This window comes from Notolepis coatsorum (assembly GCF_963971535.1).
Source record: "Notolepis coatsorum genome assembly, chromosome: 9".
NCBI lineage: Eukaryota > Metazoa > Chordata > Actinopteri > Aulopiformes > Paralepididae > Notolepis > Notolepis coatsorum.
In genome coordinates this window covers 19,702,612-19,846,790 of record NC_140173.1, presented here as the reverse complement: position 1 = coordinate 19,846,790, position 144,179 = coordinate 19,702,612, and positions in this window count along the sequence as shown.

Genomic DNA, 144,179 nt, shown 5'->3' with positions numbered 1-144,179 from the left:
GAGTAGGGCTACTAGTAGAAACAAGCAAGAAGAGGACGTGTTTACAAGAATGAGGTTGGGACATACAGGGTTGAACAGTACGTTAGTAAAGTTAAAAAAGCAGATTAATGGACAATGTGAGTGCAGTGTTAGTCAAGAAACGGTAGAACATGTTGTAGAACAGTGTACATTATATCAAAGGCAAAGAACAGTTCTTATTAGGAATTTGAAGAGGGAAAAGATATCACTTAAAATAGTTGACATATTGCAAAGAAATTCTGGAGAAGTTTGTATGGAGAGTTTATTTTATTTTTTGAGAACAGGTTTATTTTATAGGATTTAGAACATCCAGATCCACACTCCTTATCAGTAGATGGCGGTAATGCTCATCGAAAGTGATTGCCAACCGCCAATAAAATAGAAAAGAAGAAGAAAGAAGAAGAATGGACTCAGTGTGGGCTTCACCGAGCTCTCGAACAGTCTCTTGTGTCTTCAGAAGACTGCAACGGTTACGTCTGGAGATATGACCTTCCTCTGTCCTCAGTGCATGACCGTGGAGCTACTTCTTGAAGAACAGTGCCTTTTGTCTTCCGTCCATCAGGATCTTGAATCCTAACTGTATCTTCGCTTTGAGTAGCTTGGCAGTGTGGTACGCAGCTTTCCATTCATCAGCAGCTCAGCAGGTGACCGTCCGCAAGCGAGAGGTGATGCTCTGTAGCTGAGAAGAGCAAGGTAGGGATCTGAGTCACTGTCAGCAGCTTTCTTCAGATCCTCTTCGTGCAGCAGCACCACTGGCTGTGCGTTTGCTTTCAGCTGGATTTTATATGTGAATGGCATTTGATTTGATTTGATTTTATTAGGGATCCCCATTAGCTGGTGCGATAGCAACCAGCTAGTCTTCCTGGGGTCCACACACAAAAAAACACAAAAACAATCACTGTTGCGGCAGTAGGCTGTCATAGACAGATAGTGCCGAGGGGCTGAGCGATGGAGTTCAAACAATTGACGCGCGACATGAAATAACTCCGTTCCACGTCCAGGAAATACTTTTAAGGCATTTATTCTTTCGCTTCATCATGAGACAAACAAAATACGATTTGCACTTTGCGGTATTGCGTTATTGCGGTCAAAAGATAATATGCTCTCCTAACTCTCACCCCCTCTCTCCGTGAGCTGTCAACCTCTGTGAACTGTCAACGTGAAAAGGTGAATGAAATTCCATAAGATGCTCCCATTAGCGCCACACCCCCGTGAGCACGCCCACCACCTAAAGTGACAGTACAACTAATAATACAACAAAACTAGAATACTGAATCATAATAAAGAAACCTCCATTACGGCGCCTACATACCGGCCCCTAATTATTCAAATATAATAATTACACAATTGTAAAATATGTAGGTGCCTACAAGAAAAAACATTAAATTATTCAAACAATAGTTCTTTTTCGTTACCGGCCCCTAATTACTCAAACAATAGCTTCTTTGGTTACCAGCCCCTAATTATTCACATGTAATAACTACACAATTGTAAATTATGTAGGAGCATACAAGAAAAACATTAAATATAAGGCAAAATTTTCGATTTTTTTTAATAATTTTCTCGCAAATGTCCTTTTCTTCTTTCTTAATCGTATCCTAGGGCCAGAGGTTACTAGCACATAGCCTTAAGGAGGGATCTTTATGATCGCTAGGTCAGTCAAGTCAGAAAAAACAAAAAAACTGTAATCCAAAGTGGCAAAGTCAGTTTATGAGTGTATATCTCCATGTACCAGTCTATGGGTGCACGTCTCCATGTATCAGTCTATGGGTGTATATCTATGCATCAGTCTATGGGTGTATGTCTATGTGTCAGTCTATGGGTGTGTATCTATGTGTCAGTCTATGGGGTTCAATGAATATGAACATCTGATGTCCTCATGGCTCTTCCGCTTCCTGTAGAAGGCAAACCTTGGTGATAGGCCTGTCCAGATAGCTGGTCTTCGTCTTTATCTGTACTTGACGGACAAGTCCTCTTCTATCTGGGATAGCTTTCACAATCCTTCCTGTAAGCCATGAGTTGCGAGGTGCAGAGTCATCAATTATGAGCACAATATCGCCAACAATGAAGTTGCGCTCGACACTTGACCACTTCTGACGTTCCTGCAGTAGAGGTAGGTATTCCTTGACCCATCTTTTCCAGAATAAGTTAGAAATATACTGCACTTGTTTCCATCTGCGACAAGCATATATATCCTCCTTCTGAAACTGTCCTGGTGGCAAAGATGGCATGGTTTTAAGCAGCAGAAGGTGGTTAGGAGTAAGGGCTTCCAAATCGTTTGGGTCAGTAGATGCTTTAGTGATGGGACGGCTGTTGATGATAGCTTCTGTTTCGCAAAGGACTGTGTGAAGACCTTCTTCATCAAGGTTTTGCACCTTCAGGCAAGAGTTCAGGACCTTCCTCACAGACCTTATCAGTCTCTCCCATACTCCTCCATGATGTGATCCAGTAGGGGGATTGAAAACCCACTTGATGCCTTTCTGAAGGAGAGTGTTGTTAATTTGAGCAAGATTCCAATGTTCCATTGCCTCCTTCAACTGACGCTCAGCTCCAACAAAGTTGGTTCCGTTGTCTGAGCGTAATTCCAGGACTTGTCCACGTCTTGCTATGAAGCGTCGAAGAGCATTGATAAAGGAGTCTGTATCCAATGATGATGCCACTTCAATGTGGATGGCTCTTATGGATAAACATGTGAAGAGAACTCCATACTTCTTCACTACACTCCTTCCTCGCTTAACTTCGAAGGGTCCAAAATAATCAACTCCTACACGAGTGAATGGAGGTTCATCTGGAGAAACTCTGTCCAGCGGTAAGTCTGCCATCTGCTGGCGCCCTGGAGCTGCATGCAGTCGCCGACAAGCAACACACTTGGACAGGACTTTCCTTATAGCTGCACTAGCACCAGGGATCCAATATCTTTGGCGCAGGTTAGATAACATGTGGTTACGACCACCATGTCCCACTTCTTGATGTATGTGCCGAAGAATGAGATCCGAAATATGAAGATCTTTTGCCAATATGGCAGGATGCTTAGACTCTTCAGGCATACATGATCTACTAAGTCGTCCTCCAACTCTCAGAACACTGTCTTCAAGAAATGGATTGAGCTTGTAGATGTGGCTTGTCCTTCTCACAGTGTCTCCTCTTCGTAAGCTGTTGAACTCATCTGGAAACCTCTTCCTTTGACAGAAGCGGATAATCTCCATCTCTGCTCCCCTGAGTTCCTCAATTGAGAGAGATTCACTGACGGCATGAGTCTTGATACTCTGCATTTCTTTCTTCATCTCTCTTTCCTGTTGGACTTTATCCAAGCCAGACTGGGCAAGAGTCTCGTTTAAATGCTTCCTCTTCCTACTAAGACACAGTAGCAGGCTCTTAAACTTAAGGAGCCAACCAACAATCTTCTTCAGATGAATCCAAGAGGAGAAGTGATTAATCAAGCGGGTTACTGAATCAATCTCCTCTTCGGCCTGCACGGCATTCACCATCAAACTTATCTTGACCTCAGGGTCATCTGAGGAGATACTTCCAGAGTCATCTGGGCTTACAGGCCAGTCCTCTTCAGGCCCAATGAGAAACGGAGGCCCAGACAACCAGGTGTCATCTTTCAGAAACGACTCCACTTTGAGTCCCCTGGAGGCTGAATCTGCGGGATTGCTTGAGGTGTTCACATAGTTCCATTGAGACGGTTTTGATACACTGAGTATCTCTGAAACCCTGTTGGCTACGAAAGTTCGAAACCTGGAGGTCTCATTCCTGATGTACTTCAGTACAGAAGTACTATCTGTCCAAAAGATTGAGTCCTGAAGTGGCATTTGCAGTTCCTTCCTCCACATCTTGTCCATACGACCTGCAACCGTGGCTGCAGTCAGCTCCATGCGAGGGATAGTGATCGTTTTCAGTGGGGCCACTCTGGCTTTCCCCATTATGAAAGCACAGTGTGTTTGTCTGTGGCCGTTATGCAGTAACAGGTAAGTCACTGTTCCATAGCCATTTTCGCTTGCATCTGCAAAGTGGTGTAACTGAGCAGAGGTCACTTCCCCGAAATCCAGCGGTTTCAGGCATCTGTCAACTTTAAAATCCTCAAGCAGATGGAGATCCTTCAGCCAACATGTCCACTCCTGTGCGGCTGAAGCTGGTATAGCATCATCCCAGCCAAGTTCTTTCCTGCACAACTCCTGAAGGATCTTTTTGGCGGATAAGACCACGGGTGCCAAGATTCCTAAGGGGTCATAAATTGAACTGACTGTGGAGAGGATCCCTCTTCTGGTTAAGGGTCTGTCTTTGATCATGATCTTGAACTTAAAGGTGTCAGACTGAACGCACCACTGCACGCCAAGTGCTCTCTCCATGGGGAGTGTGTCTGTGTCCAAGTCCAGATCTTTCACTTCCTTCCCTCCATCTTGGGTGGGTATAGCAGCCAACACTGTCCGTCTGTTGCTGATCCATTTTGTGAGCTGAAAGCCCCCTTTAGCACAAAGGGCACGAAGGTTTTGATAGAGTGCTACTGCCTCCTCATCAGAAGCCACTGATACAAGGCAATCATCAACATAGAAGTTGTGCAGAACAGTGTCAATTACTTCAGGGCTGAATTGCTCCCGTTGATCTTCTGCACACTTCCTGAGGGCGAAGTTTGCACAGCTTGGCGAGGATGTAGCTCCGAATAAATGTGCGACCATTCTGTGCTCTACAAGGTTCCGATTGTGGTCTCCATTCGGCCACCAGAGGAACCTCAATAGATCTGCATCCTCAGCTGGTACTTTGACCTGGTGAAACATGGCCTCAATGTCTGCCATGAGTACAACAGGCTCCTTTCTGAATCGGGTCATGACTCCAATCAGTGTGCTGGTAAGATCTGGTCCCTGTAGGAGCTGTGCATTGAACGTTGTTCCCTGGAATGTTGCTCCACAGTCGAATACGACCCTGATCCTTTTCTTTTTTGGGTGGTATACACCATGGTGTGGTATATACCATACCTTGAAGTCGCTGCGTTCCAGATCCTCAGCCGGCACCTCCTCTGCGTAGCCCTTGGAAATTATGTCATTCATGAAGGCAGTGTAATCGGCATGAAATAAAGCATCTTTATCAAACCTCCTTTTGAGGCTTAGGGTACGCTGTTCTGCCACTTTCCTGTTGTTTGGCATCTTTACATCCTTTTCCCTCAAAGGTAAGCCAATACTGTAATGGCCGTTCATCAATTTAGCAGACTTTGTAACACACTCCATAAAGTGACAGTCTTCTCTTGACAACCCTGTCTGCTCATCCTGACTGCATTCGGGGAAGTCAACCGTTAGCTGCCGCCTCCATAGTTCATCAAGGCTCGCAACTGAGATCCTGTTGACTGTGATATCTGGCTGTCCACAAGTTGTTTCATTATTTCCACTTCCTCTGAGGGGTCCGTTCACAGTCCAACCTAACACAGTCTTGACTGCGTATGGACCCTTGTCCACACTCCGAACAACTTGCCATGGCTCCAATGCCTTGGGAACGTTGGTTCCTATCAACAGGTCTATCCCAGAGTCAATCTCAGGAATGTAAACATGTTCCAAGTGAGGCCATCTCTGAAGGTCTTTCTGTCTTGGAATGTTGCCTCTGTGGACTGGCATGCTTTCCTGTGTGTAAATGTCAGGCAGCTCACAAAACAAGTCACTGTCTAGTGCAGCCACTTCCAGATCAGAAACAACGTGGCTTCTAACCACTTTCTCCTGGCCCATAGTCCGAAGGAGAATGCTTGTTCTTCTTCCGGTGACGTTCAGCTTGTTCATCAGCCGCTCAGTGCAGAAAGATGCTGAGCTACCGGGATCCAGGAAGGCATAGGTAATCATTGTAACATGTCCCTTTTTAGATTTGACCTGTACTGGTACTATAGAGAGTGTACAGTCCTGCTCACCGGCCCCTGTAAGACCACTGGATTGTACAGAGATCGGAGCACTGCCCATTGCTGTCTCCGATTCTCTTTTGGCTGGCCTTTGATCTGTTCCTTTCTCTCTTTGGTAGATATGAAGTATGCTAGGGTGTCTGAGATTGCATATTTTGCAATAGAGGCGTTGCCTACATTCTTTACTTATGTGCCCAATGCACAAACAGCCAAAACACAAATTATGATCCCTCAAGAAGTCAATCTTCTCGCTATGCGCCTTCCTTTCCAATAGAAAGCACATATCCAATGTGTGTCCACCTCCACAGAACCAACAAGACCTTGTACCAGATGAACTTCTCTCCATCTTTGTTCCAGGTTCCTCTTTCCTTTCAATTGTTGCAATGGTGGTAGCATAGCTACTTTCCTTTGCCCTTGTATATGGTTGATTGCTGGACTTCCTCACATCCTTAGGTGCTGCTGCTGATGGTGTGTCCTGTATATTGCCAAACACTGGATCACTTGCAATTTTCACCTGTCGTTCAACGAAGTCAACAATGTCAGGAAATCTAGCTCTATAGCCACGCTTTTCCTGCAGGTCACAGGCCACAGTTCTCCATATGTCTCTGTGCTTGTAAGGTAATTTTCTAATGATGGCTAGCATGTTGGCAGACATGTCCAACTCGTACATCATTTCCACTTCTTCCATGGCGTTGCAGCATCCTCTCAAAAAGAGACTGTATGCTTGCAGAGCTCTGACATCTTCTGATTTTATTGGTGGCCATGAAAGAGCCTTTCCCATGTAGGCGGAAGCAATTCTATGTCCATTCCCAAAGTGCTGATGTAGCAAAGCCTTAGCTTTCACATACCCTCGGTCATGAGCCATATGCTGACAGCTTCTGACAAGCTCACGAGGCTGCCCCCTAGTGAACTGTTCAAGGAAGTACAGGCAGTCCATATGGTTGTCAGTCTTCTGTTCAATGCTGTGCTCGAATGACTTTATGAAGGTGTGAAAATGTAAAGGGTCACCATCGTAAATTTGAATGTCTCTTTTAGGCAAGAATGAAAGAGACTGTTGTTGGACTAGCAAAGCTGTTATTTCATTCTGTTTCTCTAAAACGGTGATTATGTTGCTGCTGCTGATTGCTTGTTGTGGTGCAGGGTGAACGCTTTGGTGCTGAATCCGTGGCTGTGCTTGAGGGCACTGTAACGTCCTTTGTCCCTTGACCCCTGTGTGTCTTGACAATTCGGGTTGTGGTTGTAGATCCTGATCTGTGGTTGTAGCGGTTTGTGCTTCAGTACCGAGTGTCTGAACATTCCTTTGTCCTCTTCGGAAATAAGAGCTCATGCCATCAGATACAACAGATATATTAGTTGAAATACGAGATCCTCCAGAGCCTCTTAGCACATTGACTTTAGCCGCTGCTGAAGCTATTTCCATGTCAAGTTCAAGTTGCTCCTTCTTCTTTCTTAGTTCCTCCTTTTTCTTCCTTAGCTGTTCCTCTTGCTCTTCTTCCTCTTTCCTTCTTTGCTCCTTTTGCTTCCTTAGCTGCTCCTCTTGTTCTTCTTCCTCCGTTCTTAATTGTACCCTTTTCTTCCTTAGCAGCTCCTCTTCTTCTTCTTCCTCTTGCTCTATTGCATGCTTATCTTTTAATAGCCTTTGTTTTGCAATTAGAGCGGCCATGTCAGATTCAGCTTTGCGTGCAGAAGACGTGGTTGAGATGTTAGACCTAGGCCCAACAGAGCTTCGATAGGCTGAACCTCTGCTTCCAGAATTTGACACACTGTCACTTGGTTTGATTTCACCATCATCATCTTTAATTACATCACAGTGTTCATCAGGTATTTCAACAGGAGTTACTTGCTGTGTTACAGGTATGGGGAAATCATGTACACAAACATTGGCACTTGTACTGTATTTTTGTTTCCCAGTTTCAGAAAGCCACTGCATTACATCATCCATGAATCCCCTTTTGCATTTTAATATTGTTTCAAACCATTCGTTTTGTTTTTCATGTTCCTCTTCAGAAATTAAAGAGATTACGGATTTGTGTAACAGAGTGGTATCTTCAACCATTTGGTTCAAATTGTCCAATTCAGACTGCACCTGTGAAGCATTGTCATTATCGTCCATAAGCTGCTTTAATACCTTCATAAGACCTTTCATTTTGCGAACATTTGCGTGACGTTCACAGTGTCTCCAATTTATAGGCCATGCCTTTGGCAGTGAGTTTAATTTCTCTTTTCTTCCCATCCGTTTTTGATGAGCCATTAGTATCAACAGTTGATCCTCCCGATGCCATTTTTCAATGTGCTCAGGTGCAATTATTCAATAATCCACAGTCCTCTTTAATGAACAATCAATCCATCAATCAATTAGCTGCCGCTTAGGCCGCGCAACGTCCATGAGCGCAAGACGACGCAGCCAGTCAACAAACCGATCCCCAATGGACAAGCAAAGTAACTAATTCACACTGTGTTCTTTAACACGAAAGGCTTCACAGTTGAATAAAACAATTTACTTAGCTTCTTATTGCTGGTCTGCGTGTCAGGCCTTCAGAAGTGATGGCGCGCTCCTCCAATGCAGACAGCGATGATCCAAGCGTCTCAGTGATGCCCTCAAGATCAGCGCCCCGAGGCAACTCGAGGAATCCGTAATGTCAATATTGTTGATTTCCTTCTTATCAACGCTTTTGTTTGCTTGCTTAATATCTTTTGACTATGTTGCGGCAGTAGGCTGTCATAGACAGATAGTGCCGAGGGGCTGAGCGATGGAGTTCAAACAATTGACGCGCGACATGAAATAACTCCGTTCCACGTCCAGGAAATACTTTTAAGGCATTTATTCTTTCGCTTCATCATGAGACAAACAAAATACGATTTGCACTTTGCGGTATTGCGTTATTGTGTTCAAAAGATAATATGCTCTCCTAACTCTCACCCCCTCTCTCCGTGAGCTGTCAACCTCTGTGAACTGTCAACGTGAAAAGGTGAATGAAATTCCATAAGACGCTCCCATTAGCGCCACACCCCCGTGAGCACGCCCACCACCTAAAGTGACAGTACAACTAATAATACAACAAAACTAGAATACTGAATCATAATAAAGAAACCTCCATTACGGCGCCTACAATCACCATTGCAAAAAAACTAAATTATTAAAAGTCAGTACACACAATGCATAATGAACCTACTGTAACAATTAATATAGCTAAAATTACATTAGTGTAAAACAAAAACAAAAAACCACTTTACAGTGTTAAAAACAATTTAAGATTCTTTTTAAAAGTGAATCTACTGTAAATGCAGCAGAGGTTCTGAGGCAGGCCATTCCACAGAGTTAATGCTCTAAAAATAAAAGATCTCCCCAGAGCGCTGGTTCTAGGACCTGGCAATTCAAGCTGCCCACTACTACACACATTAGACCTTAGTGAGCAGCCCAGTACCAACCGTGCTGCCCTGTTCTGGACCACCTGGAGCTTCCTGAGGTCACCACTGGCAGCAGATGACCACATCGCAGAGCAATAGTCAAGATGACATAAAACTAAACTTTGCACTATCTGACATAAAAGGGGACGGGCAACAAAAGAAGCACATTTCCTGGAAATACCAATTGCTCTTCCCATTTTTAAAACAATATAATTAATATGCTGAGACCAAGACAGAGTGCAATCCAGCATCACTCCAAGGAGTTTAGTACTTTCAACTTGTTGAACTGCTGAATTACACAAGTTTAAATGAAGCTTTGGATTTGTATATAACCTGTGCCTTGTTCCCAGCACAATACATTTAGTCTTGGAGATATTAAGGACAAGTCTATTACATACACATACTACCCAGTCATGCACAACTTTAAGTTCTCTACTCAAAACTTCATTAAGTACATTGCATGATGGTGCCGCGTAATACAATGTTGAATCATCTACATAAAGAACTGTTGTAGCACATTTGGTAGCCCAAGATAGGTCATTCGTAAATACAGAGAAGAGCAAAGGTCCTAGGCAACTTCCTTGCGGCACGCCACACTCTAGACCTCTGCTACTGGACAGGCTGCCATTTAGATACACCTTCTGTGATCTAGAGGACAAATAACTTAGTATCCACTTTAAAGCAGAAGAGTTAAAACCATAACATTTAAGTTTATCAACCAGTAGAGAATGGTCCAGCACATCAAATGCAGCACTAAAATCTAACAGCACAGCTCCCACCAACATAGAGTTATCTATAGCTTTAAGCCAGTCATCAGTCATCTGTATCAAGGCAGTAGAAGTAGAGTGACCAGCTCTATAGGCATGTTGAGAATCTGTTGCAAGCTTGTTTGAAACAAAATACTCTTGAATTTGTGAATGCACCAACTTTTCCATGATTTTGCTCAAGACAGGTAAAATACTTATAGGTCTAGAATTTCCCTCATTAAAAGCAGATTTGGTATCCTTAGGTAAAGGAAAAACCTTAGCCTCCTTCCACATCTTTGGAAATAGACCCACATCCAAACATCTATTCATAATATGACATATAGGAGATGCTATAATACCAGCAGTCATTCTCAGCACTTTACTATCCAGGTTATCTAGGCCTGCTAACTTACTATCAGGAAGAGAGCGGAGTAACCGCTCCACCTCACTGACTTCAGCCTGATGAAATTCAAATTCACACATTTTGTCTTTCATTATAATATACTTAATACAGTCATTTGTTTTCAGGTTGTTTGACATATTCATAGCATGCCTTAGTTTAGATACTTTACCCACATAATATTAATTAAAATGATTTGCAATCTCACCTGGTTTCGTGAGAACAAATCCATTTGATTCCACTAAGGGTGTGCACACAGTTGTCTTTCGACGCATCATTTCATTAAAAACATTCCATATTTGTTTGCTATCATTTCTCGCATCATATAACCTTTGTTTAAAATAGTCCCTTTTTTTTTACCTTGTTTAGTTTTGTCACCTGATTGCGTAAAGCACAGTATTTATGCCTGTCATCAATTGAACCAGAACTAACTGAGGCTTTTTTGGCCATGTCTCTCTCTTTCATTAGGGTCCTGAGACTGCTGTCAAACCATGGGGCAGATCTATTTTTGACCGTGAATTTTTTTAAAGGAGCATACTTGTTTACAACACTCATATATCTTGACATAAATAAATCCAGGGCAGCTTCAGGGTCATCTTCACTACACACCATGTTCCAATCTATACTGGATATTTCATCAATAAATGAATCTTCATTAAATCTTTTGGTGTAATGGCAATACACCAAAACCCTTGAGGACATCAGGTCTGTACTGTCAACAGAGTCACTTGGTGTACTCACACACAGGTCTGTACTATTGAGTCAACAGAGTCACTTGGTGTACTCACAGGTCTGTGTTGATGTGATACACTTTCTTCATCACTCACATTCATATTACATATTACTGGTGACAGATATGATACTAACCATTGTGTCCTGTATGATAGGGTGGGTTGGCCTTCTCTTACAGAAAGGCGCAACAAACACTGTTTTTTTTTTTTTTTTTTTTTAAGCCCTTATTGGTAAACAACCTGTTTATATCTCTTCACTGTTAGAGTGGAATATTGGAACCTATTCAACTCGATCGAATGACTGGATGGTTCTTAGGGTCCCTCAAGTTTGTTCTGGTCTAGGGAAGTCAGCTTTTTCCTCTGATGCCTCTAATTCATGGAATGTCCTTCAACTCTCTGAAATGAGAGGTTCTCCCTTCCCTTGGTATATTTAAACTTATATATTTTTTTCCATTGTAACTGTTTTAGCTGATCTTTTAAAATTATTTTAAAAGTTTTTTATTTTTACTCTGGTGTTTAATTTTCTGTGACTATTGTTTGTATTATGTACTGTTTACATTTTGTACAATTGTCGTTTCTGTAAATGAGGGAAACCTCAGAAGCTTACTGTTAAAGTTAGAGGTTATATATGATTGCAAGTAACTGAGTAACTGTCTAACTATGTATAACTGTTTCCACTGGAGGGCGCTATAGGCGGAGCTGTTAATGCTGCCGCCAGGTAGAGGGTATATAAGGAGATGCCGACTCCCCCTCTGTCTCTTCCACCTTCGCTCTCAAAAGAGAAGGATGTCTCATGTACTGCTGTGGACCAATGTGAAATAAACCATGCCGTTTAATGGCTAAAGATAGAAACCATGCCTCATGAACATATTGTTGTCGCCTCATAGCTGACTCTGTCAACAGGTTATGGGCCCAGATCACGCAGGGGCGAAATAATAAAGGGTAGCAAGTTTAGCTGAAGTATAGGCTAGGTTAGCACCGGGAGCACCGCATGGCTAGACGCTAGGCCAGGGCTATTCAACTGGCGGCCCGCGGGCCAGATCCGGCCCGCGGGATGATTCTGACCGGCCCGCCAAAGATTACATAAAAAAAAAAAAAAAAAAAAAAATTATTTTTTAATATTTTTTTTTCCTTTTTTTTTTTCCCTTTTTTCTTTTCATGTCAACGTTAACACGCACAATTGAGCCAAAAGTCACTCAATTAATGACAGATTTCATTGATAAATTGAGGGAAAACTTTGCAAGTCGATTTGATGAATTTGACATGTCCAGAGAATTGATGCATTTTGTGAGCAACCCATTTGCCAATGTAGCTGCTATTTCCACAAAAGGACAAGAGTTCCTTGCATCACTTCACATTGATGAAGGTCTCCTGCAACTTGAAATAATTGACATGCAAGCATCATCTGCTCTGAAGCAGGCACTTGAGAATGAATCCACCACAAAATTTTGGATAAAGTGTATTCATGTCAAGACATTCCCCAAAATAAAAACGCTGGCAATATCTGTGCTAACAATGTTTGGCTCAACATACACCTGTGAATCCAGTTTCTCTCACATGAATGCCATTAAAACAAGCAACCGTGCCTCCTTGACAAATGAGCATTTGCCTCACTGTTTGCGGGTAGCCCTCACTTCCTATGAACCCTCTTTCTCTGCCATTGCCCAGTCAAAGAAGTGCAATCGCTCTCATTAGATGTGTGTATGTAGGCTAGGCCTGTCTGCCCCCACCCCCCTGCTGTTTGAGAGTTAAGAGTGGACAATAAGTGCTAATAAGATGCTGTGATTTGCTGTTGTTGCACAGACATGAAGCACTTTTTCATAAGCTCAGCTGCACTATAAATGTGTTTTTTTGTTCAAGTGTTGATGTTAGAATGTTCAGATGCACATCATGCACTTGTTTGTTTTTTATTTTATTTTTATATTGAAATGTTGAAGAGGAGATGTTGCAGTTGTTGCACAGTCATAAATGAAGCACTTTTTGCAGGAGATGTTGCAGATGTGGCACATAAATGAAGCACTTTTTTTGAAAAGTATACTACTTTTGCAATGTAGTTAAATAAAAGTTGTGAAAATGTGGTTGCGTGTTGTGTCAAGTGTACATATATTCATAGCACGGGGAGGCGCCGTGGCAGTCCGGCCCCTGGCCCCTTGGGTTTCTGACAATGTGGCCCCCTGAACAATTTAGTTGAATAGCCCTGCGCTAGGCCAACAAGAGCTAAAGCTACGCCTACCATCAACAAGAGGATGGCGACAAAAGGAAAGAGCAAATGGCCCTCGTTCAACGGAAGAGCCGAGGACTATGAGCTCTGGGAAGAGCGCATGTTATGCTGCATGCACGGTGCGGGACTGAAGATGATGATCTTGACGGCCCCCACGGGACCACTAACGGCGGAAGCGCAAGCCCTGGACAACAAGCATAATGCAGATACATACTGTGAGTTAGCACCACTGCTCGACGACACCAGCTTGGGGCTGATATTCCGCGACACGAAGGACAAAGGCCGAGAAAGCCTGGAAGTGTTGAGAGAACATTATATCGGACAAGGAAGACCCAGAGTCGTATCCCTCTACATCACACTAACAGCACTGAAGAAGGGGCACACCGAGACTGTGACCGAATACATCAGAGCTGAGCAGATCTTTACGGCGCTGAAGAGTGCAGGAGAAGCACCAAGCGATGGACTAATGATGGCGATGGTGATGAGAGGACTACCGGAGCTGTACAAACCGTTCACACTACTGGTAACACACGGTTCAGCGGACATGACGCTGGGAGAGTTCAAGGCCAAAATTTCAAGGCCTCAGAAGATACCCACCCAGCCGCCGCGGAGGCAGGAGAGAGGGTGCTGAAGGCTGGGTATCTTCTGAGGCCTCAAAATTTTGCAAAGACCAGGCCCACGACAGAGCTGGCGTGTTGGCGATGCAGAGAAAAAGGCCATCGGAAAGATAACTGCACAAAGACTGTTTGGTGTAGCTTCTGCAAATCCACGGGGCACACAGACAAAGTGTGCAGGAAGAAACACGACCAGAGCGCGCGGTACGTGCATGGACAAGATGGCGGCAGTGGACAAGATGGCGACGACGGTGGACATGAGACGAATCGAGACGACGCCCGGAGAGTAGCGGGACAAGAGGACTTCATCTTCGGGGCGCAGACAGCGTACGTCACCCGGCCAACGCAGATGCAGCAGGCCCAAAGGAAGGGACTGATCGTGGACACAGGTGCGTCGTCCAACGTCATCAATGACAGGAGTCGATTCAAGAACTTTGACAACACCTTCGACCCGCAGAGACACAGCATGGAGCTGGCAGACGGGAAGCGCACCTACGGGTTGGCGCAAGAGAGAGGAGACGCACAGGTATGCCTCATAGACAGTGAGGGGCGGCGGTGTACAGTGACGTTAAAGAACGCTCTCTACGTACCCTCGTTCCCACAAGAACTATTCTCTGTAATCTGCTACTGCGAACGGTGCCAAAGTGTTCTTCAATGAAGGTAATCATTTTCTTGTAGAGCCTGACGGTACGCGACTTAACATAAAGGTGTAAAAGAGAATGTATTATCTACAAACAGAGTGTAATAACAACGACAAGTGTAATAATAATGATATGTGTAATGTGACTGTCAGTCACGATATTCAGACATGGCATGAGATTATGGGTCATTGTAATTACGAGGATTTACTGAAACTGCAAGAAGTGACAGAAGGCATGCACATTGAAGGTGAAAAGCGTAGACCTGACAAAGAATGTGTAGTGTGCATAAAGGGGAAGTTCACTCAATCGAGAAACAGAAATCCCACAGAAAAAGTAAAGGTACCACTTGCGCTAGTTAACACGGATCTAGCCGGTCCAGTAAGCAACGAGTCCATAGGAGGCTTTAGATATGTACAGTCTTTTACAGATGTGTGTACAGGGGCAGTGTTTGTTTACTTTCTCAAAGCAAAGAGTGACACACTCCATGCCACGGAGAAATTCCTGGCAGACGTAGCCCCTTATGGTAACATAAGATGCTTGAGGTCCGACAACGGAACAGAGTTCACAAATAGAGAGTTCCAATCACTGTTGAGAAGGAACAAGATAAGACACAAGACGTCATGTCCATACTCCCCACACCAGAACGGAGTGGCAGAGAGGGAATGGCGCACTCTTTTCGAAATGGCTAGGTGTAAGCTAGTAGATAGTAACTTACCTAAGAGTCTATGGCATTATGCGGTGCAAGAAGCCGCTTACACCAGAAACAGGTGCTTTAATAAGCACACGGGCACCACCCTGTATACAGCACTGACAGTAAGTATAATCTAGCTAGAATGCACCAATTTGGATCAGTGTGTTATGCTTACCAGCAGGACAGAGGAAAGCTCGAGTCCAGATGTGAAAAAGGATTCTTTGTAGGGCACGACAAAGGAAGCCCCGCTTTCCTAGTCTATTATCCCGGTAAAGGGAAAGTGCAAAAACACAGACTTGTCAAATTTGTCACAAAGACAACATGTGAGAAAGAGAGAGAGACAGAGGAGCCAGAGCTGGACTCCAGAGTAGGGTGTGAAGAAACAGAGACACCTCAGCCTAGTGTACTTAGCATGGTCGTGCAGACAGACAGTCAGCAACCCCCAGAGGACGATGACCTACATGCCTTTTTTTTCCGCCTTAGAATCACCAGAAAGGCTTTCGAAATAGTGAAATGCCATGTTGGCCTCAACGCAGACATTTGATCGTAGAAATCCGTTTGTTTTCCACCAAGATGGCGGCTGTAGTTTCCCAGCAGGACTTTACTTCAGACAAAATGAACTCCTTGAGACTGATGGCCATGGTGCGGTATGCCAACCAGTTATTGACAAAAGTTCACCATTAGACACCGTAAGAGCTGAAAGTGGAAACAGACATACAGTCATTTGTTTATCCAGACCACGTTTCCATAGAAAGGTGTAGCACTGGCTAGCATCTTAGCTAGTTCAGCTCAATACATAAAATATGAAGATTGCAAATATAACACAAATAACACAATCCATAAATAAACACATACCTCTTCGCCTTCCAGCTAGGTGCTAAACAAGGTAAAAAGGGGGTTTCCTTCACAAACAGTTATATAAATGAGATATCCGTTATTTACGTTAGTACTCTCTCTCTCGTCAACCATTTCTCTGAACCTGCAAAGTTAACCGGATCTGTTAAATAAAGTTTTCATTCATTCATTCATTCATTCAAGATTCAAGATTCAATCGTTTTATTTCAAACCACAGTGTTAGTTTGGCTACATTTACCATTGTCCGGCAAAACAACATTTGAAAATAAATGAAATGGGAAAAGAGGAACCACCCCCCCCCCAAAAGTTAAAAAATAAAACAGCCAGAAACTATACACCGTTTGAAAAGGAGATGGAAGAAGCAAAGCTTATATGTTTCCATCCCCCATCAATAACTATATTATATATAATATTATATATACTTCAGCAAGTATATGACACGTTTACCAATACATATAATACAATACAATTTGCAAATACTTCAACTACACACAACACAATCACACATGCACACACACACACACACACGCTAGACTATACTCTCATGTCACCCTTCAAATCATTCTCATACAATACGTTGGTCTTCCTCCCTGGTATATTTTGTGAACACCATCATTTTGAACTTCCTCTTTAATATATTTATGGATTGACTGGATTTGATCTCCTCCTCCAGATTATTCCACAAGGTAACTCCACACAGAGAAATACACATAGCCTTCCTGGTTAGTCTTGAAGATTGCTGTTCCAGTTTGAGTTTCCCTCTAAGGTTATATCTTTGGAGTCCAGCTCTCTCACAGAACAATTTCTGTATCTTGTCAGGAAGGCTGTGGTGAATGACTCTGTACATGAACTGGGTAGTTTTGTAATCCACCAGGTCCTTTAATTTCAGAACTGAAAGTTTTAAAAACAAAGAATTTGTATGTGCTTTGTAGCTCTCATTTGTTACAATCCTAATTGCTCTTTTTTGGAGCATTACCAAAGGAAGTAGGTTGGTTTCATAGGTATTTCCCCACACCTCAACACAATAATTCAAATATGGAAGGACCAAAGCATTATATAAGATAACAGAAGATTGTTGGTTCAGCCAATACCTTGACCTCCACATAATACCCACACTCTTTGAAATGTTTGTTCTTACATGGCTTATGTGAGGCTTCCAACAAATTTTCTCATTTATGATCACTCCTAAAAAAGTGGTTTGCTGTACTCTTTCAATAACGGTATCATCTATCGTAACTTGGATCGGTGTGTCATAATTACGATTTCCAAAAATCATTAGTTTTGTTTTGTTCAAGTTTAGAGACAATCTGTTTTTGTCAAACCACTTTTTTAATTTGACCAATTCAGTCATGGTTTCATTCAGAATCTGTTGTAAACTCTCACCAGAGCAAATCATATTTGTATCATCTGCAAATAGCACAAATTTCATTGTTTCAGATACTTTACAGATATCATTAATGTACAAAAGAAACAAAACTGGACCCAGAATTGAACCTTGTGGTAAGCCACACCTAATATTCCTGTTTGTTGAGATGGCACTGCCCATTTGAACAAATTGATTCCTGTTACTCAAGTAACTTTTAATCCATTCCAATGCTATACCCCTAATGCCATATCTTTCCATCTTTTTAATTAAAATACTATGGTCAATCGTATCGAAAGCTTTTTGAAGGTCAATAAAAATTCCCAGTACATGGTGTTTTTTGTCAATTGAAGTTGTTATTCCCTCTATTAGCTCAATGAGGGCCATGGTGGTGGATCTATTCCTCCTGAAGCCATATTGGCTGTCAATCAGCAATTTGTGTTTCTCAATGAACTCTTCAAGTCTTTTTACATAAATCTTCACCAGAATCTTAGAAAATTGGGAAAGCAGAGAAACCGGCCTATAATTTGTAAACTGGTGTTTGTCCCCCGTTTTAAATATCGGTAATACTTTTGCAGTTTTCATCATACGAGGAAATATTCGCGATTGTAACGACAAATTACAGATATGTGTGAATGGTTCTACAAATCCTTCCGCTACGTTCTTAATCACAGTCATGTCAATGTCATTCCAATCCGTTGATGTTTTATTTTTACAGTTCCTGAGTATGGCCATGATTGCATTTCCATCTGTTGGAGTAAGAAACATGGAGCTTTGATTTCTATGGATTGAGTCTTCTACACCCACACTTAAGGTCGCTTTCACATATAGTTTTGGTGGACTCGGTGCGGTTCTGGTGGTGAAGTTGCAACATTGTTGCATTCTTCATTTGGTTCGCCTGCGTTCACATAGCAATTGTCAGGCGCACCGAACTTTCTGAACAATGTCACACGGTCGAAAAGGGCGCTCGTCTATTGGACACAATGGAGAGTGAAGATCCCTCCCTTTCAGGAAGTGAAATGCGCGTCAACACAAACTGCGTGAAGCGTAGTAGCAGAGACGTGGCATTGATCCATCGTTCGATTATAATTCCCATTACCGCCATCCTCTCGCTAAACAACTTGTACACCTCGTTGTTTTTGTGAGTGCCCACATTCCCCACAAGGAGCTGTTTTATTTGGTCTTCTGCCCCCCAAGTCTGTCCACAAGACATGTTTACACAGTGTGCTTGTTTTGCAGTGAATGCGCGCCAGCTGTGTTTTTTCCCCTTCTACCCCAAGATGCACAGTAGATAGATAGATAGATAGATAGATAGATAGATAGATAGATAGATAGATAGATAGATAGATAGATAGATAGATAGATGCAGTGTGCTTGTTTTGCAGTGAATGCGCGCCGCGGTAATAATAGATGGTTTATCAGGTGACTTCCTACGTTTGGTCCGATGAAGCGAACCGAGACCTACGTTTTCAGGCGGACCAGAGTTCGCGTGTTTGGTCCGCGGACCGAGTTCGACGCGAATTCTGGTCCGATAGTCTGGACCAAACAGCCCCTGTGTGAAAGCGACCTAGTGTCGGACCGCTCTCTGTGATTTTTTTAGCTAGACTAGGTCCAACCCCTACAAAGAACTTGTTAAAGCCATCGGCCACTTCCTCCATATTACTACTTTTCCTGCCGTCTGCAATGAAGTAATTTGGATACAGTCCACCTTTTGGCCCTTTTCTTATTATGTCATTAAGCACTTTCGAAATACCCTTGCTATCATGTTTATTCCTTTCTAGTAAGTTGGCATAAAAAACCTTTTTACAATTCCTCATAATATTGGTTAGTTTGTTTTTATATAGTTTATATTTCAATTCAGACTCATCCGTCCTATTTGTAATAAATTGCTTATACAAAAGGTTTTTCTTTTTACTGGCGTTCATCAGTCCCTTGGTTAACCAGGGTTTTGTACAGTAATTTTTCCTGTTACATTTGACTAATGGGCAATGCTTATTGTACAGATTCATGAATATATCCAGAAAGGACTCATAAGCAGCATCAGTGTCCTGTTCTAGGTACAGTTTCCCAATGCTGGGCCATTAACTCATTCTTAAGGGCATTCATTGAGTTATCAGTCTTAACCCGTATATATTTGGGTGCGGTGTCTGTTCTATTCTTTTTGTAATTAACTTCATACACCGTAAACACAGGTAAATGGTCCGAAATGTCATTGATTAATAATCCACTAATGGTGTTACCAAAACTGTTACAAAATATATTATCTATTAGAGTAGCACTATGGGAAGTTATTCTACTGGGTCTGATAATGTTTGGAAGCAAACTCATACTCAACATTGAATCAATAAATGCTTCTGTTGTTTTATGATGCTTGGCCTTTAATAAATCAATGTTGATGTCACCACATAAAAATAAGTCCTTTTGACCGTGACTTGAAAATAATGTCTCCATCCACTCCGTAAATTCTCCAGCGTTCGTCCCTGGCTCCCTGTAAATACAACTCACAATAATGTTTTTTCTTTTTTCCATTTAGATTTCAACTGTTACACATTCAAATAGATCATCCACGGCCCTTGACATATCGTTAACCTTTTTACAGCACAGATTACTATCAATGTACAATACCACCCCTCCTCTGTCTTTGCTGTTTCTATTTACCCAAAACATTTCATAACCATCCACATTAAAATTTAAGTAATTGTCAGGCTTCAGCCAAGTCTCAGAAATAGCTATGATACTGAATGGTTTATCAAATTCCTTTAGATAACTTTGTATGGAATCAAAGTTTCTGGGAAGGCTTCTACTATTAAAATGGATCAGTGATATGTTGTTTGCCACATTGATCTTACTATTGAATTTACTGGCGGTGTAATATTGGCATTCGTTATTTTTTTCATTGACCTGTGTATGGGATTTATAGTCGGTGTACTCAAAACTGTCAAATTTAGCTTCAAGGCAATCAGAATCAAAATCAATAATGATGGGAGTATCGTTCTCTATGTCATCCCCTTGCGAGGACGGGCAATCACTGTCATCTGCACTGGCCATGATGTAAAACTGAACCAATGCACATGGGGAAAGTAATCAGGGAGTGTCTCTGACTACCGTGACCGAGAGTATAGCCTACACACTTCACACACACATACAAAACAAAAAGGAAAATAAAAGATAAAACTGCTTGGTTACTAAATGAACCAGCCATGGCTTAGGTGGTCTAAATCTTACCACCACTTCTGCTCAGTCTGAATCGATAAAAGTCAAGGAAATATAGCTAAACGAATGACGCAATATAATGCTCAAATTAGGTTTAATTAAATTAAATCAATTTAAATTAAATCGCCCCTTTATAGGCTGGGCTCATACAGCTTTGAGAGTTCGGGACAAGGACTGTCATGTACAGCTTTGGCAATAAATCAAAGACTGACAAACGATGTCTCCACATTGAAGGGAAACTTTAGTAAACACTCACTCAGGAGGACGAGTACACTTCAGTTCTCTGGAATGTTTAACTTGTCGAATTCAGGGAAGAGTTCGCTGATGTTGGCAGCAAGACGGCCTCTGCCTCCTCGTGAGAGTTGAACCTCCTCCATCTGCCATCCATCTTCACTTCAAGTGTACTGCCACGCAGGGCGTACTCGAACCCCCTTTCCCGCAGTTTCTTCTTTACGGTGATGAAACTTCGGCGTTTGTCATGCATTGCCTTGCTGTAGTCGGGAAAAATATAGACGCGATTTCCCATGTAAAGCAAGTCCTTCTTCTCTCTAGCTAGCAAGACTCATGATCCTGGCTCTATCCTGGTACCTGTAGAATTTAATGAGGATGTGCCGATGTCTGGGGTTGGTGTCTCTTGCGGCGAGTCTGGTCCCTCTGGCTGTCGGATCCAGCGCCGCGTCTGTTCCTTGCGGCCCTGTCGTCGTCATCTTTGGACTCCAGCCGACCAATTCGGTGTGCCGTTGCAATGGCCAGGGGCTCCGGAAAGTTATTAGCAAGTCTCAGCTCCAGAACTATCATCAGTCTCAGTTCCAGAACTGTCATCATCACTGTCATCAGTCTCAGTTAGAGAACAGTCTGAAGAGAGAGGCTGGCTATCTCTAGTTGGTTCTAAATCACCAGCTGGATCTAAGTTACTGGTTAGTTCCGCTACTCCACAGTCCTCTCCTTCAGGTTCTGTTTTCATGTGTTCAGTTGAGGTGCTGGGTAAAGAGTATGCTTCTCTGTTTTTCTCCCTTTGGGTTTGAAGAGACTGGAAGGGCAGAGCGTTCTCTTGACCATCTTCACATTTCACTGGGTGAACTGTGATCTTGGAGCGATCAGCTTCTTCCAGCCCTTGATCTAGTTCATCTTTAATCTGCTCTCGGTCCTGGTTTTGGCTGAGTTGTGAGGACAGAGTGTTCTCACCTTCATTTTCACATTTCATAGGTTGTAAGGTCATCTTGGAGGCATCAGCCTCCTCTAGATCTTGACACAGTTCCTCCTGTTCCTCTTTGATCTGGAGGAGCTCTGTGTCCTGGGGTTGGATGAGCTGTGAGGACTGAGGTTTCTCTTCATCATGTTCACTCTTCACAGAGACAGGTTTCTCTCCTGTATGAGTTCTAGTGTGTACCTTCATATTTCCTTTATCACTGAACCCTTTCCCACAAACTGAACAGCTAAATGGCTTCTCTCCTGTGTGAATTCTCATGTGTGTCTTCTGCCTCTCTTTATGCCTAAACAATTTCCCACAAACTGAACAGCTAAATGGTTTCTCTCCAGTGTGAGTTCTCATATGTGTCTTCAGATCTCCCTTCATACTGAACCCTTTCCCACAAACTGAACAAACAAATGGTTTCTCTCCAGTATGAGTTATAGTGTGTGTCTTCAGAACTCCCTTCCTACTGAATCCTTTTCCACAAACTGAACAAACAAATGGTTTCTCTCCAGTATGAATTATCATGTGTTTCTTTATATTTCCTTTATCACTGAACCCTTTCCCACAAACTGAACAGCTAAATGGTTTCTCTCCAGTATGAATTCTCATGTGTGTCTTCAGATGTGATTGGTCATTGAACCCTTTCCCACAAACTATACAACTAAATGGTTTCTCTTCTGTATGAATTCTCATGTGTTTCTTCAGATCTCCCTTCCTACTGAACCCTTTCCCACAAACTGAACAACTAAATGATTTCTCTCCAGTATGAATTATCATGTGTTTCTTCAGATCTACCTTCCTACTGAATCCTTTTCCACAAACTGAACAACCAAATAGTTTCACTCTGATATGATTTTTTATGTGTATCTTCAGATCTCTCTTCTTGCTGAACCCAGGCCCGTTAGACATCGTTTGTATTTTCTGTGTCTTCTTTTGTTTGACTGCCATCAAACCTGGACCTCCACTCTCCTTCCATTCATCGCTATCATCAGTCTCAGCTCCAGAACTGGCATCATCACTGTCATCAGTCTCAGTTCCAGAACTGGCATCATCACAGTCATCAGTCTCAGCTCCAGAACTGTCATCATCACCGTCATCAGTCTCAGTTCCAGAACTGTCATCATCACTGTCATCAGTCTCAGTTAGAGAACAGTCTGAAGAGAGAGGCTGGCTATCTCTAGTTGGTTCTAAATCACCCGCTGGATCTAAGTTACTGGTTAGTTCCGCTACTCCACAGTCCTCTCCTTCAGGTTCTGTTTTCATGTGTTCAGTTGAGGTGCTGGGTAAAGAGTATGCTTCTCTGTTTTTCTCCCTTTGGGTGTGAAGAGGCTGGAAGGGCAGAGCGTTCTCTTGACCATCTTCAGATTTCACTGGGTGAACTGTGATCTTGGAGAGATCATCTTCTTCCAGCCCTTGATCTAGTTCATCTTTAATCTGCTCTGGGTCCCGGTTTTGGCTGAGTTGTGAGGACAGAGTGTTCTCACCTTCATTTTCACATTTCATAGGTTGTAAGGTCATCTTGGAGCCATCAGCCTCCTCTAGATCTTGACACAGTTCCTCCTGTTCCTCTTTGATCTGGAGGAGCTCTGTGTCCTGGGGTTGGATGAGCTGTGAGGACTGAGGTTTCTCTTCATCATGTTCACTCTTCACAGAGACAGGTTTCTCTGCTGTATGAGTTCTAGTGTGTACCTTCATATTTCCTTTATCACTGAACCCTTTCCCACAAACTGAACAGCTAAATGGCTTCTCTCCTGTGTGAATTCTCATGTGTGTCTTCTGCCTCTCTTTATGCCTAAACAATTGCCCACAAACTGAACAGCTAAATGGTTTCTCTCCAGTGTGAGTTCTCATGTGTGTCTTCAGAACTCCCTTCCTACTGAATCCTTTTCCACAAACTGAACAAACAAATGGTTTCTCTCCAGTATGAATTATCATGTGTTTCTTTATATTTCCTTTATCACTGAACCCTTTCCCACAAACTGAACAGCTAAATGGTTTCTCTCCAGTATGAATTCTCATGTGTGTCTTCAGATGTGATTGGTCATTGAACCCTTTCCCACAAACTATACAACTAAATGGTTTCTCTTCTGTATGAATTGTCATGTGTTTCTTCAGATATCCCTTCCTACTGAACCCTTTCCCACAAACTGAACAACTAAATGATTTCTCTCCAGTATGAATTATCATGTGTTTCTTCAGATCTACCTTCCTACTGAATCCTTTTCCACAAACTGAACAACCAAATAGTTTCACTCTGATATGATTTTTTATGTGTATCTTCAGATCTCTCTTCTTGCTGAACCCAGGCCTGTTAGACAACGTTTGTATTTTCTGTGTCTTCTTTTGTTTGACTGCCATCAAACCTGGACCTCCACTCTCCTTCCATTCATCACCATCATCAGTCTCAGCTCCAGAACTGGCATCATCACCGTCATCAGTCTCAGCTCCAGAACTGTCATCATCACTGTCATCAGTCTCAGCTCCAGAACTGTCATCATCACAGTCATCAGTCTCAGCTCCAGAACTGTCATCATCACCGTCATCAGTCTCAGTTAGAGAACAGTCTGAAGAGAGAGGCTGGCTATCTCTAGTTGGTTCTAAATCACCCGCTGGATCTAAGTTACTGGTTAGTTCCGCTACTCCACAGTCCTCTCCTTCAGGTTCTGTTTTCATGTGTTCAGTTGAGGTGCTGGGTAAAGAGTATGCTTCTCTGTTTTTCTCCCTTTGGGTTTGAAGAGGCTGGAAGGGCAGAGCGTTCTCTTGACCATCTTCACATTTCACTGGGTGAACTGTGATCTTGGAGAAATCAGCTTCTTCCAGCCCTTGATCGAGTTCATCTTTAATCTGCTCTGGGTCCCGGTTTTGGCTGAGTTGTGAGGACAGAGTGTTCTCACCTTCATTTTCACATTTCATAGGTTGTAAGGTCATCTTGGAGCCATCAGCCTCCTCTAGATCTTGACACAGTTCCTCCTGTTCCTCTTTAATCTGGAGGGGCTCTGTGTCCTGGGTTTGGCTGAGCTGTGAGGACTGAGGTTTCTCTTCATCATGTTCACTCTTCACAGAGACAGGAAGCTCCTCTCCCTCCTGACTGATCCAGAGTTCCTCCTGTTCCTCTTTAATCTGTAGGCGCTCTGGCTCCTCCTGGACCAGACTGGGGCTCCTCTCCTGCTGCTCAGGGGGAACCTCCTCTTCACAGATAAACAGCTGTAAGGCCATGGAGTCTAGAAAGAAGGGCATAAAATAATTTAAATGTAATTTGGTGTAACCATTGCTTTTGAAAGTAACAAAGGGACAGGTCACTATTTCACACTACACTCTTAACAGGAAAGTAACAACACGCTGAACCAATATATAGGGATGCACAGATCCTATACACAATACCGCTATCAGGCTGATACTAGCTACATGTGATCAGTATCGACTACAGGTGGTCTGATCCATTACCACATTGTCATAAAGCATCCTCCTCCACTAATATCCCAGCAGCAGTGCATGGTGGAGAAGAAGGACAATGTTCCTGCTGATTCTGCTTGATGAGATGTTGGACAAAGATTTGGAGTTTTTATTATATAAGGCAATAAAATAACAAGTGTACATGTACACCTCCAATACTGTACATGTACACACAACTACATGTACACCTCCATTATTGTACATGTACACACAACTACATGTACACCTCCAATACGGTACATGTACACACAACTACATGTACACCTCCATTATTCTACATGTACACACAACTACATGTACACCTCCAATACTGTACATGTACACACAACTACATGTACACCTCCAATACTGTACATGTACAAACAACTACATGTACACCTCCAATACTGTACATGTACACACAACTACATGTACACCTCCAATACTGTACATGTACACACAACTACATGTACACCTCCAATACGGTACATGTACACACAACTACATGTACACCTCCAATACTGTACATGTACAAACAACTACATGTACACCTCCAATACTGTACATGTACAGACAACTACATGTACACCTCAGCGTTTCCGTTAGCCGGTAATTACCGGTATTTGACCGACAAAATCTGTTGAAGTCCGACATATTTAATCTCTCCGGTCATAGTGTCCGGTGAAAATAGTTCCCTCTGGGCACAGTTTGATTATTTGAATTGTATTTGGATGGGCTGGAGTTGGGTGGCCTATGCGATGAACGAAACAATCATTGCGTTTGTTGTCGTTGCTTCGCTCAGCGAGAGCTTGCTGCTGGATTTGCGGAAGGCATGCAGCTGCAGACCCACAGAACCCACCAGCTTTGCTGGCACAGTGCGGTCCCCAGACCTGGAAAGCTGCTCTGCGGGTCTGCAGCTGGATGCTTCTTGCAAACTAACTGCGGCCGGCTCGCGCTGATAACAGCTTTCATTGTTGGACCGGCTGCTTGGTGGAGCAACGATGAAACGAATGTAATGAATCGTTCGTCGCATGTGCTATTTAATTTTGGCCTGTTTTGGTACGGTTCGGGTGGTCAAGTTGTGCTTGGAGGGAGTTGTTTTCACCGGACATTATGACCAGCACCAAGTCGTTGGGAGGTGGAGATATACATTCTGCAAAATGTCTCAGTTTGATTGATATAATTAATACAAATGTCCAATATAACGGAATTCGTTAGCTCATAAAAATGTGATTATAACAGACTGCTGTTTAGTGTCGGACCGACTGCCCACATACGCGGTCTATTTTATTTCAAGTCAGCAGCAGCACGGAGTATCGAGGGACTTATTTTATTTGGAATATATTAATGACTGTATACGCAAAAGTAGCCTATAGTTTTAAGTAATAATATTATAAATCTACATGCCTTGAGGATGACATTCTTTATTCAATTGTTTTAAAGCTCAATAAACTATGACCGGAATTAATCTCATTTGTCCGGTAGATTGAAATCTTGCAGGTCACGGAGACCGGCAACAATTTTTTCTAACGGAAACCCTGGTACACCTCCAATACGGTACATGTACACACAACTACATGATGCAGGGAACAAACTTAACTTTTTGACTTACCAGCCATTTGGCTGGTAGATTTGAAAAACTATCAGCCGGGCAGATTTTTTACTAGCCAAAAATCCAATTAGTATTTATATTGTAACGTTTGGCCACTTTAAATCATTGAACAGAGAGAGAGGTAGATAGAGAGATAGAGAGAGAAGGCAAGCCTGAAAACCTACCTGTTCAAAAAGGCCTTTGACTGTTAGCTTTTTAATTTTATTGCGCTTTTGTTTTTAAATTGTCTGTTTATACTATGTTTTTAATTAACTATGTTCTATTTTTATCTTATTTTTATTCTGTATTTTATTTTATTTGTTTTACTAATAACTATTTTATTTCAAATTTTTTAACGGTTTTAACCATGTACTAGTGTAGCACTTTGGGATCCCAGTGAACAAAAAGTGCATTACAAATCCAATCTATTATTATTATTATTATGTGTGGCTGCCGCCCTGGCGGACATCTGTGCTCTACTGAGTGCACCTTTCTAGTCTAGAGAGAGAGCGCCGATTCCCCGTAGCTGAGCAGGGTTGCATTTTGTCAACACAAGTTGGAACCCTGGAGGAAGCGATATAAGGAAACGAATTGCTCCGCTAATCGCTCATGTTGACCCCGCCCCCAAGTCGCTCTCCGCTCGCTCACCGCTCACCTTGAATCGAGCGCTCCCCGCTCCCCGCGCCACATCGCTCGGCAGATTTTAATTTATTTTTAGCATGGTGTAAATTAGCTCAAACTACAACAGTCTACACCCCCTGGGCCCCTTAACAATTGTTTGTATTGAGCCGCATTGTAATTGTACCCATTCTGCAATGTTAAATAACGTTGTTTATCCATTCACTAGCTCTATTAAGCGATGATAGCTAGCCTAGCCACAATGCTATGGTCGCTGCCATTAACACTTTGGTTGCCTAAGGTTAAATTAATGATATACCATAGATTGCCAGCGCTATTTGTCTATGGAGAAAGTCCCCTTCTTTGCAGGGCTATAACTTTTTAAATTCTATTGCTACATTGCCATTATTAGGGCCCATTCAAAGTCCTATATGTATTGTTCATTGTGTAGCAACGTTAAACTTTTTCATTCACATATTCATAGTAAAGTATGGTCTAATGTATAAGTATGTTTTCATCTCTTTCTGCAACTTTCTCCAGAACGTGATATATAGCCCCAAATGCATTATATTGATGATGAAATACAGTTTGATGGCAATCAGCGCGATATAAAAAATTCCAACTAGACGTACTTCTAGAAGTTACTACACGTCATCTGATGTTGACCGGATGGGCGAGGGGGCGTTTATAATTCCGTGGGCAGCGTTATACCAATCATCTAATGTGGGTCAAATGTTGATAATATCAGTTATTATCGAAGACGGTAACGTTACACGCTGAAACTCACCCCAGTCTCCGCGCGCCGTTGGGCGATCATCGTCGAGTAGAAATGTTATCATTATGGGATATATTATTACCCGGTCCATCTCCAGCTTGTATAATGGTATATACGTCCAAATCATGTTGTTTATCGAGTTATTGGCAATCGATCGCTATGTAGTGTGACGAGCTAGAGTCACCGGACATGTACCGTACAGTGGCCGGAAGCAATACGGACGTCTAGCAAAACCTCTACTGCGCTTCCTGTTAAGCGCTTGCGCCGATCGGCCACCAGATGGCGCTCCTGAACCGCCAGAGAGCTCAGTGGGTCCTGCTGGTGGATCTCAGGCCAGCGGAGGGACATTATGAATCCGATCGCAGATTTTTGAAATATTGATATAAGGACGACTTACAGCGTCCCCCGGCAACTTTAGCATGGCCAGCAAAGACGTCTAAAGACGGCTCCCGGCAGTCAAAGTGTTAACGTTAGCATGTAAGCTAACGACAACAACAATGGCGTCAAAACTTTTTCTAACAGGATGTGAGTGACAAAGCCTGAACAGGATATCACAGGTTCACCCTTCTCATTGGTTGAAAATGGCCTTCATGTTTGTACATCGCCATCTGTTGCTTCGGCATTGTACTACATGTATATTACATCAGTGTTAAACCACTGTGAGCGGCCTGGAGGGAGTGGATTGGAGCGGAGGAGAAGCGGTAGATGCAGTGTATTTTGTTAGCCGCCAGGTGGCGGGCAGACCTTAAATTCTAATCGCCAAAGAATAAATCTACAAGTCAATGGCGCAAAATGGTACTATTTTGTACCCTGACTACATGTACACCTCCATTATTCTACATGTACACACAACTACATGTACAGCTCCATTATTGTACATGTACACACAACTACATGTACCAGGGCTCCAGACTAACTTTTTTCACCACCGTTCCAGAACCGTCCCGAAATACAATTTTAACCGTCCCAAAGTGAATGTAACCGTCCCAAAAATCAAATGTCGTTTCTTTACTTTGGTTTTGTCGTCTATAGTTGTTATTGCCATAAGAAACACCATTCAGAGAAGGGGAGAATACATTTATTTAGTCAAAAGGCTCCCAGGTGGAAAGATTTCACAAGAATAATTATGATTAAAAATAAATATATTATATATATATATATATATATATATATATATATATATATATATATATATATAATATATATATATATAAAGATGTTTAACAAGGTGCTAGTATAGGGATATTTGGTCACCGTGCTGTTATAGTCAACCAATTGGAGCCATGTTGATTATTCCTTCCATAGGAAAATATATTTAAATGTATTTGTATTTTATTTCGTTTTAGTTTTTTTTGTTATTACAAATGTGTGTGTTTATGGTTGAAAATGTTAAGAGATAAATAAAGATCAAATCAAATCTAACTGAATAAGTGATCACTCTTCTAACAAGAAAGAAAAACGTAGTTTAGCTTTAAACTATATAATGTCATTGCGTCCAGAGATTCCACCTTTGATAACTAAAGTAATGACACTTGACTAGTAATGAAACATGTCCCTTAGATCGCGCTGTCCTCCTGGTTGATATTGATAACTGCTGCTAAATTCCAGCGGGCCCTCCTCACTGAATATGGATTCATTGTGTAGCTGAAGCGAAGTTTGCCTATAGCCTGTCGTCTATTTCTCCACGTTCGTTTCGATAAATGTAACGTTATGCCAATTAACTCGCAATGGTAGTAACATTACGTGTTAGTATAGAATCGAATGGAAATCCTTTAATAATCCAGAGGGAAATTCGGCACTACAGAGCAGACTATGTATCGCTCACATTGAACAACAATAAACATTTAGGTCAATAGGACTAAAATAGGAATAACAATATAATAATATTAAAAATAAGAATAAAATAGTGTGAACTATGGATTAATCAGTGGCAGTCTGATACGTTAGTCAGTAACGTTAGCTAGCAATAAGCAGCTATAACTAGAACGCGTCGATAACTGTATACAGTTCCAATAGACTAACATTACACTTCTGTGATTTAAATGTGTCTTTACCTTAGACTCAGGGGTTGTATTGCTGGATGCAGTTCCCTGTTGGTCATTTTGGGTCTGTGTTTATCCTCTTCAAATAGCGCAGCATGTTTGCGGTGATCTCTTCACTGAGAGGATGCCACAGTATAGCGCGTTTTATTTTTTTTATAACATTCTGATCTTTTCGCGGTTCTTGTACAGTGGTCTCGTGCCATGCGACTGTCAATTACCAGCTGTCATTCACTGTGTCAACCAGGGTTAAATACCAGTGGAGAATCTCGGAGGGAGGGGGGATTAGGGGATTATTATTTGTATATATGTATGTTTTTAAGCTCGGCTCTCAACGGGACCTCAATAGTTGGATGTATATCTATTGTAGCTTCGCTCTCCAGAAGCATTACCAACAACTACACAACAAGGCTAGTTTGAATATAATGATCTTGAACATTGGGGGAATAAATAATCAACACAAATGCAAAAGCGTGCTCACATTGATGAAAAAAGGACAGATTGACGTGGCTCTGCTAAGCGAAACACACATTTTAGGGAAAGACATAGATACGTTAGCGGACAACACATATCATAACATTAGTCACTCTTCCTTTGGAACGAGAACTCGTGGAGTTGCCATAGTCGTTAGACGGAAGTTGAATATTGAATTGAAGGGAGTATGATCTGATTCAGATGGTCGGATAACTATAGCTAAGATTGTACACAAGAACAGGAAAATAGCGTTGGTAGCGGTATACGCCCGAAATTTGTACGAAGTCAGTTTCTTCACTACACTTACCAGAGTAATGTTAGACCTTCCCGAATACTCATTTATAATTGGTGCAGACTTTAATGCCATTTGGAATCCAAGGATGGATAAATCTTACCCCTCCTTTTCCAACGAACAAAAAAAATCATCTAATGCACTAAAGGATTGGTCGAAGATTACAGGTGTAAATGACCTATGGCGATCACTCAACCCCACGACCCGGAAGTACTCTTGTCGATCTGCGAGACATAACACATTATCCAGAATAGATTACGTTTTTGCATCCCCGAGACTATTTGATAACTATGATGTGGAAATGATACCCAATGCATTATCAGATCACCGTTATCTAATCCTAAAAGGAACATTTGGTATACTATCATCCCGAGCCCCAAGATGGCGATTTAACTAGATGCTGCTTAATAACAAGGAATTTATTACACAAATCAAAGAAGCTCTCACGGTATTCCTATGGATGAATGCGAATTCGGTGCAGGACCCCAGAATATTATGGATGTCGGTAAAGGGAATGATCAAGGATTTCACTGATAGCTTTTCCTCCAAAATACGCAAGAATCGATGCTCAAAACTGGCTGAACTGGAAACACTTTATTCAACGTTATTTAATTCTTTACAATACAACAACTCGGTTCGACTGGAAAATCAAGTCAATATACTAAAAAAAGAGATTAACGCCATATACAGACAACAATCTGAAATACAAATACGTAGCACAAGACAACAGCAGTACTCTCAAGGTGACACGTTCAGCCGAACGCACAATTGGAGGGGGGCTCCCCACCCTCCAGAACATTTACTACAAGCGTTGCAAGGGCAAGGCTAAGAGAATCATTAAAGACTCCAGTCACCCGAACAACTGCCTCTTTGAACTGCTGCGGTCAGGCAAGCGATACAGGAGTCTCAAGGCGAGCACAGAAAGACTCAGAAGAAGCTTCTATCCCCAGGCCATCAGGCTGCTAAACGAACAATGAATGAACACTACACAACAACAACCACCAAACGCACATAGCACACACATCCACACGCACACACTCACTTTAAACAAACACACTGTAGCACCCACTCCACACACTTATAGCACACACCCACTTTAAACAAACACACTGTAGCACCCACTCCCCACACTTTATATTTATGGATGAAGGATTGCACTACAACTCGTACACCTTACTGTAAATTGTACCTAAAATTGTACCTCATCCCATTTCTGCTTTGCACTAGATAGTACTGTACATTAGTACACTGCATAGTATTGTGTATTGTATATTATATGGTAACTCAGAACATTGTACATATGTCTATACCGAACACTGTGACCTCATTTTCTTCTTCTAAATTCATGCTATATTATGTTATTATGTTATTTGATACTATCTTGTCTAGCACAGTCTCTGGAGCGTAACAGTAAGAAGCATTTTGTATGAAAGTATTCTGTACTTCTGTATGACTGACAACTATTAAAGAACTTGAACTTGAACTTGAAGGTTCCAAACCAAGTCACCTATTAGCTATGCGATTAAGAGTTAACGCAAAATTTGCAGATATAACTACCATTAATGCACAACAAGGACTTGTTACAGACCACAAAGAAATAAACGCGACATTCAAAGAATTCTACTCCAACTTGTATAAATCAGAAACGACCTTTGATCAAAACAAAATGGACACATATCTTAATCAAATTAACCTCCCTAAACTTTCAGAGGATGACGCTAAACAGTTAGAAACACCGATCACACTAGATCATAGGTGTCAAACTCACGGCCCGCGGGCCAAATCCGGCCCGCCACGTCATTTCATGTGGCCCCCCCCAAGAGCTCAGGTAAAAAAAAAATTTTTTTTTACATTAATATTGGGTTAAAAAATAGCAGTGTTAAAATAATTGTGGGTTAATGCGTTAATAAAGCTTTAACTTTGACAGCCTTAGTTATTACACATTCTTACACATACATGTATGTTGAACATCTGAGGTAACAAAGGAAAAAAGCCAAAAGCACTTACTCCTCAGACATTCTTTGACAATTTTACAGCCCAAAATACAAAAAAGATCCAGGCGGAATAGGTAACAAAGGGTTGAAGAAATATTGTCAGATGCAAACTGGCTGTGTGACATAACCGAGCATCTCGCTCAATTGAATAAGAAGCTGTAGGGACGCAAACAAGTCCCACCCAAAACTTGACCAATATAGTTGTGAACTGAGACAACCCTTATTTTGTTATTTTTTAGTACAGTTACAGTTGTGTGTTCATGCAGACACATAATCAAATTTGCTGATGACACAGTAGTGGTGGGCCTGATCTCTGCCAACGACGAAAGGGCCTACCTGGAAGAGGTAGAGAACCTGTCACAGTGGTGTCAGGAGAACTGCCTCTCCCTGAACGTCAGCAAAACAAAAGAGATGATTGTGGACTTCAGGAGGTCGGGGGTCAAGGACTACAGCCCCCTCAGCATCGACGGGGCACCGGTTGAGAGAGTGAACAGTTTCAAGTACCTCGGAGCCCACATATCCGAGGACTTGACATGGACCACACACATTGACAGTGTTGTGAAGAAGGCACGACAACGCCTCTACTTCCTCAGGCGCCTAAGGAAGTTCCAAGTCAGTCAGAAGATCCTTAGGAACTTCTACTCATGTACAATAGAGAGCATCCTGACCGGCAACATCACCTCCTGGTTTGGGAATAGCACTGCACAAGACCGTAGCAGACTACAAAGAGTGACACGTTCAGCCGAACGCACAATTGGAGGGGGGCTTCCCACCCTCCAGAACATTTACATCAAGCGGTGCAAGGGGAAGGCTAAGAGAATTATTAAGGACTCGAGCCACCCGAACAACTGCCTCTTTGAACTGCTGCGGTCAGGCAAGCGATACCGGAGTCTTAAGGCGAGCACAGAAAGACTCAGAAGAAGCTTCTATCCCCAGGCCATCAGGCTGCTAAACGAACAATAATCGCTAAACGAACAATAATCACTATGCAACAACCATCAAATGCACACAGCACACACACCCACACGCACACACTCACTCAAACAAACAACACACTGCAGCACCCACTCTCCACACTTTAGATCACACAAACACACTTACACTTTATATTTATTGATAAAGGATTTGCACTACAACTCGTACACCTACTGTGAATTGTACCTAAATTGCACCTCGTCCCATTTCTCCATTTCTGCCTTGCACTATATAGTATTGTATATTAGTACACTGCACAGTATTGTATATTGTATGGTAACTACGTCTATTCTGCATCGAACATTGTACATATGTCTAAACTGAACACTGTGACCTCTTTTTTTACTTCTAATTTTACTATGTTTTTATTTCATACTTATCTTGTCTTGCACAGTCTCTGGAGCGCAACAGTAAGAAGCATTTTGTACAAAAGTATTCTGTACTTCTGTATGACAACTATTAAGAAAAAGAAAAAAAAAAAAAATAGCAATTTCATTACGAATTGAAAATGGGGGACCCTGATGTAAACAAGTCGAAAGTCTTTCTCTGGTCTGCATCCCCTTAACAATTGTGTGTATTGAGCTGTACTGTACTGTACCCATTCTGCAATCTGTTAATTAAAGTTAATTAAACTATCTTCCATTAGTTGGATGTATGGCCTCTGCAAGGTTGTGTGCAGCCATTTGTTTTTGTAACATCTGCTACATCTGTCCCACGTGTTCTTTGCAGCTCACAGTTGTTAGTTCTGCCCCTCTTGACTGTGACAAAAAGGTTTTGAACAAACTTAATGTCATAGCTTGTATTTGATGATATTCTTCTTTGTTATTTACTTGAATGGTTTGATCATTGATTGGTGGAGTAATATGGGGTTCTGATAAACTAAAATTATTTGTTAAAATAACATAAGCTAACATATATTTTTACATTTATGCAAATGAATATGCAATATGTATAACTTGAATAAGTAATAAATACAGAAACACCATGTTTAACAATATGTAAATGTGTAGCTACATTTATTTTACATTACATTAACAATTAATACGGTCTTTGGCCCTTTGAGGGCAACCATAATGCTGATGTGGCCCTCTGTGAAAATGAGTTTGACACCCCTGCACTAGATGAACTCAAGGAGGCTATATCTGAAATGCAAAGTGGTAGGGCTCCTGGAAGAGACGGTATCCCACCAGAAATGTACCTCTCGTGTTGGGACATAATTGGACCCTTATTACTAAATATGATTTTATACTCAGTCAAGGAGGGGAACTTCCATAAGAACGACAATATTGCACTCATAACAGTACTCCTTAAAAAAGACAAAGACCCCACCGAGTGCGGTAGTTATAGACCCTTAAGCCTCCTCGGAACCGATATCAAACTGTACTCTAAGGTATTAGCCATCAGACTACAAAAGCATATGACGTCTTTAATTCATCCGGACCAAACTGACTTCATAAGAGGCCGCTTGATCACTGATAACATAAGACGATTACTTCACGTACTGGATGCTAACAAGGACGACACCACACCTAAGGCGATGCTGTCCCTGGATGCAATGAAAGCTTTTGACAGGTTGGAATGGTCGTATCTATGGGCAGTATTAGAAAGGATGGGGTTAGGAAAAGGATTCATTGATATGATTAAAGTATTATACAAAGACCCATCGGCCATGATTACAACAGGTATAATCACCTCCGAAATCTTTCCGGTATCACGCTCTTCCAGACAGGGTTGCCCTCTTAGTCCCGGACTATTCGATCTATCATTAGAGCCTTTAGCACAATATATAAGACAATCCCAATCCATAGAACCAATCGTAATCAAGGGCACACAACATAAAATTAGTTTATATGCGGACGACGTAATATTGCTCATGCAAAACCCCAACACCGCATTGCCTCATATTCTCAAGTTGATTGAGGACTTTGGAGATTTATCGGGATTTAAGATAAATTGGCCGAAGTCGGCCTTCCTTCCACTGAACGCCTCGGCAAAAAAAAATATAACCCTCCCAGAAGAGATACCGATGGTAAAACACTTTAGATGTCTGGGAGTTGAAATATTCCCTACCATAAGCCAAACGGTGAAGCACAATTACATAAAAATCCAAAACAAAATCAAATACGACCTTGATAGGTGGTCAAAACTTAAAAACTCAGTACAGGCAAGGGTATCAATAGTTAAGATGGACGTCCTACCTAGAATCAACTTCTTCAGCTCAATGCTACCGTTACCCCCTCCAGAGGGTTACTGGAAAGAATTACACTCCTCCACTATACAAATTTATTTGGAATAACAAACCACCACGTATAAAAAGATCCACCGCACAGAGAAACAAAGCAGACGGTGGTATGGCATTTCCAGATTTTTCCCACTATTTTAAGGCGTACACTTTAAGACCACTGATAACATGGTTTGATCCCCAAGCATCAGTATCCTGGAGAAATTTAGAAGAAAATATAGTAGCTCCACATAGGCTGAAGGACATAGTATACACCAAATTATCAATTAAGCAATGCGAACGGAAATTTGGCCCCATAATTACTCATGCGATCCGGATATGGCGTGAAACACACAAAAAATATTCTATCCCACAAAAATGGCATAATCATACTCCCTTATTCAATAACAATGCACTCTTGATTGGAAAACAACCTATAAAATTCCCTAGATGGGAAAAGCAAGGCATACACTCATTAGGAGATGTTTTCAACAAACAGGGCTTTTGTAGTTATGATGAAATACGCAATTTTTTTTATCTCAATCTTAATGTCCACATATTATTTTTACGCACAGTTATTGCAATGTTTGAAGGCTCACGGTGCTCCATTAAGGATACCAATTGTACACCACAGATACCACAAATTCTTCTATGAAAGAGAGACATCGAGAGGTTTTGTTTCAGATTTGTATCATCAATTACTAACATCCTCATATGAAACCCTCCATCTAGACTCAGTCTGGAGGAGGGATATACCAGACCTGGAGAAAGATTTTGACTGGCAAGAAGCCTGGGCAAATGTTCGACTTGCATCAAGGAACCCGGACCATCAACAAATCAATCTTAACTATATTCACAGGACATACTTAACTCCTATAAGACTGAACAGAATGGGTCTCAAACAGGACCCCAAATGCACCTTATGTACAAATGGGGACGAGGGGACATTTATGCACATGTACTGGGACTGCCCACCAGTTAAGATATTCTGGAAAGAGGTGACCCAGCAATTATCAAATCTCTTGACTCTGAATATACCTGTACACCCCTCTGTATTACTGCTGAATGATGTTTTTGAGTGTGCAGTACATCCACAGCTAAAGAGATTGGTTTTATCGGGTATCACAGTGGCTAAAAAGCTGATAGCATCACGATGGTTCTGTCACATAGTAATGTCTAAAGACAATATATAATATAAGCTGGAGCGGGCTGTATGTGAAAACCAGCCCCTCCAGTAGTGCCTTAAGCAAGGTCCCGAGCAGGTAATAAAGTGAACACAAGACGTTGATCCAAATAGTCAATTATATTTATTATGCAGGGTAGGGCTTGAAACCTCCACTGATATTTAGTTAGGCAACAAAGGGAAAAAACAACCCACAAACATGTAACAATTAGGGAAAAAGGTAATTGGAGAACAGACAAAGTGAGGTATAGGAGAATACTAAATAAGCGCCCACAGACACTCACCAACCAGCCAGAGGTTGGTACTGGGAAACCCCCAGCAAAGGTACCAAAGGTACAATTCCACACTCAGTGGAATTAGGCCTAAAGCCAACAAGAGAATACTTACTCCAATGGAGGAGTGGCGCAGAGGCCAACAATATCTACATACATATACTAGTACTTTAGTCCACACGAAGCAGTAGATAAGCACAGTATCAATTCCACAGTGGTCAATCAATGGCAACCTCCCAATACTCTGATCAGTGGCAACTGACAGAGCGAGGCGCCCCGATGTGTGTCATCTCCACTCTATTAACCACCCATCTCCACTGCCTGTTCGAAGGTGCACCAATCAGATGCACCAATCCAATCAGGGAGATGAGTGGCATCTGTGAATAGAAACAGGCAATTAGGAGATGACACAACACCACACATACCAAACAACACAAATAATATATTACCCTGATGTTACATGGTGTTAAAATATATGGCAATAATGATAATGAACAACCCACGTACGTGACAGGTTCCAACCGGAAAAAATTTGCCGAAAGGTCTGGATTATTACATATCTCGATGCAGGGTTCGAAATTAACGGGGGCTTGGGGCATAATGCCCTTGAAAATGGACAAAATGCCCTCGAAAATCAGTTAAGGGGGGCACTTAATGCCCCCGACAGTTTACTAATTATATATATTTATCCGGTAATGGAGCGTCTGTGTATCGTACGGTTCAGATGACGCGCAAATAAAAAAATTCATTTGGCGGAGCCTAGGCCTGCCGCGATAAGCAATAAATCGATTAATTGCTGCGATAATTAAAATGAATGCAATGATTTTGACGGGCGCGATTAATTGCTATTTGCGCGTTTGTTTTAATGAGGCGGAACCAGTGCCCATTGTCAGTCACTGTCCGTGTTGGGAGGCGGGCCGCTGACGTTACTAGAGTACAGCACGGGAGCTCCGTGGGGCAACGCCACATAGACATTTCTCAATAGTGTTGCTCCTTTTAACCAAGTAGCATTATTTGTAGTGTAACGTTAGCTATTTTTAGACCCAAGTAGTTACTCGCTACTGCCCGGAGAAACTGGACTGCTAAATAAAGATGAAAGATAGAGCTTTGATTCTCATTCCATGCTAACAACATTAGCTAAATAGCTAACAAACGAAATACAACGTATAGCATAGCTACAAGTACAACACAGAATAACGTTAATACAATTACATGCATCATTGTTTACAATGAACGGGTGGGGCTAGTCAAAGGACTGGACACGGGGACAAGTTAAACATGAATTAATTTATTATAACACTCCGGTAGTTTCGAGTCGTGCTGCAGTGCTTACGCACCACAGCTATTCTATTATATACTGCTTTGACGCTTCCTCCTCATCGTTGATTGCCTGTAGTAGCTGCATCTAACGTTAGTAGCTAACGTTAAAACTAACCTAAAGTTAGTTGTTCACCAACAATTTGTTTTATCATTAGCTCAAAAACAGGAGCGCTCGGCAGTAGAATGTGACCGGAGCTGAAGGTGCCACACGCTAAAATGTCCGTGGGGACCCGGCGCCAACCCATAGATAGTTCCAACTCACCGAATTACGTAATCCACCACAGTTGCACTCAATATTTAAATAATGTTAGTCTAAATAAATGTAGACAGAAACATAATAATTTCAAGCAGAAAACGAATCTTTCCATTAAGAACTGACAATCAGGGAATTTAAACATGGTTGACATTGTTTTTGTGTGTTTATATTAATTAAAGAAAGGAAAGTCTAGTGCTGGCTGAGCATATTGTTTGTTTGCACTAAGTTAATACTTTGACAAATGTAGCCTATATTTTTCAGTCAGTTCGGTCTTTGTGTGCCAAACATTATTTAAGGCTGTAAACACTGTAAACCTTTTATTTTATTTTTAATAAATGAGAAGCATGTTATTAAAGGAGCTCCCGTCTTATACGGAGCTACTGAGAAATCTTGATCCCCAGTTAGACTGGCTGACGCGCCGTTATATTCCTGGTCTCATACCAAACAGTCCTTGTCCCAATGACACAATGCAGGCAGCTTTCTTGGAAAATGATATTTATTTGCTTCACCGTGCAAACAGAATATCCTTGTTTTTTGTTCCTTAAACTGATTAAATGATAATGAATATGATACCTAATTGGATACAAACATTTCGACCTGAGACCTGCGTCGTACGTGCGGTCAAAAACCATTGCCTTTTCCGGGTCAAAACTCCTCCTCCTACAGGTGTACCTGACGCTTATATAAAAGAAGCGCCACCCCCTGGTCACATAAATCCATTGCACATTAAGTCCATTTTGGCCGTTACACACCGGCCCCTAATTGTTAAGGCATGCAGACATAACAATTCAAAAAATAAATAAACAAAACAAATAAGAGCCAAAACATGTTATGGATTAAGTGCATCTACACTTCATGAACCAAACACAGTTGTCACTGGCCTTACAATGGTGCCACCTTTAGTCTGCAATTTTACAGAACGCACCAGACCTTGTTCGTCTGGAAAGAACCCTGCCAAGTGGCCAGGACCCACGAGGAGCTGAAGAATCCATGATGACTACAATATCTCCAGCTGCCAAACTCCTTTTCCTCTTGTCCCAGAGAAAGCACAGAAAATCACTGTCTTCCTCAGCGACCTTCACCTGGTGGAACATGGCTTGAATGTCACCCATGAATGCCACCGGTTCCTCTCTGAAGCGAGTTAGCACTCCTGGCTCCTCCTCCTTTCCTGGTTCCTCGACTTCCTGTTCCTCCTCCTTTCCTGTTTCCTCTTCCTTTATCCACCCCTGTGTTGGTAAAAGGTGGTAGGTCAGGAAGGATTCTGTCTGCTGGAAGATCCGCCATCTTTTGCTCCACTGCACTGTCACTGTAGTGTTTGCAAAAGCTGCATTCAGCGATGATCTTCTCAGCTGCATGGGCGTTGGTGATCCAACATTTCTTCCTCACTTTGGACATTGTGTGAGTCCTTCCACCATGTCTCCGATTCTGGTGTACATGCTTGAGAATGAGCATTGAAACATGCTGGTCCTTGGAGAGAATGAGTGGAGGTTTAGCTTCCTCTGGTGTTGATCCTCTGCTCAATGTTCCTACAACTCTCAAGAGTCCATCTTCAAACGCTGTATCCAGCCTAGTCACTCCCACATTGTTGGGCAGACAGACCTCCTTGTTAAAAGGTAATTTCAAGCAGTACCTCTCCTGCTGAAGCACTGCTGAACTTTCAAATTTTTCCAGGTGGCTTAGGTCTTCTCTGGACACTTCCTTCTCTTTCACAGCTACTTCTTTGAAGTTGTGTTTGTCCTGATCGGCCAGCATTTCTTCCTGTCTGCACACAGAGATCCTGTTCACTGTAGCAGAGGGAAACTCTGACTCCACAACACCACTGTTTCCATTCAGTGGACCATTAACGACCCATCCCAGCACTGTCCTTATAGCATACGGGCCATTCCTGTGACTGTTGATGACCTCCCAAGGTTCCAATATCTTGGGAGTGTTGGTTCCAATCAACAGGTCGACATTTGCTTTTAGGCGTGGGATGTGTACGTTGGACAAATATGACCATTTAGACAGTTCTTCAGGTGTCACCATGTTCTCAGCCGTGACTGGCATTTTCTTCTGTGTGAGAACTTCCGGAAGAACATAAAAGTCATCGCTGTCCAAACCAGCTACCTCCAACCCAGTCAAGGAGTAAGCTGGAACACCCGTCTCTTGCCCCATGGTGCTCAGTAGGAAGGTGGTTCCTCTGCCTGTGATATTCAGCCTCTGCATTAGGCGTTCAGAGCAGAATGTGGCTGAGCTACCAGGGTCTAAGAAGGCGTATGTTTGTACTATGTTTCCGTTTGCTGCTTTCACATTCACAGGGAGAATGGCTAATACACACCGGTCCTTACCGGCCCCTGTATGTCCACATGTTTGCAGTGAAGTTGGTTGCTGTAACTGTTCTGGAGAAAATGGTTGCCTTTTGATGTGAAGCAGGGTGGGGTGAGTTTGACCACAGACTTTGCATACCAAGCGCCTTTCGCAATCTCTGCTCATGTGACCAACACATAAGCATGGAAAGCAAACTCCCTTTTCCCTCAGAAAGTACATTTTCTCCTTGTGCCTCTTCTCCTGCAGTTGTTTGCACTCCTCCAACGAGTGACTGCGAGCACAGCAAAGGCATCCAGCTCTCCTAGCATTCACTGTACCTGGTGTTGGTGATGTCAGCTCCTTGGCTCTCTCAGATATTACTGTGGTGGCGACAATGTTTCTTTTCACTCTGTTGGGATACGATTCAAACCTGGTGAGAGATGTTGTGCCAACCACACCAGAATTTGGATCCTGTATGTCACCAAACAGAGGGTCAGAAAGAAGGCTAACATGTCGCTCCACAAACCTGATCATATCACCGAAGTGAGCTCTTTCCTGTGTATTTTCCATTATGCCATGAGCCGTACTCCTCCATTGCTCCCTCATCTTTAATGGCAATTTTGATATAATGGCCCTCATGTTGACAGGCATGTCCAACTCCTGCATGTACTGAAGCTCCTCCATTGCATTGCAGCAGCCACGCAAGAATAAGGAGTAGGCTTGAAGTGCCTTGACATCCTCAGATTTTATTGTTTGCCATGCCAAGGCCTTTTGCATGTAGGCACTTCCTATTTTGTACTGGTTTCCAAAGTGTTCTTTAAGAAGACCCTTTGCCACTGCGTAACCACGCTCAGGAGCCATATGCTGGCAGCTACGCACCAATTCCTGTGGCTGTCCTCTTGTGAACTGCTCCAGATAATACAAAGCATCAGCGTCTGTTGCCTTTTCCTCCACTCCTTGTTCAAATGCTTTGATGAATGTTCTGTATTGGAGAGGGTCACCTTCAAATGTTGGGATATTTCGTGGTGGCAGAGACCTGGAATGCTGTTGCTGCACCAGAGCAGCAGTTATCTCATTTTGCCTCTCCATGATGGTAAGCATGTTTGCAGGTTGGTTTGAATTGATTTGCACATTGTCAGTTGTTCCCATTCTGCTTTCCTGTTCCTTGTGGTTGTGATTATATTGGCGGTTAGCAGCAGTGCTATGCCATTGACCACGTTCCTTTGGTCTCACATCCACAGGCTTGTTTGGTGGTATTGACAATTGTGTCAATTTACTTCGTTGTGTTAATGTCCCAGGTTGGTATTCCCTTGCAACAGGATTTAGCTTGTGGTGTTCCCTTTCAAAATAGGAATTCATTGCATTTGAAGGTGCACGAGATGAACGCTTACTTTCAGAGGAGTGCAACACGGCCAACCTTGCAGTGCTTGCAGCCAATTCAGTGTCCACCTCTAGTTGTTCCTTTTTTCTTTTCAACTTTAGTTCCTGCTCCTTCAACTGATGCTCCTGCTCCTTCAACTTTAGTTCCTGCTCCTTCAACTGTTGCTCCTGCTCCTCCAAAGCATGTTTTTCTTTTAGAGAATCAGCACGAGCGAGAAGTGCAGCTCTATCGGCTTCAGCTAAGATCCTGGCAGATGACCTGCTACTTGTTTTTGAATATTTGCTCACAATGTTTGACACACTGTCATTTGGAGCAATACCATCATCCATTAAATGCAAATCACCTTCAGTTGTTTTACCATCATATACATTCGTTATACCTTCAATATTTGAAACCCACAGTTTTGCATTTGAAATACACTCATTGATTGACAACATTTTTGCTTTAAACCAGGTGTCTTGTTCTTCTTTTTCATCATGTAACGTATAACCCAACAGAAGATTGTCATGTATGCATTTCGCCTCATAACACACCTGATTCAAATCTGTAAGAGCATTCTCTACTTTTTCCTTCTCATTATTTAACATGAAACCAAGAATTGAATCTTTTATCTTGGCTGCCATGTTAAATTTACGTTTTCTGCTGGCATCTAATTTGCCACAATGTTCTGCAACAGCCTTGGCAGTCATTTTAACGACACGTTTCCCAGTGACGTCACCGCTAACAGCGGAGCGCGCTGTGGTCTCCATGGAAACGTTTGATGCCGTTTTGCGCGTCGCCATGTTATTAGATTGTCTGAATTAAAACGAGACGGCTGGTGACGAGTCGCGCAACATAGTCACTACAAAAAAGGTCTGTGTAGTCAAGTGTTATTCCTCTTCAGCAACCATGGATTTACGCTCAACCCCAAGTTATGTGTGCACACAATTTTACATGGCCATGTATTTATATAGCGCTATTCACATACCTCCTTGCGTTGGGTACCATGATGTCGCCTCACGGATCAGTACTCGCGGTCCAGTACTGATCCTCAGCCAAACTTCGGGTCAGCACCGGTGTCTTCCTCCTCCACGAACGGCTGCAGGCGGATCCGCGATGCAGCAACAACAGTAGAATCCTCTTCCTCCACACAACAACAGCAGCAGCTCCTCGCCTTCCTCCGGTGGAGATTCTCCGACGTCCCCTAACGCATCGAATCTTCCCCAGTCTCCAAGCAAGAGTCCAACTGGTGCGCGGTTTTTGACTAATATTAAAGGAGCTCCCGTCTTATACGGAGCTACTGAGAAATCTTGATCCCCAGTTAGACTGGCTGACGCGCCGTTATATTCCTGGTCTCATACCAAACAGTCCTTGTCCCAATGACACAATGCAGGCAGCTTTCTTGGAAAATGATATTTATTTGCTTCACCGTGCAAACAGAATATCCTTGTTTTTTGTCCCTTAAACTGATTAAATGATAATGAATATGATACCTAATTGGATACAAACATTTCGACCTGAGACCTGCGTCGTACGTGCGGTCAAAAACCATTGCCTTTTCCGGGTCAAAACTCCTCCTCCTACAGGTGTACCTGACGCTTATATAAAAGAAGCGCCACCCCCTGGTCACATAAATCCATTGCACATTAAGTCCATTTTGGCCGTTACACATGTTTAGATTTGAGTGTTACATTTTTTTTTAATACAAATTTACGTATATAGAACTGAAAACCGTGACCCGAAAATCGTGATACGAACCAAACCGTCCATTTTGTGAACCGTCCCACCCCTACCGTTTATCATAAAAATTCAGTGCCCCCGAAATACAAAAAAAAGCCCCCGAAAATCAATTAAGGGGGGCAAAAAAAGCCCTTGAAAAAAAATGTTAATTTCTAACCCTGTCTCGATGTGATTTATCAAGAAATATCTACAGCAAGAATTTTGGGTCTCAATGAATCCAAAATGACAATGTGGTTAGAAGTGGTGGAGAAAATAAAAGCTATCATATAATGGTAGTGTCTGGTTAGGAGCGAGGGATAATGGATGGATTATCCAATGGGGGGTCCGGGAGGGGGGGGGTACGAGCTAGAGCATATGTGTGTAGGGTATTAGATAGCAGGTATTGGGGGTATATCCTGTATAAGACATTTAACTATATGGTGATTTCATTGGATGTGCACTGTTAATAATGCTTGTATATCTTATCGTGTGTTGTCATGTTTGTTTATATGTTTGTTTAAAAAATAATACATTTGGGGTGTGACGCTGCTGCAACGCGACTGGCTGATGAGGTGGGTAGGAGCTTGATGCTGGATTAGCGTATGGCTGCATTGGGAGGCGGAGATAATCATTGGATTTGGCAAATCACGCTACGTTTAGACTTCAGTGAACTCTGTCAATTTAGTCAGCATGAGACATTCACCATTTGACAGCAATATATGCGCGCACTGACAGTCGGCCAATTGACATTTCCTGTGAAAAAAAAAAATCCTCTCCGTCCCGTTTGCGTCCCAGCAAAGATTTCTGTTAGTCCCAAATCAATATTTGATCGTCCCCGGGATGACGGGACATCGTTAGTCTCGAGCCCTGACATGTACACCTCCAATACTGTACATGTAGCTAAGAAAAGGCAAGGGAGGATTTTGAGGTAAGGAGACTACTCCTAATCCACCTCTTAGTACTCATGTGGATTCTGCTTTGTTGGTCAAATCAAGAGAATTGAGGACCCAAGTCTCTGAACATAAGAGCAACACAGCCTATATTTTTCAGTCAGTTTGGTCTTAGTGTGCCAAACATTATTTAAGGAAAACCGCTGTAAACCTTATTTTTACCAAATGTTTAAATCAGCAATGCCTCCCCTCTTGCTGTACCAAAATCTCTCCTAGCTCTAACTGGTCACTGTCAAAATGTTGTGTGATGTCAAACTGCCTCATTCTTTCAGTTTTTGCATGACTACGTCCTTGAGAATAACTGAAAAGTTGGATTATTTTTAGGCTATATATCTTATGCTGGTGTATGGTATTTTTGAAGTGTTCAAACATGTTTCAATAAAAAAACAACGTATACCGAACCAAATCGAAAACCGTGACCCCAAAACCGTGATACGAACTGAACCGTGGATTTTGTGAACCGTTCCACCCCTAATTTATTCCTGACTGTATTTGGTCAGGGACAGTCTACCGGCTACTGTAACGTTAGCTATGATGGCTAGTGTTAATCAGTTAGGCAATCTACGTAGAATTGTCACATTAAGGCGGCTGGGTGGCGCAGCGGACATTGCGCTCGTCACCAACGCATGAGACACCGGTATCGACTCCGGCTGTCAGCGTTGCCTCCGGCTTGGGCCGGCCGTCATACTAACTCAATTGGCAGAGTTAGCGGGAGGGAAGTCGATGGGGTGGTAATCTGGACGTTGTGGACAGCGACTCCTACAGGTCGGACAGGGCACCTGCACAGCAAAAGACAGGAGAGGGCGGGGGCAGTGTGAGCCTCCTACACGTTACTCCTCGCCAATGAGAGTCCGCGCTGGCAGGTGAAAAGAGAGCAGCTGGCTGTCTCCATATCGAGAAGCATGTGATAGACCTCAGGGCTCCCTAGAACGACCAGTAGGGGGCACATGTGCGCAACGACCAGGTAGGGGAGGGGGGAATTGGCATAATGACTAAATTGGGATGGGAGGAAAAACAGAAAAATCAGGAGGAGAAAAAGAAGATTTAAAAAAAAAGAATTGTAACATTATACACCGGCATTAATGTTCCACAAGTCTTATAAGAAATGTGCTCTAGAACCCAAGCCTAACAATAGCAATGGCTTTAACTTTAGCCTAGGCAACCAACCAACACAACAACCAAAACAACCAACCAACAAAGAGCACCTGGCTACGGGAGACTGAAATTCAAAACTGGCCCCTGTAAATGTCCTAACCCAACCCCCTCCAATGTACAGTTACCCCCCCCCCACCCCACCTACCCAACCTACCCCCCCCTACCCCCACCTACCCAACCTCCTCCAATGTACAGTTTCTTCGTCAAATGTATATACCGGTACTATTTTTTTGTATCGCAAACTGTACTGTGTAAATCTGGTATGTCATAAATGTCTAGATAGCAGTATGTCTATCTGTATGTCATATATGTTAAGATGAATTGAAAATGGGGGACCCCGATGTAAAGTTTGTAAACAAGACGAAAGTCTTTCTCTGGTCTGCATCCCCTTAACAATTGTGTGTATTGAGCTGTACTGTATTGTACCCATTCTGCAATCTGTTAATACAATTTTCAATCAATCACATTACAATAAGGTTTCTGTTTATTGTAATGCTGTATTCACTGTTACATGTGTAAAATAAAGTTTTTCATTGCAAATTTGTGTCCAGTAAAATGTATATTCATTGATCTCACTTATTATACAAACAATATAGGCTACTGTAGGCCTATTATTATTCATGCATTAGACCCAATTAATCATCTGTCTGCCTCTGGTTAGCTAACAGATCAATGCTGTTAAGAGCTATTGTGGAATAATTTGATGAGATTATTCAGAGGCAGACTGACAACAGTCTTTGATTAAGGATAGACTAGAGTTTACTGACAGAATGACATGTTGCAACATGGAGAGACCTAGCTTACAGCAATGGCCGAATAGCCCAGATCTAGAATGGTGAGCTACAGGAGTAGACTAAACTAAGTGGAACATTGACATACATAATATGAATTATAGATGTGAGATGTACACAGAGATAATTACGTAGATATGATTGTGAATGACGTAGAGATATGAGTGAAGGCTGTATGTGTGTGTGTGTGTATATGTATGTGTCAGAAAAGGAGATCATAGATATGAGATGATTGTATTTTGTGCATATGTGTACAAGTTGCAAGGGGAGTGGGGTAGTGTGTAGGGCTGCAACGATTAGTCGACGACGTCGATTATAAAAAATCGGCGACGAGGAATTGTTGCGTCGATTAGTCGTTTACATTTTTTTATTATTATTATTATTATATATATATATATTTTTTTTTGCACTACCTATCTTTGTGAAAGTGGCTTCTCAGCTCTGGTCCAGCTGAAGACTTCTTAGCTTAACATAACAGACCGACAGTAAGTTTGGGGGAACTAATGGGATAACTGGGGATGTTGTTTGGTCCTGACAAGAGTCTCAAAGTCTGGGGTGATGGTAGAAAAAGCAACTCTGAGGTCATGCTCAATGTCAAATCTGTTCCTCTGCTCTGTCTTCAGCTGGACCAGAGCTGAGAAGCCACTTTCACAAAGATAGGTAGTGCAAAAAAAAAAAAATATATATATATATATATATATATATATATATATATTTTTTTTTAATATAATTTTTTTTCGATTAGTCGAAAAAATTTGACAGATTAGTCGACTACCAAAATAGTCATTAGTTGCAGCCCTAGTAGTGTGTGTAGATGGGTCAATGACGTGACGCCTATTTTTTCTGTCCCACTGAATTTCTTACCTTAAAAAAAACATAAAAATTCATAAAAAGATTACATGTATCTCTAATACCTTCCCCATATACAGACCCACTCTAACTCCTCCAAACATTTGAGTTATTGGTAATTTTTCTGCTATCTGAAGTGTCAAATGTCCATGTGGGGCGACCGTCCAGCATTGACTTCTATTTGGACAACCGGCTTAAAATCACTTTAAATCTATTTAAATATTTCCCTTTCCCTATTTGGCATAATTTCAAACATGTTTTGCATTCATTGACAAAATTATTAAGCATTTGCACATATACTTCCATCATAATATACAAACGAATGTTGTCCGCATATGTTAATTTTATGAAATATCATCTGGGGCGACCATCAAGAAAACACAATTGTGGGACTTTTATTTTGAAACCACCTCAAATACAGGATGTTGCATCAGCCAGTCACATGTGAGGGCAGAGAAACAACTAGCAGGTTAGTAAGTCTCTTTCATATTGGCAAATAAATCTCTTTTTTAACTGCTGTAATGTAGTTGCCACTTTTGGATGTCTTGTGGGACGCCCGCCCCAAAACTGTGAATAATATGTTTGATCTGAAAATCTATATTTTGATGATGAATTTGATAGTGACATGTGGTAACAGCTAGCTAGTTTGGTTTCTGTAGCTAATGGTTAGCCTGTAATATTTGACTGACCTTAAAAACATCATCTGGGCGACCGAGTATCATGTGGGGTGACCACTGCTGAGTGTTTTAGATGATAGATATATGTCCTGTATTTGTAGTTTCTGTATATTTATATTTTATTCATGATTTATATACATAAAGTTCTTTGTTTTAGCATAACTCTTTGTATACTTTAACATATATTTTTCAACATTTCTGTAATTTTTCATTCCTATTTAGGAATTAATGTTTCTTTTTTAGTATTGTACAATCTTACGAGATTTTTTTTTAAACGGTATAGCATGACATTCCATTTAGGTAATTGTACATGTATTAGTCATGTTTAACTAGTTTAACCTATTTTCTAGATGGCACAAACAAGCAAACAGAAGACTGCTCACTACAGACAGCGGGTCAATGCAGACCCTACAGCAAGAGCCGACTATCTTGCCAGGAAAAGAGAAGGTAAAAAAAAACTATAGGTAGGTAACATGCAGTATATTTTTCTCTGGTGTATTTCAAACTGTCATGTTAGTAGGATTAGGAATGACCTTTTCTGTAATATCTTGAACTTAAATTTGTATGTAATTTAGCCCACCAGAATCAGTATCACAGTATACACCATTGTTTCAGCTACCAGAGAAGAAAACAACAGGGCAAGATTCCATATGTGAAGTCAGATGAGCTATCGGAGAGGGAGAAGGCTGCATCCAGAGGTTACAGGGAGAAGGAAAAAGATGGAAAAGGCGATGCTGGACCTGACACCACCATCCATGGAGAACACTCCACCAGTTCTGGCTGGTGTCGAAGTAGAGAAGAGCAGCAGGGCAAGCTGTGGTGGATCCCCTACCTCTAAATGAGGATTTGAATCACTAACATTTACTTTGATTCTACAGTAGGTTTAACATCCCTTGAAACCATAGGTTATATATCCAGCTCATGATCAACAGTGACATATTTCAACAATAAATGTTCAGTGGATTGCACTGTGCAACATCTCCATTATAATCTGATCAAAGTTTGTTTCGTATTTGATATATCTTTGGGGAATGTTGACTGTAGGAGCCAAAGCTATATTGTATTGTATGAATGTTTATGTTTATTTTTATAACCTTACATTGACACGGCATTAGGAATATTGATTGGATTTAGATAAAGTCATTGAACCGTCTTATTTTGTCATAATAGAACATTCTAGAACATTTGTGATGTCACAGTATGATGGCATGACTGAACGTTCTAGAACATTTGTGATGTCACAGTATGATGTCATGATCAAACGTTCTGGAACATTTGTGATGTCACAGTATGATGCCATGACTGCACGTTCTAGAACATTTCTGATGTCACAGTATGATGTCATGATCGAACGTTCTGGAACATTCGTGATGTCACCGTATGATGTCATAACCGAACATTAATAATTTAACTAAATGTAAAAAATATCAGTGTTTTGTTTTTTGGTGTGCTTCTTATTCTAGGTGTTCAGGTTGCCTGATTTGTTAAAACATGCACATGTACCTCAATTTGAAATGCCTGCAGTTTACCATGAGATAATATAAAAGGAACTAGGGATGGCACCAATCCGATACTCAGTATCGGTATTGGTCCGATACTGGCCAAATTCACAGGATTGGATATCGGAAAAAGTATTTTCCGATCCGATACAGGCCGTAAAGCATGCCATCACGTGAACAGTAGTAGCGTGACAACAACGTTAGCATTAGCTAAACGTAAGTCAACTTGTTAGCAGCGCGCCGCGATCATGTCAGCTGTGTGGAGTTATTTTAAGCTCAAAGAAGAGAAAGGCAAAACAGCCTGTGGTGTTATGCTAATGTGTGTGCATTAATACGACAGAGTACAGGCCACCGTACTGGGGTCACAGACAGGTACACAGGGCAGAGTAGACTAAGAGCGGATAATAACGGACCTGTGTGGTGGAGCTAACAGAATGAAGACACGCACAAACAAATACAGAGGACTCGCATGTATACTTGCAGGGCTGTACGCTAAGCTTTTTCACTAGGGGCACATTTTTTAATAACAATTTTACCATTATTAAAAAAATATGTTCCTCCTGCCTCATTACTGTGGTCCTTTTATTTAACATTTAAGTGTGTTTGTTTTCAGGTTTGTATCTTTTATAATGAACCAACTGAGAAAGTGTGTAAATCACTAATAGAACACACACACACCATTGCATTAATCAGGAGGACAAGAAACTCTGCATACATTTGTTTCACAATGAAAAGTGCTTTAGAAATCAAATTAATTATTATTGTAAATAACCCCATGAAAGGTTTATTATTTGTATGGGTAATTACCTGCTTCATATTTGTGATGTTACTGGTTTCAGTGTGTGCCTAAAGTGATCAATGTGTTGGGCCGTTTATAGAGATCTATGCCAATTAATGTTTATGTATATCCGGGACTTTTTTAATAAGAATTGAGAGGTATTTGTATATGTGACCTTTATTTTGAAAACCGTGTTGCGACGCAACCTTATTTACATTTGCGCTTTTGACAGTGAAATGTTCAGTCCAACTTAGCTCGAAGGAAAGACTAATCAAAAAGGTTTAATTGACCCGTATGAGGCTCTTACGGTAGGACTTTGATTGTTTATAGAAGTGGAATGTAATACTGTTTACTGTCTATGCTAAACGAGAAATAAACAGTGATTTTACCAGCAGTAAAGTTGCAAGCCACTTTCATTTCATATACAGGGAACCGTGACAATTATTAGTATTATCTTATTTGCATATTGTCTCATTATTAGATAGATAGATAGGTTGATATTTTATAAATTTAAGTAGACAGTATTTCACATCCTAATAGTGGGCTACTACTACTCACCTAATGCATGGCTGAGCCTGAACCTGAACGTTAGAAGTGTCCGTGTCCCCGTCAATCAATCATCACATCATCACGTCAATCATCATCATCTTATCATCTCTCCACATCGGACGTGGTTGTCATAAGATGGACTGATATCCACTCCGTTGTTCTTGCAGAGCAAAATTTGCGTCTTAAATGTATTGAAAGGAGGTGCTTCTTTGGCGATGCAATAGCCCATATTGAAAGGAAGAGAGGCCACATTCAGTTTCGTTTTGCTAGGAATTATGGGATTTGGTGTTGGATGTATAGACTACACAGATAGGGACATGGTCTTTAATCGCACGATAGACTACAAGTACCAAGTATATGATGATGATGGCGCCGCTCCGACCGGCTGCCTCTCTGTTCGCTCCGTCGAGACTGTGTTTACTTTTGTTAATATTTATAGTTTAGAGTTTTGTGCGTACCAACTGTTGGTGCATTTAATGTATATGACCGTCAGTCACTCATAGACATTGGATTACGGGAAACTTACCAACTGGATTACTCGCTGGATCAGCTTTCCGAACCACATCAATGGCCTGAAGAAATTCTCCGGAGATTAGGACCAGACCCTTTGTTCCCAGAGCCCAGGAAAAGACGACGAGGAAAGAGGGCTGGGATCCGAAACAGGCTGAGATCCAGACGCCACCGCACACCACTGCCCAGTATATTGCTAGCCAATGTACAATCAATAGACAATAAACTGGATGACATCCGAGCAAGGATTCAATATCAAAGAGACGTTAGGGACTGCAATGTCCTTTGCTTCACCGAAACATGGCTCACACCGGAGGTTCCAGATCACGCAATTCAACCAGCGGATCACTTCTTTATCCATCGCAAAGATAGGTCATCAGAGTCCGGTAAACAACGTGGAGGAGGTATTGCCTTCATGTTTAACAAAAATTGGAGTGATCCAACGAACGTGAAGGAATTATCCAACCACTGCTCCCCAGAACTGGAATATATAACCATCAAGTGTCGTCCTTTCTTCCTCCCGAGGGAGTTAACGGCGATCGTCCTGATCGGAGTGTATATTCCACCGCAAGCCAGCAACAAGGTTGCGCTCTCCAGACTACACGACGAGGTAAATAGAATACAAGTGGCTAACGTTAACGCCGCCATTTTAGTACTGGGAGATTTCAATAGCGCCAATCTGAGAAAGGTATTGCCCGACTTCTATCAGCATGTGACTTGCAACACCAGAGGCGGTAACATCCTAGATCACTGTTACACGCAATTTAAAGGTGGCTACAAGGCTCATTCTGATAGTGGCTTTGGTAAATCAGATCACGCGTCAATTTTCCTTTCACCAAAGTACAAACAGAGAATTAAAAGTACTCCCGTAGTCTCGCGAGAGGTGCAGAAATGGGATCTGACGTCAGAAGAGACGATCCGGTCAGTGTTTCACCACACAGACTGGATTGTGTTCCGCGACACAGATAACATTAATGCCTACACGGAGACAGTGCTGGACTATGTTTGTACTAGGGTGAAAGAAACAATCCCCACTACCAAAATGAAAGTTTACCCAAATCAAAAACCCTGGGTAGACAAATCCGTCCGTGAAGCTCTGAGAGAGCGCACCAAAGCATACAATGACGGCCTAGTGGCAGGCAACATGAATGACCACAAGGTGGCGCGACACAACGTAAGGAGGACAGTGTCAGAGGCCAAACGGCGCTACAGGGATAAAATTGAACTCCAGTTTGAACAAGCTGACTCTAGAGCTATGTGGCAGGGGCTCAAAACGATGACAGACTACAAAGGCGCCTCCCTCAAACTGAACAGTGACATCTCCTTAGCAAACGACCTCAATACCTTCTATGCGAGGTTTGATGCTGGTAATAACAACACCAGCTCACAAGCCTCGGCAATGGGGGGGGGGGGGGGTCGGCTGCTGATGGAGGCGCAGTGTTCAGGGTAACAGAGCATGAGGTGAGGCGGACCTTTAAAAAAGTGAATATCAGGAAGGCAGCAGGTCCGGACGGCATCCCCGGCCGCGTCCTAAAAGTCTGTGCCGACCAACTGGCCCCAGTATTCACTGACATATTTAACCTGTCCTTAGAACAGGCTGTCATCCCCACCTGCCTGAAGAAGTCCACTATTATCCCTGTACCCAAAAAATCCAAGCCTGCTTGCCTCAACGACTACCGCCCTGTAGCTCTCACCTCCATAGCCATGAAGTGCTTTGAGAAGCTAGTAAAGGGCTACATCTGCTCCTCCCTCCCCATCAACATGGACCCCCTGCAATTTGCATACCGCCCCAACAGGTCCACGGAGGACGCCATATCCCATGTGCTGCACACAGCAGCATCACACCTGGACAAGAGGCAGGGGAACTATGTGAGAATGCTATTCATCGACTACAGCTCGGCATTCAATACCATAGTCCCCTCCATACTCATAGCCAAGCTCAGGGACCTGGGCTTGGGCTATGACCTCTGCCAGTGGGTCTTGGACTTCCTGACTGGCAGACCCCAGGTGGTGAGAGCAGGCAACTGCACCTCCTCATCCATCACCCTCAACATAGGGGCCCCCCAGGGCTGTGTTCTGAGTCCCCTCCTCTACTCCCTGTACACACACGACTGTGTGGCTCAGCGGAGTAGCAATACAATCGTCAAATTTGCTGACGACACAGTGGTGGTGGGCCTGATCTCTGCCAACGACGAGAGGGCCTACCTGGAAGAGGTCAAGGTCCTGGCGGGATGGTGCCAGGAAAACAGCCTCTCCCTGAACGTCAGCAAAACAAAGGAGATGATTGTGGACTTCAGGAGGTCGGGGGTCAAGGACTACAGCCCCCTCAGCATCGACGGGGCACCGGTTGAGAGAGTCAACAGCTTCAAGTACCTCGGAGCCTACATATCCGAGGACTTGACATGGACCACACACATTAACAGTGTGGTGAAGAAGGCACGACAACGCCTCTACTTCCTCAGGCGCCTAAGGAAGTTCCAAGTCAGCCAGAAGATCCTTAAGAACTTCTACTCATGTACAATAGAGAGCATCTTGACCGGCAACATCACCTCCTGGTTTGGGAATAGCACTGCAAAAGACCGAAGCAGACTACAAAGAGTGACACGTGCAGCCGAACGCACAATTGGAGGGGGGCTCCCCACCCTCCAGAACATTTACTACAAGCGTTGCAAGGGCAAGGCTAAGAGAATCATTAAAGACTCCAGTCACCCGAACAACTGCCTCTTTGAACTGCTGCGGTCAGGCAAGCGATACCGGAGTCTCAAGGCGAGCACAGAAAGACTCAGAAGTAGCTTCTATCCCCAGGCCATCAGGCTGCTAAACGAACAATGAATGAACACTACACAACAACAACCACCAAACGCACATAGCACACACATCCACACGCACACACTCACTTTAAACAAACACACTGTAGCACCCACTCCACACACTTTATAGCACACACCCACTTTAAACAAACACACTGTAGCACCCACTCCCCACACTTTATATTTATGGATGAAGGATTGCACTACAACTCGTACACCTTACTGTAAATTGTACCTAAAATTGTACCTCATCCCATTTCTGCTTTGCACTAGATAGTACTGTACATTAGTACACTGCATAGTATTGTGTATTGTATATTATATGGTAACTCAGAACATTGTACATATGTCTATACCGAACACTGTGACCTCATTTTCTTCTTCTAAATTCATGCTATATTATGTTATTATGTTATTTGATACTATCTTGTCTAGCACAGTCTCTGGAGCGTAACAGTAAGAAGCATTTTGTATGAAAGTATTCTGTACTTCTGTATGACAACTATTAAAGAACTTGAACTTGAGAACTTGAACTATAGCGTGACCCAGATTCACTCTACACGCAAATCTTTTTTTTCACTCAGGCTATCGGTGATCGCAGTAAGTTCATTCATTGCCGACAGATTCTTTCATAGCACCACGACATTGTGTCGCACTGTACAGCCTTGGTTGTAGGCTAATGTTTTTTTTTTTTAAATGTATCCAATTTGTATGGATTAATTTAGGAGTGAAATGCGAATCAAGGGTTGAAATCACAACTCGCAACGTTGCTCCCAAATAATATTTCCAACTCGCAACGGCCAAATTAAGGGGCAATTTGCGACCCAATTTGATCTCAATTCCTTCTATGCGAGGTTTGAGGCTGTGAATAACAACACCAGCCTACAAACCACGGCAATGGGGGGGGGGGGGGTCTGCTGATGGAGACTCAGTGTTCAGGGTAACAGAGCATGAGGTGAGACGGATCTTTAAAAAAGTGAATATCAGGAAGGCAGCAGGACCGGACGGCATCCCCGGCCGCGTCCTAAAAGTCTGTGCCGACCAACTGGCCCCGGTATTCACTGACATCTTCAACCTGTCCTTGGAACAGGCTGTCATCCCCACCTGTCTGAAGAAGTCCACCATCATCCCTGTACCCAAAAAATCTACGCCCGCTTGCCTCAACGACTACCGCCCTGTAGCCCTCACCTCCATAGCCATGAAGTGCTTTGAGAAGCTAGTGAAGGGCTACATCTGTTCCTCCCTCCCCATCAACCTGGACCCTCTGCAATTTGCATATCGCCCCAACAGGTCCACGGAGGACGCCATAGCCCATGTGCTGCACACAGCAGCATCACACCTGGACAAGAGGCAGGGGAACTATGTGAGAATGCTGTTCATCGACTACAGCTCAGCATTCAATATCATAGTCCCCTCCAAACTCATAGCCAAGCTCAGGGACCTGGGCTTGAACTATGACCTCTGCCAGTGGGTCTTGGACTTCCTGACGGGCAGACCCCAGGTGGTAAGAGCCGGCAACTGCACCTCCTCATCCATCACGCTCAACATAGGGGCCCCCCAGGGCTGTGTTCTGAGCCCCCTCCTCTACTCCCTGTACACACGACTGCGTAGCACAGCGGAACAACAACACCATCATCAAATTTGCTGATGACACAGTAGTGGTGGGCCTGATCTCTGCCAACGACGAAAGGGCCTACCTGGAAGAGGTAGAGAACCTGTCACAGTGGTGTCAGGAGAACTGCCTCTCCCTGAACGTCAGCAAAACAAAAGAGATGATTGTGGACTTCAGGATAGGGCTGGGCGATATGGCCTAAATATGATATCACGATATTTTCTGACCTTTCGGCGATACACGATACACATCACGATGTTTTTCTTTTTTACCCCAAACGATTCATTATGAGGCTTACCAAGACAGTATTTGAGTTTGCAAGCTAACATTAAAGACAAAATAAAATACCCATGCATTTAGCATTTTTATATTATATATTTGATTTAGATTATTGGATTATTAGATTATAATATATTGCATATATTTAGCAATGAGATATTATATGATTTAGATATGAAATATGATGAATTGAAAATGGGGGACCCTGATGTAAACAAGACAAAAGTCTTTCTCTGGTCTGCATCCCCTTAACAATTGTATGTATTGAGCTGTACTGTACCCATTCTGCAATATGTTAATAAAGTTTTAAATCAATCAATAGCATTTTAGCATTTTTATGAAACTACTGTATATTTGTATGTCTCTAAATGTTTTGATGAATTGAAAATGGAGGACCCTTATGTAAAAAAGCCAAAAGTCTTTTTCTGGTCTTCATCCTCCTGTACTGTATTGTACCCATTCTGCAATATGTTAATAAAGTTTTCATTCATTCATTCTGACGGACAACAGAATAATTTTGATTGACAGTCGAGTCTGCCAATTACGTCACACCGCTTGCACCCGCCCTGCTGTTCTTAGCACCAATCGGCAAGCTCTATTAGTTTTTTACTTCCTGAATGTCCGGTGTGCTGACATCAACAAAGCTACTTACATTAGCTCCCCGCGACCGACTAGTAGGAGACCAGTGCACCACAGGATGACTAAATGAGCATTAATGATTTTACCTCAACGAATGTTATAATAAAAGCCTTTCCATACATCTGTCTGATTGAAAACTTTATTAACAGACCGCGGAATGGGCATATCTCAACACGGGCTGAGATATGAACGAGTAACGTGTGGACCAGATTGACGCGACACAATCCTATTGGGCAAAACATCACGATATCCACGATACGTTGAAAAAGTGTATTGTTAATGAACTGTACCCGATATTTATATAATATCGTCATATCGCCCAGCCCTACTTCAGGAGGTCGGGGGTCAAGGACTACAGCCCCCTCAGCATCGACGGGGCACCGGTTGAGAGAGTGAACAGTTTCAAGTACCTCGGAGCCCACATATCCGAGGACTTGACATGGACCACACACATTGACAGTGTTGTGAAGAAGGCACGACAACGCCTCTACTTCCTCAGGCGCCTAAGGAAGTTCCAAGTCAGTCAGAAGATCCTTAGGAACTTCTACTCATGTACAATAGAGAGCATCCTGACCGGCAACATCACCTCCTGGTTTGGGAATAGCACTGCACAAGACCGTAGCAGACTACAAAGAGTGACACGTTCAGCCGAACGCACAATTGGAGGGGGGCTTCCCACCCTCCAGAACATTTACAACAAGCGGTGCAAGGGGAAGGCTAAGAGAATTATTAAGGACTCGAGCCACCCGAACAACTGCCTCTTTGAACTGCTGCGGTCAGGCAAGCGATACCGGAGTCTTAAGGCGAGCACAGAAAGACTCAGAAGAAGCTTCTATCCCCAGGCCATCAGGCTGCTAAACGAACAATAATCACTATGCAACAACCATCAAATGCACACAGCACACACACCCACACGCACACACTCACTCAAACAAACAACACACTGCAGCACCCACTCTCCACACTTTAGATCACACAAACACACTTACACTTTATATTTATTGATAAAGGATTTGCACTACAACTCGTACACCTACTGTGAACTGTACCTAAATTGCACCTCGTCCCATTTCTCCATTTCTGCCTTGCACTATATAGTATTGTATATTAGTACACTGCACAGTATTGTATATTGTATGGTAACTACGTCTATTCTGCATCGAACATTGTACATATGTCTAAACTGAACACTGTGACCTCATTTTTTTTACTTCTAATTTTACTATGTTATTTTATTTCATACTTATCTTGTCTTGCACAGTCTCTGGAGCGCAACAGTAAGAAGCATTTTGTATAAAAGTATTCTGTACTTCTGTATGACAACTATTAAAGAAACTTGAAACTTGAAACGAGATCGTCGCAGTGTACAGCCCTGACTTGTGGAATAACACGACACAGCCAAGTGTAATATCTGCGACGCAAGTATTTCTAGGGGTGGCAGAAACACTGGAAACTTCAACACCACAACACTTGCAGATTAATCATGGAAAGGGAGTATGCCGAGTTCATATGTGCAACGAATGCCAAGAGGAAAAGTTTTGTCGCAGCAGCTAACATAGCTGGAAACCATTCAGAAGCGAGAGAAACTCCCTGCAGACAGTAACAAAGCAAAGCTGAAGAAAACCGGGAAAATAACCACATTTATTGTGCTGGACGACCAGCCCCTTTCCGTTGTTGAAAATGTAGGTTTCCGACGCTTAGCCTCACTTCATGTTGCCAAACCGTCATTATCTCTGATACGGCTATCTCAAATAAGTACAATGTTGTTTCTTTTTCAAATGTAGCCAAGAGTAAAGACCCTAACCCTATCAAAACAGCAGTCAAAGTGTATATTTTCAGCACTAGACGCGAGGACAGGAAGCAGTCATGAAATCGCTGTAGTCTTATTAACGTATTAACTAAATAATTTGAACAAAATAAAAAGCAGCAGCACTATTGCATAACTGAGTCATGTGTGATATGTATTTCTTCCTTTAGGGGAGTTTTTGATGTTTTATAGATGGCTAGGTTAAACACAGGTTTTTGTTTTTTAAGGGAGTATCGGATGGGTATCGGTATTGGCAGATACTCAAGGCTGTGATATCAGTATCGGACATGAATAAGTGGTATAGTGCCATCCCTAAAAGGAACTGATACAACTGTGTTGTAGTTGTTTAGCGTTGATTTCATCCATGCAACTATGTTGGTGGTTGTTTATTGACTCTATAGAACTGTGTTGTGGTTTAATTTTTATTCCATACATACAACTCTGTTTACCTTTTATTATTGACTTAAATTGTTAATCCCTGTCCAATGTGACTACCATCACAAAGGTGATGCTACTTAACCCACCTTCTCGGTCTCATACATTGACAAAACCAATGATGATATGAGGACATGAAAATAGACATTTGTGAAATGTTCAAGTTCCTGAAGCATGTAATGTGTATTGCACTTAAACTTTTTGAATGTTTAATGTTTTTAACATTTGTGATATTTGAATGTTCCTGACGAAGCTTGTAACCTACCGTGCCAAATGATTGACGGAGCTAGAGCCCCGGGAATCGGTGTTGTATTTGTACAACACTGTGTACTTCGGCGCACACCTCACATATCGGCATGTAACTCGAGAACCGCTGAACGGATTGTGTCACCTGAAATGGCTATCGACAGGCAACAAATAGGGCTTTAATTCGATATATATATTGTATTAAAATATATGCACACCCGAGCCGGTAGAGGTTGCCAAAGTGCAGGTGGGAAAATCTTCCTCAAGAGGGCCCACATGTGGGCCCTCGCATGTTAACATGTTTTACTTTTGTGATATTTGAATGAATTGAAGAATATTTTTGTTGACCACTTGAAAAGATTGTAATAAAAACATTGTTCAGTTTTCTTTTGTCTGAACTGCATTGTGTAACATTTTAAATAGACTTTTAACTACTCTCATCATTTGGGGCGACCATTTGTCATGCGGGGTAACCAATGATTGTCAATAACTGTACTAAATTCAAAATAGAATATCCATCAGTTTTGGCTCAAATATTAATCACTGGTATACTATGCTTAAGTGGATACTATCTGTACACATTTTAAATCAGTTTTATGGGTTTTAGAGCATATATGGGTATTGTAACTGCATTACGAGGGAGACACTGCCATTATAGAATAAACTTGTAAAATCATGGTTTACAAAGAATTAAAGGGCACACAAGCCTGTCTTTCTTAAGATGTATATTTAATTACTGATACCTGTTAAAATATTAGTAATGTTAAGGAAATATATTAATTTTGAGATAAATTACGGTCGCCCCAAATGACTTATTAAGGCCATGTCCTATTAATTCAACTTTAAAAAACACTAAAATCTCTTAATTTGGGTTTTTTGCATAAATGCATGTATACACTACATTCCAAATGTTGAAAAATGGCCAAATATATCCTTATTTTTTGTATTTTAAAATTGGCCTATTGAAAAGTCTTATCCGTCAATGACCCAGATATGTCAGGGAGTGAAGGCTATGTGTATGCAATTGTGAGTGTGTGTGTGTGTGTGTGTGTGTGTGTGTGTGTGTGTGTGTGTGTGTGTGTGTGTGTGTGTGTGTGTGTGTGTGTGTGTGTGTGTGTGTGTGTGTGTGTGTGTGTGTGTGTATGTTAGAAAGAGAGTAGTTGAGCCTTGTCTGATCTAATCTCCTCCATACTCATGTGTATAAAGTGATGCCAGCCTCCTCAGTCTCTCTGATAATGTTAGTACAGTAACTAGGCTGCACTAGTCTCTCTGATCATGTTAGTACAGTAAGGCTGCACAGACTCTTTGATCATGTTAGTACAGTAACTAGGCTGCACTAGTCTCTCTGATCATGTTAGTACAGTAACTAGGCTGCACTAGTCTCTCTGATCATGTTAGTACAGTAACTAGGCTGCACTAGTCTCTCTGATCATGTTAGTACAGTCAGTAACTAGGCTGCACAGCCGACAAACATAGTTGCTGCCTAAACAATATCCCGGTAAGATGGCGGACGGTTATCCCATGATTTATGGCATAATGTTGCATCTAATGTTTTATATATGGCAGCACCGCTGGTCTAACAGTTGGGTACATTATTTAAGTTTAGGCAATTGTGAAATACCGTAATCACAAACAGGAACAGACTATGGTTTTGATAGTCTATCAGTGAGCTGGATACAATCCTACCTGGAGGGGAGAGAACAGATGGTGGAGGTAAACGGTACCCTATCCCCCCCCCCCCCCTCCCAGTGAGCTGTGGTGTTCCACAAGGAAGCATACTAGGACCGCTACTGTTCCTAATTTATGCAAATGACACGTCGTCAGCTTGTGACTGCAACTTGTTCCTGTTTGCGGACGACTCAGCCCTGCTGGTCTCTGACAAGAACAAGTTACAGGTTGAAAAAACCCTCAGCTCGGAACTAGGCAAAATCTGCATATGGCTCGCCGACAACAAACTATCATTACACATGGGCAAAACAGAGTCCATTCTCTTCGGTTCAAATAACAAACTCAGCAAGACCGACGGCTTCTCAGTTACAGTGGGTGACAATATTGTCACAAGGAAAGATGAAATTACCTACCTGGGTTCCATCCTAGAGGCTAATCTTTCCTGTGACAAAATGGCATCCAATGTAATAAAAAAAAGTCAACCAATGAACTCGATTCTTGTACCGGATCTCCTCTCTGGTAAAAAAGAATACCCTGAAGACTCTGGCAGGAGCACTCATTCAAGGGTACTACGACTATGCTTGCACCTCATGATACCAAAGCACCTCAAAGGCACTAAAAACCAAATTACAAACATCTCAAAACAAACTAGTCAGACTACTACTTGACCTTACCCCTAGAACCCACCTCACCCCTGCCCACTTTGACAACCTAGGATGGCTTAGAGTAGACGACAGAGTACAGCAACTTGCAATGGGCCTGGTCTACAAGATACACTACACAACCAAGGTACCCATGTACATGTCAAAATACTTCCCAAAGGTCAGTGAATACCACGATCACAACACCAGAGGGAGCTCCACAAATCATGTTAAACCCAGATTCGGCTCAAACAAGGGACTAAACACGTTTAGCAATTATGCCACATCAATGTGGAACGCCCTACCCAAAGCTGTAAAGGAATGTGAATCACTACCCACTTTCAAAAACACTCTCAAAGAACACCTACGGGAGACTGCAATTAGAAACTGGCCACTACAAATGTCCTAACCCAGTTGTACAGTAAATGACCATGTATGGCTCTGTCAGTATTCCAATGTACAGTGTACAGTGTCCCCCACCCCCCACCCACCCAACCCCACCTACTCAACCTCCTCCAATGTACAGTTTCTACGTCAAATGTATAATGTATAAATGTATACTCTTTTTCTGGACACTTTTTGTATCACAAGCAGTACTGTATTTGCAAATCTGGTATGTCATAAATGTATAGATGATGTAGCAGTACTGTCTATCTGTATGTCGTGTGTGTCATATTATGTCCTGATGAATTGAAAATGGGGGACCCTGATGTAAACAAGACGAAAGTCTTTCTCTGGTCTGCATCCCCTTAACAATTGTATGTATTGAGCTGTACTGTACTGTACCCATTCTGCAATCTGTTAATAAACTTTTCAATCAATCAATCAACATACCTATTGATCAAAGAATAATGTCCAAAGGACCTTCTGATTAAACAAACCTGCTTTGTGTTTCTTCATCTCACTTTCACAACACTCTGAAGTTTACGGCCAGTCTCGACTCCTCCTCAGTTCAAATCTGTCTCCAGCAGCTGCAGTTAGTCCGTTCTTTACACGATCACTGCATCTAGATCTGTTCAGAGAGTTAACGTTAGATATTAGCAGCATTAGCTCGTTATAGCCACAGACAACGAGGTGAAGCATCGAGGGTGGCGCCCCTGGTGGCTAGGACGAGATACTGCATGGCATTTCCGTATTTCCTGGTGACGTCAGGGAGGGCCGGACCAATCAGCTACGTACGCGTCACGCGGCACCTCACGCCGTGCATATAATGTTGAGCAGCTTTAGTTGACACAGACAGATCCCTTCTAATAAAAACGAAAAGAGTTTCAATTAGTCTTGACCTTCTTAAATCCATAATGTACCTGTTTATCAAATTTTAGGTTCTTGTCTAATATGATTCCTAGGTACTTGACCTCATTCACTTTGGCAATTATTTCATTTTAAATTTGCACCTCAAACAAATCATGTACATAGGCCTTTTGCGTATGGAGTTACACAGAGAGATGCTCTGTAACACCTGGGTCAGGTGCTCAGCTGCCATGCTAGCTGGTTTAGAAACACATAGATGATGGTATCGTCATTGTGTGTCTCTCTTTTGTAATTAGTGTTGTTTTGTCTGATTGATTGATTGATTGAAAACTTTATTAACAGATTGCAGAATGGGTACAATACAGTACAGCTCAATACACACAATTGTTAAGGGGATGCAGACCAGAGAAAGACTTTCGTCTTGTTTACATCAGGGTCCCCCATTTTCAATTCATCAGGACATATATGACATACATGACATACAGATAGTCAGTACTGCTACATCTATACATTTATGACATACCAGATTTGCAAATACAGTACTGTTTGTGATACAGAAGGAGTCAGGAAAAGGGAGTATATACATTTGACGTAGAAACTGTACATTGGAGGAGGTTGGGTGGGGGGGGGTTGGGTACACTGGGATATTGACAACCATACTGGGTAATCTACATTGGAGGTGGTTGGGGGGGGCACACTGTATAAACAAGCAAAACTGTACATTGAGGGGGGGGGGGGGGGGGGAGACACTGTACAAACAAACAAAATTGTACATTGGACTATTGACAAAACCATACTAGGTAAATGACTGTACATTGGAGGGGGTTGGGTTAGGATATTTACAGGGGCCAGTGTTGAATTGCAGTCTCCCGTAGGTGTCCCTTGAGAGAGGTTTTGAAAGTGGGTAGTGATCCACATTCCTTTACAGCTTTGGGTAGGGCGTTCCACATTGATGTGGCATAATTGCAAAACGTGTTTAGTCCCTTATTTGAGCCGAATCTGGGTTTAACATGATTTGTGGAGCTCCCTCTGGTGTTGTGATCGTGGTATTCACTGACCTTTGGGAAGTATTTTGACATGGGTACCTTGGTCGCGTAGTGTATCTTGTAGACCAGGCCCATTGCAAGTTGCTGTACTCTGTCGTCTACTCTAAGCCATCCTAGGTTGTCAAAGTGGGCAGGGGTGAGGTGGGTTCTAGGAGTAAGGTCAAGCAGTAGTCTGACCAGTTTGTTTTGAGATGTTTGTAATTTTGTTTTTAGCGCCTTTGAGGTGCTTTGGTACCATGAGGTGCAAGCATAGTCGTAGTACCCCTGAATGAGTGCTCCTGCCAGAGTCTTCAGGGTATTCTTGTTTACCAGAGAGGAGATCCGGTACAAGAATCGAGTTCGTTGGTTGACTTTTTTTATTACATTGGATGCCATTTTGTCACAGGAGAGATTAGCCTCTAGGATGGAACCCAGGTAGGTAATTTCATCTTTCCTTGTGACAATATTGTCACCCACTGTAACTGAGAAGCCGTCGGTCTTGCTGAGTTTGTTATTTGAACCGAAGAGAATGGACTCTGTTTTGCCCATGTGTAATGATAGTTTGTTATCAGCGAGCCATATGCAGATTCTGCCTAGTTCCGAGCTGAGGGTTTTTTCAACCTGTAACTTGTTCTTGTCAGAGACCAGCAGGGCTGAGTCGTCCGCAAACAGGAACAAGTTGCAGTCACAAGCTGACAACATGTCATTTGCATAAATTAGGAACAGTAGCGGTCCTAGTATGCTTCCTTGTGGAACACCACAGCTCACTGTGAGGGGGGGGGATAGGGTACCGTTTACCTCCACCATCTGTTCCCTCCCCTCAAGGTAGGATTGCATCCAGCTCACTGATAGACTATCAAAACCAATTGCTTTTAGCTTGTCAATCAGAATGGAGTGATTGACCGTGTCAAAGGCCTTTTGTAGGTCCAGCATGACCATGCCGCAGTATTTGCCTGCGTCCACCTCTTGTTTGATGTGGTCATTCAAATAGATGTAGCAGTCTGGAAAATATGGTATATTATTCAGAACTGCTGACTGTGTTTATATCCCTTTTTATACACAAAGACATTCTAACTAGTGTCATTGATTCACACGAACAATGACACAAACGCCCCGTCCAAAGAACATGTGAATACGGATCATAAATGACAGTATTGATTCATATTTTACAGTGCGTCCCCCTTGTGACTGGCAGGCGGGACCAGCAGGGGGCAGTAGCAGGCAGAGAGTGGCGGAGAGAGCTGAGAGATGATAAAGGGAGGAGCCGAGCGGAAGTCGTTCTCTTCTCGGCAGTGAACTTGACCACGAGAAGTCACGTCTAACGGGGGAGCTCTAGACAGCCCCGTTGCTGACGTTTATGCCGGAGTGCCCCGTGGAACAGTGACGGGTGATAGGAAGTACTGGCTAGTGGATACGATATCCTAGCAGTACCAGTGTTATGATATTATGAACATTAAGTGCAGAGTCAGGCACTAAGAGTCGAGTTATACCTAGTTACAGTGAGCGGTATAGGTAGCGTGCGGCTAAGGATCACAGTAGCATTGCTCGTGTTATACCTAGTTACAGTGACGGTATAGTCTGCGTGCCAGAGACGTACGGGACATCCAAGCAGTCTGCCCGGGCGTCAACAGCTGTCTGCACCGGAGAGCAGCAGCACACCTGCTCCAGGCTGCCTGCAGGACACGGGGAGTTCTTTACCACCAGCAGAGTTCGCCCAGCACCAGCTCAGCCAGCACTGCCTCTCTGCTATAGCTCCGCCTGCTAGCACCTGCGGCGCGAGTGTTCGACGCCATCTTGCCACCAGGACGGTGGTGGAGCGGCGCGGCCGCCATTTTGGTAGAGTAAACATTAGGGCTTCGGCGCCCAGGATCCTATCGTACATTACACAGTGTGTCGCAGCCTACGGGCGAAGCTGGTGTTTGCTAACCACAGTGCATAGGGGTACCCCATAAACATTACATGCCGGCATTAGCATAGGGCTTTTGTTTTGGTAATTGTGGGCCCACACTTTTGGTTTTATTTCCTTTTCTTTGAGCGTGATACAATGTGTGTGTAATATTACTTTCCCATCTATTTAACCCTTCCCCTCTTGGGGGTAAACGTAACGCTGCCATATAAGTAAAGCCTAGGAAGAGGTATTATTATTGGTACTAGCCCAGACGTGGGTAAGGAGTTAAGTATATTGAAGTCTACAATATCTGGGTCTATTAACTTTGGGTCTGCAATACCTGAGTCTATACTGTGTGGGTGTACAATATAAGTGTGTGCAAGGTATTGAATTACAACTTGAGTAATAGTAGAACTACCTTCCGTGGACCCATTGCTATTAAATATTTGTAGTCTTTAAATAACAGTAAAGGATGTAGATGGGAGTCTTGTGTGTGTGTCTTTCATTATTTCTAACCCTAACCCTAACCCTTTGCTACGGGTAATATATGTAATCGTAACCCCTTGCTATTCTACCTTTTCCATTTCCATTGTAAGGGTTCTGGTCGTCTCACATAAGGGAGGGTACTGCTTGCGGGGGGAACCCAGTTATTTCTCTACCATCCGGTCAGTAGGTGTGGGAGGGAAAAAGGGGCAACTGTGGAGGGTGAGGGTGTGTTGGGGAGTACTGCGGACTACTCCAGAGAGAGGGAGGAAGACCAGAGTACCGGACCAGGTTTGTAAACCCTGGGCCTCATTCACCCCCACTATCAGCCTCCAGTTGACGCTCCGGACCCCAAAGACGGAGGTGCAGCTGGCCAGGGTGCTACTGTGTCTCGCTACCTATTGACCGCACCCCACAGTTCCCACGAAGCAGGGATAATCCACCCTGCTACATTTGGAGTCACGAACAGGATCAACATCCTACTCCACTCCCTTGTAAGTGACGACCCAGAGACCTGAAATGTCGGACGACGACCCCCTGAAGCTGGGGGCCAAAGCCGGGCCGTCCCAGGTGAAGCAAGGAGGGGACTCGCCGCCCCCGCTCAAAGTGGAAGGGAGGGAAGCCGAGACGGTGCTGACCTTGACCGCCGAAGTGGAGTTCCTAAAGGGTCAACTCCAAGGCCAGGCGGAAGCCCTAGACCACCAACACGAACAACTGGAGCAGGCCAGGCACCGAGAGTCGCTTGCCTTGGCCCAAGCCATGATCCAACAGCTTCCTCCAGCGCCCCTCCCGGTGGTGTACGTCCAACGAGAGCGGAAGTGCAGCGAATTTGGAGGGGGGAAAGAGAGAGGAGAGCCGCTGGTGGACGACTGGATCCGAGACATGAAGGTGCATTTTCGGAGCAGCAGAGTGCCCGGTGACGAACAGGCAGAGTTCGTACAGCAGCATCTAAAGGGCGCGGCTAAACGGACAGTGCGCTTCGTGCTAGAAGGGACCGCCCCGGAGCCGGACGCCGTGTTCCGGGTGCTGCAGGAGACGTACGGAGACAAGACCTCGGTCAGTGAACGCCTGAGAGAGTTCCTCGACCGCCGACAAGGAGATGGCGAGACCGTGAGGGAGTTTGCGTATGATCTACAGGAACAGATGCGTCGCATACAGGGCCGGGAACCCCAACGAGTCGCGGATCCTGCCGCCCGGCTGCAGGAGCAGTTTGTGGTAGGCCTGAAGGATGGGATGCTGCGACGGGAGATGAAGAAGTCCATAAAAGAGAACGGAGAGCAGACGTTTCTCGGATTGATGATGGCGGCGATAGACTGGTCGGAGGAGGAGATGGTCCTGCCCCCCAATAGGGGTGGCGCCCAGGCCCTGGTCCACGCCGCAGCCGCAGAAGGACGAGAGGCCCCGATGAGCGGAGACGCAATACAGGGAGCTTTTAAGCGGCTCTTCGCAGGGCAAGAGCGGCTGGACGCACGTCAGGAGCAACTCTTCCAGGCCGTCCAACAGACGCGGGACGCGACCCAGAGAGGCGGCCCCGGACGGCGACGCAGAGACGACGCGCCCGCCGCTAAGCGGGAACTGCCCCGCCGGGACGAAGAGGGCAGGTTGATTTGCTATGCCTGCAATCAGCCGGGCCACATCAGCAGGGAGTGCCCCCGCCACGCCAGCGAGCCCCACCCAGCCCCTGCCCCCACCCCCGAAGTTCCGGGCTCGTCAGGGGACCGACCCGGATCCCGAAGGACAGTCAACGGCGTCGTAACCGGAGTCGCCGACTCGGCCGCAGGGGGCACTAAGACGCAAGACATGGGGGAATGTCTCACCTTAGACGTCCAGATTGACGGGGTCGAGACCTGCTGCCTCTTCGACACCGGCGCCGAAGTCACCACCATGACCGAAAGCCACTTCCGCAGACACTTCCCGCGGTCGCGGTTGACCCCCTCCAACTGGATCACTCTCTTCGCCGCCAACGGGTTGGAGATCCCAGTGGTGGGGTGTCTCTACGCCGAAGTGAAGTGCCTGGATATGACATTTCCGGGGAAATGCATATTCATACTAAAAGACGATCCAGGCCGAGTGGCCACAGGAGACGCTATCCCGGGACTTCTGGGCATGAACGTGCTCGGCGGGGTAGATGGCCTGTTCAAGGGGATCAAGGGGATGCGGCCGGCGAGCCGAAGACGTGTCGACGCGGGGAGCGTCGCCATCCGCCGTGTGGTCGCCGCCATGGCCCAGGAAGCCCGAGAGTGTATCGCCCCGGGAAGGATGGGGTACGTCAAAGTGGCCGGCAGGGAACCAGTGGTCATTCCCCCGCACAGCGAAGTGGTCGTCCCAGGCCGTTGTGAGACGACAGCGGGGATGCGGCGTCCCGTGATGATAGAGCACACGCCGAGGGCCAACCTGCCTCCCGGACTATTGGTGGCGAACGTGGTGGCATACGCCCGACAGGGGAGAGTGCCTGTGCGGGTGTTGAACCCGACCAACGTCGAGATGGTGCTCCGACCCCGGGCCAGGTTGGCAGAGATCCACTGCCCCCGTCAGGTACGGCCTAAGGAGAGAGTGACCGTGGAGGAAGTGGAAGGAGGCGTCCGAGTGACGGCGATTCAGACTCGGGACCGCCCGCCAGAGGCGGAGCCGGACGGGAAGACCCGCGGGCTCGCCGTGGACGTACAGGCGAACCTGCAGGATCTCACACCGGCCCAAGTGAGCCGGCTGAATCAAGTATTGGAGAAACACAAGGCGGTGTTCTCCGTGGACGACGGGGACTATGGCTACACAACCACGGTCACACACTACGTTCCCACTGGTGACGCACACCCGGTCAAGCAACGGCACCGCCGAATACCGCCCCACGTGTTCCAAGAAGTAAAGAGACACGTGCAAGATCTGGTGGACCTGGGTGTCCTGGTAGAGAGCTGCAGTCCGTGGGCGTCACCAGCCGTGATCGTCATAAAGAAAGACGGCTCCGTGCGGTTCTGCTGCGATTACCGCCGCCTAAATAACGTGACACACCGGGATGCCTACCCCCTACCTCGTATCGAGGAGTCCCTAGACGCCTTGGGGCAGGCCAAGATCTTCTCCTCGCTCGATCTCACCGCCGGCTACTTCCAGGTGGCGGTGAAAGAGGAAGACCAAGAGAAGACGGCTGTCACGACGCCCTTCGGCCTCTACCAGTGGACTCGTATGCCCTTCGGACTGTGTAACGCACCCGCGACGTTCCAGCGGTTGATGACCGCCGTGCTGGGGGACCTGGCCTTCGACGTCCTACTCGTCTACCTAGACGACGTCTTGGTGTTCGCCAGCGACTTCGAGAGCCACTGTCAGAAGCTGGACCTGGTGTTTGGACGGCTTCGGGAGCATGGACTCAAACTCAAGCCCCGGAAGTGCTTCCTTCTGAAGACCGAAGTCAAGTTCCTGGGACACGTCGTCTCCGTGGCCGGCATACAGGTCGACACCGACAAAGTGAAGGCGTTGGAGGACTGGCCGGCGCCACGCTCAGCGAAGGAAGTGAGGCAGGTGATCGGGTTCCTGTCCTATTATCGGCGGTTCGTGCCCCACTTCGCCCAAGTGGCCCAGCCACTGCACGCCCTGATGGGGAAAGAAAAAAAGGGGTTCGCCAAGGGCCGGCCCGAGGCCTTCAAGTGGACGCCGCAGTGTCAGACGGCCTTCGATCATCTGCGGCAGTGCCTCTTGACACCCCCGGTGCTGGCCTACCCCGACCTCCAGCTCCCCTTCATAGTGACCACCGACGGGAGTTACTTGGGACTGGGAGCGGTACTCAGTCAGGAACAGGAGGGCGTGGAGCGAGTCATCGCCTTTGCGAGCCGAGGCCTGCGTGGGTCCGAAAGGAATGACCAAAATTATAGTGCGTTCAAGCTGGAACTCCTCGCCCTGAAGTGGGCGGTCACCGAGAAGTTCAGAGACCTCCTGATGTACGCCCAGTTCACCGTGATCACCGACCACAACCCGTTGAGACACCTCGGCACGGCCAACCTGGGAGCAGTGGAGCAGCGGTGGAACGCTCAGCTCGCGGAGTATGACTTCGTGGTGCACTACAAACCTGGTCGACTCAACCAGAACGCAGACGCTCTGTCTCGCATGCCGATGCGATCAGAACCTGAAGTGGAAGACACTGAGAAAGACTTCCTAATGATAGCCGCGGCTGGCACCCACACCCGTCAGGGTCTCCAGGAACGGGCCGTTCCATTGTCCGTCCCCGCCCCAGTCGCCCGCGAGGGCTACGTCATGGTCCCAGCGGAGGAAGTGCGGGCCCTGCTGTGCCCTGGGAGACCGACAGAGGCGCGGGAGGTCTCGAGTGTCGGCGCACGACGGATAGCGGCACAGAAGGGGAACAGCGGATATGACTGGGCGGAAATGCGACAGCTCCAGGCGGACGATCCCGAGTTGGGTCCGGTGTGGCGGGCGGTGGCACAGGGGGTCCCCCCCACTAAAGTACAGCTGAAGGAAGGAGACCCGAAACTCCGCAAGTTATACGGGCAGTGGGAACGATTCCGTCTGCATCAGCAAGTGCTGTTTCGGCGCGTAAGCGATCCCCGGGATGGAGAGGAGGTTCTCCAGCTGGTGGTGCCCACAGCCCTGCGAAGGAGGATCTACGAGACCCAGCACGAAGACGCGGGACACTACGGGGGACAAGGGACGGTGGTCCTGATGAGGCGAGGTTACTACTGGATCGGAATGGCAGAAGAGGTGAAGCAATGGGTGAAGCAATGCAAGCGATGTGCATTAGCCCGCGACGTGTTCCCTAAAGCCCAGGCACAGATGACCTGCACTAACGTGACGGCACCCATGGAGGTCCTGGCCATGGACTTCACCGTGTTGGAGAGGTCGGTGGGTGGCTATGAGAACGTACTGGTGCTGACCGATATGTTCACCAGATTCACTATTGCCGTACCGACCAAAGACCAGACTGCGAAGACCACCGCCGCTGCCATCATCAAGTACTGGTTCGTGTACTACGGTTGCCCTGCCCGACTCCATGCCGATCAAGGGCGAAATTTCGAGTCGAGCGTCATCAAGGAGCTCTGCCGACTGTATGGGATTTCAAAGAGCCGCACCACGCCCTACCATCCCCAGGGGAATGGGCAGTGCGAGAGATTCAATCGGACAATGCACGACATGCTGCGTAGTCTGCCCGCAGAGAAGAAGCGGGACTGGAAGGAGCACCTACCCGAGTTGGTACTTACATACAATTGCCACGAACACTCCTCCACTGGATACTCTCCCTTCTACCTGCTCTTCGGGAGGGACGCTAGGATGCCCCGAGATGTCCTAGGGGGCAGAGACGTCATTGAGGAGGGGGCGGCAGACCTAGATGAGTGGGTGCAGAGTCACCACGAGCGACTAAAGGCCGCCGCGGAGGCCGCTGAGGCCACGGCGAAGCAGGCATCCCATCGACGCAAGAGAATTTACGACAGGAAGAGCAGAGGTGCACTCCTGCGGGCCGGAGACCGGGTCCTGATACGCGACCACCGAATCCGGGGCCGTAATAAGATACAAGACAAGTGGGAGCCCACGTCATATGTGGTGGTTAAGCAGAGCCACGAAGGGACGCCCGTGTTCACGGTCAGGCCCGAAGCAGGGGGTCCAGAAAGGACCGTGCATCGAGACCAGCTCAAGACCTGTCCCTTCCCGGCTTCTGACCCGGAAGTGCGGGGGAGGGCCCCTCGACAGATCCCGGTGGCACCGCGGAGCTCGTCCGAATCAGACATCGGAGGTGCTTTCGGGCACCGGCGGGAACCGCATCCTAGGGCGTGTAACCACCCCGGTCCCCTGCGGGACGCCCCTGAGGAGGCCGTAAGCGCCGAGTCAGAGGTGGAGTCGACCCCTTCAGGAGAGGAGGGGGAAGGCGGCGGAGACGGAGTCGAAGAGGAGGCCGCGGGCGGTCCATTGATGGCCCCGGAGGGTGAGGCCGTGGTCCAGGACCCGCCGACAGACACTGAGGAATCCGACACGGAATCGGAGGCGGGGGAGGTGGAACCCCCCAGAGTGGAGGCCGCTCGGCCCCAGAGGAGCACCAGAGGTCGGCTACCCGCTCGGTATCGCCAGGACTACGTGCTCAAGAGCGTGTTCGCGGAACAGTGTGTCCAACTCCTGAGGGAGTGTGTAAAACTGTTGGCATAATGTGTAATTGTCAACCGATGTGTGAAACTGTTGGTCTCAGGACCGTTTTCATGCATGCGTTTGTTTTTGTTGTTTTGTTGTTAACTTGCAGAGGACTTAGCAAGTTCAAAGTGGGGGGAAATGTAGCAGTCTGGAAAATATGGTATATTATTCAGAACTGCTGACTGTGTTTATATCCCTTTTTATACACAAAGACATTCTAACTAGTGTCATTGATTCACACGAACAATGACACAAACGCCCCGTCCAAAGAACATGTGAATACGGATCATAAATGACAGTATTGATTCATATTTTACAGTGCGTCCCCCTTGTGACTGGCAGGCGGGACCAGCAGGGGGCAGTAGCAGGCAGAGAGTGGCGGAGAGAGCTGAGAGATGATAAAGGGAGGAGCCGAGCGGAAGTCGTTCTCTTCTCGGCAGTGAACTTGACCACGAGAAGTCACGTCTAACGGGGGAGCTCTAGACAGCCCCGTTGCTGACGTTTATGCCGGAGTGCCCCGTGGAACAGTGACGGGTGATAGGAAGTACTGGCTAGTGGATACGATATCCTAGCAGTACCAGTGTTATGATATTATGAACATTAAGTGCAGAGTCAGGCACTAAGAGTCGAGTTATACCTAGTTACAGTGAGCGGTATAGGTAGCGTGCGGCTAAGGATCACAGTAGCATTGCTCGTGTTATACCTAGTTACAGTGACGGTATAGTCTGCGTGCCAGAGACGTACGGGACATCCAAGCAGTCTGCCCGGGCGTCAACAGCTGTCTGCACCGGAGAGCAGCAGCACACCTGCTCCAGGCTGCCTGCAGGACACGGGGAGTTCTTTACCACCAGCAGAGTTCGCCCAGCACCAGCTCAGCCAGCACTGCCTCTCTGCTATAGCTCCGCCTGCTAGCACCTGCGGCGCGAGTGTTCGACGCCATCTTGCCACCAGGACGGTGGTGGAGCGGCGCGGCCGCCATTTTGGTAGAGTAAACATTAGGGCTTCGGCGCCCAGGATCCTATCGTACATTACACAGTGTGTCGCAGCCTACGGGCGAAGCTGGTGTTTGCTAACCACAGTGCATAGGGGTACCCCATAAACATTACATGCCGGCATTAGCATAGGGCTTTTGTTTTGGTAATTGTGGGCCCACACTTTTGGTTTTATTTCCTTTTCTTTGAGCGTGATACAATGTGTGTGTAATATTACTTTCCCATCTATTTAACCCTTCCCCTCTTGGGGGTAAACGTAACGCTGCCATATAAGTAAAGCCTAGGAAGAGGTATTATTATTGGTACTAGCCCAGACGTGGGTAAGGAGTTAAGTATATTGAAGTCTACAATATCTGGGTCTATTAACTTTGGGTCTGCAATACCTGAGTCTATACTGTGTGGGTGTACAATATAAGTGTGTGCAAGGTATTGAATTACAACTTGAGTAATAGTAGAACTACCTTCCGTGGACCCATTGCTATTAAATATTTGTAGATGATCAGTCTTTAAATAACAGTAAAGGATGTAGATGGGAGTCTTGTGTGTGTGTCTTTCATTATTTCTAACCCTAACCCTAACCCTTTGCTACGGGTAATATATGTAATCGTAACCCCTTGCTATTCTACCTTTTCCATTTCCATTGTAAGGGTTCTGGTCGTCTCACATAAGGGAGGGTACTGCTTGCGGGGGGAACCCAGTTATTTCTCTACCATCCGGTCAGTAGGTGTGGGAGGGAAAAAGGGGCAACTGTGGAGGGTGAGGGTGTGTTGGGGAGTACTGCGGACTACTCCAGAGAGAGGGAGGAAGACCAGAGTACCGGACCAGGTTTGTAAACCCTGGGCCTCATTCACCCCCACTATCAGCCTCCAGTTGACGCTCCGGACCCCAAAGACGGAGGTGCAGCTGGCCAGGGTGCTACTGTGTCTCGCTACCTATTGACCGCACCCCACAGTTCCCACGAAGCAGGGATAATCCACCCTGCTACATAGAGAAGGCATGTGTCAGTGGAGTGGGATGTTCTGAAGCCAGATTGGAATTCGTAGATTAGATTTTTTTCCGCTAGGTACTTTTCGACCTGTTCGTAGACTATTTTTTCCACGTCTGTCACTTTTTATGCTGCCCAGGTTTATGTTGGCCAGATCTCCTTCACAAAAGACATCCTTAATGTCAAGGGATATTTACCTGCTAAATAATGGTTATAAGTCCATTGCCAATAAGCCATAGTCAATACTCATTCTTACCTTAATACAACAATCAAGGTGCCCTTCTTTTTCCATAATCCTTTACCGTTACTGGTAAATCAAGGTAAATAGAGTGCAACATAGCATCTAAACAACACACTGTAAGTGGGGAGATAAGAGTGGAGAGATTGAAATCTATCAGAATAGTAGTAGTAGTAGATTTCTTTATTCAGCCATCATCACACACAATACAATAATAGTGAATAGTTTATCGCCGGCCACTAGAGGGCAGCGTCTTACCATCATCCAACCGGACATGCCTTGATCTGCGCTGTTATTGCTGAGCGGCCATCTTAGTTCTCGTTCCCTCACTCGCCACATGCAGAGACGTTCGTTCATTCATTCTGTGAGATGCTTAATGCACCATTGCTGTTCATACATATTATATATATTATATTATATATGCATTATATAGATATATATATTTTATGTGTTACCATAGTGTTATTATGTATTCATGTTACACATTGTCAGCTGAGTTTGCTGTCTTGTCTGTTTCAGGGTGTCTTCATCTTTGTCTGATATTAAATACTGAAACTGACATTGAGGAGTGTGTTTCTTCATGAAGACACCATGGTCGTTATTGGATGCCCTGCCCCCGGCTGCGAGTTTGAATCCCAAGACTTGTCTGAATCACTCGTCAGTGCTATATTGACTATTCATGGCCTGAGCCACCAGCACGCAGCGCCTGTCATGGCCGTGCCAGCCCAGGCCCCAGCCCCTCACGACCCGAGACTCGATCGGCCTAAAGTTGTGGGCGTGTTGTTAGAGGAATGGAACGTGTTCATCCGCCGTTGGAACGTATTCCGCGCCGGCTCAGGCATAAGGGATGCTGAGGCCCCCGTCCAATTGTTTCAGTGCGCCGGGCCTGTGCTTGGAGACAGCCTGCTGAAAGCCGCCCCCGGCGCCGCTACCGGACCTTTGCAGGACCTGATCGCCGTCATGCGCTCTCTGGCTGTCATCCCGGTCGCTACACGAGACATTCCGCGCACTCGCTGCCAGAGTGCGGGGCAAAGCAGAGACATGTGCATATAGTGCGGCATGCGTGTGTGGTGCGGACGTCGACTACACCGACCACATTATCCGCGATGTCCTGCTCAATGGCATTTATGACTCGGACATACGCCGCGAGACGCTGGGGACGACTGACATCCTGGTCAAGCCAGTTAACGAGGTAATCGTGCTCGTCGAGAACAAAGAGATGGCCCGTAATGCTCTCCCGTCGTCCTCCCTGTCAGCCATGTCGTCATTCCGGCGGCTTAAGACGACTCCACAGACGAGCCCCGCCCCGAGCCCTGCGGACGGGGCTAAACGAGCGTCATGCCCGGAATGCAAGAGCGTCTTTAACATTTTCATGGAGGGGCCTCGTGGGTGGAATCCTAAGCCTCACCAGGTGTGCATCGGCTGCTACAGGGCCCGCCGACAACAGAGGCGTCAACAACCACCATCCGACGGTCAACAGGCCGCCGTGGGGTCGGAGCTGATCTCCCAGGTCTCATCGGTGCAAGCTGGAGCTCGCCCTGGCCGACGTTGCAGGAGCCATCGCCGACGCCACGCCCCTACGTCGCATGGCTGTGTCAACAGGCCTGCACCTATCAGACTCGAGCACCACATCTTCTCCAAGGGCGAATGGAAACAAGCCAGGCTGAGAGACCACCCCCGAGCACCCCGAGCACTGATCACTGATCACCACTGGACATGCCAGTCGGACTGAGCGATGGCACCAGCAACCGGGGCCCAGCCAACGGGGCTCGGATATCGGCCGTCGCAGACACTGGCGCGCAGTCGGACCTTTGATCTCTGGAGGAGTTCCTGGCCTGCGGCTTTGTGCAGGACGACCTGCGACCCGTCAGCCTCAGCCTGTCAGCCGCCAATCGATCCCCCATAGCCATCGAGGGAGCGTTCTTCTCTAGGCTCTCGACGACCTGCAGCGGGGGGCGCGTTACGTCCTGCCGTTCCATGGTATACGTGAGCAGCTCAGTCTGGGCCATGTTCCTCTCCTACGAGTCGTTGCTCAACCTCGGCCTCTTGCCTATGAGCTTCCCGTCGGACGACGTTACAAGGGGGCCCAGGGACAGGCGCAGCCCTGACACGGGCTGGGTAGAGGTCCTGAGCTCTACGGCTGGTACTGCCCTGGCAGGCTCAGCGGGCCTGGTCCAACACCTCCGTTCGTTCTTCGCCACCTTCGGCGTACCGGAGGAGCTCTCAAGCGACGGCGGTACGGAATTCAAGGCGAGCCACACTGAGGACTTCCTCCGCCTATGGCACGTCAGGCACCGTGTATCCTCCGTCAGCTTTCCACAGTCGAACGGGAGGGCAGAAGTGGCGGTGAAGACTGCTAAGCGCCTCCTGATGTCCAACACCGGCCCGTCGGGCAGCCTTGATCAGGACGGCTTCCTGCGCGCGATGCTGCAGTTGAGAAACACACCTGACCCCGACTGCAACCTCTCGCCAGCGCAGATCATCTTCTCTAACCCGCATATCCGCCTGCTGTGGCGTGAGGCATGGGCGGCAAAGGAGGACGCCCTTCGGACCCGTATGTCCCGTACCACCGAGTCTCTGGGGACTCACTCAAGACCGCTCCGGCCGTTGGCACTCGGCGAGAGAGTATTCCTCTAGAACCAGCAGGGCCCGAGCCCTCACAAATGGGACAGGTCAGGGGTGGTGGTGGAGTCACTGGGCCACGACCAGTATCGGGTCAGGGTCGACGGTTCGGGACGTCTTACATTGCGCAACCGGCGTTTCCTCCGCGCCTACACACCGGCCACACCCTGCGCCCATCAGCGGTCGGCTGCGCCGTCGCCACCACCTACTACCGTGGGACGTCTGCCCCCACCCGTTGTCCCCACCCCGGCCCACACCCGTCAGCCCCCGCCCGTGATGCCCCAGGGGTTTACTCAGCATTATATTATATATCCATTATATATATATTTATGTGTTACCATAGTGTTATTATGTATTCATGTTACACATTGTCAGCTGAGTTTGCTGTCTTGTCTGTTTCAGGGTGTCTTCATCTTTGTCTGATATTAAATACTGAAACTGACATTGAGGAGTGTGTTTCTTCAAATAGTATGCACAATCATTCCAGACGGTCAACAGTCTGATTTGGGCAGTGACTAAAAAGGTACAGGCTGAAGCATAATGCTTAGATATGCCTGTCCTTTATTCTTATGAAATTAACTAAATACAAAAAAATAAGGATTATTCACATTTGTAACCCTCAGAAATAGCTATACAAACCATTTTCTTGAAAACCGAAAGCGAATGACTTATTCTTAACCTGTTCCACCCCAGGTGAAAATCTGCATAAAATGTATACCTAGGTAAATGGAATATTGCTCCACTTCTACAAGGGCTATTTGCAAATTCTTGGTATCTAGGTACATCTATGGACCTCAGTGAATGTATCCACAGTGTCAGAAATATTGTGTCTATTACTAGGCTTGCTTAAATTGTGATGAAACAAAGGAAAATATGAATTATGATTTTTCTTTGCATCTTTGACAGTGAATAACACCATGATAATAATGACCAAACCTAAAAAACTGCCACTGACCTCGTTCAGTACCCTCTTGAGATCATATGTACAAAAAATCTAAGGAAATTAATAAAGGGAAGATGATAAAACCGAAGGTTCTGTAGATACAGTACTGAATTCTCCCATCCGGACCAATGCAATTTGAAATATTATTATAGAATATAGAATATAATGCTGTCGGGACAAAACCTCATAACTTCAAAAACCCAACTTTCCAGCAGATAAAAAAAAACTAACACAGATTTGAGGGTGAATAGAGTTAGGAGGTTTAGACAGATGATCGGTTTAATGCTTTCCCATTGTTTAAACTTGTAAAACCCACACATACATATGGAGGATGATCTACGGAGTTGATTTATATAAAAAATATATATAAAAAAATGGAGTTATGAGGTTTTGTCCCGCCAGCAGCGAATGCTTATACATTACCTTATTATAGCCAATTCGCACATTTATATATATATATACATATAGTATCTTTCAAATGCCCGAGTTCAATTTGGATTTAGTATCACCAGGCGTGCATAATAACAGATAATGATATCTACTGTAATTTACTGTAGTTTTTTATTTTCCTCAGTGCAACCATTTTTTGAAACTAATTTCAGATCTAATTGTTGTATGCTAACAATAGGGAGGATAAACTAACTGCGTTTCAATATTTGTCAAAAACGTTACATTTTGTGGCTTATTATCGCGAATAATACCAGTTATTGACATATTCATAATTGAACTCTGAACTTTGAACCCCCATAGCACTTGATGGGAAATGTAGTTCGGAAAAACTTCAACGTTGATCCACAGCTATGCATGCCCTCGACAAAATGGCCGCACTACTACAACTAAAACTACAATTCCCATGGTTCAACATTTTCAAAATGGTCGCCGTCTCAGATTATACTTCAGCAAATCGAGAAGGTAAAACGATATAATGACACTTTTAACCTATTGCTAAACTAACGTATTGATGATAATATACATTCTACATGCTTTTGTGACATGTTAGTGATGTTAATACTTGAAAACGTTTGATTTTAAAATCGAAAATGTATTACATCACTCATAAAAATATGAATATATGATCATAATGTCAAAAGGGGTCGGTACCGACCCTAGGGGGTGGAACAGGTTGTTCCACAAGTTAACCCCAACCATAGGAATACATCTCCTTTTAATCCCTTTCTTAGCTTTAGTCATTCTTATACAGTATATTCTCTCATTAGACTAACTTCTAGTGAATGAAATAGTGAAGTTAAAATATTCCCCATTTCTTGTGATCCCCCTGGTACCTCCTCAAGCATCCCTGGGGCCTCTGGAACCTCCTCAAGCATCCCTGGGGCCTCTGGTACCTCCTCAAGCATCCCTGGGGCCTCTGGAACCTCCTCAAGCATCCCTGGGGCCTCTGGTACCTCCTCAAGCATCCCTTGGGCCCCTGGAACCTCCTCAAGCATCCCTGGGGCCTCTGGTACCTCCTCAAGCATCCCTTGGGCCCCTGGAACCTCCTCAAGCATCCCTGGGGCCTCTGGTACCTCCTCAAGCATCCCTGGGGCCTCTGGAACCTCCTCAAGCATCCCTGGGGCCTCTGGTACCTCCTCAAGCATCCCTTGGGCCCCTGGAACCTCCTCAAGTATCCCTTGGGCCCCTGGAACCTCCTCAAGCATCCCTAGGCCCCTGGTACCTCCTCAAGCATCCCTGGTGCCTCTGGAACCTCCTCAAGCATCCCTGGTGCCTCTGGAACCTCCTCAAGCATCCATTGAATGAATGAATGAATGAATGAATGAATGACTTTTATTTATATAGCACCCTTCACAGCACGAATGCACAGGGTGCTTTACACTACAGCAAGTATATAATTAATAACAAAAACAAAAATCAGAAATAAATGACAACAACAAGAGACAGCAGTTAAAAACTGTGAAACCAAATAAAATAATAGAATAAAAGAATTTAAATAAAATCATCAGTCACTCAGGGGTAGAGCGGGTCGTCCAATGATCGAAGGGTTGGTGGTTCGAATCCCGCTCAAGCCCATGTCCATCCCACTCAAGACTGCACGAGTCTTGAGAAGCGAGGCCGCCCCTGTGGATGGGGCTACCATGGCTAAGCTAATGGAGGAGCTCAAACAGGCCTTCACCACGGAGTTCAGAACGTTTGCTGCCTCGCTCAAGTCTAGACTCGACGGCTTCCAGCAGGAGATCGCAGACCATACCCAACGCTTGACCTCCGTGGAGGGCGGCATGGATAGGTGGTCGGATAGGATGGCGGAGCTGGAAGTAAGATGCACAGCTCAGGATATAGTCATCGACAAGCTAAGAAACAAGCTAATTGATGTTGAGTCACGTAGTCGGCATTCTAACATACGCATCCTGGGCCTGGACGAATCCCTGTACAGCAACCGTCCCAGTGTCTTTTTCGCGGAGGTCCTGGTGGAAATCATGGGGAAAGATGTCCTCAAGCTTGACCGATGCCACAGGACGCTAACACCCAGACCAGCACCAGGCTCCAGGCCTAGGGCCGTAATTGCCCGCTTACATCACTACAAGATCAAAGAGACTATTATCCTGGAAGCTCGCAAGAGGAGAGGGAATCTGACATACAGAGGGAAACCAGTCTCTATCTTCGAAGATTATCCCCCCGAGGTGGTCGAGCAACGATCACAATACCGAGATGTCATGGGGCCCCTGTACAAGCGCGGATTTAAACCATCGCTCCAGTTCCCTGCGAGGCTAATCATCCGAACCAAGGAGGGCAGGCTGCATCTACCATCACCCAAGGACGCCGTGGACTTCCTGAGGACCCGGCCCAGGGGGACCTCGACACCGGTTTCGCCAGGGCGAGACGCAGACCCGACACCGGCTTCACCAGGGCGAGACGTGGGCATGACGCTGGCTCCACCGGGGCGAGACGCGGACCCGACACCGGCTTCACCAGGGCGAGACGTGGGCCTGATGCTGGCTCCACCGGGGCGAGACGCGGACCCGACACCAGCTTCACCGGGGCGAGACGCGGACCCGACGCTGGCTCCACCGGAGCTGAACGCGGACCCGACACCGGCCTCATCAGATCCTGACGTGGTAGTAGCGATGGACCGTTAGCATACTGCTACGGCTATCACACAGAAAGGGGTCGCATTTGATATCTTATTACATATGTGAGTATGGATGAATACTTGACATTAGGCCTCGCCTGGAAAGTTATCTTTTTATTTTTCTCTCGCTATCTGACATAAGGGGAGGAGGGGGACAAGTATGTTGTATATGACTGTTGTACTGTTGCACGACTATAGCCACGGGCTAGGTTGCTAACTGTTAACGTTTCGGAAGGAGCGGGACCTATTCTATTCTGTTTCGGATATTTCTGCCACGCTTATAACTTCTGCGCGATATACCAGCTCCCGGCCATGTTTTTGATCATTGCCACCAGGATGCATTTACTGTTGATTACACGTCGAGCGAGATGGGGTCTCGTGGCTGCGCCACCTGTTTGACTCTCAACCGGTTCATGCAACCCGCATGGCTCCCATTAATGTTTGCTGCTGACAATGTGCTCGCGGGAGCGGCGGGCGGCCCCCGGCACAGCGCCCTCCTCTGGTGGGGAGGCATAACTGTGTAGGGTCGAACCAGCGTCAGGGGAGATAACAGTCTCGCGGACAGGGTATCGCCCCCTCCCGGCCTGGTGGAGGTACTGCGCGCCTGTTTTGTCGCAGCATGCCTGGCAGATACACCCCCCCCCCCCCCCCCCCCTTTTACCGACAGTTCTGGGTTCCAGCCGTTGACCTTACTATTGGCTTATGGTTCAATTTGATTTTTTCTTGTTTGCTTTACACTCTGAGGCACTTTTGTATACAGGGAAATGTGGCAGTTGGCCACGGAGATGGTTCTACGAGTGGTAGGTTTGAAGTCTCTGGAAATGTTGGCGAGTCCCTGTGATGTTCAAGTTCTTTAATAGTTGTCATACAGAAGTACAGAATACTTTCATACAAAATGCTTCTTACTGTTACGCTCCAGAGACTGTGCTAGACAAGATAGTATCAAATAACATAATAACATAATATAGCATGAATTTAGAAGAAGAAAATGAGGTCACAGTGTTCGGTATAGACATATGTACAATGTTCTGAGTTACCATATAATATACAATACACAATACTATGCAGTGTACTAATGTACAGTACTATCTAGTGCAAAGCAGAAATGGGATGAGGTACAATTTTAGGTACAATTTACAGTAAGGTGTACGAGTTGTAGTGCAATCCTTCATCCATAAATATAAAGTGTGGGGAGTGGGTGCTACAGTGTGTTTGTTTAAAGTGGGTGTGTGCTATAAAGTGTGTGGAGTGGGTGCTACAGTGTGTTTGTTTAAAGTGGGTGTGTGCGTGTGGATGTGTGTGCTATGTGCGTTTGGTGGTTGTTGTTGTGTAGTGTTCATTCATTGTTCGTTTAGCAGCCTGATGGCCTGGGGATAGAAGCTACTTCTGAGTCTTTCTGTGCTCGCCTTGAGACTCCTGTATCGCTTGCCTGACCGCAGCAGTTCGAAGAGGCAGTTGTTCGGGTGACTGGAGTCTTTAATGATTCTCTTAGCCTTGCCCTTGCAACGCTTGTAGTAAACATTAATGGGAGCCATGCGGGTTGCATGAACCGGTAAATGTTGGGGAAAGACCCATCGGTCCCACACATTTATATGTTTTTTATGTCATTATTATATGTTTTATGTATGGCTCGAAATACGTGTGCATAGTGTTTAAGTTAAGTGAATTCTACATGCCCACAGGCTTGCCCAGGTCTGCCCCACCTACACGCCCTTCAATGTTCTATGGCTACGGCTAACTCTGAGAGCGTCAAGCTCTGCTCCTGGAATGTTCAAGGCCTGCAGAGGTTGGCTAAGAGGAAGGCGATTCTGACCTTTTTAAGGAGGGAGAATGTGTCGATTGCTTTTTTACAAGAAACTCATATGGGGCCCAACGACACTGCTAAACTCCAAAAGAGCTGGGTAGGACAGGTCTTTGCTACAAACTATTCTACGTTTAGTAGGGGCGTGGCCATATTGATCAATAAAAATCTCCCCTTTAGACTTATAACTTCCTCTGTGGATAGCCAAGGTCGCTATGTGATTATCAAAGGGGTTCTTAAGGGTAAAGAAATGACATTTATGAATGTATACTGTCCCCCAGGCTATTCCCCTGACTTTCTATCCAAGATATTTGCTGAATTTAATGGCCTGGCCTCTGAGAACGCCTTTGTGGGCGGAGACTTTAATTGTCACCGCATACCGTCTCTTGACAAACTCCCACCCAGTCTGGCTCCCCCCTCTAGGCAAGCAAAGATGCTCACCTCCCTATGCGAAGACACTGGATACTCAGATGTCTGGAGAACCCTTTGCCCATCCGAACTGAAGTTCACCTTTTTTAGAGCAACAGTAGAATAGACTATTTCTTCATCCCTTCCTCTAAGCTCTTTCTAGTATCGTCCTGCACAATCGGAAGCATCGTTCTATCGGATCACGCCCCTATATACCTGGTCTACTCCCTGTCAGAAGAGAGAGCGCTGTCGAGGCGTTGGCGCCTCAACCCATACCTCCTCAAAGATGATATATTTGTCTCCTATTTCGAATCGGAATTTAAAATGTTCTACTCAATTAACTTTCGCTCTACGGATAACCCGTCTCTACTCTGGGAAACATCTAAGGTCTTTTCTCGTGGACTGATTATATCTTATGTATCATCCAAGAAGCACAAGAAAAATGAACAATGTAAACTTCTTGAATCCAAACTAGCCGACCTTGAAAATCAGCATGTTTCAAACCCAGCCCCGGCTGTGCTTATGGAGCTTACGGCCACCAGAGCGGCGCTAAACACTCTTCTGATCCAGGACGCCGAATATTCTCTTAAATTTGCCAAACAGAGGATGTACGAACACGGTGACAAGCCGGGTAGGTGCCTGGCTAACTTGGCAAAAAAAAGGGCTGACACCCAAGTAATAGCCTCAATCTCTGACTCCAACGGGGTCAGGTCCTTTGACACCAAAACTATTAACAAAGAGTTTGCCTCTTTCTATGCCCAACTCTATAGGACCGAGCGACCCGATGGTGCTCTCTCTGACATGCAGGCCTTCTTCGCTGAATTACACCTCCCTAAGGTATCAAAAGATCAGAACTTGCTCCTTAACGCCCCAATTACGAAGGAAGAAGCTCTGGGCGCCCTTAAGGCTATGCCATCTGGTAAGGCTCCGGGCCCGGACGGTTTCGGATGCGAGTTTTATAAAGAGTTCGGTCATATTCTATTAGATCCCCTGCTGGCAATGCTTAATCACTCCGCTGAGGTGGGGATACTGCCCCAGTCTCTACGGGAAGCCAATATCTGCCTTCTCCTTAAGAAGGGTAAATGCCCTGAGGAGTGCGCCTCCTATAGGCCTATAGCCCTACTCAATTCGACCAAAAGTTGCTTTCCAAGATCCTGGCGCCTGGAAAAAGTACTCCCTTTTATTATTAACGAGGATCAGACCGGTTTTATTAAGGGTAGGAACTCTACTGACAACATGAGACGGCTCCTCAATATCATCCAAATGACTCGTGAGACAGACCACCCCGCGGTGGTTCTGTCTCTCGACGCGGAGAAGGCATTTGACCGTGTAGAATGGCCGTATCTATTTTTAACCCTCGCTGAATTTGGCTTAGGTGACACCTTTATTGACTGGGTCAAGGTTCTTTACAACTCGTGGATGTCGGCGGTCCTGACTAATGGACTTAGGTCTAGCAACTTTCCTCTGCAGCGGGGGAACCCCCAGGGGGATCCTCTTAGCCCTTTACTATTCGACATGGCCATAGAACCACTCGCACAGGCCGTAAGGCAGTCAGCCGAGATCTCAGCTATTAGAGTGGGCGGGAGGGAGCACAAAATCACTCTTTACGCGGACGACGTGCTGATCTTTGTGTCTAAGCCTGACTCTTCAATTCCATGTCTAACCCGCATGATTTCCACATTTGGAACCTTCTCGGGGTACAAAATAAACTTTTCCAAATCCGAAGCAATGCCACTTGGGACACTCAAATCTATCCCGATACTGCCCGAGCCCTTCCCATTTCGCTGGTCGCCCTCCGGCTTCGTTTACCTAGGAGTATTTGTGACACCCACCTATGATACGTTGGCTAAGGCCAATTTTCCCCCTCTTTTGGACACCATAAGGGCAGACTTAGTTAGATGGGCCCCTTTACCGATCTCCTGGCTGGGTAGGATTGCCCTCGTCAAGATGAACGTACTCCCCAGACTGTTGTACCCTCTCCAAATGATCCCAGTGCTGCTGAAAAACAAGGTTATCAAGGTGCTGGAAGGCTGGCTAAGCTCATTCATTTGGAATGGGAAGAAACCGCGTCTGAAAATGGCCAAATTACGTAAGGGATAATGTATGGCTACGAGGTCATTGTCGCAAAATAATTGACCGACACGGAGTTTAAAATACCGAGGCGCCGCGCCGAGGTGTTTTAAACGTAGTGAAGGTCAATTATTTTGCGACAATGACCGAGTAGGCTATACATTATCCCGCTTATTACATGGCTAACTTACTAACAATATACCTAATTCATTTGACAAATCGCAGTTGTTCTGTGGCTCTGTCAGCCCAAATAAAGTGATTATTATTATCGCAGGCAGCCTTCTGGCTCCGCTGTGTTCTGGCTCCGCTCGTCGCTCCGCCCCCTGTCATCGCCGGCAATCACAAGCAAGCATTTCGGCGAATGTGAAAACGCCATGTAATAAAGATGGATAGTGAAGATGGGGGTCTAGACCTACCTAATATTAGACACTACCAGCTGGCGGCACACCTTAGGGTGCTGGTCGGCTGGTTCAGATCAGACCCACTGTCAATATGGCTGGACGTTGAATCCTCGCAATCTAAGTCCCCCCTGTGGAACCTACTATTTATCAAAGACTTTAGGTCTGTGAGGAAGATGTGCTCCAACCGCATCACATTATGTTCCGTCAAGGCCTGGAAGACTGTCCGTAAGGTGGAGGGCCGAGCCAAGCTGACCTCTCCTCTTACCCCGATTGTAGGCAATCCTGACTTTAAGCCAGACCAAATCGGCGGCGGCTTCAAGACCTGGTATAAGCAGGGCATAACCGATCTTGGCCACCTGTTTGATGGCCGGACCCTAATGTCCTTTACACAGCTGCAGCAGCGATATGGCCTATTGAAAGCGGAATTTTTTAGGTACCTACAAATTAGGCAGTTTATCACCAAGGACACCTCACTTTTAACTGACATCTCCACCTCGCAGGTGGAGCAAGCCCTCTCCTTGCAGATCCCCAAAAAACAAATATCTATCTTCTATAGTACTCTGAACCTTAATTCATCTTTATCTTCCTATGTTACTAAACAGTCCTGGGAAGAGGATTTGGACATAGAAATCACAGATGCAGACTGGCAGGATACGTGGACCTACGCAAAAAAAATCTCGGTTTGTAACCGCACCAAGGCCATCCAAATTAGAATATTGCATCGCATTCATATTACCCCCGCCCGTAAAAGTAAAATGGATCCCAATACGTCCCCACTTTGCTTTAAATGCAAGATAGAGATTGGAAATCACGTCCACTGTTTTTGGACCTGTGTAAAACTACAGAGCTACTGGTACGACGTTGTAGAAGAACTGTCTGACATATTTCACACCCCCATCGAGCTGGATCCCCTCTGCCTTTTGCTGGGCCTCCCAGATATTCATGTTACCAATTCCAAGCATAAGAGACTGTTCAATTTGTTGACATTTGCTGCTAGAAAGAACATCCTATTGTTTTGGATCAAGGACGAGGTCCCGTCAATGAGGTCATGGCACAATATCATAATGGAATGTATCCCCTGTGAATATATTACGTGTATGCTGCATTCCAAGTTGGACACTTTTTATGAGATCTGGGACCCTTATCTGTCACATATTGGGCCTGCACTATCCACCACTGTACTCGCCGGATTTCCCCATTACCAGTAACCTCCCACTGCTGCCTTGTTTTGTCTGACGGTACTGGCGTTGTAAATACTGTACATGTCCTATTGACTACAGTGGTACTATACATGTTCTCTTGACTGCGGTAATACTGTACATGTTCTCTTGACTACAGTAGTGCTGTACATGTACCCTTGACTACAGTAATACTGTACATATCCACTTGACTACAGTAGTACTGTACATGCCCACTTGACTACAATGATACTGTACATGTCCTCTTGGCTACAGTAGTGCGGTACATGTTCTCTTGACTACAGTAATGCTGTACATATACCTTTGACTACAGTAATGCGGTACATGCCCACTTGACTAGTTTATTTTCTATTGTCATTTCCTTATTTAATTTTTATTGTCTTTTTTCTTTTTTGTTTGCCTGTCTTGTGATGTTATTACTGTTGTTAGTGTCATTATTTTTATTATTGTTAACGGTATTGTATTGTGATGTCTTGTTCTATGTTGAAAATTGAAAATAAAAACATTTATAAAAAAAATAAAACCTACTTGGCGTGTATGCATGTGAATGAATGTTGGTGGTGGTCGGAGGGGCCGTAGGCGATGATTATTCGCCACGCTTCCGTGAGTCTGCTTCAGGGCAGCTCTGGCTGCAATTGTAGCTTACCACCACCGGTATGACTGTGTATGAACGAATAATGGACTCTGTAAGCGCTCTGGGGTCACTGGGGTGTCATGAAGAGCGCTATATAAATCCAATCCATTATTATTATTATTATGAGGACAAGAAAGAGTGCCTATGTATGACCAAAAGCCTGTCTAAACATGTGTTTTTAGTTGTTTTTTAAAAGAGTTTTCTGAGGGGGCAGTTCGCAGGTCCAGGGGGAGAGCATTCCAGAGCCTCGATCACCCCTTTTTTTGAGCCTGGACCTGGGGACCACCAGGAGGTGCTGATCGGCAGATCTGAGTGAGCAAGTGTTGTTGTAGGGATGGATGAGTTCAGTGATGTAGATAGGTGCCTGACGGTGGAGTGCTCTGAAAGTAAAAGTGAGGACTTTGAAGTTCTGTATCGTATCGCTCTCGCTCGGCATCGCTCTCTGCACTATCTCGCATATGTGCACGCGCACTGAATAAAGACCACAATGTACCTTTAATCCCAATATTCGTCTGACCACACCCCTATCAGCTTACCCATATAAGCAGGGGTGGGGCCACCCACTCGCCTCCTTCTCGCTTTCACCACAAGGAAGAAGTGCCTCGGTAGATCCCCACACTTGACACCATGATGGAAAGGATTAGGAGCAGCTTTGGGAAACAAGGATACGTTGACATCATATCTTTATTTTCTCTCTCACTATTTTCGAGAAAATACGGCGATATTGTCTTCGTACTGGAGTGTCTGGAAGATGTTGATCATTCTAAAAATCCTCCACCGGTTTTCGTATTGGGAGCACGCCGCTGCATGCTTCTCAACTGCAGTTCCTTGCTGTGTTTGTTGGGGTGAAACCTGTCAGGCCACAGCTGAACTGTCGGACATGCCGCTGTTGTGAGAAGCGGTGCGTTCCAGGTTGGGTGAGTAGTGTTTTTGCTGGCAGGCTCCACTTGTCTGTTAGTGCTATGGGGGCTACTTGACAATGTTTATGGAAACCGGCCCCAGGCTAGGGTCCTTTGTTCAGCCACCTAGGCGACAGAAGGCCTTGGTCTGAAGACCATTATAGTTTTAACTAGTGGGCCGCGACCATTAACACTGGTGATCCCTGTGTGTTCTGGACGAGTGGATTCTCTCTGTCACCGTGTTAAGGCCCCATCTTTCATATCCAAATGAGAGTATTCCTTCACGAGGGGATATGTGCATGGATGTGCGATAGCGGCAGATCCATGTTCAAATCAGCTACACAGGCCAGTTTGGTATTGTGCTGATTCCGTCGGGTGTTGGTAAAATCACTGTTGTAAAGCAGTGTTGACATCTTGTTTCTCTGTTCTCTTAAAAAGTGAGGAGAGGTTCAGAACGGCGGCCTGTCTGGGTGAGTGTTATGTCATTGTTTACATGTTCATAGCTTGCGGTTAGCCAGTCAGCTGTTAACTGCTGCGTTAGCCTGCTGGATCGCTGCATGGCCTGCTTAGGTTGGGCCTACTGTTAGCCAGTCAGCTGTTAGCTGCGGTGCTAACATGGCGTGATCACTAGGTAACGTTAGCTTGCTGCTATAGGCCATGGCCTGGCGCGGGGTAGCTTTGGCTTCTTGCGCGCCGCCGTGAGCTTGCTTCTGGTCGCGTGCGCCGTTAGCTCGGCGTCTCGCGAGCAGGAGCAGTAGCGCCCGAACGGTTGGAGCGGCCGTTAGCTTGATGCTATTCTGTTGAACGTGCTTTGATTTTAACATGTTTTACACTCTTGACTACGACGTCATCCTTGACAGGGGATGTTTCGTCGACCCTGCCCTGAGCCAGGACGGCAAGGTTGCATCAACAGAGAGGACTGTAGTGCGGGTTGGAGCGGCGACGCTGCCCAGTTCGAACAACACAGGAGCGGCTGTGTTCCTACGGTGTCTGTGACTGCACTTCGCTGATCTACGTTCCGGGTAGGAACAGGTTTGACCAGACCTTATAACACGTCTTCTGGTTTTACTTTTCTAAATGTATTGTGAATAACGATGTTTTTCCCAAAACGTGTGTTGCTGCAGTGCATTTAGGGTACGACGCGGGTTATGTGTGAGCTGTTTTTGTCACTGGCAGTTAGCTTCTCCGTGCAAATCGGGATGTAATGATTTGGTTGTTGTGTGAGAAACATCATGGTGTTTATATGTACCGTGTACTCACAACTAAGGTAACTAACCTATGAAGCTATGCTTGGTGACAAGTGAGTAAAAGAATGTTCTTTTCTCAGCCTGTGATGACAATGAACAGTGTGTTCACATATTAACAGGTTTTCCTGTTTTAACTGGCCGTATTGAGGGTAAAATAAGAGGATTGTGTTTCCCCCCGGTTTCCTGGGGACTTTTTCATCCTCCTATCAGACATGTTTGTGCGCTAATTGTGTCTTTTGTGTGGTAGGGATGCGATGTAACCCTTAGCTTGATTGCTGAGGTTGTGCTAAAACTGCTGGAGAAACTTTATTTTCCTAAAAGAAAATGGTTTGGTCGCTGTCGTGTGTGCTTAGCAAGGCCTGTGGCCGATACTAATCGAGAATGATGTATTCTCTCATTGTGAAAAACGGCGTTCCTCTCTTGAGTGTTTTTGCCATTTTTTGTAGGTGATGATGGGTTGTGTGTGTCATGTGACCTACAACTGGGTTGGACTGGCCACAGAAGCACATGTGTATGTTGGACCGGGGCTCTTAGAGCCCTCTCTATTCTGTGTTTTTCCTTAGTAAAAATCAGATAGCAGGTTAGCTCATGCGCTGTGTGGAGCTGTCAAACGCTTCATAGAGCTGACTATGACTGTGTCATATTCTCTTTTTGTCATTACATCGTATCATGGGTGTGGGGTCGTAAAGGGGTGAACTGGTAACCTTTCCTCTCCCCCTTGTTTCTGTCGGTCAGGGGTACACCCCCTGTCCTTCAAGGTTCCCGTCACGTGGGGGTTAGGCACGTTACGGGGGGGGGGGGGGGGGGGGGGGGGAGTTTCCTGGTCCCACGGCCTGGTATATTGGGCGTGTGCACCGCAGGCATTCCCCCGCCATAGAGTACGTCACCGTGCGCGTCTCTGTTGGTAGGACTTCCGTGTGCTGTTCAGGTCCATGTGATGGATCTGTTTCAGGGAGGTGGTCAGGGCTCCTCCTCGCCAAGCGCCTATTCGGGCCTTCTGTGAGTTCGGACTCCTTCTTCCATGTGAGGGAGCCTCCATCAGAGTACAGAGCCTTCCTCCTCAGATTGTCAAAGTGAGTGGACCCTCTAGAAGGGTCCTATTCTATTGTATATGTATTCGATTCAATTCGATTATTGAGTGTGTATGGGTTCAGTGCCTCTTCCCCGGAGAGCCCTAAAACCAATTTTTTACATGGCTCAAGGTGCAATATATTCTTTTCAATCTGTACAGCTCGCGTGGGAAGTCTCTCTGGGGATCCCCGTCTCCTTCCTATGGGAGGGTGGTGGGATGTAAAAATGTGAACATTTTTTACCCCGGCTGTGTAGACTGGGATACATACTGTTGATGCTTCCTTCTTTTCTATTCCAGAAGTGTTGGAGTTAGGGAGTGTCACACCCCTTTTGTCGTTCCCCTGGGCGCCTTGGGGATTCAATGACAGGTCTAAATAGCCTGTTCATTGATGGGGGTGTGTCCCGACGCACGTATAGTGCTAGCTCGCTGTAAACAGGCGATTGACTGGCACGCCTTGGTTGCTTGTGGTTGAAACAGCGTTTTTATAAAGTAACTGAGATGGGGGTTTTTCCTCTTCCGACGACCAAATCCCACGACCTGGGTTGGTTTTTCGACGGATTCTCGTTCATGTCTGGGGGATGATGACGGAATGGATCTGAACATATGTAGAGGGGTCTCACGCCCTTGGGGTGGGCCACCAGGCGCGGTTCGCCCGAACGTCTGGGTGGCGCCTTCTTTTCATGTTAAGATCGACACGCATATCTGCCTTTCTCCTGGAGTAGGCATGTCGGCGTGGTTAGGGCACGGGACTGGTTCTGGTCACGCTGGTCCAGATCAGTTGAACCCGTTGTCCGCCGGGGATGCAGATCTGCTGTTCTGGTACCCTGAGGGACTTGGGCTTTTTTCAGGGGGAAAAATGCCAGGTCGGTCTGGGTGTCACAGGGTTAAGCGCTATGGAGACCCTGGTTGGGTACGTTTTTACTCAGCACTGTCGTAATGGCTTACAGCCATGCCATTCTGTACACGCTCGATCTCGTCGGATCTCGGCCGCTACACAGGTTGGTCCTGGTTAGTACTTGGTTGGGAGACCGCCTGGGAATACCAAGTACGGTGTGCTTAGGGGCTGGTTCTCCATTATTTTTCGCTCCTCTCTCACGCATGGCGAAGAGGGGCCTGTGGGGGTGGTTTTTGACCTCCTCTGGTGACCCTGTGCTTCCCGTACCGCCAGGCCCGGTCCGAAGTAATGTTTCGTCGACCCGTAGGCCTGGGTTAACCCTTTTTTGAAAACTGAAACACTTGTACTGCGGTATAGCCGGTGTGTACCCGCAGGTGTGTTTTGGAGTTTTTTCTTGAGGGGTTATAGGAACAACCACCGCATTGGGTAACACCGAGGTGGTTGATTCCCTGGTGTGTTGGAGCAGTGTCAACTCCCGGGTTCACCGTTTGAGGGTGCCCCTGCACGTTCATGACATCTGCCAATCGTGTCAGCCTTCTCTGCCTCGACCCCTCTGGGTGGGGGTTTTTAAATGGAGGCTTGGTCATGCAACACCGCCAGCTTACGCTCCTTCCGCCGGGGCGGCTGTGTTCAGCTGTCCCCTCTGGCGCCTGTCTTGTCCGCAGTCTCCAGGCTAGGGTTAACAGCCTGTTGCCTGGTTTTTCCCCGGTGCGCTGCCTGCTTCCGTTGGTTAACCTTTTTTGTGTGCTTACGGCCATGCTGACTGCCTGTTCTGCAGGGTCAGTGTGCCAGGCGGTGTACTATTGGGGGGACAGGGCCCGCTCGGCTTACGGCCATGCCAACCTGAACACGCCCGATCTCGTCCGATCTCGGAAGCTAGGCAGGTTCTGGCCTGGTTAGTACTTGGATGGGATTCCGCCTGGGAATACCAGGTGCAGTAACTGAGGGGCCTTTGTCCGAATACGCTGGCGATGTGGGGGGCGGGGCACTATGTGCCCACCTGGTGGGGTCTTGATGCTGGCATCATGGACTTCTCCGGGCCCCCATTCTAGGGAGTCCAGTCCTTTTGGTGGGTCTGGGTCTTCCTTCGTGCTCCGCTGCTACGGCCTTGCCACGGGGTTGGGTTTGCCCTTGACCCCGTGATTCTGGGGGCAGTAACGAGGTTGTTCCTCCGTTCATTCCCGGGTGGCATGCGGGTTGTGCGTGTGTGTAGTCGTGGGGTCAAGCCACGGTCTGCTCACCCTGTGCGTTGAGTTGCTTGAGTGCCTCTTCGCACGGTCGGGTCCGTCGCCCTCCCGTGAAGCCCCTAATAGGGGGGGTGCCCGCCATTAGGGTGGGTCGGGGGGGCTCGGCCCTCCCTGTTCTGATGGTTTGTGGGGGGCTGTCAGCGGGGTGTATTTGTCGGCCGTTGGCTCTCGCTCGGCCTCCCTTGTGCAGAGAGCGATGCCGAGCGAGAGCGATACGATACAGAACGTTAGGTTATGACTATAACCAAGTTCTGTTAGTATAGCGACGCTCGGCATCCGACGCCGCTGCAGCCTTTGACCTCGCCTTGTGGCGAAAGCTTGGGAAGGAGGCGAGTGGGTGGCCCCACCCCTGCTTATATGGGTAAGCTGATAGGGGTGTGGTCAGACGAATATTGGGATTAAAGGTACATTGTGGTCTTTATTCAGTGAGCGTGCACATATGCGAGATAGTGCAGAGAGCGATGCCGAGCGTCGCTATACTAACAGAACTTGGTTATAGTCATAACCTAACGTTAATTCTATAGTGTACCGGGAGCCAGTGCAGGGATGCCAGAATGGGAGTGATTTTTTTGACCTTGTGAGTAGCCTGGCTGCAGCATTTTGGACCATTTGTTGTTTGTCTACAAATTGAGCCCCTGAAACCGCCTCCAGCATCCCTGGGGCCCGACATTGATCCAACGAGTAGAACTGACTGGATGCTGCTGCAGTTATACAAAGATAATTAACTCATTCACGGCCAGCAGCTATCGCCATCTGCACTGTTTGGGGCCAGCGTTAATGACCATGTTAGCTATGTTTGCAGACCCAATGTGTGTTCTGTATTATAGCTATGGAGACAATAGTATGGTTCATTTTACAGGCATTGTTCAGTTACAGACTAATCAGCTAATTTCTACACACTGCAGTTTGTTACACGCTGCACGCTAAACAGTGCCCCATTTCCGGAATAATCCAGTATTTTTAATCGTCATCACGATTACCAGTGTACGTTTCAATGGGAAATATGCTTCGGCAACAGCATTTTGAGGCGATCGCTGTGAATCTCTGTTCAAGCAGGAGGAGCCCTTACCAAAAAAAGAAAAGAAAGGAAAACGTGTATCGACACCAAGCCATTCCAGTTCAAAGGTAGGCGAAACTGACACCTGGTGATATTCGATCGTCATTGCAATTCCAACGTAGGTAGATGAATCATAGACATCTAGATGGCTCCGGCTGACCGTATAGAACGGGATCGAATATACAATAGTTCAAAGCACTTAAAAATGCCATTTCTCTATTTTGACCGATTTCTGAAATATTTCAATTAAATAATGTAAATGAGAATAAATTAATATTACTTCATGAACACAAAATCACTATTCTGGCTCCTACATTTCCAATCCCTAATAGTTACCGTGGAACAATTATCAATAAATGATAATATTGCTGCCACATTCTACAACATTGATACATACAACATACAATATAGACGGTAATAACATTATGGAAGTCCATTTCTTTTTTTAAATTAAAGTCCAGGTCCAATGTGATGTGTTCGTCTTTCAACATCGACCACTGAAGTCTTCAGTTAACTGGATAACCTGCATGGCCAAGCCCTCGCAAAGAAATGCCAGCTCTCCTCAGTCTAGATCCCATTATACCATTATGAATTATGTTTTTGTGCTTCGTTTTTCTAGAGGGGGTGTGCTGAAGGGTCTGCAGTTAAGTAGAAATCGACCTAAGATTTCCCCCTCTAAGTTCATTAGACCTGTTTACTATGTGGGAGTTCAGTTATTATTTTCCACATACTTACACTGTCTGCCTGCTGATGGCATCTCATGTTGTGTGACAGTGCTGCCATCTACTGGGCCGAGGTGGACGTGTTTAGTTATCGTGCGTCACGAACTTGTACAGACTTGTTCAGAGAAAGAGAAATGCATCCAACGTGAAGGTCACGGACATTTTGACCACGGATGTAAAGTTGCCTATTTCGCGGACATTATTCCACCAGAGAGTGTGAGTTTGAGTAGTTAGCTAATTAGATGTTTAGTAAACGTCAGTGATTAGCGGACTACAGCTAACTATCGTATTTCCAGTTATTATTAGCCGTTAGCAGATGCTAGCTAGCTCAGCGCTAATAGCCAGTGTTGTGCTAGTTACTGAAAAATAGTAACTCAGTTACTTTACTAGTTACTTGTACTTGTACATGTCAAATGTATGTCAGTATTCCAATGTACAGTGTCCCCCCCCCCACCTCCAATGTACAGCCCCACCCCACCTACCCAACCTCCCCCAATGCACAGTTTATATGTCAAATGTATATACTCTTCTTCTGGATTTTTTTAGTATCACAAACAGTACTGTATTTGAAAATCTGGTATGTCATAAATGTATAGATGTAGCAGTACTGTCTATCTGTATGTCATGTGTGTCATATGATGAATTGAAAATGGGGGACCCTGATGGAAACAAGACGAAAGTCTTTCTCAGGTCTGCATCCTCTTAACAATTGTATGTATCGAGCTGTACTGTACTGTACCCATTCTGCAATCTGTTAATAAACTTTTCAATCAATCAATCAATCAAACTTCATTTCAAAAGTAACTCCGTTACTTTACTAGTTACTTACACCCCAAAGTAATGCGTTACTGTGAAAAGTAACTATTTAGTTACTTAAAACAAAAGATTGCTCCCATGCCCTTACAGATACTCAAAATCGGTTGATCAACTTGACAGTTTCCATTCACATCACTGAACTCTGCTAAGCAATGTGGTCTAGATACAAACACAAATCTGACACAAACACAAATGTTGTCTAGAGTCCCGACATAATAAGAAATGCGCCGTGCCTAATTATATCGCCGCTTAGGTTGAAGGAACAGCCTTGATGTCGCTGGAGCGTTTCATTATAACGTCTTGCAACGTTGTTTAAGATATCAATCGTGCATTGCAACGTTAGAATAATTAGGATATCAATTGTGCATGAAAGGACTATATTTATATTGTTTGATTAGTATTGATGAGATTCCCTGGCAGATTCGTACAGTCAAAATCCGTTGATCAACTTGAGTTTCCATTCATTTGCATTCACATCAGTGAACACATTGCACTCACCAAAGTCTGCGGTGCACTGTAAGAAAAAAAATCGGTAAAAAAACAGTAAATGTCTGGCAGCTTGGCGGCCAGAGATTTACTGTAAAATTACATTGAAATACCCCAATTAAAATAAAGTGGAAAAGCAATACATTTACAGATAATTCTGTTTATTATTTTTGCAGAGAACTACTGATAATTGACAGGTTAGGTTCAGCAGTGAAACACTGTTATTTTACAGGTTTTTTCCTACATTATTATGATCAAACACCTTCAATAAAGTGACAGAAGTTAAAGTTCAGCAGTGAAACACTGTTATTTCACAAGTTTTCCCTACATTTACGCTGAAACTCCTTCAATTAAGTGACATAACTCAAAGTTCAGCAGTGAAACACTGTTATTTCACAGATCTTTCCTAAATTATTACGATCAAACTCCTTCAATAAAGTGACAGAACTTAAAGTTCAGCAGTGAAACACTGTTATTTCACAGGTTTTTCCTAAATTATTATGATCAAACTCATTCAATAAAGTGACAGAACTTAAAGTTCAGCAGTGAAACACTGTTATTTTACATGTTTTCCCAGAATTATTACAATCAAACTCCTTCAATTAAGTGACAGAACTCAAAGTTCAGCAGTGAAACACTGTTATTTCACAGGTTTTTCCTAAATTATTGCGATCAAACTCCTTCAATAAAGTGACAGAACTTAAAGTTCAGCAGTGAAACACTGTTATTTTACATGTTTTCCCAGAATTATTACAATCAAACTCCTTCAATTAAGTGACAGAACTCAAAGTTCAGCAGTGAAACACTGTTATTTCACAGGTTTTTCCTAAATTATTACGATCAAACTCCTTCAATAAAGTGACAGAACTTAAAGTTCAGCAGTGAAACACTGTTATTTTACATGTTTTCCCATAATTATTACAATCAAACTCCTTCAATTAAGTGACAGAACTCAAAGTTCAGCAGTGAAACACTGTTATTTCACAGGTTTTTCCTAAATTATTACGATCAAACTCCTTCAATAAAGTGACAGAACTTAAAGTTCAGCAGTGAAACACTGTTATTTCACAGGTTTTTCCTAAATTATTACGATCAAACTCCTTCAATAAAGTGACAGAACATAAAGTTCAGCAGTGAAACACTGTTATTTTACATGTTTTCCCATAATTATTACAATCAAACTCCTTCAATTAAGTGACAGAACTCAAAGTTCAGCAATGAAACACTGTTATTTCACAGGTTTTTCCTAAATTATTACGATCAAACTCCTTCAATAAAGTGACAGAACTTAAAGTTCAGCAGTGAAACACTGTTATTTCACAGGTTTTTCCTCAATTGTTACAATCAAACTCCTTCAATAAAGTGAGCAGTGAAACACTGTTATTCCACACGTTTTTCCAAAATTATTACGATGAAACACAGTGAAACACTGTTATTTGGCCGGTTTTTCCTAACTTATTACAATCAAACCCCTTCAATAAAGTTATGTCACTAAAAACTCAGCAGAGAAACATTGTTATTTTACAGATTTTTCCTAAATTGTTACAATCAAACTCCTTCAATAAAGTGGCACCACTAAAAGTTAAGCAGACAGACACTTTTATTGTACAGATTGTTAGAAACAAAAAGCTTCAAGTGTTAACAAACGCTCAGGATTGTAAAACTGCTTTATTTTGGAAGCAAGTGTGCTGTATAAAACAGATTCAAATGATTTAAAACTTTAGCTTGCAGTTTGTTCAAATGTAATGTTTAAATACAGTATGTAAAGTTAAAAACATATAGAAGTACAATCTAAACACTATTTATGGATCAATATGCATGGCAGCTGCCACCATTGGTGTGTGAATGTGTGTGAAGAATAGGTGAATGAGAGGCCATACACGCTTTGGATAAAAGCGCTATTTCTATATAAGTGCAGTCCATTGAACATAACATAATGGCCAAGTAGTCAATTAAACTTTATGTCCACAATTCTGAACTATACCTTCAATGTCATCAGATGATTTCAATTTTTAAAAGCGGAGAAAGCAACATATTGTGCTGTTGAACCGAGGGGGTTGTGGTCAGGTCTACAGTTTTTTAGCTTTACCATTTCAGTTTTATATTGTTTTCCACAATATTCTCCCGACCCCTGGGGGCTCCATAATATATGTGAACATTATACTGTTTAATTCAGAATCCCAACTATACAGTGTATTACTAAGTAAAAATCAAAACATACCACACCACAAAAGGTCAATGAATCAGTGGCACAAGTGAAGAGCAGATAAGGAACAATCCTCCAGATTGGCAGTAATCAGCTGGATCCTTGGTGCATGGTGCATCTGGGAAAATGAAAAAAAGGACACTATGATTCACTGGAAAGTCCTTGAAAAGTAGGATTTAATGGGTTACCATTCCTCAAACTTTATTCAATAGTCTGTACCGACATTTGCCACTATTACACATTTTGGAAATGTGAACAGAGTAGCCTACCGTCAGCTTTGAGAGTGCTAGTTGCATGTTATACCTGTAAGTCATGTATGTCCCTATGTCATAAATGTCATGATGTCATGTATGTTGTGTATGTCATAAATGTCACTATGAATTGAAAATGGGGGACCCTGATGATGTAAACAAGACAAACATCTTTCTCTGGTCTGCATCCCCTTAACAATTGTGTGTATTGCTACTGGATTTACCAGATCCAGAGTGAATGAATGAATAAAAACTTGATTTAATACACAAGACCCTCTTCTTGGGACCTAGTAAGGTTTCGTTGATAATCCAATGTACAGTTACCCCCCCTCCCCGCCTACCCAACCACCTCCAATGTACAGTCCCCCCACCCCACCTCCTCCAATTTCTTGACTATTTTTGTATCACAAACAATACTGTATTTGTAAATCTGGTATGTCATAAATGTATAGATGTAGCAGTATTGTCTATCTGTATGTCATGTGTGTCATATATGTTATGATTAATTGAAAATGGGGGACCCTGATGTAAACAAGACGAAAGTATTTCTTTGGTCTGCATCCCCTTAACAATTGTGTGTATTGAGCTGTACTGTATTGTACCATTCTGCAATCTGTTAATAAAATGTTCAATCGATCAATATTGAACAGATTGCAGAATGGGTACAATACAGTATGGCTCAATACACACAATTGTTAAAAGAAAAAAAACTATTAAAACCATTTGGTAGATTGTGATCATGAATGCATTTGTACACAAATATACATATCTGTAAAAAATTAACCTCAGACACAGTCAGAATGTTTAGTTTCTTGAAAAGAGGAGCAGATGGTTCAAATCGATCTGAGAGGGTTGCCAGTCTAACAAATCTTTTTTGAAGTAAAATAATTTTTTGAAGATGAGATGAATGAGTGCTAGCCCATATTATGTTACAATAAGATATGCAAGGAAAGATAAGACTATAATACAGGATTAAAAAACAACTTCTATTTATCAATGAACACACCTTCCTAATTATACCTACTGACTTCATTGCTTTTTTACAAACATGATCAATGTGTTTTTTCCAATTGAGTTTATCATCAACTAGGATCCCTAAAAACGTTGTTGAAGTTACTTGTTTGATTTTGGTGTTACTGATTAATAACTTTGCCTCCTTTTTCGAATAACTTTTACCTTTATTACAAAATACAATAAAATTAGATTTTTCTACATTTAACGATAGCTTATTAGTCTGGAACCAATCTGAGACACAAGATAAACCATCATTTGCTTCCCTAATTAATACTGCAAAATGCTCATGTGACATTATAATGTTGGTGTCATCAGCTAACAAGATCGAGAATACTCTAGGAGATACCCAAGCAAAATCATTTATATAAATCAAAAATAAAAGGGGGCCAAGTATAGAGCCCTGAGGAACCCCACAGACTAGCTTTGCCCTGTCAGAGTCATCGCCATTTATGGAAACAAACTGTTCCCTATTATAAAGATAGTCACTGATAGCTATTTAATCATGTCGCCAGCCAAACCATACCTCTGAAGCTTTGATATAAGTATTTTATGGTCCACAGTATCAAATGCTTTGGATAGATCCAGAAATATACCAATTGAAAATTGCTTATTGTCTAGTGCATCTGTGATTCTATCTATAAACTGTAAGAGAGCCATGTACGTAGAGTGTTTTTGTCTGAAACCGTATTGATGTTCATATAATATATTATTGTCATTAAGATGTTTAAAAATTCTGGTATAAACCAGCTTCTCCAATATTTTAGACATGGACGGTAATAACGAAATTGGACGGTAATTGGAAAATAAGGATGAGTCACCAGATTTAAACAGAGGTATAACTTTTGCCACTTTCAAGTCTTCTGGAACAACGCCTGTTTCCAGGGAGAGTGAAAAAACGTGGTTCAATGGCTCAATTATTGAAGGTAATACCTCTTTAAGCAGACTACTTTTAATATTATCATAATCTGCTGCTGAGTTTTTTTTTTATTTAAAATAATATTTTGTATTTCTTCCGAGGTAGGTGGTTCAAATATAGACATAGATGGGTACTGACCTTGAATCTTGTCAAGTGGACAGTTATTTGTGCTCTTAATATTTCTAGCCAAAGAAATTCCAATGTTTACAAAATAATTATTGAAACCATTTGCAATCTCTGATGAGTTTGTGTATGTTCCATCTCCATCCACAAAAGTAGATGGAAATGAAACAGCATTGTAACTGAGGGGTACAATTCCCTGACTGTATTACTAGATATGATACTTACTACCACTACCTTTGTACTTAATATTCGGCCACCCAGTACACGGCATAAATATATTATGATGAACACTGTCACGTAGATGAAACGGATCCAACACAAATGTACGAATTAGAAATAGGTCTTTATTTCTACACAGCGATGGTGTGTAGAGCAAGCACTTAATCAAATCAATCACATTTATGAATGGAAATTAGTATGCACTTTTATGGCAAGAGTATTCGTCGGTATATCAATAGAGAATGTCCAATCTCTGAAGGCGCAGGTGGTACATATACGACCTGGAATAGTTTAAGGAATAACAGCAATGATACTTTAATGATTATATACTGGACACACTAGGGGGGGTTAATCCGGTCGCTTGTAAGCCGACAGGAGTAGGAGGGGGGGGGGGGGTAGAATCCGGCTGCCTCATCCGGCCAAGGGTATCCCAGGTGAACCCACTGTAGTGCCGTTCAATGCACCGGCGATCCTTGGACCACAGATGAAAGCAGGTGGACTCTTTGTGGGCCGGCGTCATCCGGTCCACGGAGGAGAGACGTGAAGCGACCTCGTCTTGCAGAGCGTCTCCTCACCTTGCGTCCTCTCCAGGGGGGGGGTTTCCAACACACGGCAGTGTCGGGGGTCTTTATCCATGGAATAATCAAAGTATACAAAGCATAATCCGTGCCTGGGAAGGCGGGCTGTCGTCGGTAGAATAATCCGGTATACAGGTCCACTCGCTCGTCGGCTCTGGGGCTCCTCGGGTGCAGCTTCACGTGGGGTCAACCACCCTGGATAAGCAGCCAGTTCTCTGCCCGAAACGATGGGGTACTGACTACGGTAGTATTCTCACCGCACGAAGCACTATATATTAACAGACTATTATTAGCTTAATAGACTACGTCCAACTCGACGATATAGTGCCAAATATGACTATTCAAATATTAATATACACGATGTCTCAATACCGATGGTAGGCGAACTTGGCCTTACTCCCACACGTGGCGTCGCGGGGAGGCTTTACGTCTGTGACTCTATTGGAGGGTAAGAAACTGGACTGAAAAGAAAGTCCTACTTTAGTAGCGCAGTATATATACGCACTATGAACAAATAGTCCCATTAGTGGTGCGGTAGCCAGATTCCTACGCGGAACTAGGACTTGTTCGTACATGTGGAGCGGTACGTTTGAACTGGGTCTGAGGGGTATGGCAGCCTGGCACCAAGGTCTCGACCAATAGTAGAATGGAGACTATTATGGGATGTTCAGTAGGCTAGAATGGATATTCAATGCATATTGTACAAGGAATATACAAGGGATATCAGGGAATATTAGAGAATATACAAATACAATTAAATATATATATATAAATAAATATATATATTCGGTTTAATCTGGCCCTTCACAACAGCCACCCCCTGATTGGTCCCAGACCTAATCAGTTAAACAGAGACAGATTAATCGCGTTGTCTATTTACACATAAGGGTTTGCTGTAGGGGTCAGTCAACTTCACAAAGTCATAGGGTTATAGGGTCATGGTCATCATCGATTGTGTCTGGGAGTCGGGGCAGTTCTATGAGCCTCGCCACGGGACGGGTGTAAGTGCAACCCTGGACGAGCACTTCAGCTGCTCGGACCTTGCCGTCGGCACCGGTGATCACTTTGCTTACGCGGCCGGCCGGCCACACAGCTCTGGGCAGTGACTGATCAATAATCATGACGACTGTTCCTTCTGTCAAATTGTCTCTCTCCTTTACCCACTTCTGGCGGGTCTGTAGAGACGGTAGGTAGTGCAGTAGGAAACTGCTCCAAAACTTGTCGGCTAATACTTGGCTGTACCTCCACATTCGTCGGCCGTTCGCTTCTTCAGGCCGGTACATTGTCTGGGGTAATGCAGGATCTAGCCGCCCCATCAGGAGTGTGTTGGGGGTAACTGGGTCGATATCCGCCACATCACTGGAGACATATCCGAGGGGCTTCGAGTTAAGTACTCCCTCAATCTCCGTGAGGACTGTCATTAGGACTTCTTCCGCCACAGTCTGGGCCCCAAGTACTGCGTACAGGGCTGTCTTTATGGAGCGCACTTCTCGTTCCCAAGTGCCACCGAAGTGGGGTGCGTTTGGGGGGTTGAATTGGAAATCAACCTGTGCTGGAGCGAGGTGGGTCTTAAGTTCTGGGCCCATAGCTTGGAAGCTCTCTCTCAGCTCTCTTTCGCCGCCTTTGAAGTTTGTCCCATGATCGGACAATAGGGTAGACGGTCTTCCTTTCCGTGATGTGAATCTACGGAAGGCCATAAGGAATGAGTCTGTGCTCATGGTCGGGAGAAGCTCGATGTGTATCGCTCTGGTGGTCATGCATTTGAATACAATACCCCACCGCTTCTCGGTTCCTCTTCCTTTCTTTATGTGCAGCGGGCCAAAGCAGTCCATACCCGTTGAGTGGAATGGCTTGTCACCGATTCGGAGGCGACATGGAGGAAGGTCAGCCATCCTTGGTATGCTGGGCTGCGCGCGCCACTTGCGGCAGTCTAGACATGTTCGCTGGAAGCGTCGTACCGCCTCTCTTCCTTGTAGGATCCAGTAACGACGTCTGATTTCCGCGAAGACTCTTTCTGCTCCTGCGTGATGTACATCCTCATCGTATTTCTTTATAATCAGCTCTGTGACCTTGTGTCGGCTGTTCAATACGATCGGGTATTTAATGTCATCCGGTAGATTGGGGGCTCTGCGTAGGCGACCACCCACTCTGATGAGGGTATGAGCGTCGCTCTCGGGGGCCAGATGAATTAATCTGCTGTCGGATGGGACGGGCTTTCCTCCCTGTAGACAGGCCAATTCATCGGGGAACGAGTCTCTCTGGGCTCGCTGCAGTAGAAGCAATTCTGCTTCCTCGTAGTTAGCTGCTGACATATCAGCGGGGGACTTGCACTCCGGGTGGTACCGCAGGAATGTTCTTTGTTGTGCACTCTCTATGGACGTGCAATCGTCTATGCTAGGGTCGGTGGAGGCTACGGTGCTCAATCCACAGAACACAGACTTCTTATTTTCCACCTCCTCTGGACTTGCTTCCCTCGGGATAGGCATGGGCCACTGTCCTTCCGGGAGTCTTAGGAATGCGGGGCCGTCACTGTAGACATCGCGACGGGTGAGGTCATCCAGGGGCATCCCCCGGGTGATGACGTCAGCTGGGTTCTGTTTTGTATCAACGTAGCGCCACTCTGTTTCTCCGGTTAACTCTTCGGTTAAGTCTTGAATCTCGGTGACTCTGACTCCCACGAAGACTTTGTACTTGCATGAGTCCGATTTGATCCAGGCGAGTACCGTCGTGGAATCTGACCACAGGATTGTTCTAGACACCGGTATGGTGAGCTCACGTTGGATGAGCGTGGCTAGGTGCGCTCCGGCTAGGGCTGCGCAGAGCTCTAGACGTGGGATAGATTGTTGCTTGCGTTGGGCTATTCTCGAGCGGGCGAGGACAAATGCTGTGTAGATCTCTCCCCCCTTCTCTTGGGCCCGCAAGTAGGCTACTGATCCGTATGCGACCTCTGAGGCGTCACTGAAGACGTGTAAGTCCATTTTACATGTCTCTGGCCTCACCGTGGGTGGGAAGTAGCTTCGGCGCATATTAACGCCTGGGAGTGAGTGGAGCTCCATCTCCCACTCTCTCCAGGTGGATGCAAGGTGTGCGGGAATGGGGTCGTCCCAGCCCTGGTCCTTGTCCCACAATGCTCGTACAATCATTTTTGCCCTGGTGGTGTACGGTAGAATACATCCTAGCGGGTCATATTGTCGGGCGAGTGTTGTGTACACACTCCGTCTGGTGGTCGGCGCCGCCGCCGGCCTTCCCTGCTCCGTAGTCAGGGGCTTGTGTCTGTAGTGAAGCGAATCTGTTTTGAATCGCCACACCAATCCCAGGGTCATCTCCTGGGCTTCTCCCGGGATTGTAGCCATCCAGGTCTCGCTGCTGGCTGCCTTGTCCTCGGAGGAGAGGCTGCGCAGTACTTGCGGATCGCTGCTGGCCCACTGCCTGAGATCAAAGCCGCCTTTGATCAATGAGGCGCAGAGTTTAATCAGGAGAGCCTCGGCTTCTTCTTGGGTTGAAAGGCTTTGTAGACAGTTGTCTACGTAGAAGCTGTTCTTTACGCTGTGTCGGACCTCTTCGTCCGCTGCTGGGTCCTCTGCTACATGTTTCTGTAGCTGCACGTCGTTCCGAAGGGGAGGACTTCCCATTGGTAGATGGCTGGGTGCTCATCTCCTGGCTTCTCTCTCCATAGGAACCGTAACAGGGGCTTGTCCGCCTCTACTAATCTCACCTGCAGGAACATTCCTTTAATGTCCCCGCTGATGGCCACCTTTTCCTGGCGGAAGCGGAGTAGAACGCCGAGTAGGGAGGGGCCGAGTGTGGGACCCGGCAGTAACTCTTTATTCAGATTTTGGGATCCGATCTGGTAGCTGCAGTTAAATACTATGCGGTCTTTACCGTTGTGATGGACCTTGTGGTGAGGCACGTACCACGATTCAGTGGTCTGGTCAGCCTCTTTAATGTCCATCTTTGTGACGTGTCCCGCTGTGATGAGCTTCTCAATCTCAGCGCGGTATACACTCTCTTGGGCGGGGTTCTTGGCTAAGCGCCGCTCCGTGTTCAGCAGGTACCGTTCTGTGGCGTCTGTCTTGGCGTGGAAAGTAGGCATTCCTTCTCGCCGCAGGAGTGGCGTGGCGTATCTCAACACGCCGTTGACCGGGACTCTCTTGGTCCCTGTCTCGAGGAGGTGAATGGTGTAAATGTCATCTTTAGAGCGAATGTCTTTCTTTCCGTTCTTAAAGGGCATTTGTTCCAAGGTCCATAGCCGCTCTACGTGTTGCAGGAGTGCGGTTTCTCCCTCTGTGACTCGGGAGTGGAGACATCTAGTGGCTGTACTTCGGTTGAGAGATTTGGCGAGCGGGCCTTGGAGAGTCCATCCCAAACGGGTCTCGACTGCTGCAGGACAGCCTCGGGGTCCGGTATGAACCCGGTCTATCGGGACAATGAGGTCTGCATGGTCTGAGCCTATCAACAGGGTCGGCATAGCATTGTCTATGAGCGGGATCGGTAACTTGCGCAGATGTGCATATTTCTCCATCAGCTTGGCGACGGGGTATGTGTACCGCGACAGTCCTATTTCTTGGCTGGTGAAAGCGTCTGTAATCTGGTACCGTCACTCAGGCTGGCCGCTTGCTGCGATAGAGAATGAGACATTCTCGCCCTTTATCGTCTTCAAATCTCGTCTTATTGTCCGAATTGTCATTTGGGTTTCGCTTCCCCGCAGCCCTAGCTGGGCCGCAGCGGAGGCGAGCAGCAGGGTCTTCTCTGACCCGTCATCGAGGACGGCGTAAGTGTCCAGGACTTTATTCTGGTAGCTTAGTGTCACACTCACTACTTTTAGGAGTACTCGGGCTCCACTGCTGCTGGCGGGATCGATGTACATGACGCTCGCTTTGCTGCTGGATGGTGCGGGTGAAGGGCGCCGTCTGTTACTGTCGTGAAGTATGTCCAGATGGGCTCCATCGCACTTGGTGCACCTTTTCTTTAAGCGGCATTCGGCTGCCATGTGTGAGCGCGCACAGCGAAAACAGCGCTTGTTGGACTTTATCCATTGACTTGCTTCCTCCGCGTTCAGCTTGGGGAAGGAGTCACATTGCGCTAGCCAGTGTTCTTTCTCACAGTAGGGGCACACTATCTTCCACTTCTCCGTTCTGGAGGGGGTACTGTGGCTCCTGCTGCTCGGTACTGACTCCGATTGGTGCATCACAGTCACCGATCTTCTTCCATCATTTAGTCGTCTGGTTCCTTCTCTGGAGCCAGGGGTGCTCCGTCCGAATGTATCTAGCCGTAGGCTGCTGACTTCTCTCGCCAGGAAGTCTGCTAGATCGAGGAGGTTCGGTTCGGGGCCATTCGGGTCTCGGTGGTCCCTCTGTCGCCTAAAACGCTCCTGTCGAGCGGGCGGCAGCTTCTCCAAGATCCTTTCCACATTTGAGTTGGCGTAAAGTTCATGCCTCCCCTTCTCTCTCTGCGCTCCCAACATCCCTACCAGGGACTGCACTCTGATGGACAGGTCGTCCAGTGCTCGATTGTCTATTGCTGGGGGTAAGCGGTCGATGTGTCGGATCTCCTGGATCACGTAATCCCATATGCGCCCATACCTCTGGTCCAATGCTACCAGCGCTGCTGTGTATGGGGTGGTGGAAGTCGCGTAGGCGAGCGCTATATTATGTGCGCGGGGCACCTTTAAGTGCTTCAGTAGGATGGCGTATTTATGGCGTTCATCCAATACGTCCACCAACATGGTCTCCAGACACATGCGGAGTTCTGTATACTGGGCCCGGTTCTCTTGGGTGAAGTCGGGTACCATAGGCGTGCCAATGTATGACGCTGACTGTGGATACATCGGCGAGCGTTGGGGGAGAGGCCTCCTAGGCGAGTCTCCTCCCGCTCCTTGGTATGGGCTGGTACCGGCAGTGTACCATGGCCCGCTTGTCCAGGTGCTGTTCCTCGGTGCGGGTCGTGCGTCGTGCTCACCCGTGTATAGAGTCGGGGGTCTGTAGCGCAGCTCCGCGGGAGTATAGCCTGGGCTGTACCGGACCTCCTGGTCCGGTAGAGTACTGTGCTGTCGTCGGGCGTGGTTCTCCTCCTCTTCCTCTTCGTCTTCAGTTAGGTCATCCAGTGCTTGTAGTCTCTGGTTTAGCCTCTCCACAGGATATGCTGCTCCTTCCCGGTTGCTAGGTCTCGCTTGGACCGGTGGGGGGAGGTGGTCTGTGGGGGGTATAGACCTCGTCTGTTGGTCAAGTTCAGGGTTGTTTACTCGGCTAGGGGATGCCGCCCTGGAGGTGTGTCTAGACGAGTTCCTGGAGCCTCTGGCGGAGGGAGAGGGTGTTGTCCGTCTGATCAGCTGTTCTATTAGTTGCGCTTGCTGTCTGTCGCGCTCTGCGTCCCGTAGAGCACCAGCAGCTGCTCGCTGGCTGTCTGCTCGGTCTCGGGCCACATTCTCTTCTCTCTGAATGCGTCTTATTTCTAGACGTATATGCTCTTCTTCGCTCCGCTGCTGGATCTGCAGTCGGTCGCGTTCAGCAGCGGCGTTCAGGCTGATGAGGAAGGCCTGCTGTAGGGTCCTCTCTGCCTCGCTGGGAGAAGGCGGTTGTATAGGGGAGCCTTCCCTCGGGGTACTCCTTGCGGAGCCTTGGAGCTCTATCTCCACGGTGCTCTCCCCGTCTTCTTCCGTGCCGAGTTCTCTCTCGGTAGCGTTGTATTCCTCCCGGGACTCATCGGGGACTACTTCTTCAGTACTGGCGGGGTGTGAAGTCATGTCTGGTTCCCACTGGTCCCCACCGTGAACTTGGTCAGTTACATTAGAGCCCGTAGGGGCCTCTATGGTCGGGGTAGTCTGGGCGTTGGGGTTAGACATACTTTTATTTTCTAGTTTTACCGCGTTTACTGTTAGTAGAAGACTAGGTTGTTGACTGACAGCGTAAGCCTCTAAGTACTGAGGGAGCCGTCGTTCGCGCTGCGGCCGTTGGTTAGGAGGATCGTTTCGTGGAGTGTTCATCATAGGCCATTTCAATATTAATAACACTATATTAATATTACACTAATTACCATCCGGCTCGAAGGACCAATTGTAACTGAGGGGTACAATTCCCTGACTGTATTACTAGATATGATACTTACTACCACTACCTTTGTACTTAATATTCGGCCACCCAGTACACGGCATAAATATATTATGATGAACACTGTCACGTAGATGAAACGGATCCAACACAAATGTACGAATTAGAAATAGGTCTTTATTTCTACACAGCGATGGTGTGTAGAGCAAGCACTTAATCAAATCAATCACATTTATGAATGGAAATTAGTATGCACTTTTATGGCAAGAGTATTCGTCGGTATATCAATAGAGAATGTCCAATCTCTGAAGGCGCAGGTGGTACATATACGACCTGGAATAGTTTAAGGAATAACAGCAATGATACTTTAATGATTATATACTGGACACACTAGGGGGGGTTAATCCGGTCGCTTGTAAGCCGACAGGAGTAGGAGGGGGGGGGGGTAGAATCCGGCTGCCTCATCCGGCCAAGGGTATCCCAGGTGAACCCACTGTAGTGCCGTTCAATGCGCCGGCGATCCTTGGACCACAGATGAAAGCAGGTGGACTCTTTGTGGGCCGGCGTCATCCGGTCCACGGAGGAGAGACGTGAAGCGACCTCGTCTTGCAGAGCGTCTCCTCACCTTGCGTCCTCTCCAGGGGGGGGGTTTCCAACACACGGCAGTGTCGGGGGTCTTTATCCATGGAATAATCAAAGTATACAAAGCATAATCCGTGCCTGGGAAGGCGGGCTGTCGTCGGTAGAATAATCCGGTATACAGGTCCACTCGCTCGTCGGCTCTGGGGCTCCTCGGGTGCAGCTTCACGTGGGGTCAACCACCCTGGATAAGCAGCCAGTTCTCTGCCCGAAACGATGGGGTACTGACTACGGTAGTATTCTCACCGCACGAAGCACTATATATTAACAGACTATTATTAGCTTAATAGACTACGTCCAACTCGACGATATAGTGCCAAATATGACTATTCAAATATTAATATACACGATGTCTCAATACCGATGGTAGGTGAACTTGGCCTTACTCCCACACGTGGCGTCGCGGGGAGGCTTTACGTCTGTGACTCTATTGGAGGGTAAGAAACTGGACTGAAAAGAAAGTCCTACTTTAGTAGCGCAGTATATATACGCACTATGAACAAATAGTCCCATTAGTGGTGCGGTAGCCAGATTCCTACGCGGAACTAGGACTTGTTCATACATGTGGAGCGGTACGTTTGAACTGGGTCTGAGGGGTATGGCAGCCTGGCACCAAGGTCTCGACCAATAGTAGAATGGAGACTATTATGGGATGTTCAGTAGGCTAGAATGGATATTCAATGCATATTGTACAAGGAATATACAAGGGATATCAGGGAATATTAGAGAATATACAAATACAATTAAATATATATATATAAATAAATATATATATTCGGTTTAATCTAGCCCTTCACAACAAGCATGCCTTTTTTTATTAAGTAATTGATTTATGACGTTCCATGTGGATTTTATGTTGCTGGCAGCTTCTTTCAATTTATCGGAATAATATGTCTTTTTTGCTGCACGAAGCAAGTATGTAAATTTTTTTTGAATTTTTTGTAAACATCTGAATTTAAAGGGGTCGGGCTAGTCACAAACTTTTTGTATAATTTGTTTTTCTTCTTTGCAGATTTCAGCAATCCAGAAGTAAACCATGGTTTGCATTCCTTTTTGGCTGATGTCCCTTTATTATATGTAATGTAAGGAAAGCATTTTTCAAATGAGGAATTAAATATTTGTGAAAATGTTTGATATGCCAATTCTGCATCATTTTGAGTATACACACCATCCCATGGAACATCATTAATACAACTCCCAAAAACTAGCCATGTTACCTCTGCTGAAACTACGGTGACTTCCTCTTACCTCAGACCCCACTCGTTCACTTCTATTAGAAAAGATCAATTGGAAAATTGCAAAGTGATCAGAAATATCAGTTAACAGCAGTCCTGATTTGCTTGTATATTCAAAATTATTAGTAAAAATATTGTCAATAAGAGTGGCAGATTGCTTAGTTACTCTTTGTTATGGTTTGACACCGACCCCAAACACAACGACACAAGAGAGTAGGATTCAGAGTTGCCAAATACGAGGGCTTGTTTATTTGGTACTAGGAATAAGAGAAACAGGGAAAGCAAGTCAAACAAGACAGGTACAATGATCAAGGGGCAAAGTTCTGCTGCTCTGCAGCTTCTCCCGTGAGGGTTGTCTTGGGAAGCAGGTGTTGACTTCTGAACCGCTCTGCAGAATCCTCTCGGCGGGTTCTCAGATGTTGTGGCGAGACCGAGAGAGGGAGAGAGGGAACGAGTCAGTGACAGAGCAGTCTTAAACGAGCAGGAGAACAGGGTGTACAATTCTTCGTGTTAACAACACAGTGAGCACAGTTCCAAACACAGCCCAAGTGAATCTCTTCGTGTTAACAACACAGAGAGCACAATTCCAAAAACAGCCCAAGTGAAACTCTTCGTGTTAACAACACAGTGAGCAAACTCCAAACACAGTCCCAGTGAATATCTTCATGTAAACACACAGTGAATATCTTCATGTAAACACACAGTGAATATCTTCATGTAAACACACAGTCCAATTGTGAAATAATATCTTCGGTGTGAGCAAACACACAGTGGATATCTTCATGTAAACACACAGTCCAATTGTGGAATAATATCTTCGGTGTGAGCTAGCACACAGAGGGAGATGGTAGATCCCAAAATATCATTCCATAAAGGAACAAGCAAAAATAGATAAATGGCTGGGTGAGTGACTGTCTGACAAAAAGGTGGTAGTCTTCAGTGTAAGTTTACACACGAAAAACGGAATAGGTCAAGAACAGTCAAATAGATAACTCACCCAGACGAGATGCGTAATTGGAACTGGAACAACAGTGGAGGTGAGCGCGCGCCACGGGAGCAGGTATCCAAGCGAAGGCTTCTAGGAATTCCTGGAGAACAGCACAGAGAAAAAAGCAGCAGCAACAGCAACGGGGAAAAATATCCAGAGACAAATCAAGGCGACAAAACAAGACGATCCAACAACTTAGGGTGGGGAGAAACGGGGTATAAATACTAAGGGATCGATTGATTGAAAAGCGTGGGGAAGTGAGAGAACCAATCAGCGACGTCTCTGATGACGTCAACGGGGAGAAAGCAGTGACAGCTGGGGAATGTGATTGAAAAGCGTGGGGAAGTGAGAGAACCAATCAGCGACGTCTCTGATGACGTCAACGGGGAGAAACGTGTGAACGAGGGGATAGAACCAATTGACAGAAAATGAATGAAAACAAAGCGAGGGTGGTTAAAGGAACAGAACGAGTGAGAGAGCAAGGACAGAAACCTCACAGTACCCCCCCCTCCACGGGAGCCACCCGGCGACCAGGCCGACCCGGCTCGCCAGGATGGGCTCGATGGAAGTCGGTGATCAAGCCGGGATCCACGATGAGCTGCCGGGAGACCCAGCTACGCTCCTCAGGGCCGTAACCCTCCCAGTCCACCAGGTATTGGAACCCCCGGCCCCGCCGACGAACGCCCATCAACCGGCGGACCTGCCACTGGGGGTGACCATCCACTAGCACAGGAGGCGGCGGATCAGGAGCCGGAGGCATAAGGGGACAGAGGGAGACGGGCTTAACCCGGGAGACATGGAACACGGGGTGGATGTGCATGGATGCAGGAAGCTTCAGGCGCAGTGCCGCCGGACTGAGTACCTTCAGGACCTCGAAAGGACCGACGAAGCGGGGGTTGAGCTTCTTGGCCGAGGACCGTAGCGGGAGGTCCTTCGCGGAGAGCCACACCCTCTGCCCAGGGCGGTAAGTCGGCGCGGGAACCCGGCGCCGGTCGGCACCACGACAGGCGCGCTCAGATGTTCGGAGCAGCGCGGTCCTGGTGATCTCCCAAACTCGACGGCAGCGGTCGAGGTGGACCTGCACGGAGGGAACTGCCACTTCCGTCTCCTGTGCGGGAAAAAGAGGGGGCTGGTAGCCCAGGGAGGCCTCAAAAGGGGAGAGGCCGGTGGCGGAACTGACCATTGAGTTGATGGAGTACTCAACCCAGGGAAGGAAACGGCTCCAGGATGCCGGCCTCTCGGCTGCCACACACCGAAGAGCAGACTCCACGCTCTGGTTCATCCTCTCCGTCTGCCCGTTTGTCTGGGGATGATAGCCAGAGGAGAGACTGACCGTTGCCCCCAATCCTTTGCAGAAAGCCTGCCATACCTGGGAGGTGAACTGGGGCCCCCGGTCAGAGACGATGTCCTGGGGAAAGCCGTGAAGGCGGAACACGTGGTGCGTCAGGAGGTCCGCCGTCTCGGCTGCTGAGGGAAGCTTGGAGAGGGCCACGAGGTGGACCCCCTTGCTGAATCGATCCACCACGGTCAGAAGGCAGGTGTTCCCCTGGGAGGAGGGTAGACCAGTGACGAAGTCGAGCGCCACATGTGACCACGGACGGCTTGGAACGGGAAGGGGCTGCAAGAGCCCGGAGGGTGCCTGGTGAGAGGCCTTGCTGCGGGCACAGACCGCGCAGGCCAATACGAACTCCTTGACGTCGTTCCGCATGGTGGGCCACCAGAAACGACGAGCCAGGAAGGAGAACGTGCGATGGACGCCTGGGTGGCAGGCGAACCGGCTGGTATGGCCCCACAGCAGTACCTGGGACCGGACAGAGTCGGGGACGAAGAGACGGCTCCTAGGGACGTTGCTTGGAGCACGTTGGAAGCGAAGGGCACGCCTCACCACACCCTCGATGCCCAAGGTGATGGCTCCAACCACTCGGGCCTCCGGGATGATGGGAGATGGGACCTCAGAGGGTGGAGCCCCCTTGGAGTGCATCCGGGACAGAGAGTCGGCCTTCGTGTTGCGGGAACCGGGGCGGAAGGTCAGCGAGAAGTCGAACCGACTGAGGAAACTGGCCCACCTCGCCTGCCGACCGTTGAGGCGCCTGGAAGCGCGGATGAACGTTAGGTTCTTGTGGTCCGTCCAGATGGTAAAAGGCTCCTCGGCACCCTCTAGCCAATGACGCCACTCCTCCAGCGCAGCCACGACCGCCAGTAGCTCCCGATTGCCGGTGTCGTAGTTCCTCTCGGCGGGGAGGAAGCGACGCGAGTAGAAGGCGCAAGGATGTACCTTCTGGTCGGAAGGAGAACGTTGGGATAGGACAGCGCCCAGACCAGAATCCGAGGCGTCCACCTCCACGATGAACTGTCTCTTGGGGTCAGGGTGGAGCAGGATAGGGGCGGAAGTGAACCTTCTCTTGAGGGAGCGGAACGCAGCGCATGCCGCTGGGGACCAGTCGAACGGCAGAGCGGGGGAGGTCAGCTTGGTAAGAGGCTCCGCCACTTGACTGTAGTTCCGGATGAACCTTCAGTAGAAGTTGGCGAACCCGAGGAAACTCTGTAACTCCTTCCGAGTGGTGGGTTCCGGCCAATCCTCCACAGCCTGGATCTTGCGAGGATCCGCTCGGGTCAAGCCCTTCTCAACGATGAAGCCCAGGTACTCGACGGAGTTGGAGTGGAAACGGCACTTCTCCGCCTTGACGAAGAGCCGATTGTGGAGGAGGCGCTCCAGCACCCGACGGACATGCAGGATGTGTTCCTCGAGGGTCCTGGAAAAGATAAGAATGTCGTCCAGGTACACCACCACGAACACCTCCAGCATGTCACGGAGGACATCGTTCATGAGTGCCTGGAATACCGCCGGGGCGTTGGTGAGGCCGAACGGCATCACAAGGTACTCATAGTGGCCCCTGGGGGTCTTGAAGGCGGTCTTCCATTCATCGCCCTCACGAATACGGACAAGACGGTAGGCACTTCGGAGATCCAGCTTGGTGAAGAACGAGGTCTGGGTCAGTGGCTCGAAGGTGGAGCTCATGAGAGGTAGGGGGTATTTGTTCTTGATGGTGATCTCGTTGAGCTGACGATAGTCGATGCAGGGTCGCAGGTCCCCATCCTTCTTACCAACAAAGAAGAACCCGGCTGCCACCGGGGAGGAGGAAGGCCGAATGAGTCCTGCTTCCAATGACTCAGAGATGTAGAGATCCATCGCCTTCTTCTCCGGGACAGTCAGACTGTAGAGGCGGCTGCCGGGAAGGGGAGCCCCTTGGCGGAGGTCGATGGCGCAGTCATAGGGGCGGTGAGGTGGAAGGGCCTGAGCCCTGGTCTTACTGAATACCTCCATGAGGTCGTGGTACTCGGGAGGAATGGACGAGGGGTCCGGGGGCAACTCACCAGCCGGTCTCCGGGGCGGGGGACAGGACGCCGCCTGCAGACAGCGGGCGTGACAGGAGGAGCTCCAGCCCCTGATGGTACCGGAGGACCAGGCGATGTGGGGCTCGTGCAGCGCGAGCCAGGGCCTACCCAGGACCACCGGGACAAGGGGGGATTGGGTAATGAGGAACTGGATTCTCTCGACGTGGTTCCCAGCGATGGTCAGCACGACTGGGCCGGTGCGTTGAGAGATGTCGGCCAGGCGGTGTTGGTCCAACGAAAAGATCTCCAAGGGCCTCATAAGGGCCTCAAGAGGTATGTTGGCTTGGGTGGCAAACTCGAAGTCGAGGAAGTTCTCGTCTGCCCCAGAGTCGATGAGGGCCTCCACCGTGGCACGTTGGTCGGCCCCAGGCCAGGGTGACGCTCATCAGATGGTCAGGTGGTGCGCGGCGCTGGGACTGGGAAAAACGGCTCACCAGGATCTCCCGGGGTCTTGGTGAGCCCGATCTTTTGGCCGGGTAGGGCAGTCGGCGATACGGTGTCCCGCACCTCCGCAGTAGAGGCAGAGACCGGACCTGAGCCTTGCCTGACGCTCCGCCTGGCTCAGATGAGAGCGTCCCAGCTGCATGGGTTCCTCTTCGCGCACCGGACGGGGAAGCCTGTTACCATCAGTAGTGTTGGGGACGGGGCGTCCAGGAGTCCGGGGTGCTTCAGGAGGTGACAGTCGGGTCCTCTCGCGCCTTCTCTCCAGGAGGCGTCCGTCAATACGGATGACAAGGCTAAACAGCTCCTCGAGGGAGTCGGGCACCTCCCTGGTAGCGAGCTGGTCCCGGACTGCGTCACTGAGCCCCCTTATGAAGGTTAGGCGAAGAGCAGGTTCGTTCCATCCACTCTCCACCGCCGCCAGTCGAAACTCTATGACATAGTCCGTCACCCTGCCGCTCCCTTGTCGGAAGGTCCCCAACCGGGCTCCAGGGTCCAGACCTCGGGCTGGATGGTGGAACACTCTGCGGAGCTCCGCCACGAAGTCTGGGTAGGAGAACAAAAAATCTGCTTCCATTGCCCAGGAGGAAGTGACCCACTGGGCAGCATGGCCTGAAAGTAGGTTGGTTATAAAAGCCACTCGGGACCCATGAGCAGAAAAACGGCTTGGTTGATGACGGAAAACCAACTCACATTGCATGATGAATGTGGCACACTCCTCGGGATTACCGTCGAACAGCCGTGGGACGGAGAGATGGGGTTCCCGAGGTGCGAGATCTGCTGGGGCTGCGGGGAATGTTCCTGAAGGGTATGAGAGATGAAAAGTGTTAACGGCGTCGCCCAGCGAGTTAAGCTGAGCGAGAATCTCGGACTGTTGTCCCGCCATAGCGGCCATAGAACCCTGCATAGGCAAGACCTGGTCCCTGAGGTCTTGCACCGCAGCCGCAGCCCGCTCTAATTGGAGACCGTGATCCCTGGTCAACTCGACTTGAATAGCAAGTGCGGTTTTGACCCTCTCTGTGTCGGCTGGGGTCGTCATATTGTTGGTTGGATCGTAATGTTATGGTTTGACACCGACCCCAAACGCAACGACACAAGAGAGTAGGATTCAGAGTTGCCAAATACGAGGGCTTGTTTATTTGGTACTAGGAATAAGAGAAACAGGGAAAGCAAGTCAAACAAGACAGGTACAATGATCAAGGGGCAAAGTTCTGCTGCTCTGCAGCTTCTCCCGTGAGGGTTGTCTTGGGAAGCAGGTGTTGACTTCTGAACCGCTCTGCAGAATCCTCTCGGCGGGTTCTCAGATGTTGTGGCGAGACCGAGAGAGGGAGAGAGGGAACGAGTCAGTGACAGAGCAGTCTTAAACGAGCAGGAGAACAGGGTGTACAATTCTTCGTGTTAACAACACAGTGAGCACAGTTCCAAACACAGCCCAAGTGAATCTCTTCGTGTTAACAACACAGAGCACAATTCCAAAAACAGCCCAAGTGAAACTCTTCGTGTTAACAACACAGTGAGCAAACTCCAAACACAGTCCCAGTGAATATCTTCATGTAAACACACAGTGAATATCTTCATGTAAACACACAGTGAATATCTTCATGTAAACACACAGTCCAATTGTGAAATAATATCTTCGGTGTGAGCAAACACACAGTGGATATCTTCATGTAAACACACAGTCCAATTGTGGAATAATATCTTCGGTGTGAGCTAGCACACAGAGGGAGATGGTAGATCCCAAAATATCATTCCATAAAGGAACAAGCAAAAATAGATAAATGGCTGGGTGAGTGACTGTCTGACAAAAAGGTGGTAGTCTTCAGTGTAAGTTTACACACGAAAAACGGAATAGGTCAAGAACAGTCAAATAGATAACTCACCCAGACGAGATGCGTAATTGGAACTGGAACAACAGTGGAGGCGAGCGCGCGCCACGGGAGCAGGTATCCAAGCGAAGGCTTCTAGGAATTCCTGGAGAACAGCACAGAGAAAAAAGCAGCAGCAACAGCAACGGGGAAAAATATCCAGAGACAAATCAAGGCGACAAAACAAGACGATCCAACAACTTAGGGTGGGGAGAAACGGGGTATAAATACTAAGGGATCGATTGATTGAAAAGCGTGGGGAAGTGAGAGAACCAATCAGCGACGTCTCTGATGACGTCAACGGGGAGAAAGCAGTGACAGCTGGGGAATGTGATTGAAAAGCGTGGGGAAGTGAGAGAACCAATCAGCGACGTCTCTGATGACGTCAACGGGGAGAAACGTGTGAACGAGGGGATAGAACCAATTGACAGAAAATGAATGAAAACAAAGCGAGGGTGGTTAAAGGAACAGAACGAGTGAGAGAGCAAGGACAGAAACCTCACACTCTTGTTGGTTTATGAATGAGAGGCAGAAAATAAGTAGAATACAAGATGTTTAGGAAGTCAGCGGTCAAAGAATGACTTCCTAGAATTGTTTTCTAACAAGTTGATATTGAAGTCCCCTAACAGAGTACACATTTTACCTTCCAAGTTAATTCCATCTAAAGTAGAAGCAAAAGCATCATTAAAAACTTTGATGTCAGTATTTGGGGGCCTATATGCATCCAACAATAATATTCTTTCCTCCAAACATGGTACATGAAAGTATTTCTATAAACACTGACTCTGCATCAACTGTCGCCAAAGTTAATGCAAGATCTTTTCTTTCAATACATTGAAAGTTTTGATGTATATAAATCGACACTCCCGCTCCTGATTTATTCTGTCTGCAGGAATTAATTGAGTTATATTGTGACATATCATAGGAATGCAGCGATATCCTCACAGAGCCAGGTTTCAGAGAGGGCAATTACAGAAAACTGATGCTCTAGTGATGATAAGTATTGGTTTAAATGATCGCGGTGGCCTAAAGGTTAGAGAAGCGGGTTTGTGACCGGAAGGTCGCCGGTTCTATCCCCTGGACCGGCAGGAAAAATCTGGGCTGGGGAAGTGAATCAATAACTCTCTCCCATACCCTTAACACCAACCGCTGAAGTGCCCTTGAGCAAGGCACTAAACCCCCAACTGCTCCAGTGGAGTTGCTCAGTGGCCAACGGTGTCAGACTGTGGTTGTACTGGGCAGCTCCCAGGTGTGAATGGAACTGTGTGAATGTGAAGCAGGGCGTAGCTGAAAAAGAGCATCCGTGCTCAGCGAACCTACCCTGGGTAAATAAAGGTAAAAAAAATAAAATAATTCTTAGTGTTGTTAAAAAACATAGAGTCAGGATCAAACTCATTATCATATTCCATATGTTTGTTATTTTCATTAAGTTCAAATGGATTAAGAATCAAGTTATTGAAGTAAGACAAAGGAGTCTATTACAACATGTACAAACAGTACCACATTTAACTTTAGCATTGCACTTTAAACAAAGTGTGGTAACTGTCATTGAAAGAAAGTTTGTGCATAAAGGCCTAAAACGTTAAAAACTGGAATATTATCCATTATGAATGATCACTGCTTGTGTTGGTGTTGGTACCAGGTCGGTGGACTATGAGTCGGTCAAACTTCAGGTGGGCTATGTTCCCTTTATCTCTCTCTTCTCTCATTTTTGGCAGCAATTCTTTTCGTTTTGCACGGACACTCTCAGTGTAGTCCTCATTGATAAAGATTTTGGTGCCTTAAGTGATTTTGCACGTCTCATAATCTCATCCTTGTCCCTAGAACGAAGACGTTTAACAAGAACAGGCCGATCCCGACCCGATGCGTCATACCTCCCCATTCTATGGGCTCGTTCAGATTCAACCTGAGGAGCATTTATCTTGAGATAGTCAGTAAGTACTTTCCTGACCTTTTTTTCTGAGTCATTCCAAGTTTCAGATTTCTCATCTGGTAAGCCATCAAAAACAAGATTGTTGCGTCTAGACTGATTGTCAAGGTTGTCTGTTTTTGAGGAAAGACTGACCATTTCAGATTGCATTGTGGCGATGTTTTTTTATATCTGTTGCAATTGATTCAAATCATCCTGTTTAGCAGACTTCAAATCATCCACATCTGCCTGGGAGAACTGCAGACTAGATTTTAGGTCTTGAACATCTTTGGAAACATTGAGTAGATCTTTCATCAAGTTGTCAACTCGTACGTTTGTGGAGTCAACAATCAATTGTAGTTGTAATTATTTTCTTGCTGCTGAATGAGATCTTTGTAAAACAGTTTTTGTTGTTCAAGCAGTTCATGAACCATTGAAATAGTTTATGTTTGAAAAATGTATGTACATGTAGACACCTGAATATGTCTAACAGTAATTCAATGTGTCTAACTCTAATTCCTTGTACTCTACTGTGTTCACGATAACGTTGTGTAACTCGCTGACCCGTCTTGATTCTCCATATCCTAATATTGACATTTAGTAGTGGGACATGGCGCTGGACTGTCGCCAGGGGGAGCTGGTGTGACGTTGGGCTGGCAAAGGACAGGTGAGGAAGAGACTGGCATGAAGGAGGAGCTAGATCAGGGGTCGGGAACCTATGGCTCGCGAGCCATATATGGCTCTTCTGGTGACAGCATATGGCTCCCAGAAATTTGTGAGTAAAAAAAAAAAAAAAAAATTTTTTTTTTTTTTTAATACTTGTGCTATTTCTTAATAATACTGTGTCATTTTAAAGTAAACAGAAATTAGTTTTGAAGATACAGCTAATAGTATCTGTAGCTGAAGATATAGCGAGCAGAGCTGGCGAGGGAACACAAGTGGACAGAAATTAAAAATCTTCAACCTGAAGACCAGCTGATTCTTAAAACTTGGAACGAGCTTCCTGTGACATACCACACAATGCAGCGTGAGTATTGCCGTATTGACCATGTTTGGCTCTACATATGCATATGGGCAGTCATTCTCGCATATGAGGAACATTAAGACCAACCTACGCTCACGTTTAACTGATGGAAGCCTCAACGCCTGCATGAAGCTCAACCTCAGCACGTATGAACCAGATTACAAGGCCATCAGCAAAACCATGCAGCACCAGAAGTCGCATTAAAAGTAAGACATATTTAATTTATTATACGTTAAAAATACTATATGGCTCTCAATGAAATATATTTAGAAATATTTGGCTTTTATGGCTCTCCCAGTCAAAAAGGTTCCTGACCCCTGAGCTAGATACACGGGACGCTCTCTTCGTCAATTTCCAGAGAAGCAAGCGGACGTGTGGACGAAAAGCTCATCCTCACAAGGACACGCGAAATACGACTCCGGCCACGTTGTGGGAAAGTAACGTCGTATGCGAAAGTTTAGCTTACCAGTATAGTGATTAGGGTACGTTTGAACCAAGAAGAAGACGTACGACAGCCGGACTGCACTGTTGATCCTCCACGTGCTGCGTTTAGAACGTATAGTCGGGAGAATAGTTTGGTCACACTGACTAAAGCTTAGCTTCAAGTATAGGCCTGTTAGCCCAGTTAGCTCACGCGTCGCTCCACCGTCTTCCAGCCCCCGCAGCAGACGTCGCCGGACCGCACCCGCCTCCAGCATTCTCCTAGCCGACCGCCAGTCCAGCGATTCACCTGCCTAACGTCAGCCCAGCCAGCCCCCTTGCTATCACAGGTGACAACCACGGTACCGTTCGACGGCCACCTCGCGTCACAGACATTCGTTGCGGGAGCAGGCCAGCACGCGGTTGGTACACTCACACCAGGTACTGTTAGCGCTCCAAGCGCCCTGGAACATTATCGGCGAACATCCTCTTTTTCGAGAGCATGCTCTCTAAGGGCGAAGAGGATAAAGTACTTTGAGCTGGCACGTGTACCAGTGACTAGGGGCGCCCCAACTTTATTATTTTGGTAATGCCGGCACTTATAAGGTATTTTGTTTCAGTGTGGGCCCACTCTATTGCATTTATTGTGTTGTGTTATCGTGCGGTGCATATGGCACCATTGTAGAAATAAGCGTTTCCCATTGTGTGGCTCCCGGAGCGTGCTGCCCCCTCCTCGTTATTTGTACATGAAAAGCCTATTAACCCTTACAGGGACTTGTTCATGCAGATACATGTAACCTTCAGTAAAAGGAGAGGCATATAAATGGGACCACTGTGTGCGTGTGAATTAATGTGCATTCTTGCTTAACCCTTTTTTTTATTTTTTTATTAATGTACATTATTGTTTAACCCCTTCTTATCCACGGCCTATGTGTAATTGGGGCAGGTGCTCTGTACAGGTCTCCACCAGTCAACAAGGAAAGGTACTGCTTTGGGGAGAAATTATATCATTTACCATTACTGCCACCGGGGGTGAGATGTATTAGGGGAAGTGTGCGTGTTTGGGGAATTACTACAGTCGCCCTGGAGGCCTGTAGCCTTTCTCCAACACGTTCGTGTTTCCGCGTCTCTGATTGGCCAGGTCATGTGACATGTACGCCCAATCGTGGGACCGCAAGTTTCTACACTGCTTAAGCTTAGGCGCTCTTTCGAAGTTGGTTAAGGTTAGAGTTTGTCTTAGAGCATGGCGATAGAACGCCTGCCTTGATTCCAAACTCTAACCAACTTCGAAAGAGTCGCCTAAGCTTAACCAGTGTTATTACATGGTGTTTTAACATTCGCCGAAATGCTTGATTGTGATTGGTCAATAGCCCCCGACAGCGGTGAATTATTTTTCGATAACCACCGGTGATTATTGTTTTTCGCAGCTGGAGTAATCAAGCCCACTGACACACACTGTTTCAGCTGCTCAGCATATGCACAGCTGCATTCAGTCATCAGTGCAAGCTGCCGGCGATGACAACGGGAGCGACAGAACAGAACTGCGTCTGCATTTGATCTCGTAAAATGAATTAGGTATATTGTTAGTAAGTTAGCCATGTAATAAGCGGGATAATGTATAGCCTATACTCGGTCATTGTAGCAAAATAATTGACCTTCACTGACGCTTAAAACACCTCGGCACGGCGCCTCGGTATTGTCGGTCAATTATTTTGCGACAATGACCTTGTAGCTATACATTATCCCTTACATAAACTAGGCGTTAGGTAGTTTGCAGGCTGTTCGACCCGGAAATAGGCGCAGAACTTGCCGTCCCACGATTGGCGCACATGTCACATGACCTGGCCAATCAGAGCGCAAAACGGGAACCCGGAAACACGGACGCATTGGAGAAAAGCTACACGCGCCCTGGAGGGCAAGAAGGACCAGTGTATAACCCCTAGGTTAGTAAATCCTAGGCCCCATCCGCTCCCTCTGCTAAATCCCAACTCTAATACCCCTACACTACAGTCGGGGACTCAGCCGGACCCAGATCTGCTGTGCTCCCACTACCTGGTGACAGTTCATATCCACTCTCATAAAGTAGGGATAATCCACCCTTCTACATACATATACCTGTTATGTCTTATTACTTGTATTATTGCACAAATGTCTTATTCTCATCCTATTCTTATTACTGTATTATTGCACAATCGCTGCGGGCATGACCCCCCCGCATTTCACTGTATGCTTGTATGCCGTGACAAATAAAACTCTTAACTTGACTTACCAGTGTCTATGCGGTGGTAGGCAGGCGCTTAGTCCGCTGCGCTATGGGGAATAGGGCCCAGTTCTGTGGTGAAACAGGCTCTGAGGTTTTGTCAGATGCTCTCTGGCGCCACCAGTTATTGAAGGAATACACTGTTGCTGTCACACCTCAGTCTTCTGACTGCTACCTTAAACTACTTATGAGCTAAGCCCACTAGGGCAGGACATATCTGCAGTAGAGATGTCCGCTGTCACTCCAACACAATGGAGCTAAATGGCACCGGGTGTGTGCCAAAAAAATACGTAAGTATTTCCACTTTTAACTAAAGTAAAATATCATGTCCTAATGGCTACACAGCATTTTAAATTATAACACTCACAATAAAGAGTCAAAACAAGCATAAAATATATTTTATTGACTAAAACAAAAAAGGAGGTACAGAATCTTTGTCTTTGATATGAATGAAGATAAACAGAAATCAGTCACAAAACAAAAAGAAGTCCCAAGGGTTCCTATTGGGTATACTGCTTAGTATAAGTACATGGGGTTCCTATTGGGTATAAAGTACATTGGGTTTCTATTGGGTGTACTGCTTAGTATAAGTACATGGGGTTCCTATTGGGTATAAAGTACATTGGGTTTCTATTGAGTATACTGCTTAGTATAAGTACATGGGGTTCCTATTGAGTATACTACTTAGTATAAGTACATAGGGTTCCTATTGGGTATACTACTTAGTATAAGTACATTGGGTTCCTATTGGGTATACTACTTAGTATAAGTACATGGGGTTTCTATTGTGTATACTACTTAGTATAAGTACATTGGGTTCCTATTGGGTATACTACTTAGTATAAGTACATGGGGTTCCTATTGTGTATACTGCTTAGTATAAGTACATGGGGTTCCTATTGTGTATACTGCTTAGTATGGGAACAGAATTTTTGGGCGGCACAGTGATGTAGGGGTTAACACTGTCGCCTCACAAATAGAAGGTCCTGGGTTCGATTCTCGCTTGGGGACCAGGTTGCTGTGTTGCCAGGTACCCAGGTGGGGTATCTCCCTGGCCTTTCTGTGTGGAGTTTGCATGTTCTCCCTGTGCTCGCAAGGGATCCACCTCCAGATAAAATAAACCCAAAGGAAAAACATGTAGATCGCTGTCGCGTCCCTGACAAAGAGGGACAGGAGCACTTGGATTGCTCCCGGCTGCCCTTGGGGGGGGAAGGACGATGGAATGGGAAAAGTGCAGAGATTTAGATTCAGATTCCTTTATTAAGCCATTTGTGTAAAACACATTGGTAATTGTTGCGGCATTACAGTGTATGCATTTTTCTCTCGTGTGTGTTCTTCTTCTAAAAAAGTACATGGGGTTTCTATTTAATATACTGCAAACTGTGTTTGGGGAACTGTTCTCTTTATTCTTTTCAAGTCTACTCTCAGCTTAAACGGAAGAACTAAATGGTTTCTCTCCTGTATGAGTTCTAGTGTGTCTTCATATCTTCACATTTCCTTTATCACTTAAATAGTTTCTCTCCTGTGTGAATTCTCATGTGTCTCTTCAGATGTGATTGGTCATTGACTCCTTTCCCACAAACTGAACAATAAATGGCTTCTCTCCTGTGTGAAATCTCATGTGTCCCGTCAGATTTGATTGGATATTGAACAATTTCCCACAAACTATACAACTAAATGGTTTCTCTCCAGTATGAATTCTCATGTGTGTCTTCAGATGTGATTGGTCATTGAACCCTTTCCCACAAACTGAACAAATAAATAGTTTCTCTCCTGTATGAATTAGCATGTGTGTCTTCAGATGTGATTGGTACGTGAACCCTTTCCCACAAACTGAACAACTAAATGGTTTCTCTCTTGTATGAATTATCATCATGTGTGTCTTCAGATTTGGCTTTGTACTAAACGCTTTCCCACAAACTGAACAGCTAAATGGTTTCTCTCCAGTATGAGTTCTCATGTGTGTCTTCAGAACTCCCTTCCTACTTAATCCTTTTCCACAAACTGAACAAACAAATGGTTTAGTATGAGTTCCCATGTGTGTCTTCAGATTTGGCTTTGTACTAAACCCTTTCCCACAAACTGAACAGCTAAATGGTTTCTCTCCAGTGTGAGTTCTCATGTGTGTCTTCAGATCTCCCTTCGTACTGAACCCTTTCCCACAAACTGAACAAACAAATGGTTTAGTATGAGTTATAGTGTGTGTCTTCAGAACTCCCTTCCTACTGAATCCTTTTCCACAAAATGAACAAACAAATGGTTTCTCTCCAGTATGAATTTGCATGTGTTTCTTCAGATTTCCCTTCATACTGAACCCTTTCCCACAAACGCAACAACCAAATAGTTTCACTCTGGTATGATTTTTTATGTGTATCTTCAGATCTCTCTTCTTGCTGAACCCAGGCCTGTTAGACAACGTTTGTATTTTCTGTGTCTTCTTTTGTTTGACTGCCATCAAACCTGGACCTCCACTCTCCTTCCATTCATCGCTATCATCAGTCTCAGCTCCAGAACTGGCATCATCACCGTCATCAGTCTCAGCTCCAGAACTGTCATCATCACCGTCATCAGTCTCAGTTCCAGAACTGTCATCATCACTGTCATCAGTCTCAGTTAGAGAACAGTCTGAAGAGAGAGGCTGGCTATCTCTAGTTGGTTCTAAATCACCCGCTGGATCTAAGTTACTGGTTAGTTCCGCTACTCCACAGTCCTCTCCTTCAGGTTCTGTTTTCATGTGTTCAGTTGAGGTGCTGGGTAAAGAGTATGCTTCTCTGTTTTTCTCCCTTTGGGTTTGAAGAGGCTGGAAGGGCAGAGCGTTCTCTTGACCATCTTCACATTTCACTGGGTCTACTGTGATCTTGGAGAGATCAGCTTCTTCCAGCCCTTGATCTAGTTCATCTTTAATCTGCTCTGGGTCCCGGTTTTGGCTGAGTTGTGAGGACAGAGTGTTCTCACCTTCATTTTCACATTTAATAGGTTGTAAGGTCATCTTGGAGCCATCAGCCTCCTCTAGATCTTGACACAGTTCCTCCTGTTCCTCTTTAATCTGGAGGGGCTCTGTGTCCTGGGTCTGGCTGAGCTGTGAGGACTGAGGTTTCTCTTCATCATGTTCACTCTTCACAGGGACAGGTTTCTCTCCTGTATGAATTATCATGTGTGTCTTCAGATTTGGCTTTGTACTTAATCCTTTTCCCCAAACTGAACAAACAAATGGTTTCTCTCCAGTATGAATTATCATGTGTGTCTTCAGACTTGTTTGGTACTTGAACGCTGTCCCACAAACTGAACAGCTAAATGGTTTCTCTCCTGTGTGAATTCTCATGTGTGTCTTCAGATTTTTCTGGTACTTTAACGCTGTCCCACAAACTGAACAGCTAAATGGTTTCTCTCCAGTGTGAGTTCTCATGTGTGTCTTCAGATATCCCTTCATACTGAACCCTTTCCCACAAACTGAACAAACAAATGGTTTCTCTCCAGTATGAGTTATAGTGTGTGTCGTCAGAACTGCCTTCCTACTGAATCCTTTTCCACAAACTGAACAAACAAATGGTTTCACTGGGTGAACTGTGATCTTGGAGAGATCAGCTTCTTCCAGCCCTTGATCGAGTTCATCTTTAATCTGCTCGGGGTCCCGGTTTTGGCTGAGTTGTGAGGACAGAGTGTTCTCACCTTCATTTTCACATTTCATAGGTTGTAAGGTAATCTTGGAGCCATCAGCCTCCTCTAGATCTTGACACAGTTCCTCCTGTTCCTCTTTAATCTGGAGGGGCTCTGTGTCCTGGGTTTGACTGAGCTGTGAGGACTGAGGTTTCTCTTCATCATGTTCACTCTTCACAGAGACAGGAAGCTCCTCTCCCTCCTGACTGATCCAGAGTTCCTCCTGTTCCTCTTTAATCTGTAGGCGCTCTGGCTCCTCCTGGACCAGACTGGGGCTCCTCTCCTGCTGCTCAGGGGGAACCTCCTCTTCACAGATAAACAGCTGTAAGGCCATGGAGTCTAGAAAGAAGGGCATACAATCATTTAAATGTAATTTGGTGTAACCATTGCTTTTGAAAGTAACAAAGGGACAGGTCACTATTTCACACTACTCTCTTAATAGGAAAGTAACAACACGCTGAACCAATATATAGGGATGCACAGATCCTATACCCAATACCGCTATCAAGCTGATACTAGCTACATGTGATCAGTATCGACTACAGGTGGTCTGATCCATTACCACGTTGTCATAAAGCATCCTCCTCCACTAATATCCCAGCAGCAGTGCATGGTGGAGAAGAAGAAGGACAATGTTCCTGCTGATTCTGCTTGATGAGATGTTGGACAAAGATTTAGAGTTTTTATTATATAAGGCAATACTTATATAATATAATACTGTACATGTACACACAACTACATGTACACCTCCAATACTGTACATGTACACACAACTACATGTACACCTCCAATACTGTACATGTACACACAACTACATGTACACCTCCATTATGGTACATGTACACACAACTACATGTACACCTCCATTATTGTACATGTACACACAACTACATGTACACCTCCAATACTGTACATGTAGCTAAGAAAAGGCAAGGGAGGATTTTGAGGTAAGGAGACTACTCCTAATCCACCTCTTAGTACTCATGTGGATTCTGCTTTGTTGGTCAAATCAAGAGAATTGAGGACCCAAGTCTCTGAACATAAGAGCAACATTGGAAATCAGGATGAAAAGTCTCCTGTAGCCAAGCATCTCACTGCTGCAGGCCATGAGGTTTGTAGGCTGAGGTTCCAGAGCATTGAGGTAGTGAATCCCTTGAAAAGAGGGAACAGGGACTGCTTACTCTCACAGAGAGAGACATAAAGGAGGGGACAGGGACTGCTTACTCTCACAGAGAGAGATGTAAAGGAGGGGACAGGGACTGCTTACTCTTACAGAGAGAGAGACGTAAAGGAGGGGACAGGGACTGCTTACTCTTACAGAGAGATGTAAAGGAGGGGACAGGGACTGCTTACTCTTACAGGGAGATGTAAAGGAGGGGACAGGGACTGCTTACTCTTACAGAGATATGTAAAGGAGGGGACAGGGACTGCTTACTCTTACAGAGAGAGACGTAAAGGAGGGGACAGGGACTGCTTACTCTTACAGAGAGAGAGACATAAAGGAGGGGACAGGGACTGCTTACTCTTACAGAGAGAGAGACATAAAGGAGGGGACAGGGACTGCTTACTCTTACAGAGAGAGAGACATAAAGGAGGGGACAGGGACTGCTTACTCTTACAGAGAGAGAGACGTAAAGGAGGGGACAGGGACTGCTTACTCCTACAGAGAGAGAGACGTAAAGGAGGGGACAGGGACTGCTTACTCCTACAGAGAGAGAGACGTAAAGGAGGGGACAGGGACTGCTTACTCTTACAGAGAGACGTAGAGGAGGGGACAGGGACTGCTTACTCTTACAGAGAGAGAGACGTAAAGGAGGGGACAGGGACTGCTTACTCTTACAGAGAGAGATGTAAAGGAGGGGACAGGGACTGCTTACTCTTACAGAGAGAGACGTAAAGGAGGGGACAGGTACTGCTTACTCTTACAGAGAGAGACGTAGAGGAGGGGACAGGTACTGCTTACTCTTACAGAGAGAGACGTAGAGGAGGGGACAGGGACTGCTTACTCTTACAGACATGCTGACGTAAGCAATAAACATATTTTATTTCACAGGTGGGAAAAGTGATTGGAATTTGAGACAAGATATAAAAGATATACAAGATATATAACGTTAGCCGGTAGACGTTCCTCTTTATGGTCAGTTCATTGTCTTGCAATGTATTGATTGATTGAAAACTTTATTAACAGATTGCAGAATGGGTACAGTACAGTACAGTACAGCTCAATACATACAATTGTTAAGGGGATGCAGACCAGAGAAAGACTTTCGTCTTGTTTACATCAGGGTCCCCCATTTTCAATTCATCATAACATATATGACACACGACATACAGATAGACAGTACTGCTACATCTATACATTAGGGATGCACGAAAATTTCGGCCACCGGAAGTTTTCGGCCGAAAGAGTTTTTTCACCGAAAATATATCACTGAAACAGAAACAACGTGTAACCTAACGTGTGTTGTTGTGATGATGTCATCAAAACGCGGCTTCAGTCATTACATGCGCAACGTGAGCTATTCAGTCCTGCATTCTGCAGCCTGTGATAACTCCTCTTGGGACTCAGGAGTCGCGCTGTTTCTATGTAAACTCTGCGTGCAACGCGTCCAATAAATGCGTCTTTAACATGCTTTATATCCTTATTTACTATATGCCCGTCGCGGTTAATCACTGAGTGATCTAATATGCATATTCTTCAGAGCGAGAGGGGGAGGGATTGTGTTTCTCACATTGACGCTGTCTGTCGTTGATAATATAATCTGAAGAGCATTATTATAATTATCATTCTCGAGAATACACGTTGCGCGTCTACTGTGCCAAAGTCAAGAGAGCACATTCATCTGGGGACTAGAAAGGTGCGCTCAGTAGAGCACAGATGTCCGCCATGGCGGCAGCCACACATGTCTTCTCTCTCTCTATCTATCTACCTCTCTCTCTCTGATTGATCGATTGATTGATTGAAAACTTTATTAACAGATTGCAGAATGGGTACAATACAGTACAGCTCAATACACACAATTGTTAAGGGGATGGAGACCAGAGAAAGACTTTCGTCTTGTTTACATCAGGGTCCCCCATTTTCAATTCATCAGGACATATATGACATACATGACATACAGATAGACAGTACTGCTACATCTATACATTCATGACATACCAGATTTGCAAATACAGTACTGTTTGTGATACAAAAAGAGTCCAGAAAAGGGAGTATATACATTTGACGTAGAAACTGTACATTGGAGGAGGTGGGGGGGGGGGGGGGGTTGGTAGGAGGGGTTGGGGGGGGGGGGGGGGACACTGTACAACTGTACAAGCAAAGCTGTACATTGGAATATTGACAACCATACTAGGTAATTTACTGTACATTGGAGGGAGTACTTTTATATAAAATGCTTACTGTAGCCACTACAGTAACATCATTAAGTCTGCTATAAACTATTCTCCCTCTCATGTGTGCAGATCTTTATGCAGTTTTAAAGCACATTGGCTTTGTTCTGAATGCACTTTGTAGTTATCCTACAGAGAAAAGAAAATGCACTTGACTTGGAATTAATGTACTGTATGCATTCAGAAGTGCTGAATAAATGTTTTATGGACCCATAATAGTGATTATTTATTATTTAAGTTAAGTTTTGCCATAATCATATATTTTCCATAATCAGGTAGCTGAACAACATTGGTAAAAAAAAATCTATTCTATGAATCATTTTCGGTCTTTCGGCATTCGGTTTTCGGCCAACTGTTTCCTATTTTCGGTATCGGTTTCGGCCAAGAATTTCCCATTCGGTGCATCCCTAATTTATGACATACCAGATTTGCAAATACAGTACTGTTTGTGATACAAAAAGACTCCAGAAAAGAGAGTATATTTGATGTAGAAACTGTACATTGGAGGAGGTTGGGTAGGTGGGGTGGGGAACTGTACATTGGAGGTGGTTGGGTGGGTGGGGTGGGGGGGGGGGGGGTTGGGTAGGGGGTGGGTGGGGGACACTGCACACTATACATTGGAATATTGACAAAGCCATACTTGGTCATTTACTGTACATTGGAGGGGGTTGGGTTAGGACATTTGCAGGGGCCAGTTTCGAATTGCAGTCTCCCGTAGGTGTTCTTTGAGAGTGTTTTTGAAAGTGGGTAGTGATTCACATTCCTTTACAGCTTTGGGTAGGGCGTTCCACATTGATGTGGCATAATTGCAAAACGTGTTTAGTCCCTTGTTTGAACCAAATCTGGGTTTAACATGATTTGTGGAGCTCCCTCTGGTGTTGTGATCGTGGTATTCACTGACCTTTGGGAAGTATTTTGACATGTACATGGGTACCTACCTTGGTCGTGTAGTGTATCTTGTAGACCAGGCCCATTGCAAGTTGCTGTACTCTGTCGTCTACTCTAAGCCATCCTAGGTTGTCAAAGTGGGCAGGGGTGAGGTGGGTTTTTTTTTTTTTTTTACTTTGACCAGTCAGCTGGTTCTTTTAGCGTTTATCGCTTTTTCTGGTCAAGCATGACAGACAGAAACAGGTTGAATGGGGTATAGATCGGGGGAAAGACACTCTGATAAAATACGGCGAGTCCGGGAGTCGAACTCGTGTACCCCAGATCCGTGACGCGCACGGTTGTCCCCGATGCCGAAATAGCGTCCGAGGTACGCGGTGAGCTACTGGAGCTCCCCTGGTGAGGTGGGTTCTAGGAGTCAGGTCAAGCAGTAGTCTGACCAGTTTGTTTTGAGATGTTTGTAATTTTGTTTTTAGTGCCTTTGAGGTGCTTTGGTACCATGAGGTGCAAGCATAGTCGTTAGGGGTGCACCGATATATCGGTCGGGTATCGGTATCGGCCGATAAGTGCCTTGTTGACTGCTATCGGCCGATAAGCTCAAATGTGCCGATAGCAGTCGCCGATAAATAACCATCAATTTGTGTAGCGTCAAAAGGCAAAACATTTTTTTTTACTCGCGACCTACCTGCACAACGCCCGCCGTCCCCCACACACACACACACAAGCTACTGCATCAAAGTTACTACTTATGATTAACAAGGCATTCGTTTTGTGGCATTAACGTTATATAGTTAGTGTTACACGGACAATAACATCAGCATATTATTATTACCCATAGCAGCAAGGCATTACTCCGAGTCCGTTCATAGCTCAGTTCCATTCCGTTGCAGCATGAGCTACCGGGAGGCAGAAGACTAACGTTACTGGTGAAAATGTGATTTACGTTGGAATACTCCTTTGCCAACTTGCTGTACTTTGCTTGCAGGTCTGCAGCCATTATTGCTGGGTTATGAATAGCCCCAACTTTAGCCAACGTAACGTTATGGCTAAACCTTTAACATTAGTTAATGCTAGCTTTCGGTTAGCTGTTCAATGCTAATAACACAACCAAGCGAACCCATCAGAGCTCCCCATCAACACCGCTCTGTCGGGAGGATGGCATTTAAGAAAGTATCTGCTGTTAAAATGACACAAACATTCGTTTTGTGGCATTAACGTTATATAGTTAGTTACACGTTCAATTACATCAGCATAGTATTTACCCGAAAATAGCAAGCAAGTCGTTCATAGCTCGGTTCCATTCCGTACCCAACTACCCATTCTGCAATCTGTTAATAAAGTTTTCAACCAGACAAATGTATAGAAAGGCTTTGTTTTATTATAACATTTGTTGCAGTAAAATCATTGTGTCTCGTTTGGCCATCCTGTGGAGCGCGCTGGTCGGCGGGCACTGCCGGGCAGCTAACGTATTAGCTTGTTGTGGTTCTGAGTTTGACTCGCATTCTCGCAAGCAGATCAATGGCGGCATGCCCCGAAGTAGAAAATGAATAAACGCTTGCCGATTGGTGGTAAGAACAGCAGGAGGTGGGTGCTAGCGGTGTGGCGTAATTGGCCGAATCGACTGTCAATCAAAATGGTTCCATTGCATTGGTTGAAAGCTCTGGTTGAGAGAATAGTATCCCGCTGCAGGCCGCCAGAATGGTTCCATTGCATTGGTTGAAAGCTCTGGTTGAGAAAATAGTATCCCTCTGCAGGCCGCCAGACGATACTGGGAGAGGGATAAGGATACCATAAACATATTTCTTGATGTTTCCTTTTTTTAAGTAAGTAAAGAGGCCTACAAATACAAACATACACATACAAATATACAGTAGTTTCATTAAAAAAATTAAACAAAATAATATTAAAAAAAATTACAAATACTTATTTTTTGCCACAAGTATCGGTATTGGTATCGGTATCGGCCGATTGTGTTAGTTGAACAATCGGTATCGGTATCGGTGGCCAATTTTCATATCGGTGCACCCCTAATAGTCGTAGTACCCTTGAATGAGTGCTCCTGCCAGAGTCTTCAGGGTATTCTTGTTTACCAGTGAGGAGATCCGGTACAAGAATCGAGTTTGTTGGTTGACTTTTTTTATTACATTTGTAACTGAGGGGTACAATTCCCTGACTGTATTGATAAGTATGGTATTATTAAACCACTACAGCTTGTACTTTAACTTCTGGCCATCCAGTACATGATATAGATATGATGAACACTTTCCCACCTGATGAAACGAAGTCCACACAAATGTATAAATCGAATATTTTATATAGCAAAGGGTATATACAACGTTCACTTAATGACATTTATGATTTGAAATGCACTTGTAAGGCAAATGAGTATTCGTAGGTAAATCAACATTGAATGTCCAGTCTCTGGTTACGCAGGGAGCAAATATACAACCTGGTTCTTTAGGGAACTATAGCGATGGTACTTAAATGATTATAGCTGGATACACTAAGGGGGGGGTCCCGCTGGTTGTAAGACAGTAGGGGGGGGGGTTAGAAGAGCCGCTGGCGGTATCCCATCTGGCCGACGATTTCTTGGGAGAATTCAGAGTCCTGAACACGATGCCCACAGAACCTCGGTCCGCAGATGAATACAGCTGGACCCTCTGGTGGACGGTAGCTGCCGGTCCACAACGAAGAGACGTGAGGCGACCTCACTGGGGTAGAGCGCCGTCTCACCTGGACTCCTCTCCGGGGGGTAGTTCCAACACTCAGCAGTGTTGGCCGTTATCCATGGAATAATCAAAGCACCCAAAGCATGTAGATAATCCAAGCCATGGAAGGCTCGCCGTCGTCCGGGTAAAGTAATCCAATGTACAGGTCCACTCGTCCTGGCCCGGAGCTCCTCGGATGCAAGCACCACACGTGGTCTGCCCAGCCTGGTTAAGACTCCAGATAACGTCAGGAACGATGGGGGTACTGCTCACTTTATAACTCTAACCGAACGATGCACCATACATAATAGACTATTATTAACTTAATAGAAATACGTCCAACTCGACGGTATAGTGCCAAACTATGACAATTCAACTATTAATCCACACGATGTCTCAATGCCTATTCTGAGGCCAAGTAGGCCTTACTACACCACACGTGCGTCGTGGGTGAGGCTTCGCGTCTGTTACTAGGTTGGAGGGTAAAGGACTAATGGACTAAAAGAAGGTTCTACTTTACTTGCGCCATATATATATGCGCTGTGAACAAATAGTACCATTCGTATTTCGCCAGACGTATTCCTACGCGGAACCGGGCTTGCCACGACATGTTGGTCGGCACGATTGAACTTGAACCAAGGGGCATGGCTGCTGGCGCCAGGTTCTCGTCCAATGGTAGAATGAAACTATTATGGGCTGTTAGTAGACTAAAGGGATATTCAGTGCATATTGTACAAGGAATATACAGGGGATATCAAACGATATACAAATACTATTAAATATATATCCATAAATAAATATATATATTCGGTTTAATCTGATCCTTCACAACAGCCGCCCCCTAATTAGTCCCACCTAATTAGCTAAGCAGAGACAGATTAACCGCACTGTCTACCACTCAAGGTCCGCTGTAAGGGTCAGTCAACTCACAAAGTCATGGGGTCATGGTCATCATCGATAGTGTCTGGGAGTCGGGGCAGTTCTATTAGCCTCGCCACGGGTCGTGTGTAAGTTCGCCCTTGGACGAGCACTTCAGCTGCTCGGACCTTGCCATCGGCACCGGTGATCACTTTGCTTACGCGGCCAGCCGGCCACATAGCTCTGGGTAGTGACTGGTCGATAATCATGACGACTGTTCCTTCTGTCAAATTGTCTCTCTCTTTTACCCACTTCTGGCGGGTCTGTAGAGACGGTAGGTAGTGGAGTAGGAAGCTGCTCCAAAACTTGTCAGCTAGCACTTGACTGTACCTCCACATTCTTCGGCCGTTCGCTTCTTCAGGCCTGTACATTGTCTGGGGTAGCGCGGGGTCCAGCCGCCCCATTAAGAGTGTGTTGGGGGTGACTGGGTCGACATCTGCTACATCACTGGAGACGTAGCCAAGGGGCTTGGAGTTCAATACTCCCTCGATCTCCGTGAGGACTGTCATTAGGACTTCCTCCGCCACAGTCTGGGCCCCAAGCACGGCGTACAGGGCTGTCTTTATAGAACGTACTTCTCTTTCCCAGGTTCCACCGAAGTGGGGTGCGTTCGGGGGATTAAACTGGAAGTCAATCTGGGATGGAGCGAGGTGGGTCTTAAGTTCTGGGCCCATAGCTTGGAAGCTCTCTCTCAGCTCTCTTTCTCCGCCTTTGAAGTTTGTCCCGTGATCAGACAACAATGTAGACGGTTTTCCTTTCCGTGATGTGAATCTTCGGAAGGCCATAAGGAATGAGTCTGTGCTCATGGTCGGAAGGAGTTCGATATGGATCGCTCTGGTGGTCATGCATTTGAATACAATACCCCACCGCTTCTCGGTTCCTCTTCCTCTCTTTATATACAACGGGCCAAAACAGTCCATGCCTGTGGAGTGGAATGGCTTGTCGCCGAGTCAGAGGCGACAGGGGGGTAGGTCAGCCATCCGTGGTATGCTGGGCTGCGCGCGCCACTTTCGGCAGTCTAGACAGGTTCGCTGGAAGCGTCGCACCGCTTCTCTTCCTTGAAGTATCCAATAGCGACGTCTGATCTCCGCGAAGACTCTCTCTGCTCCTGCGTGGTGTACATCCTCGTCGTATTTCTTTATGATCAGCTCTGTGACCTTGTGTCGGCTGTTCAAGACTATCGGGTACTTAATGTCATCCGGTAGATTGGGGGCTCTCCGCAGGCGACCACCCACTCTGATGAGATTATGGGCGTCACTCTCGGGTGCCAGGTGGAGCAGTCTGCTGTCTGATGGGACGGGCTTTCCTCCCTGTAGACAGTCTAGCTCATCAGGGAACGAGTCTCTCTGGGCTCGTTGTAGTAGAAGAAGTTCTGCTTCTTCGTAGTCAGCTGCTGAAATGTCAGTGGTGGACTGAATCTCTGGGTGGTGCCACAGGAATGTCTTTAGCTGCGCACTCTGTAGGGTAATGCAGTCATCTATGTTGGGGTCTGTGGAGGCGACTGTGCTCAGTCCACAGAACATAGGTTTCTTGTTCTCAGCCTCCTCTTTACTTGCTTCCCGTGGGGTGGGCGTAGGCCACTCTTCTTCCGGGAGCTTGAGGAATTCTGGTCCGTCACTGTAGATGTTGCGACGGGTGAGGTCATCCAGGGACATTCCCCGGGTGATGACGTCAGCTGGGTTGTGTTTGGTGTCCACATACCGCCAGCTCGCTGCTTCTGTTAACTCTTGAATCTCGGTGACTCTGACTCCCACGAAGACTTTGTATCTGCATGAATCAGACTTGATCCATGTGAGTACTGTCGTGGAATCTGACCACAAGATTGTTCTGTGCACCGGAATGGTGAGTTCACGTTGGATTAACGTGGCTAGATGCGCTCCTGCTAGGGCTGCGCAGAGCTCTAGACGCGGGATAGATTGTTGCTTTCGTGGGGCTATTCTTGAGCGAGCCAGGATGAAAGCGGTGTGTATCTCTCCTCCCTTCTCTTGGGCACGCAAGTAGGCCACCGATCCATAGGCTACTTCGGAGGCATCGCTGAAGACGTGTAGATCCATCTTGCATGTCTCTGGCCTCACCGTGGGTGGGAAGTAGCTGCGGCGTATATTGACGCCTGGGAGTGAGCGGAGTTCCGTCTCCCACTCTCTCCATGTGGAGGCAAGGTGTGCGGGTATTGGGTCGTCCCAGCCCTGGTCCTTGTCCCATAGTGCTCGTACAATCATCTTTGCCCTGGTGGTGTAAGGTAGAATACATCCCAACGGGTCATATTGTCTGGCGAGTGTTCTGTACACACTCCGTCTGGTGGTCGGTGTCGCCGTCGACCTTCCCTGCTCTGGAGTCAGGGGTTTGTGTCTATAGTGGAGCGAGTCTGTTTTGAAGCGCCAGACTAGTCCTAGTGTCATTTCTTGGGCTTCTCCTGGGATGGTCGCCATCCAGGTCTCGCTGCTGGCAGCCTTGTCCGCGGGGGAGAGGCTGCGCAATACGTGCGGGTCACTGCTGGCCCACTGCCTGAGATCAAAGCCGCCTTTGATCAGGGAGGCGCGTAGCTTGATTAGGAGAGCCTCGGCTTCTTCTTGAGTCGAAACGCTTTGTAAACAGTTGTCCACGTAGAAACTGTTCTTCACACTGTGTCGGACCTCTTCATCTGCTGCTGGGTCCTCTGCGACCTCTGGGTTGAGGTTGCGCAATACTGGGCGGTCGCTGCTGGCCCGCTGCCGGAGATCAAAGCCGTCTTTGATCAGGGAGGCGCGGAGCAGCGCACGACGTCGCCAGTCAATTTTCTTCTCGACATGCTGCAGGAGTGTGGTGTCTCCTTCTGTCGTTCTGGAGTGGAGGCAGCTAGTGGCTGCTGTTCGGTTGAGAGATTTAGCGAGGGGGCCTTGTAGTGTCCACCCTAGGCGGGTCTCGACTGCTGCAGGACAGCCTCGGGGTCCTGTATGGACCCGGTCAATCGGGACTATGAGTTCTGCATGGTCGGAGCCTATCAGCAGGGTCGGGGTGGCGCCGTCTATGAGCGGGATAGGTAGTTGACGCAGGTGCACATATTTATCCATCAGCTTGGCGATGGGGTAGGTGTACTGCGATAGTCCTATTTCTTGGCTGGTGAAAGCATTTGTAATCCTATACCGTCGCTCTGGCTGCCCGCTTGCTGCGATAGTGAAGGAGACATTCTCGCCCTTTATCGTCTTTAAATCTCTTCTTATTGTCCGAATCGTCATTTGGTTCTCGCTCCCCCGCAGTCCCAGCTGGGCCGCAGCGGACGCGAGCAGAAGGGTCTTCTCTGACCCGTCATCAATGACGGCGTAAGTGTCCATGACTTTATCTTGGTAGCTCAATGTCACACGGACTACCTTTAAGAGCACTTGGGCGCCGCTGCTGCTGGCGGGGTCAATGTACATGACACTTGCCTTGGTGCCGCTCGATGGTGCAGGTGAAGGCCGTCTTCTGTTACTGTCGTGTAGTATATCTAGATGGGCTCCGTCACACCGACTGCACCTTTTCTTTAGGCGGCATTCGGCTGCCATGTGACTGCGCGCACATCGGTAACAGCGCCTGTTGGACTTTATCCATTGACTCACTTCTTCTGCATTCATCTTTGTGAACAGGTCACATTGTGACAGCCAGTGTTCTTTCTCACAGTAGGGGCACACCATCTTCCACTTCTCTTTTCTCGAGGGGGTACTGTGGCTCTTACTGCTCGGTACTGACTCTGATTGGTGCATGACAGTCACCGATCTTCTTCCATCGTTTATTCTCCTGGGTCCCTCTCTGGAGCTTGGCGTGCTCCGCACGAACGTATCCAGTCGTAAGCTGCTGACTTCTCTCGCCAGGAAGTCGGCTAGATCAAGGAGGGATGGTTCGGGACCGTTAGGATCACGGTGGTCTCTCTGCCGCTTAAAACGCTCTTGTCTTGCGGGTGGCAGCTTCTCTAGAATCCTCTCGACGTTAGAGTTGGCGTATAGCTCATGCATGCCCTTTTCCCGTTGCGCTCCCAGCATCCCTACCAGGGACTGCACTTTGATTGACAGGTCGTCTAATGAGCGATTGTCTGTTGCTGGGGGTAGGCGATCAATATGCCTTATCTCTTGGATTACGTAATCCCATATACGTCCATATCTCTGGTCCAGCGCTGCTAGAGCCGCGGTGTATGGGGTCGTAGAGGTGGCATAGGCTAGCGCTATATTGTGCGGTCGCGGTACTTTCAGGTGCTTCAGTAATATTGCATACTTGTGGCGTTCATCAGCGACATCCACCATCATTGTCTCTAAGCACATCCGGAGCTCCGTGTACTGTGCTCGATTCTCATAGGTGAAGTCTGGAAACGACGGCGTGGCAATGTATGACGCCGTGGATGGCTGATACATCGGCGAGCGTTGGGCGAGAGACCTCCTAGGCGAGTCTCCTCTTGCGCCTCTCTGTGGGCTGGTACCGACAGGGTACCATGGCCCGCTGGTCCAGGTGCTATTCCTCGGGGCTGGTCGTGCGTCGTGCTCACCCGTGAATAGAGTCGGGGGTCTGTAGCGCAGCGCCGCGGGGGTATAGCCTGGGCTGTACTGGACCTCCTGGTCCGGTGGAGTACTGTGCTGTCGTCGGGCTTGGTTCTCCTCCTCTCCCTCTTCTTCTTCTATCAGGTCCTCTAGATCCTGTAGTCGTTTATTTAGCTTCTCCGCAGTGTATGCCGCTCCTTCCTTGTAGCTGGGTCTCGCTTGGACCGGTCTGGGAAGGGGGTCTGCGGGGGGTATAGGCTTGGTCTGTTGGTCAAGTTCAGGGTCGCTTGCTCGGTTAGGAGACGCTGCCCTTGACTGTTGTCTCAACGAGTTCCTTGAACCCCTGGCGGAGGGAGAGGGTGTTGCCTTGAGGATCAGCTGCTCCATTAGTTGCGCTTGTAGCTTGTCGCGCTCGGCTTGTAGTCTGTCGCGCTCGCCCTGTAGTCTGTCGCGCTCGGTTTCGCGCTGGATGAGAGCGAGGTCGCGCTCTGCCTCTCTTTGGGCACCGTCAGCGGCACGCTGGGTGTCTGCTCGGTCTCTTGCCATATTCTCTTCCGTCTGAAGGCGTCTCATCTCCAGGCGTATGCGCTCTTCTTCGCTCCGTTGCTGCGCTTGGAGGCGTTCTCTTTCAATGGTAGAATGTTCGCGCTCGCTAAGCGTCTGTGCTTGGAGTCGATCGCGTTCACCCTGAAGTCGATCGCGTTCGGTAGAGGCTGTCAGGCTGACGAGGAACGCCTGTTGTAGCATCCTCTCCGCTTCGCTGGGGGAAGACGGTTGTAGAGGTGAGCCGCTCCTGGGTGAGCCGCTCGTTGGGGAGTCCTGGAGCTCTATTTCCTCGGCGCTCTCCTCCTCTTCTTCCGTGCAGAGTTCTCTCTCTGTAGGGTTGTCTTCCTCCCGGGGCTGGTCGGGGACTACTTCTTCGGTATTGGCGGGGGGTAAAGGCATGTCAGCTCCCTCCTGGTCCCCACCGTGAGCTTGGTCAGTTACATTAGAACCCACTAGGGCCTCTGTGGTCGGGGAAACCTGGTCGTTAAGGTCAGACATAATTTTACTTTCTACTTTTACCGCGTTTACCGTTTGTCGAAGGCTAGGTAGTTGACTGACAGCGTAATCCTCTAAGTACTGAGGTGGCTGTCGTCTGCGCTGCGGGCGTTCTACGTTAGGAGGACCGTTTCGTGGAGTGTTCATCATAGGCCATTTTAATATTAATAACACTATATTAATATTACACTAGTTACCCTCCGGCTCGAAGGACCAATTGTAACTGAGGGGTACAATTCCCTGACTGTATTGATAAGTATGGTATTATTAAACCACTACCGCTTGTACTTTAACTTCTGGCCATCAAGTACATGATATAGATATGATGAACACTTTCCCACCTGATGAAACGAAGTCCACACAAATGTATAATTCGAATATTTTATATAGCAAAGGGTATATACAACGTTCACTTAATGACATTTATGATTTGAAATGCACTTGTAAGGCAAATGAGTATTCGTAGGTAAATCAACATTGAATGTCCAGTCTCTGGTTACGCAGGGAGCAAATATACAACCTGGTTCTTTAGGGAACTATAGCGATGGTACTTAAATGATTATAGCTGGATACACTAAGGGGGGGGGTCCCGCTGGTTGTAAGACAGTAGGGGGGGGGTTAGAAGAGCCGCTGGCGGTATCCCATCTGGCCGACGATTTCTTGGGAGAATTCAGAGTCCTGAACACGATGCCCACAGAACCTCGGTCCGCAGATGAATACAGCTGGACCCTCTGGTGGACGGTAGCTGCCGGTCCACAACGAAGAGACGTGAGGCGACCTCACTGGGGTAGAGCGCCGTCTCACCTGGACTCCTCTCCGGGGGGTAGTTCCAACACTCAGCAGTGTTGGCCGTTATCCATGGAATAATCAAAGCACCCAAAGCATGTAGATAATCCAAGCCGTGGAAGGCTCGCCGTCGTCCGGGTAAAGTAATCCAATGTACAGGTCCACTCGTCCTGGCCCGGAGCTCCTCGGATGCAAGCACCACACGTGGTCTGCCCAGCCTGGTTAAGACTCCAGATAACGTCAGGAACGATGGGGGTACTGCTCACTTTATAACTCTAACCGAACGATGCACCATACATAATAGACTATTATTAACTTAATAGAAATACGTCCAACTCGACGGTATAGTGCCAAACTATGACAATTCAACTATTAATCCACACGATGTCTCAATGCCTATTCTGAGGCCAAGTAGGCCTTACTACACCACACGTGCGTCGTGGGTGAGGCTTCGCGTCTGTTACTAGGTTGGAGGGTAAAGGACTAATGGACTAAAAGAAGGTTCTACTTTACTTGCGCCATATATATATATGCGCTGTGAACAAATAGTACCATTCGTATTTCGCCAGACGTATTCCTACGCGGAACCGGGCTTGCCACGACATGTTGGTCGGCACGATTGAACTTGAACCAAGGGGCATGGCTGCTGGCGCCAGGTTCTCGTCCAATGGTAGAATGAAACTATTATGGGCTGTTAGTAGACTAAAGGGATATTCAGTGCATATTGTACAAGGAATATACAGGGGATATCAAACGATATACAAATACTATTAAATATATATCCATAAATAAATATATATATTCGGTTTAATCTGATCCTTCACAACAACATTGGATGCCATTTTGTCACAGGAAAGATTAGCCTCTAGGATGGAACCCAGGTAGGTAATTTCATCTTTCCTTGTGACAATATTGTTATTTGAACCGAAGAGAATGGACTCTGTTTTGCCCATGTGTAATGATAGTTTGTTATCGGCGAGCCATATGCAGATTTTCCCTAGTTCCGAGCTGAGGGTTTTTTCAACCTGTAACTTGTTCTTGTCAGAGACCAGCAGGGCTGAGTCGTCCGCAAACAGGAACAAGTTGCAGTCACAAGCTGACGACATGTCATTTGCATAAATTAGGAACAGTAGCGGTCCTAGTATGCTTCCTTGTGGAACACCACAGCTCACTGGGAGGGGGGGGATAGGGTACCGTTTACCTATCTGTTCCCTCCCCTCCAGGTAGGATTGCATCCAGCTCACTGAGACTATCAAAACCAATTGCTTTTAACTCGTCAATCAGAATGGTGTGATTGACAGTGTCGAAGGCCTTTTGTAGGTCCAGCATGACCATGCCACAGCATTTGCATGACCATGCCACAGCATTTGCCCGCATCCACCTCTTGTTTGATGTGGTCGTTCAAATAGAGAAGGCATGTGTCAGTGCAGTGGGATGTTCTGCAGCCAGATTGGAATTCGTAGATTAGATTTTTTTCCGCAAGGTACTTTTCGACCTGTTCGTAATGGTATACTATTTTTTCCATGACTTTCGAGATGGAGGTAAGGATAGAAACAGGGCGGTAGTTGCCTGGGTCTAATTTGCTGCCCTTTTTGTGCAGGGGTGTTACTCTCGCAATTTTGAAGTCCTTGGGGACGTGTCCCTGTTTTATGGAGAGGTTTATTATGTGTGTGATGACTGGAATGATGGCGGCTGCTGAGTCTCTGAGGAGACTTTTTCAATCCCGATACCGATACCTGGGTTTGGGTATCGGCCAATACCGATACAATACCCATTGTTACATTTTTCTTCCAAAAAAGTCAAAACATTTTATTTTATCCACGTTTTTTAATTTTTTAATTTAATTTTTTTTTAAGAATTGTAAAGGATCACAAGTGTGTTTTTGATTTGTTGTAAACAAAGACAGAAAATAAACTTCATTCATTCAATTAATAAACTGTATGCCTGACTGTCACTGTGTGGAAGAGACTGGGATCATTCTTTTGTGCAAGGCAACATCAGGCTTGACTTAAAACATTACTTTCCTAACTTAGTGAAACTAAATGTAACAAATTAACACAGATATAAATGTACTGAATTGTTATTTCTTATTTTATTTATTATTAAAAAAATATATATATATTTCTTTTACCTATACCCGATCCAGCTATTTTACTGATATCGGTGGCCGATACCAATATCGGATCGGTGCATCCCTAGAATTTACCCACACGGTTGGTGCCGATTCTTGAAAATCAAAAGGATTTACAAAAACCTGCGCCGGTAAATTCATAACCTCACGCATCGGGAGCAGGGGAGGAAACTAACTTTTTGGCTTACCAGCCAACTGGCGAGTAGATGATTTTTTTTTACCAGCCAAACAAATTTTTTACCAGCCAAAAATAAATCTTTTGTGGAAGATCAACAACTCTAACAAAGACTCTTTTTGTATCACAAACAGTACTGTATTTGCAAATCTGGTATGTCATAAATGTATAGATGTAGCAGTACTGTCTATCTGTATGTCGTGTATGTCATA